This window comes from Lepidochelys kempii, chromosome 4, assembly GCF_965140285.1.
Source record: "Lepidochelys kempii isolate rLepKem1 chromosome 4, rLepKem1.hap1, whole genome shotgun sequence".
NCBI lineage: Eukaryota > Metazoa > Chordata > Testudines > Cheloniidae > Lepidochelys > Lepidochelys kempii.
The window spans coordinates 92,979,423-93,123,601 of record NC_136383.1 but is presented as its reverse complement, the minus strand read 5'-3'; the positions used below and the strand labels follow the sequence as shown (position 1 = coordinate 93,123,601).

At 40.8% G+C, this 144,179-nt stretch overlaps 1 protein-coding gene across 1 annotated transcript; it reads right to left on the bottom strand.

Annotated features, from left to right (window-relative positions):
• Window positions 1-29,849: 29,849 nt before the first annotated feature.
• GABRA2 (gamma-aminobutyric acid type A receptor subunit alpha2) lies at window positions 29,850-108,453 on the bottom strand. The gene is made up of 10 exons (XM_073340104.1): window positions 108,349-108,453; window positions 107,576-107,664; window positions 104,725-104,840; window positions 77,896-77,963; window positions 59,281-59,501; window positions 56,374-56,456; window positions 51,551-51,694; window positions 50,529-50,681; window positions 42,158-42,360; window positions 29,850-32,140 (listed from the first exon to the last, which is right to left on the bottom strand). Exons 2-10 carry the CDS (start codon window positions 107,644-107,646, stop codon window positions 31,832-31,834), a joined length of 1,368 nt encoding a protein of 455 aa, XP_073196205.1. The 5' UTR covers window positions 107,647-107,664; window positions 108,349-108,453; the 3' UTR covers window positions 29,850-31,831.
• Window positions 108,454-144,179: the final 35,726 nt, after the last annotated feature.

The window sequence follows — 144,179 nt, the reverse complement described above, 5'->3', positions numbered from 1 at the left end:
TGAGTTAGTCTGGCCCCAGTCAGCTTCAAGCCTTGTCAGTCAACACCGACACCATGACTTGGACCCAGAATAGAATGAGGATGAAACGGTGGGGGAGAGCAGAGCACAGGTTTAAGGGAAGCATTCAGACCGTCTCTCAGCAAGGAATGCTGGCACATTATGCATGAACTATAGCCTCTTTATAGCCTAGGTCATAAACCCCAGGCAGAGTGAATCACAGAAGTCAAGCTAAAGGTGATAAACGCATATAGTACAGTTCCCATATAGTTGTCAAGAAAGAATGGGTGTGGTCCCTTGGCCAAATAGAGATTATCAAAAGCCTTCCTTATAACTTTTGTGTGTGTATGTGTGAGAGAGATTAATAATGGGTCTATTATTTTGGGTTTAAGTCCAGTTCTTCATCCTTATGCTTATCTCTTTCAGGGGGACAGTAATATCCTTATAACATTTGCTGTATCTGCTGAGGAGTCATAAAATTGGTGCCATCAGCACCATCTTAGTTGAGCCCATGACAGTATTTATATATTAAAAAAGAGTTTACAGACTAAAATGCAACAAAGTCCAGGGCTATAAAACAGTACGGCTTTTACTATCAAATTCTTACCTAATTTATGTTGTTTTCATTGAGTTTTATATTTGTTTATAGGATTTCAAGGAAGCTCAGTATACTTTTACCTTGTTAGAATGGTTGCCCTTAAAACTTGCCAATTGTTCCTTAGAGAAATACTCTAAATAAAATTGTTTTATTTCCGTATACTCCAAGGAACAATTGACAAGTTTTTAAGAGCAATCCCTGTGCTCTGCTAGAATGTATTGCTAAAAATCAAAGTTGACTTTGTTCAAGGCATAACTCATCTTCAGTAAGACAACTCAATTTCATTAAACACCAACGCCTGCAAGTGAAAGGATACTACTGAATGGGTAAAATTACACAAATAACCAAATGCTGAGTTAAAACCAACCTGATTTATTTGGCTAAATTATTTAAGCTTCTACACTCCTACATTAACACATCTGCCTTAATAGTACTATGCTGCATTGGTCCTGTCTTCTCAACTATAACTATGGCATTCCTACTGCAGTTTTAAAATAGGTCAGGAATCCACAGGTCAAACAAGAAGCAACATAAGCACTTATCGGTACATTTTTAAAAAAAATGTACCAGTGGTTTTTAGTAGTGAAACTCCCATTAGAACCAGTAAAAATCATGGGGGTTGGCTTCATGTAGTTTCCTAAAGATGTAGCAGTTAATCTAATCCCTTTTGATGTTTTTAAAATGCTTTAAGAAAGCCAGGTAAGAAACTCAGGTGCTCTAGTATAGCTGCAAAACCTTTGTTTTCGGTGTGAATGTAGTGTTCACGATAGATGCCTAGCTGACAGCCCAGGGGACTGAATTCTTCTATTTATCCACAGAACTGGTGAAGCACAAGCAACAGTTCTACACATTGTCCCATGTAGGTGCCTTAACCCAGAAGTGAAGAGACTACCTGTACAGGTGAAAGAGTAGTTCATTCCTTAGGCCTAATCAATCTTGCCTTCTTTTTTCAAGCTGACAAAGCTATGCTGAATGTGATGTTGGTTCCTCTGTTGCAGACTTTAGGAAGTGGTCTGAGAACCACCTTCTCATTTCATGACAATAGTGATGCCTTTTAGTCATGGCCAGCCTGATGACCCAGAAGTAAAAGGTTCAATATTTCATCAAAAGTCCTCTGAGCCTTCCTCTCATGCAATCGTATTTTGACCCATTACCTATAAAATTATTTTTAAACTTTCCCTTTATTTTTTTCACCAAAGCAGATGTAATTCAAGTGCTCTGGATATTTTAATGGTTCTGCACTCGGGTATTGAATAATCTGAGGCCAAATTTGGCAGGTGACTGGTTGAATGTGATATGTAATTGATTTTTGGTGGAGCTCTGATGAGTTTATTTTTCTGCAGATGGCAATCCTATTAACTGTTCTCCCCTCCTCCCCCCCGTGTATCTAAAAATGAAATAAAATCAGGAGAGTACCTCAGTTCCTGGCAATTTCACAGTCAGACCTTCCTACCCATATCCTCATCCTCTGTCCCATATCTCATTAAGAGATCACATCTGGAGATCTGTACAGTGTGTTACTGAGTTCCCCAGTCAGTGGGATGTTTAGTGTTCTGAGATGTTGATGGCAAAAGATATTTCCTGTCATGGTTTTTCAAATTTATAAATATATCTATCTTGAGTGAACATGTAGTATAGCAGCCCCTTATCCTGCAGACACTGTAGGCAAGGCAATTAAAAATGAAGAGAGGAATTGCCAACATTCATCTGAGCACCTTTGTCATCATCTTGCAGGGCTCCTGGATCTCTGTGGGTTCCGCCTATCACCCAGCATTCATCACATAGATTCAGCATGGCTTCCTGTTGAGTCCTTAGTACTGCCTGTCCTAAACTTTGAAAATTCCTCTGATTCCCAAAAGCAGCCAAAAGAGAGCCCACCACTTTATTGCTTCATGCTCCAGGCTGCTCTCTGAAAATCTTTCATCACATAGATGAAACGCTGCTAGTCCTGCCATGGGGTGAAGGGACATTGTCCGCACCATCCGTGCTTTCTCTTGATTAGTGTTAGGGGATAGGCGTTACTCATAGGCATGCAACTGGTGATGGCAATGTCTCAGTTTTCCACACTGGTAGGGGATTTGGTGTGCTGGACCTCCAGCCAAAACCAAAGTTCTCTCCTTCTGAGTTAAAGTTCAAATAGCACACCAATATCTGTCACCCTCTTTGGGTCACAGCTCTCTGCCTAGTCTGTCTGACTGTTAGGTCCTTCCCCTGTAGTTGCAGAGACCTCGGGATCCCCTTATTACAGGGGCTCAATAGTATTTTGCTCTCCTTAAGCTGAAAAATCCCTCACCCTTCAATATAAAGGCTTCCCTTTCCCCTGTGTATCAGTCCATGCAGCAGGGCTCAATGGACCATGGCCCTCCCTGAGCTAACCAGTCCTGTAGTGTCTCTAGGGCTTTCACTGTTCTTCCTGCCCTCCCCAGGTTAAGTCCTTGTCCCACAGATGTTTTTACACTCCCTTTACCCCTACACAATGGAGAATAAGTCCTTCATTCTCATCTCTGGGGATTTTATCACTGCCTCTAGGTGGCACAAAATATGGTGATGACGCTACAGATCATCAGTGAGCAGCAATGAAGACAGCTCTTAATTCCCAAGGAGAGAGTAAAGTCAAAGCAGTTATAGACCATTAACTGTCTGGAATCCTTGCACTCCTGGTGAGAAGAGTGGGAGGCAGATGTGGGGAAGGGGGGTGAACAAAACTGGAGACATGGGCAAGACGCTGCTATAAGCGGTGGAGATGTGGCCTTGCTGCTGGAAGTTCCTTCCAAGGGAGCAGGGGCTTTTTATAGGCTGCCAAGACAAGGCTTGTACAGGAGGCAGGGGTAAGTGCTGTAGAATTTAATAAAAAGTCTATCCCTTCTATAGAACAGTACAAGATAGTCATTCATGTTTTGAACTCTCTCAAATTCTATAGGGTTTTTTTTTAAGTAATTTCTATAGAGTTCTACTCATTTTCTGTATACCTATTAGTTTTATCCCCATGAAAGGCTCAGGCAAGGACAGGTCAAGACAGCAGACAAGCTATTTCTGTTTTTTAATGGTGCTGGTGTGGAGGGAAGCAGCTGAAAGGATGCTCTGTGTTGCTTATCCATTCCACCAGGGCATGGAGGATTTTAACAAGGATTATGAGTAATGGTCAGGATCAGTGGCATGCTGCTAGGGGAGCATGAGCCCTGCGGAGTTATCTATGGGTCTTATATTTGTTATGGGTCTTGCCTATGTTTGACTAGGTGGGAATGGGACATAGGGGAAAATGAAATTTCACCATATTTCTGCTGTAACATTTTGGCTTAGTGCAAGTTGGTCAATTTCAGCAAATTATCATACATTTGTTTAGGGTGATGATTTCCCATTTTCATTATGAATCCATGAGTTTGATGAAAACCAATTATGAAAACATGGATTTGGACACACAAAATTTGTAAAATATGATCATTTTCCCACAACTCTATATACAACCCCAGGAAGTAAATATTCATTCTAGATCACTTCTGCAAGGCGTGCATGGCTATGGAATAGATCTTGACTTCCAGAGTTAAAACTCCTAGGAGAGGGCCCAGGGAAGGAAAAAAAAACACAACAAACTTTGTGGGGTTCCTTTTGGCTGAGTTTTCTCCAAAACCTTCTATTAGAGGTAATGATTGAAGCAGAGGAATCATGAATAAAAGGCTATGGGAGCCCCTCAAATCCTACAGATCGGATTGTATGTGCCTTGAGTACATTTTAGAAAAAAAATAAAAAATAAAATAAAATGGAATTGAGAATGTGCTATCTCCAAGCATTCTTCAGCACTGCTGAAATCAGAATGTAATTTGAGGAAACTAGGATATAAGGTGAGGAAATTGTCTCCTCTTCAAATAAAATAATTTGAAGTGTTAGTCTCACTAGAAGAATAACTTGAATTATTTGGAAATTGGCAAAACTCAGTATAGTAACTTTATGTATTCTGAGTGGGAGATAAAGATATTAGAGGAGATTTTTTATTGACTTATTTTACAGTTGTATTGGTTAAACTACAGATTAATACTTTGATATAAAGGTAAACATTTATTAGAAATTTTTAAAAAGAATCCTCGCTCTACTGTAATTTCCCAAAGAGAAAACAGGGGAACACTTAACTTTTTCTCATGATGCTTTATGACAAGTATAGGTATTTTGTGCAAGCAAATAAAGTGAGAAGAATTCCTTGGAGACAAGTTAAGGGGAAAGAAGAATACAGTTATGTTCCAGCGACTCAGAACAGTTTAGGGAATAGATATACTAAAGTAAAGGAAATGGTAAAAGTATGAGCTATAGTTTATCAAAAATTACAATATGTTCTTCTTAAGGAGAATTCCCTGAACACCAGTTCAAGGCATTCAAGTGCAAGAATTAATATTCTAGTCATTACTCAAGATTTCAGAAATGATTTGAGGCACCAGGCAATCTGGGGGAGGTGGAGAATGTCTTAAATGAAAGTAAGTTAAATATCCCATGGTAGATGTTTTGAGGCCTGAATATCATAAGTTTATGACCCAAGAAGCTCTGTTAGGGCTGTTTAATGCTTGTTACAATTACTGGTGGTCTCCCATGTTATCTCAATATTTCAACAACCATTTGCTTCTGAATGGAAAAAAAGCAACATGCTAAATCTCTAAATACAGAGTGTAAGAGGACTGCAAATGTCTGATTAGAGGGTATTTTACATTCATAGGCATTTCTAAGGCACCTATCATTTTGGCATCTAAACTGTACCAAATCATGTTTATTCTAGGATGCTCACACGGGGTTTACTGGGGATGAATATTGGTCTGGATCTGCTCCCATGCCACCCACTCCTTCCAGACTGATTCTGATTCCATAGCTAGTTCAGGGTAAAAGTGCTATATGAAAAAGGACTGAAAGGGTTTTTTTGCTGTTGTTGTTTTTCCAAAAAAACTTCTTTTCTTTCTGACTGTTCTTCACCTTAGGAAGGTCAAGTCTCTTTGCTTGGAGGATGTTTGAATGCCTCAAATGTTTGTTGTGAGCTCTCACACTTTCCCTGAAGGAGTAAAGGGGTTGACAGTGGAAACTTTAACAGATACTTCCTGTCTCCTAAACGTACTTTAGACATTTGAATTAAATAAATCGTAACAAAACAAATAAAGCTTAAATACATTAATTCAAACTCCTTTTCCCTCTCAGTTACTCAACTTTTATTCTTTGAGATACCATAAGTTCTCCAATCACTATGGTGTTTTCTAGAGTAGTTGATATCTGAATTTCTAGTGTAAAATAAGCTGAATATTTTTCTTTCCACAAATCCCTCTATGCTTTCTTTATACATCACAGAGAAGCGGGGGAGAGGGGGATGGAGAGAGAAACTCAGTTACATTTCCTACGCAGGTCACAGTCTATGAATTTGTGGATCTTAGCCACCCTGTCCTCAGTTACTAGGTGCCTAATATGACAAAGATATACTATACTGAAGTCTTAGTGTATGTACAACATGCCTCAGGTGGTACGTGATGAGGAGTCATCACCGAATTTGATCCACTGGTGGAGCATCAGTACCAGACTTGGGCCAGGGAAGCTAATGGGGAGTGCGATGTGAATGCTGAATTAACATGAAATACATTTTGGTTGAAACAACAAAATTGTTAGCTAACCTTCCATTTACTTTAGCACTCATGATACTATGAGAGCTATTGCACTCTTGCAAGCCCTGAAAGTGAGACAAGTTATATGTGAGAGTGAGGTCTTCTAAACAGCAAGTGCATCACAAGGTCAGTACTAGCTATAACGTCTGACCAACTTCTCCAGCATTTCAGCATTGTAGCTTCCAGTTAAAATGGTACAAATAAAGGGCTGGGTTTTGATCTTTGAAAAAAAAATGAACTCATTATTAGGGAATTATTTACACCTTTGTAACCCTGCTGACATCAGTGAGTTTGCACCCTTCCCCATTCACTATATCCGAGCACAGCATAGAACATTCAGCCTCACAACACAGAGAAACCTGGGGAGGGCTAATACTGCTAGTAGCAATACCAGCCTCCCCCCTCTCACCCCTGCAGCTGGCTAGGCTGACTGCACTGAGAGAACAGACTACCCCACTGTGGAGGTATAGCAAGTTTTCAGGAAACTTAGCCAGTGCCTTTTTGAGCAGGGCTGTCATTTCACAGAGCCATGACATGATACCTTTCCTAGGATATTTCATTTCATAACACACGACAGGTCAGACTGTACTTCACTGGTGAAACATCACTTCAGAAAGGGGTCTCTGCCCTATCCACATACTGGTATCTCCCTCTCTCTCTGCTCAGTAGAAGGGTAGCCACATTTCTGTGCTTTAGCTCAAGGTAAGATGTCCGTGTCCCTCAACTCAAAGTCCCCTTTTTTCAGTACAAGGTCATATAATCAAAAAACAGTATTCGCCCAGCTTCTCATCTTACTGATAACTCCTGAAATGACAGACAGCTGCCTTAACCACTGGAGTGTTACACATAGTGCACATCTGGGGGCCACTTGTGTTCCACTGATTGACTTGAAGTGACTAGGAGAATGCATAATGAACATCTATATGGGCGTCTCTGTGTTGGATACTTGACAGCTATAAGAATCCAAAGGGGTTTAATATTACACTTTAGCAGATTGGCATTGCCACGGAGACCAAACCACAAAGAGCTAGCTAGTCTGTGACTTGGACAACCAGCCAGTACAAAGTAAGCCAGCACATCCTTGGCTTTACATCCTGGAACAATTTATATAGTGGGGGAGGTAAGAGCCATTGAACCAAACTGTAAACCCTGTATATGATGGAAAACACTTCAAGCCAGGGGGTGCAGCAGTTCCAGCACCTATGCACCTTAGTGAGCACTTCCCAGACCTTGGGTCATTATGCAGTATAAGTAAGCAGCTGGTGTGCGCCTGTCTGTCTACTGCCCACCTTGGGAAAAGTAGAGCCAACATACCACCCATTCCCCATCCCCTCAGTTTGATGGCTAAGCACAGCTGAGCTGGGGAAGCGTTGTTATAATTGGCTGCTGGTATAGGCCAGCAGGGGAGTACCTATGACTATGAAGTGTGTCTCTGAATCACAGTGCTCAGTGGTGAGCCTTAAGTCACAATTTAGCCCAAAGATATTAGAGTATGTGAGACAGACTTTGTGCTGACTTCAGACTTCCAGCAAACCTCAATGGGGTGTAAATCAACACAGAATTTAGCCACATGTTTTTTAATTATTAAATCATTGGTTCTTGAAACTATTCCCAAAGAAGACAAATATAGATATTAACATTGTTCTAGCTATAGCATCAAGGATACTTTAAAATCACCTACTAATTACCAGTCTAATGAAAACTCACTAGTTAGCAATAGGTTGAACACGTGTCATTCTGAATAAGCAGCATGCATCATGAAATGCAAATGTGCTTGATCCCACATTACATTTATTGAACATTTATTTAATATTTAAATGCTTTGAACGTTTGTTTGAGTTGGTCAGATTATCAAGAAGAAATGCAGGATTGTTTTCATATATTCTGTAACATTAAGCATACATGACAGAAAGACCCTCAAAGCATCAGTAATCTATTTCATTGAGGCTTTTCTATATGTCACTTATAGGTGCTTCTTGTAAATGCAGATCTTTTCTTTCATGGGTGTGTACTGAACATGGTTTTAAAAAACTCCATTTTAACATTTCATTAAATTGGTCATACTCTTGGGTCAGTTGTTTAAAAGAGTTAGAGAAATATCTGTTGTGACTATTACTGAGGTTTAAAAAAAAACATTTCTTTCAGTTAGTCATCATTTCTGAAATTCAAAGGAACAGGAACACCATTGGTATCTTTAAATGTAGATCATGGGTGGGGGAGGGAGTTTAAGATGAAAGAGACTTTCTAAATTATGTTCAATATTTTTAAGTGGATTTTAAATGCCGAATTCATTTCAAGGGTTTCCAAACAACTTATTTAGAAATTGCTATTAAATTAAAAGGGAAGGGAGTTCTTTTGAGTTTCTGCTTCAAGATAATTTTTCCCCATTAATTCAGGTTTTGAATGATTTTTTTCTAACCTTCTGTCCCTAGGCAGGGCTACTCCCTAGCTTCAAAACATACACTGCCATGCCCAGTCCCTGGCAAGGAGATTCATTCTCTTAATAGAAGCAAGCAAACAAACAGAAAAAGTTTTTTTTTACTCAATCCTTACCTTCAGGTTTCAGCTCTACCCCTCTCAGAGACTTGTGGCTGGTTCCTAGTTCTGACCAGCTCTGCTTCCTCTCTGGGGCAGCACCTAACCTCCTTGCTCCAGGTGACCCACCACACTAGTTAGCTCCCCTCCCCTCCACTCCACTCTGGCTTTCCCTCCCCAGACACAGCCTGTCCCAATCAGTCCCCCACACCAAACCAAAAGCAACCCTTTATGTTGGCTAGATTGAACTCACCTGCCCTGGTCCAGAGACACTGAGTTTCATCTATCCTCAGGGACTAGCTACCCTGATACACTTTCTTGTGCTACGGGTCAAAAACAAACTAGGGAAATACAACCTAGATAGAGCTAATATAAAGTGGGTGCATAACCGGTTGCAAAACTGTTCTCAGAGAGTTTTTATTAGTGATTCACAGTCAAGCTGGCATATCAAGTGGGGTCCCGCAGGAATCAGTTCTGGGTCTGGTTCTGTTCTATTCCATATCTTCATCAATGATTTAGATAATGGCATAGAGAGTATATTTAGAAACTTTGCAGACGATACCAAGCTGGGAGAGGTTGCAAGTGCTTTGGAGGCTAGGCTTAAAATTCAAAATGATCTGGACAAACTGGAGGAAGGGCCTGAAGTAAAAAGGAGGGAATTCAAGAAGGACAAATACAAAGTACTCCACTTAGAAAGGCACAATCAGTTGCACACATACAAAATGGGAAATGACTGCCTAGGAAGGAGAACTGCAGAAAGAGATCTGGGGGTCAGAGCGGATCACAAGCTAAATATTAGTCAACAGTGTAACACTGGTTGCAAAAAAAGCAAACATCATTCTGGGATGTATTAGCAGGAGGGTGTAAGTAGGACACAAGAAGTAATTCTTCCGCTCTACTCTGCGCTGATTAGGCCTCAACTGGAGTATTGTGTTCAGTTCTGGAAAGATGTGGACAAATTGGAGTAAGTAAAAGAGAAGAGCAACAAAAATGATTGATGGTCTAGAAAACATGACCTATGAGGGAAGACTGAAAAAAATTGGTTTGTTTAGTCTGGAGAAGAGAAGACCTAGGGGGGACATGATACCAGTTTTCAAGTACTTAAAAGGTTTTTAAAAAATGTTCTTGTTAACCTCTGAGGATAGAAGAAGCAGCAATGGGCTTAAATTGCAGTAAGGGCAGTTTAGGTTGGACATAAGGGTTGGACTAGAAGACCTGGTGGTTCCTTCTGGCCTTAAAAGCTAAGATTCGTGATCTGCTACTGCAACCTTAGGGATCAATTCTGTGTCTCTTACTCACATTGAATAGTACCTTACTCTGTGAGTCGTCCTGTTAATGTTAACCACAGGAACAGAAGGAGAGTTGCAAAAACTAAGTTTAGAAAAAAATACAGGTTCCAATTCTGCCCTCGTTATTCATTCCGGACAGTATGTTGCTCTATGAGAAGTTCCACTGATTTCATTGGAGTTCCTTGCACAATAAGGTACAGCTCAACAAGAATAAGGGTGACAAAATCTGACCCCAACTGAGTAAAGAAAAAGTTCTTGGAACAGCACCTCAAAAAGGTATAGGGGCAGCTAACAGTGAACCCCTATTTTCGCTCACCCAACAGTTTCCATTATAAAGGATGCTTGCTACATTCTTCTGAGAAGCTCTAAGAACTCCATTGCTTGCAGGCCTTTGAAGTTCGGCAAGGAGAAGGCAGCTCCCCTTGATCATCCTCTGTCCCAGTACACAGTACCAGCAGCTCATACCCATTTTTCCTGCTAGCTAATGCAGCTAGTCCTGTAAGTAAGGGGTAGATGTCTGTGCTGAAGGGTTAGGGTTAAAGCCCCCCTGATGATGCATGTTGTTGGGGTTTGCTACAGTTGCACATAATATAATTTGTTTTTACCTTTTTCCTTTTAAAAATAACCTTAGGAAATTATATAAAAAAATTATGTTAAAAGGATATTATTTAGGTTGCAAAGTTAAGCATTCAAGCGTTAGGAAATGCTTATGTATGGCAACCTGAATTTGGCCTTTGTGTGTGTGCGTGCATTAGAATGCAGTCTAACTCCATGGTTATATGCTATTGTAACCTACACACCTCGGGGTGTGGTGTTCTGTCCCATCTAGTGGCACCAAGACCACATAGAGAGAGAGATAAAATGAGTCTGCTCTACAGCCTTAGCTAACAAGTAGTTGGCTTTTAGCTCATGCAGTAGAGGCTCATGCACTAAGCTCCAGAGATCCCTGGTTCAATCCTGTCCGCCGATGACTGGGGTCCTGTTGGCGTTACACTATCTTTTTGCACAGCACTGTACGTTCAACTGTAAACAATTTTAGACAGTTTTTGTCTATAATTCTGACATATAATAATAAAGTAGTCCATTGGAATATGTTTAGAAGAATTCAGCATTAGATTTTTTATTTTGATTGGGTTTTAAAACTTTTCAATCAATGGCACAACTTGCAGAATAAGATACTTCTTAACATGAGTAAATGTTGGAGAATCTAGCTATTAAAGACTAAAACTGACTCTTCAACACTGGTCAAAAAAGAAACTCTGATGGAGGAGACTGGTGTAAGTCTTAGACAGCAGTTGCGGGGTTGTCAGTACTTTGGAGGATAGAGCTAAAATTCAGAGGGATCATGACAATTTGGAGAATTGGACTACAGACAACAAAATACAATTCAACAAAGACAAATGTAAGGTGCTACACTTAGGGAAGAAAAAACAAATGCACAAGTACAGAATGGGGAAAAACTGGCTTCGCAGCCACACTGCTGAGAAGGATCCGGGAGTTGTGATGGATCACAACCGCAACATGAGTCAGCAATGTGATGCTGTTGCAAAAAAAAGCAAATGCAATTTTAGGTTGCATTAACAGAAGCATAGCATGCAAGTCACGGGAGGAGATAGTACTACTCTATTTGGCACTGGTTAGACCTCAACTGGAGTACTGTGCCCAGTTTTGATCACCAATGTATAGAAAGGATACGGAGAAACTGGAAAGGATCCAGAAGCAAGCAACAAAGATGATCAAAAGCGTGGAATGCAAGCCATATGAGCAAAGGAGGAAGGAACTGGATATGTTTGGAAAAGAGGAGATTAAGGGGGGATATGAAAGATATTTCAACGGCTGCCATAAAAAAGATGGAAAAAAGTTGTTCTCTTTCACCACAGAGGGCAGAACAAGAGGCAATGGGTTCAAACTACAGCATAGCAAATTTAGATTAAATCTCAGAAAAAAAATTCCTACCTGTAAGAGCAGTAAGACAGTGGAACAGACTGCCTAGGGAGGTTGTGGAAGCTTCTTCACTGGAGGTTGTCAAAAGGAGTCTGAATAGCCATCTGTCTTGGATGGTTTGGACACAACAAATTCTGCCTGTTGACAGGGGGTTAGACTAGATTACCCTTGTGGTCCCTTCTAGCCCTATGGTTCTATGTGTTGATAACTGAATCACAGAACAGCAATTACCTATCAAAAGTAATTTATTAGCAATGACAAGCATTACTTGGAAAACCTAATTAGGTGCATGAATGTTAGAATAATTGGTGCCCCTGAATATAAAAAGGAGGTAGATCTGATTGCCTTCATAGGAAACCAAGCACCAACAACCTTAACATTAAATGAAAATGGTAATTTTGTGTATGTGGAAAAGGCTTAACTGAGCCCCTTAGAAAACAAATCAATGAAAACAAGCATGTGGAAAGCTTGATTTTAGAATCAAGGGCTGAAATAGAAAAAAATATGGGTAAAAAAGTAATGGTACTTTTCCAGGCTTTGCTCACTCACCAGCCTCAGGTACTTGAGACCCCAAAATGAGATGTTGCTCACAGCAGACTTCACGGACCTTTAATAGGCCTTCCCTTCTTCTTTCTTTTATGAGGTTGTCAGCCATGAAATAATTAATGTTGACGTGTGCATTGTCATCCTTAGGCTTAAGCGTTCCCGTTTACACAAAGTGGGGTAGCTAATACTTCTCAGAGTTGAACTATTAGGTCAGACACTCTTCAGGCTCAGCCAGACACGACTGCATCTTTTTACACTCCATTTACAATGTGAAAGTTTTCTTTGCAAAAATAAGGGCTGCTAGAGACTTTTCTTTTTAAATAAAAATACATTTTGGAGTACAAAATGGCAAGATACAAATAAAGTACTGGCTCACTTAAAAAAAGCGAGCTGGTCCAGTTCAGTCACTGGTAACTAATACAGCCAATGGAAATGTGAAAAATCAAACACATTTCCCCAAAATTATATGCAGTCTATGAGGGAAACATCTTCAGAATTTTTTTTAAATCCATTTGTTTTAATTATAGCTTTTAATAAGGGGGATCAAAATAGGCTCTTGCATATGGCTCACACTGTTAAAAGTGAAGAGCCAAATTCTGCAAACACTTACACAAGTGAGTAACTATATTCACATGAATCATCCCAGTGGTTCAATGCAAATACTCATCTGCATGTTTGCAGGAGCTGGTCCATAGAGTTAGCTGGGCTTGAATTACTCTCTAACCACATAGGCTAGGAGAAAAGATTTTGTTATACTTAAAAACAACTCAATGGACCAAAAAGCCATTGTTGGAACTCACAACTTACTTACTGTGAGAAATCACTAGTGTTCTAATGTCATTCTTTATCATTCAAACACAATAGAAAGGTTATAGATCAATGTATATGGCAGCAATCAAGATAAGGGTTAAATCCGAGCCCCACTGAAGTCAATGGGAATGTTGCCATTGAATAAAATGGGGCCAGGATTTCACCCATGGACTCCAACAGAGAGGAAAATACCAAAGACTTAGATTAAGGCTACTGAACACGTTAGAAAAGACCTTTGGTATTTGTTTGGATATTTTAGACTTCTTTATTCTTCTAGATGAGGGAATCATCTGATTTATGTAATATACTTTGGATTTAGAGACTCAAAACAAACATTTTTAAAGTTTTACTAAGCTTTCACCAATAGGAACAAACCTGCTGCTGTTAGTAATTTACAATTTACCGCTCAAGCATAACTCCTATAGAATTGTGGGTTAAAAGCATATTTCATGAAGTACGTTTATGTGTTAGTAGCAAGATGCACTGTAGTAGGTTATTCTTTGTGCGTTTTTGCTTTATGTCTTTCTTTGGATTTGTTGGGATTCAGTCTGCCTTGATTTTACACTGACCACAACCACTTACTTAAGTGCCATGGCATGGGTTGTAAATCAAAGCAAAATATGTCCCATTTTATTTATAAAATGGCAGCACATTGCCCTGAAAATGCACAGCTCATACTCCCAGATTAGAATGAGATGAGCAAGATGTTATATTTTGAACTGGAGAAGTACATAAGAACAGCCATACTGGGTCAGACCAGTGGTCCATCTAGCCCAGTATCCTGTCTCTGACAGTGGTCAGAGCCAGATTCTTTAGGGGGAATGAACACCTGACCAAAATGATCAATGAGGAGACAAGATACTTTCAGAGCTGGAGGGGAGGAAACAAAGGCTCTGTCTGTGTGATGCTTTTGCAGGGACCACAGCAGGAATGCAGGTCAGATCTCCTGTAAAGGGTTATTAAGCAATCTAGTTAGATATGTGTTAGATTCTGTTTTGTTTAAATGGCTGATAAAATAAGTTGTGCTGAATGGAATGTATATTCCTGGTTTTTTATCTTTTTGTAACTTAAGGTTTTGCCTAGAGGGATTCTCTATGTTTTGAATCTGATTACTCTGTAAGGTATTTACCATCCTGATTTTACAGAGGTGATTCTTTTACTTTTTCTTTAATTAAAATTCTCTTTTAAGAACCGGATTGCTTTTTTCATTGTTCTTAAGGTCCAAGGGTTTGAGTCTGTGTTCACCTATGCAAGTTGGTGAGGATTTTTATCAAGCCTTCCCCAGGAAAGGGGGTGTAGTGCTTGGGGGGATATTTTGGGGGGAAGACGTTTCCAAGTGGGCACGTCCCCTGTTATTTTTCTTAGACACTTTGGTGGTGGCAGCATAAAGGTTCAAGGAAAAAAGGTAAAACAGTTTGTACTTTGGAGAAGTTTTAACCTAAGCTGGTAAGAATAAGCCTGGGGGTCTTTCATGCAGGTCCCCACATCTGTACCCTAGAGTTCAGAGTGGGGAAGGAAGCTTGATAAACCCCATCATACTTTTGACCTTCACAACAATCCCTGGCAAAGGACTCCCCCGGGTTATGCATTGTGTGAAGAAATACTTCCTTTTGTTTTAAACCTGCTGCCTATTAATTTCATTTGGTGACCCCTAGTTCTTGCATTTTGACAAGGGGTAAAATACCATTTTCCTAGTCATTTTCTTCACACCATTCATGACTCTGTAGACCCTTATCATAGCCCCACTTAGTCGTCTCTTTCCATACCCTTTATTTTTGTTGCCCTTCTATGCACCTTTTCCAGTTCCAATATATCTTTTTTTCAGGTGAGACAGCCAGAACTTCATGCAGTATTCAAGGTGTAGGTGTACACTTTGACTCAGATGATGGTGTGAAAAGTGAGAGTGCATGTCCATCTTCACTGGCTAACAGTTGTATTGGAAAGCATGAACAGCTGCTATGTAATGGGTGGAAGTGAAATCATACACCTGCAGTAAATTTAATTGGGAAGCAGTTGCACAGAAAGTGAGTCTGAAAAGGAACACGGCGAGGGTTAGTGCCGGTAAAACAGCCAAGAGAACTTTATGGTAAAGATTGTGTTGAGATTTTCTTTTTTAAGATATTCCCTCAACACACACACCAACTTATCTGACAGGCTCATAATTTTCTGAAGGGAAAACAAATCTGATATTGGGCTAAAATTGCCCGTGTCCCTGGATTGGTTGTGTGTGGAAGTGCAGACCAATTTTCAGTTCTGTGCCTGGAGTGTCACACTCCCTGCCACTGTTGGTGTTAAGGCCATCACAAAGTCCATCCCAGCTTGCTGCCTGGAGCTGAGGAAGCAATTATCTTGAGCAGGTAACGTGGCCACTTGTGGCCAGCAATAGATTGATCTGCAGAATGGTCCCTCTCTGGGAAGGAATGCAGAGACCTACAAAATTTGGATCCAATGATAATGTGGTCTGCCACCAGGACTCAGGAGCAGGAGGTAGCTTTTCAGGGCAGGAAGCCAGGAGACCCATGTGCACTTTTGCAGAGAGTAGGATTGGATCCTGGCCCCATTTAGTTTTAACTAGAATGGGACTGAGGACAAATGAATCCTACCTTCTGCTGACAACTAGAGAGGTGCAAATGACTGATTTTCAGCTCACTGGCCATGCCAAAAAATAAAAAAAGTCAAGTGCCCTCACCCCTCAAAATGTTAAATTTTTTATTTCAAAATTTGTTTTCAACCAAAACAAGTTGAGAAATTCAATACAAATTTGAGAAATAGTTCAGTAAACCTAAATCTGCATTTTTTACTTAATAAAGATTCAGCTAGAAAGATTCACCTAGCTCTAATGTGGGCTCTGATCATTCATTCAACTGTTCTTCCTTTGTTTACCCATCTGTAAATTAGGGATAATTTTTATTTCTGCCATGTGGCAGGGTTACGATTGGTTAATTAGTGTTTGGTTAAGATTTTCCAGAATTCTCACAATATCCTCCAGTGGCTGATGGATGAGGGGCTTCTAGACCTCTATCTTATTAGCATATTTGTCCCTAGCGTATTTGTTTCTAAGTGTTGGCCACTATGCACAGACCCCAGCAAAAGCACAGTTGGATTCTGGTTCTCCTGCAGCTGAAGGTTAGGCTTGACCTCTCCCCCGCCCCCTCACAAAATCATGTTGTTGGCATAACCCAAAACTGTAAAGCCAGGCCTGTGTACAGTGGTGTGGTCACAGTGGACTGGAGGAAGAGAAGTGGGATATGAAATTGTTCCATCCAAAAATGAAACTCTGGCTCTGGCAATGTGCCAGGCAAAGTGATAAAAAACAGAGCTGGTTGAAAAATGGTAGCTTTTAATTAAAACTGTGGACATTTTGGAATGTTGAAACTAGAATTTTTTTGACCAGCTGATAAATATTCTGTAGCGCAATACAAAAGAATGGTCCTTAATAAAACTCAGTAGCATCCTTTTTCACTTACTACTACTCTACAGTGTTAGCAAGAGGTCGTGTTAGTCTATGCAAAGGGGGAGAGATACTAAACTCTATCCTCTTTAATAATTTATATCAGGGACTCTCAAGATCTGCACAGAAATTGAAGTTAGAGTTGCTTTTAATATTTCAAACATTATGAATATTCATTTTCCACTTTAGTGGTCTCGCACATCCACAAGTGACAAGCACAACTGTTCAAAATGTTTTAAATGCTTTGCTGGGTAAAATGTTGTTCTCTCTTTTGCCATATTTCCCCTTGATTCTAAAAACGTTACATGGTCCTTCATTTAATTACTACCTGTACGTAACCCCCCCCCCCTCCCAAAACCACTACCATCACTACCACCCACAAAATGAAAAACACAAAAAACCCCAAAGCCACAAAACCTTCCCTCCCACAAAATCTGATTTTGGATTCAAAGCAAAAATGTCATGAGAAATTGCACTGTGCTGTAGACAAACTAACACAGAAATGCTAATCTTTGTGCATTCTGTAACTGCCCAGCAACTCTCTATTGGGGCAGGTGAATCTTAGAGAGAACAACAATCAGATCAATAGCCAGCTTTTCAGTCAAATGCTATTCCACTTGTCTCTTGGGTAGTTGCCGCTGACAAAAATATGTGCCAGTATTTTAACAAGGCTCTACCACAAAATTATTCTGCCTGCATCTGTGTGCTTGCAGAGAGTACGGAAGAGGGCCCCTTTTCCTCATGTCTTCTAGGCATAATGAAGGAAGAAGGCAAGAAAACGTGTCAAGCAAACTTATATTAAGTACTCTTATTGGACATGTTTATATGCTATATCAGAGAAATGTTTCCACATTTGAAGAGGGGTGAGGGGTAGAAGGGTCCAGGGCTGTCCACCCCAGCAACAGTTGTGGGAAAACTTCCCATTTGGTGCAATCAAAGGCAGAAAAAGTTGCTTTTCAGAAGTGGTGTTAAGAGCCCAAGGGATCATTCATCTCTAGCAGGGATGATTTAACAGTGTACAGAGATGGACGAGAAGTCACCTCAACTATCCATCAATATTTTGACATAACAAGGGGCTGTGGAGTGGGGGTGGGTGGTCACTGGAGGCTCCTGGGGCTAAGTCACACTACTAGAGCCACAGCTATGTAGTGTGCCTGATATACTTCAGAGTACTGTATGTCTTGCTGGCACTGGGGACTTCTGGAAGGGCTGTCGTACTCCTGACCTCTGGATTCTGCAGTCTACCTGGCAGCCATTGAGGTACTGCAGACAGAAGAGGGAGGAAGCACAGAGCAGGGAATTACCAGCTTCGGGTGGGCTAGCCCGACAGAAGCAACATATACATTTGTCTGCACATGTGCCCCACTGTAGCTACCCCTAATTTTCCAGACCCAGCAACAAATGGTGGTTATGGTGGGTCCTGTTCTGAAGGAGTTTCTGGTTCTGGTGGTGGAGGGTGCCAATAGGAGGGGGAGGCATTCTCAGCTTGAGTATGTTTGCATTTTTAGCCTGGAGGGTGTTGTATTGTAAGCCTAGGGGGAGCAGATTGCTACCTGCAACCCCATCACTGTTTCTGGCGCCAGCTATCCCTGCTCCAGCAGCTTCTAATAACTACCTGCAGCTCAGTGAAGGCTACACCATGTTCACTCTCTTTGCCTCCTGAGCATTGTCAATAGTTATTTAATACATTTTCACATGTGACAGGAGAAGACTGGCATCTAGATGAAGGAATCAAGATACATTAAAAAAAAAAGACCCAATTCAAACTTCCAAGCGAAACTTGAACAAAAACCATTTTAGAGAATTGGAAGAGTTTGAATAACATTTTCCCCCCTTATTCTTTTTTTTTCTGGGTACCTATCCAATCTTCTTCTGGTTCCTACATCAGGAACTGAGCATGGTAACAAAGTTCCTGAATGCAACCAAAGTTATACAATGCAGTCAGTCAGATTGTAGGCCTTACCTCCGGATCAATGAGAGTCTATGTAGACAAGGAAGATTTTTCTCCTCTTCCACCCTGCCTTCTTTTCTTCTGTCTTCAGAGGAGTTACTGTGGGAAGGCTAAAGTAAAATCATGGTGTGTCAACATAGCACGTGCTAGGGTCCCTGTGTGAGAATGAAAGGTTGTTTTGTTGAATCACCCTAAACTCAGTTGCTAGAAGCCTTCATAAAGATGCACGGTAATTTCTGTGATTCATGCTGACAGGTGGAGTTTGTCACTCCATCCAATATTTCTTTGAGGCTCAGGAAACAAGGGACTGGGGCAGAGGAGGTGTCACAGAGAAAACTCTAACAGCCAAACTTGAAGTTGAGTTTATGTTTAGGTATTATATTATGTAAGTTACCTGTAAAGTCAAACCTCAGGGAATAAGTTTGGACTACATACAGCATGTATATATTCTGTTCAGAGCAGGGTGTTTACAAATGGCTCTTATATATTCTTTTGAAGGTAGTGTAATCTGTGGTCATGCTAATATATTGGAGAAGAAGGTTCCATAGCTCTGGTCCAAGTACTGAGAAAGTCCAGTTCCCTGCATTTGCGGGTTTCACCTTGGGCAAAGTCCCTTGGAAGAGGAGGAGAAGTCACTCACCTTGTGCAGTAGCGATGGTTCTTCAAGATGTGTCCCCCTATGGATGCGCCACTCTAGGTGTGTTTACGTCCCTGTGCTGCTCATCAGAGAACTTCGGTAGCACGGTCTGTTAGGCCTACATGTGCCTCTCTCTCCTTGTGCTGCACCATGAGGCTAGTCAGTGCACACGGGCTAACCCCCCTCTGTTCCTTCTGTACCACGGAGTCATTGACAGGAACTCCAAAGTAAAGGGGCAGATGATGGGTTGTGGAGCACCCATAGGGACACACATCTCCAAGAACCATCATTCCTGCACAAGGTGAGTGCACAACTGCTTCTTCTAGTAGTGTCCCTGTGGGTGCTCCACTGTAGGTGACTCCCAAGCAGTGTCCCTTCTGGAGGGCTGTATAGAATTGCTATATGCTTGGGTAATCATAACTTTAATAGTAACTTAAATAAAACTTGTAAAACAGATAGACCTTGTACTTGTGAATGTATGTGTGGTCACTACCCTTGGTCTTTATGCGTTCCTAGAAACTCTAAATCTGAAGCAAGTAGCAGAGGTGACTTTCACTCTGTTAAGCTTGAAACTGTAGCCGCCAGAGCTGAACCCATGGAGGTGTAATACCACATTGCCAAATTCATTTTAAATAAAATAAAAGGTTACATGTGCCTCCTGAATGATGGCATTAATTGGTCACTATGCGACTTGGGCAGTTGTTCAATAAAATCATTCCATTTTGAATAATTTATGTAATCATATTTCACTGTGAGGGTTTGGTAAGTGGTAATTTGAAACTGAAGTGTGGCCTTCCTCCCAAAAATGTCCAAATGCTTCCCTGTCATAGGGAGTGGACCTCATCTGGTGTGGACGGCCATGGGAGTTAATAGTTTCCACCATGATGGAGTTGGGTGGAGGGTGGGAGAAAAGGAATTCAGACTGCCTTGCTGGGACATAATATTTTTGTCTGCCGCTTGCAGGTAGGTGCCACTGACACTGGGATCTGTCAGGTCCAGAATGGCCTCGTTAATGGGTAGGGGGATCTTTGAGAAAGAGGATGAGTGGAATATGTCAAGGAGATGATGGTGGGTGTCCTTGACTTCCTTCAGTGATATTTGGAGAGTGTCTGCTATTCTCTTTGCCAGGTCCTGGAAAAGGCAAATGTCATCCACCAGGGATGGTGGAGGAGGCATGATGGCCTCATCCAGAGAAGAGAAGAATATAGTCCTCGGGGTCACTGCTTCCTCAACTGCACCCTCATGTTCCTCCACAATTTCTTCCAGAGGTTCTGAAGCTCTGGAAGCTGTGTCCAAAGGGGTGTGCCTTGAGGGTTCTTGGGTGGGGCTAGATTCTTGAGAGGTATGGTGCCAATATGTAGTCCATGGATCTCAGTATGGCCACTGGGGAGGTGGTAGTGCCCATGGGTGACCGTAGCAAGATGGTGGTGATGGGGCTATCTGAGGGTATGCTCAAGGACCCTGTTGATACTGGGCACCATAAGGAGCCTGGGAGGAGTACTGTGATGCTACCTCCTCAGGTTCACTATCTGAATCTTCACTAAAGAGGGGGAGCATGACAGGGCAGCAGGGGAGATGCCTGTGCCAATCAAAGACTTGGTATGGAGGTTCCAGCACCAAGAAGAGGAGACTCCAGTAAGTCTGATACATGGAGGTCGTTAGAGCGTTGGAATTCTGGCAGTGCTGACTGACTCGATGCCACTGGCAGTACTGGGGGGAGACGAAAATATTGTCTCTACTAGTCACTTTGGTGCCAAATGAGGTGTCGATGATGGTACTGATGTAAAATCACGTTCCGGTAATGCCTTCTTAGAGGAGTGCTTTCCCCTGTCCTTGTCCCTTGGTGTCATTGACTCTGTGCCCATACCCTTTGGGGCCATGGGCTTGTCAACGGTACCTGCCGCTGAGGATTTCTGTGAGCCATAGATACGGGATTGAGAAGGTCTCAGTGCCAGAGCTACCAAGGATACTGACTGTGCTGGAGAACATTTGCGGCTATCTCAGTGCTCACTGTGAAGACTTCACATTCTTTTTCAATGATTTATGAGAGGGGTCAGCAGCTTGTTTTTTCACCTGACAGCCTTTAGGTGTTGAAGCTGCAGGGAAGACTGACATCTGCCAGTTGACTCATGGTGCATGTCCGGAGAGAGTCAGAGAGCTGCCTCCATGAAGATAATCTTCTGTGTTAGCTCTCTATCCTTATGAGACCAGGGTCTGAGTTGCTGGCAAAGGCCACACTTTTGTTGAAAGTGGCCGAACCCAAGGCAGAAAATGCACTGGGAGTGCTTGTCTTTGACAGGGATTGCCTCTTTGCGAGAGAGGCATTTCTTGAACCCCAGTGAGCCAGCATTCCCCATTGGGAGAAGGGTCAATGAGGAAAAGAAGCAGGAAAAAAAAGAAACTAGTCCTTTCTTCATTTTTTTTAAAGGGGAAAAAATAAGGAAACAGAAAAAGCTACAGCTAGAACTACAACTAAGAAGTAGGAGGCTAACTTTAGAAATGCAAATCCAAAGTAATGGTCCTAGCGGACTGCGAATATTTCTGTCTTTAGCCAGGGGTGATTGAGAAGGAACTGAGGGGATTAGCCTGCACACACTGACTAACCTCATGGCGCAGCACAAAGAGACACCACGCCTGCGCGGACCTAATGGACACTGCCACTGAAGTTCTCTGATCGGCAGTGCAGGGACATAGCCACACTCCTACAGTAGAGCACCCATAGGGACACTACTTGAAGAAGCAGCACTACTTGCCTTGATAGGTTGCAGTTGCAGATGTGGGGTGACCATTTCTGAAATATTTAAGGTCTATCCCAGGGGTAGGCAACCTGCGGCACGCGAGTTGATTTTCAGTGGCACTCACAATGCCCACGTCCTTGGCACTGGTCCAGGGGGCTCTGCATTTTAATTTAATTTTAAATGAAGCTTTTTAAACATTTTTAAAACCCTATTTACTTTACATACAACAATAGTTTAGTTACAGAATATAGACTTATAGAGAGAGACCTTCTAAAAATGTTAAAATGTATTATTGGCACGTGAAACCTTAAATTAGCGTGAATAAATGAAGACTTGGCACACCACTTCTGAAAGGTTGCCGACCCCTGGTCTATCCCACTGAGATCCTTTAAGCTCAAAATACTGTACTTACTTTTTTTGTCCTCTGCTCTTCCTGCATTGCTGAATGTGATCTGGAGACACGAAAAGCTTCCTGGTCCAAATAACAAACAGGATTAAAGGTTCTGATCATTTTACTTCCTGCCTCTGGTTACAGTAATGGTGAGACAAGAATGGACATGGGCAGATAGAGGGTGGCAGAGTACACAGGAATTACCACACTAGATCATTATAGTGGGCCATTTCATCTGGTATCCAGTCTCTGCCAGTAGCCAAAATGCTTCTGAAGAAGGTTCATTAAGTCCACACTTCCCCCACATCAATTTATGGAATAAACTGATTATTGAGAGCTTTCTTCCCTTATATTAAAAAAAACAAAGACATCTAATATAAATGCCAATGTTCTCATTATCCATGTATGTGGATAATGAGAACATTGGCAAAAACATTTGAATCCTAGCATGGCTGGGGACACTGATTGTTCAAAGCCTCATTCCCATTGGGTCTTTTTCATGATGTCACTCACCTGCACCAACTAGCAAAGTGATACAGCTGGTGCCCCAAGGCTCCTGTTTATCTTTGTCACCTGCCCCCCTCATTTATCCCCTGCCCATGCTTCTAACTGAACAAGTGTAGGATTTTTTTGGTTTTCAGTGATGAGATTCCAGCTGCAAACCTTTCTTAGTTGGGATATGTCAACTCCTTCTGCATCCTATCTTGCAATACTCAGCGCAGGATCCAGTCCTAAAAATCACAGGACTATTTATTCACATATGGATTTGCAAGCTAATGTCCTTCCAGTAAAAGCTCCTCAGGGCAGACTGCATCTTATTATTTCTATGTAAAGTATCATGCACAACTATGTGACTATATATACAAATGTTAAATAATATTAACTAATATAAATAAATGTGATATAAATGCAATTTCTTATAGCGTTACATCCATAATGTGCTGAACTACTGTGTAATATAATCTGTATATATATAATCTGACTTTCTATATAATCTGATATGATGCAACAAATTAAGAGATGATAAATATAGTATTAGATTGTTATAGAATCTAAGCTTTGGTCCAGTTGTTGCATTGATGTTTTGCTGCTTTGTCTGTTCTGAAATAGTGAATTAGATTGGGAATAAACCAAAAGCTGCAAAATATTCTGCAATATGGGTTTGTTGGTGATTTTAAGACTGCGAGTGCTAAAAAGTTAGGAACCCCGCTCCCATTAGAGTCTTACTAATTTTAATATACCCTCATTAATGAAAGCTTTGAGTCAATGTGTTGGCGTACAACAACAAGCTTAATGTTTGAAATGAAAAAAAAAATCCATAATGAAATAGCAAATAACATCAGAAAACCCCAAAGAATGTTTTTCTTCCAAAATATTATTTTTTTGCTATGAACTCCATCTATAACTAAAAACACCCTTGCAGAGGCTAAAATTCTTTCACTTGTAGAGAAAAGTCTTGAGCAGTGTCAAACAGTTATGCTGTTCAATTAAAAACAACCAAAACAAAATGTGGTATATTTAAATTAACTTTTAATAAGTACAAAAAGATAATGTTAAACAATATTTTGTATGTGGTTAATAAATATTCTTTAACAGCAAGCAAAGTGACACATTCAAACATAAGTCAAGTTATTTCTTTTAGACTTTTAAAAAAGTAACAACTCTGTCCAGTTAAAACAAGGTCACAAATTACAGAATATTATCATCCCCTTTACTTATTTATAACTATGAAACCTAATAGCTAAGTGAACTGTCACCCAGAAGTTTTTATAGGATGTTGATGTTCAAGGTTAAGTATACTTACATTTAACATGCAGTTTCTTTATTGTGCATGTGCTTTATATTTAAAATTGTGACTATTTTTTTATATGCATCAACTCCATTCTTATTATTTCCTGTTACTTAGCAATGCATACTAAGCAGCTTTTTTCAAGCTCCTATACATTTTCAAGCCCTGGTGACACACTGAAATACACTTACCATCAAGTGTTTAGGTATGTTCTGATTCCTGTTTAGTTGAGAAATTACTACCAATGATTTCTCTCTGAATCAAACTTGAATTTGTAAATGCACGTGCATTAATATTTAGTGTGATCACTTTCGATAAGTAAATGTAAAGTGCCCTCAAACAATTCTGAGTAAAGTGACTATGTGTGGAAGTTTTTTGTTTAGCAGCTGGATATTATTTATTCAATAATTTATACTGTGTGAACTGTACATCTGTATTCTAATATATAGCTGTAAAGTACTAAGTTGCATTCTGTTCTAAAGCTAATCTACAGTAGCCTGTTAACTGATTAATACAGCCAACATGAACATCTAAATTCAAAACCACCGGATCAAAACAATATCTTGTCCCATTCTGTATTTGAATCCATCCCCAAAAGCCTAAAACCATAAGATGGAAAACAAAGATGACCCTTGAAGCTTACTTCCTTTAACAGTTTACAAAATCAGTTAGTGAAATCTTTGAGCACCTTTAATGCATATACATGAGCCCCAGGCCAGCTGACAGAGTGAAGAATTCACAAAGTTATGTAAAATAAGCAATTAACATTTCAAAGTACAGCTTAATTTAAATAATTAATCATCAAGTTACAGAATAAAAATATTTGTGAGAGTGTGTATGTAGACACCAGCACTAAGAGAAGGGTATGAACCATCTTGCATATTTTAAAACACATTTCAAATTATTTTTCACAAGTGTTGTTCCCCGCTTGTAATCCACAGTATTTTCACAATATTCCTAAACCAACATTAATACATTACTGGGAGTAAAACAGGCATGATCAAAGCCCAATTTTAAATATATTTGCTTCCTTTATTTAAAAGTTCATCTTCTCAGTGTGAAAAGGTAAATAATCGAGGAATTCTCAGGGAGGGCTGGATCAGACTTCCATTAGACAATGGAAAGACTTCCATTGACTTTTGTAGTGCATTACAGGTCCTTAAAATCTAATCAAAGTCCTCTAAGATCAATGGGAGTTTAGACACTGATCTCAATGGGAGCAAGATCAGGCCCTCAAAGTGAATAGTTCTCAAGTAAGGCCCCAATCCTGCATTGAGAACCACATGGGCACAAGGATCCACCAAGTGGCTCTGATCACAGAAGCATGAACTAAGTTTAAAAATAAAGGGGGTTTAGTTGAAAATAAAGTGAAAGATAAATACTTAAACAATAGAAGCAGAGCAAAACAAGCTATCAATGCAATTAGTATGGACCATTCCCAAAATTAAGTCTCAAAATGTTTGCCTTTTGCACCCCTATTTGTGAAGGGGGAATCTATCAGCTCACTCATGGATTCCTGAAAATCCTTATGAAGCTGTAATTTAGAAATCTAAATTCAGGATAATAAAACCATATTTTCCAATTGTTAGGGATTTGGATTTAATTACAATAACGAGGAAAAAAGTCTCCCGCCATATATAATACAATTAGCATAACAGAAAGTATTTTAAAGCATAAAATTATGTTGAGAATTAGTTATCCAATGGAAGACACATTTTACAGTTTCTGAGGAAAAATGTTTGATATTTTAAAATTAATGGGTTCCCTTATTTGGAACCCTAACTAGTAATAGTTTTTCAGGTAAACATAATTTGATTAATGATTCTAGGTTTTGCAAAAGACTTATCTTTAATCAAAATTTAGAATTCCTTATTTCTGTGATATCAAATGATAAAGCCCTGATCAGTGAACTCTATTTAGACTTGTTCCTATGTTTGCACACTTATCCTTCTACTTGCTGTTTTTGAAAGAAGAATTAAATAATTTTCCTGGTTCTGCTGATAAAACTCACTTTATCATCTTCTTTTGCTCTGTTTCATGGCTCTGTTCTGCTGATCTGAACTTTGGCAGTATGGGCCATGTATTAACTCAAAGTGGGATTGGGACTGATCATAATTTCATATCCAGATATGGACTTATTTTTCACATAAACACTTAAGTTAGGAGTGCAGATTTCTTAAAAAGTGCAAATAATGGTATTTGTGATTGTGCAGAGGGCCAATGCACCTCTGAGGCTCCACTTAGGCCCTCAAAATAAGGCATTACATACAACCTGAGGAAAATGTATTGGGAACTAACAGGATTTACTTTATTCCTGACATATCTGTTTTCTTTTCAGGAGTTGCAGAGAGATGGAAGAGCACAAAATTAAGCACATTATGAAGTGGTTAGTGGCATTGCCAATCCAGAGGATTCAAGATTATGAGTCAGATCACCAAAAAATCATGATTACAAAAATCCATTGGGGTCTGATCTGCCTTTTAGCCTTTAGTGCAAAGCTGTCTGCCCACAATTGGTGTGTGATAACTGCAAGTTCAAAATCCAACCTCAAATGCACACACAAAGGTATGTAAGCTTTCCCAAGGGCTCTTTAGAAAGGGATTCCACTTACCGTCTCCTCTGGAGAAGTGGAGTTGCTATGCTATCCCTCGCTGCCCCATTTCTTCACAATTGCTCCCCACACGTCTCAACCACTCTGCTGTCCCTTTCACATTCTCACTTCAAGTACCCACAGTCTCCTGAGCCCATATCCTGCCTCTGTTCCCCTTCAGTCCCCTTCTCTTCACATTCTCCCTCAGCCTTCTCCTTCTTCTCTTGCACTCCCTTCAGAATTCTGCTTACCTCCCCCAACTGCACGTAGTTTCTCCTCTAGTTTCCAAACTACAACAGAGCCTTCCTGGCAGACATTTTCCCTGAGAGCGTCATGGCTCAGATCCTCAAAGATATTTAGACTCTTAACTTCCATTGAAATCAATGGAAGTTAGGAGACTAAATACCTGTGAATATCTGGGCCCATGTAACGTCACACCAATTGAAATAATAGGACATGGTGGCCATTTTGAATAAGGCCAAAAATTTGCACTAAAGAGCTGGGAGAACATGAGGACATAAATAAAACATCACAATAGCACAGGAGTTCGCAGCTGCATTAAATATAAATGAAAGGTAAAGTTACTTTGTCTGTTTAAAAATATCAACAAAAATGTTTGGAAGCCAGTGCATTACAACAGACACACTAAGACAGGAGACTACCACAGAGGATGCCAAGACTGATAAACCCTGGGCTCTCTATATTTTCTCACCCCCAATTCCAAATTACTATTAATATTTGGGTACTATTCTCTAGCCTTATGCATCAAGGAGTAAATGTTGCAGTCCCTACATCGAAAAGCTATTCTTTAACCCTAGCTTGGAACCATGTTGAGCCCAGTGCAAGTCACCACAGTGTTAGGCCATTTTATTTATTTTTTTATAGTTTTAAATTATTAGTGTATTTATTTGTGGGGTCACGTAAGAAATGCAATACCAGAAGGCTTGGGAGGATGGCCTGGGAGGGCAGAGGGGGTGGGAATAAACTAGAAAGGGACAGAAGTTAGGCCAAACATTCAAATTTAGGTTCCTACATCTATAAATAAAAGTGGGCTGATTTTTGGAAGTGCTTAACATCCACAAATCATATTGAAATTGATCAAGCTTCCAAGGCTACGTCTACACAGGGATAAAAGACCCGCAGCACAGCCGCAGCTCACTTGAGTCAGCTGACTCGGGCTCACAAGGCTTCGCCTGTGGGGCTAAAATTTGCTGTGCAGACATCTGGGCTTGGGCTGGCATCCGAGCTCTGGGGCTCTGGGAGAGTGGAGGGTCCCAGATCTCAGGCTCTAGCCCAACATCTACACCGCAACTGTCAGCTGACCTAGGCCAGCCATGTGTTTTTTCCCCATGTTGTAGATGTATGCCAAGTGCTCAGCATCTATGAAGGTGCCTAAATATGAATTTAGGAGCCTAACTTTTAAGGTTTGAAAAATCTTAGCCACAGACTAAAATGAATTAAAAAAACCCCCTAAGGCTGGCATTTCAAAATTCATGTTTGGGTACTTGTGTTCACATAAATCTTTGCATTCAGCTATACAGTTAAAAGAAAAGGAGTACTTGTGGCACCTTAGAGACTAACCAATTTATTAGAGCATAAGCTTTCGTGAGCTACAGCTCACTTCATCAGATGTGCATCTGATGAAGTGAGCTGTAGCTCACGAAAGCTTATGCTCTAATAAATTGGTTAGTCTCTAAGGTGCCACAAGTACTCCTTTTCTTTTTGCGAATACAGACTAACACGGCTGTTACTCTGAAAGCTATACAGTTGTCACTCTTAAGAACACACCAGTTTTATTTTTAGTCATTTTCATCATCATAAATGATTTAACATTGGAATTATAAGGACAACTGATAGAAATTGCTTAAAATGCAATAAACAAAAGAAGCCAACATTAAATTTAGACCAACTGTACAAGGCTTCAAGCTGAAACTGCTTTCAGATATGCCCTTGCAAATCCCACTGACTGCATGTAGCTCTCTGAAAGCATATTTATGCACATAGATTGCATTGACATGGTGTTTGTTTCTCTACGTTGTAAGTATGCGATAAAGGTCTGGTGGTTATGCAATTTACTCTAGGTGTTGCACAAGTCTAGAGGGACTGTTCAGTGCATTAAATAGTTGCTCCTAAGGCATTATTTTTGACTCTGCTCCCAAAACTCCCATTGATTTAGGTGGGAACAGGAGCAGCCCCTCTGTGAAGTTGAGGGTGCACAATTTACCGCAGTCCTGGTGCAGCTATAAATTAAACACGTTATTTTTCTCAAGTGAAGACAGGACTTGCTTGATTCTGTAAGTCAGATACCTTTATGTGTGTAGCTGTAAAAAAAAACTATACAGCCCTCTCCCGTCACACAATCAAATGGACCTCTGGACACACTCACATACAGTGCTTAATTTGCAATGAAAGAGGTGCCAGTGCTCAAGCCATTTTTTTTTTTTTTTACATTCATGACTGATACAGCAAGCGCAGAGGTGCTGGGGCTATGAAATGCCAAGCCTAGAGGTGCTGGGGCTCAGCCCTGGCACAAATTAAGCACCGCTCATGTATCTAGAGGGCAGAGTTCTGACTTCCCATTATTTGAGACAGCAAACCTAACGTTGCTGAGCTATCTGGGATGTAACTGGGGTAAATACAGACCTTACTTTTTATAAGCCCAAACCTGTGAGGTGCTGAGAGTCCTCAACTCCTGTTGAGGTTAATGGGAGTTGAGAGCCCCCATCAGATTGTAGGATGCCCAAAGGTACATGAAAACAGCAATCAACCTGCTATCTGAGAGCAGATAAGCCTGGGCCTCCACTATACTACACAGTCACAGCCCTTTACCAGAAACAGACAGAAACATGAAAGGATTTTTCTACTGGACCAATATTTACAAATATTCTACATATGTATATATGTTATACCTGGACACTATGACATTAAAGGGATCTTTTATAATTTACAAATAAAACATTTTTAAAATGTATAATTATACCATGAAAAAACTTTTTATTGCTTGCCTTCAACCCTTTTACACTTTATCACCCTATTGCACACATCTCTGTATTACATGGAAGATCTACATTTATATATAAATATATATATGAAAATAAGGATATTTCTATTTTAATGTTTTGAGTAAAGTGCTTGTTTTTCAACTACCGTTGATGAATAAAGATGGTTTTATTAGAGGGGATGAAGGGAATACACATTTCACCAGTGGTTCTCCCTTCTATTTTACTGATGTTGTATGGAATATCTTGCTTGACTAAAGTCAAGTCTGTCTTCATTGTAAAGTCTACTAATAAAATGCATTTGTGACCTTGGCATCTATACTGTCATGCAAAGCACAAAATAGAATCACATTAAAAACAAAGAAAAAGACAAGAAAAATTAAACAGCAAAAAAAGCAATGTTAGATTCTTCTTCTTTGTTTTTGCTAGTTTCCACGTCTTAAGATAATTCATTTATTCATTTTAGAAATATTTGTACAAGTTTGTCAAACTTTGAACATACCTATTTTATGCACTATACTCAAGTACTGTACAAAACTGCAATAAATGACACTATACGATGACATATGTTTCTACTGTAAACACACCATCATAAAGGTGTATCTATTTTAAAAGGCCAACTAATAACTGCTAATGTATATGTGAATCAAAATATTTTTGATTGGCCAAGTATATTAAAATCTAAATACAGTGCACAGTTATTAGTTATGCCATGATTTACCAGGCCTTTCAGGGCATAAGGAATATTTGCAAAGGTTCAGATGAAAATTAATTTTACTAACATTAAATATGCATATAAAATTGCAAATGGAAGCTCCAATTTTGTTATATTTTGTGTATGAAATAATTGACAATTACTGATGATGCACTGAAGTTTATTAAAAATAACACTCAAATCTTAGCAAAACCCTTTCTAGTATACAAAGTTGTTAAGTGATGTCAGTGAAATGTAAAGTTGCAATTTACAAAAGCAGCAATAAATCTTATCCATGAGGACAACTTCCTGGATTGCAATCCCAAACTGCAGTTTCCTTTGAAAACAGTGGCTTCTATGGGCAGATGTGAGGAAGCCTTTTTAAGGCAGATTTTCCTGTAAATACGAAGCAGGAAAAAGAGCATTTTATATTTCTGATATACTTGACCCTGAAAAATTTCTGAGTGTCAATTACCAATATTTATGAGCCTGATGTCAATCTAATTTAAAAAAAAAACAAAAAACCTTTTCTGACCTTGCTGAAAAGGAGAACTTGGTTCAGCAACCTCAGAGAAACAAACACTGAGGAGAAAAAAAAAGTTTTTCTAGTGGAAGTTGATTGATGCTCACCACTGCTCACTTAAATGAGTTGGAATACTTCATTAACAAGTTCAAAGCAGGTCTTGAAGTAAGGAACTAATGGCTTTGGCATTCCAATAGTCTTTACTAAGTTTTAAACATAACTACTTTCCAAAATGGCTGTGAACAACAGAATAGTTTGAGCTCATCACTCTATAATATGTACATGGGCACTACCATTGTATGAAATAAGTTTTTTTTAAAAAAAATCATTTTTAATGACAGCTTATCCCATTAAAGTAGAATCAGTTATTTTATAGAAAAATATTTTAACTTTAAATTAAGAAAATACTGTTCCTAAATAGTTATGCAGGACCATATTGTCCTCTAATTGTATGGAGAAGATATAATTCTGTGCATTTGAATCCCAGTTTAAAGGAAATCCCCTGGGTAGAACTTCTAAAGAGTTGGCTATATTAGCCGTGGGTGTTATCTGTTTACAGATCCATGAATAAACACTGTGTGTCTCCTTTGGAGATACACGGATAAGATATCTATATACACTCTGTACATATTGGTTCACAGATTAGCAGTTATTAGTCGTACTGTACATAGCAAAACAACCTAACTGATATAATGATGCTATACATTCCCAGTGTAATTCAGCTTTTAGGTTGAGGGAGCAAACCCAAGTAAGACAGGTTCCCTGTTTAAATATGTAGCCCAGTACACTAAGTTAAAAGTACCAAATAAGACTGGAAACACTATTCTAGACATTCTGTCAATTTTGCTAACACTGTTGAATGTTTTCTTTGCTTCTTGCGGCTTGGCTTCTGGCTTTGCCTTGTTGGGTTCTGTGGTTGTAGCACTCTTGGAGATTGTTGGTAGCACTGAGTCCTTGGTAATATTTGGAGCATAATTGGCAACAGCCACTGCATAGGCATTGTTTTTCTTAATGACAGATGCTTTTTCTTTTTTCTATTGGAAGACAGCATGGAGTTAAATATTTACTGCATGGGACATTTGCCAAATCAGATTCAATAAAACAGCATTTCAAATGTTTTTAAAAATAGTGAAGATGGGAAAATAAATATCGGTGATTACTATAATGACAAAGCATATGTAGACGATGCCCTCAGTCTCCCAGATGGAAGCTACAGAATAGTGTCTCAATCTAGTAAAGAAATCTGCAAGCATAGGCCCTTATGCCCACACGAGTCCCACTGAAGTCAACAGGAGTCTCCAGGGGAGAAAGGGTCCATGCTTGTGGATATCTTCGAAGGACTGGCTTCTCCCTAGATTGATTGAGTAGGAGCCAGCTTCAGAAAAGGATTACAGTCTCTAGTCTTGTCTTGAGGCCCAGTGTTCTGACAGAGCTAACGGTAAACAGGAAACAGGGAATGGATCAGGAAAAGGGCCACCACCAAAATAAAACGTAGGTGAGAATGATACAATCCACTCTCATTGATCTAATGCCCAGTTCCCACCACAATGAAGTGAAAGGAGGATTACAATGACTGCTGAAGGGGATAATTAAAGACTGATTGCACAGCCAGGTGACTAAGGTTACCTGTCAGTACATTTATATAAAAATTAGGAAGTGGGACATCTCTCCTCCCCAAATCTAATGTTTGCATTACTCATAAACCCCATAATTCCACACCAATAAAAATACAAACTCTTACTATAATTCAATTATTTAAGATACTCCAGTTACTCGCATATATTTTAAATTATATTTATATTGCTTGCTTGGGTGGCTGAGGATATTTTAAAATCCTGCAACGGCTAAAACCTGGGGAAGAGACATCTGTTAGTGAGTAACAGCCCTACTTCACATTATCATCACTACGTGAGGTATGTATCTACTTATCCCTGCCCCAGATCTGATGGTCAGGATTGAGGGTGAGGATAAGGGTAAGGAGGCCTGCCGATGGCCACTTCCACACCCTTTCCCTTCATCCCCTTAATACACAAACCTGTAGTCTGTACAAGGTAGGTTGGCTGTCTATGTACCATAACATAGATACCCGAACAAGATGTGAACTAACAGCTATGTCTTTTCAACAACTGTGGCCGAAAAAACCCTTCCATTCTCTTTCCTGCACTATGCAGGATCAGCTCCTAAGTTATACAAAAAACCCCACATTTTTAAAATCTAATCACCATCTTTCCTATTTGCTTACTTTTTGTATTTCATTCTGCTTGCCACATGATTTTGAAAACATAATTTCCATTTTTTTCTTGTGTGCTAATACAATGCTGCAATGTTTGCGTTGCAAATGTCGTAGTGGAATGTTAAAACCAAAAACAAAAAATTGTCTTTATTGGCTTCTTTTTTTTTTTAAATCCAACCACCTAAAAAATATTTCTGTTAATATTAAATTTTGTAAGACTTAAGTTACACGAACCCTATATTTTGGCCTATATTCCTTGATGGTGACTCATCTTTTTGACTATGCAAAAAGCAATTGTAATAGCAGACCCTGATAATCTACCTTTTCTAAAATGGTGTCAATCAGATATATGAATGAGTGAGCAAATGTAGGTAAACACATACAAGTCTGAGCCATGTCTTGTGTCATTTTTTCCCCTGGAAAACAAGCCCACACCCTGCAAAGTGTTCTGTCTGAACAGAGCAAGGTTGACTTCACTGGCCCAGCTTCAAGAGTCTGACCACATGCAAGGAGGTTCAGGATCTGGACTTCAGAGGCTAAATTTTTCAAGAGACCAATCACCCTTTAGGCAGCTACACACGGCAGTGTGGACATAGCCTGCCTTTCACTGCGGTGTGTAGCTACACATACCCTCAGACACCACAAGAGTGGTGTAAACTGTAGATGTAGCCTATGTTCCATGGAAAAAAAGCTGCTGGAGGTGGTCTGGGGAGGGCTGAGTTTCATTCCAGTTCTCACCTCATGTGAGGCATGGTGTGAATTGGTGTACTGACTGGAGTGTGAATGCGGACTGCTATGTACTATGGAAATTCCTATGATCCCCATCTCAGTTCCCCAATGAAATACAAGTTCCAAGCCTACTCCAGAGTTAGAGAAGAACCTCAGTGGAATGTAAACACAGTCATTTCTCCTTGACCCTGACACATTGCTTATTAGCTGAAAGTGGCTGAGCTTTGTGTTGTGTTCAGGGTCAGGGTGTGTAAAACCAGAGAGAAAAAGAACAGAGAGATAGGTGCATATGAGCTAATCTGCAAAAATCCCTTCTTTCATACCCAAGAACCGTGATTTTTAAAAAATCTATTAAAGTATTTGTAATCCCATTAATGGGATTTTTCATATTATGGTAAATTGTGGGTTTTGTATTAGAAACAATTGAAATATTGAAAGCTTAATTTTTAGTCATTACATGATTTCAGGGAAGTAGATATTGCAGTACTGTAGAAAATCCCAACATGATTTTGTTCTGAATGCAATTTCTAATTTTCAAATATTTAGACAATTGGATATGGGAAGACTGTAATTATTGAATAGGTTGTTAGAAGATAGAATATTTTCAATTGACAATCGGTAGGTAGCCTTTACAGAACTAATCTTGTCATATATGAACAAGATGAATTTCAGAATGGACAGTTCATGAGCAGTAGAATTAAGGTAGCAATACTGAAAGAAAGGCTGAATGACTTCCTACAGTAGTCACTTACATAGGAACAGAGCTAGATTCCTCATCAGTACATTTGAGAGTTGTAAGAAATAAAATAGGGAACAGGTCAACTAACCTATTTATAAGGAAAGGGCATTTAAGATCAAGAATGATAACCTGAGTAGACACGCTGTTGATGCTGGGTCACTTGAATTTTGCTTGTTTTGCCCAGGGAAGGCATAGTTTAGCTGTTAAGCAGCTGCCACTTCTGAGATCATGCAAGAACACTCTTACACTAATTTAAAGCAATAGCTGAAGGATGATTGGAGCGTTCATATGGTCTTCCTATATCATTTATAATGGAGTGTCAATGTGCCAGTCAGAAAAGCTGCATTTGTTTGACATGCAGATAATCTGTTGGTAAGTGATTCAGGATCTATTTCTAGAATCTAGAGAGTGATGCCTGAAGTTGTGGGTGTCTCATTCTTCACTAGGAACAAGAGGAGTTAAAAAAGGATGCGCTGTCACTTTTTCTACTGTTCTTCCTTATTAATAATATAATATTTTGCACTTATATGCACCACTTTACACATTCAAACCACTGTGCAAACATTAACTGTTAATCTTAGCTTCACTCCTATTAGGGAAATACATAATATTGTACCCAGGTTTGGGTCAGGAGCAACCACAACTTGGAGTTTTCCTTAGCTGACATTCTCTCTCATTTACTGAATGAGGGTATGGTAGAGAGAGTAATTACATAATATAAAATCAAGAGACAGCAATAACATTTGTTCTGTGTTATTTACAACAACAATGTACAGGACTTGACACCAAATTTGCAATAACGCCAGTATATTCAGGTGATTAAAACACTCTTACATTAAGTTAAAAGTTTCCACACACATTGTCCCTTCTACACCAATATCAAAAGTACTTTATGTTTTCAATTGATTCAAACTTCTGTTGATCTAAGGAGTCCCTGAGGGTATGTCTACACTGCTTTTGGCTAACTGAGCTGTTTTCAGATCCTCCGGAATCCATTACAATTAGCAGTAGGTGTCTGGTATCATCCCATTGTGTTTCTGGTCCTCAGACATCACTCATTTTAATATACATTATTTCTCATATTCTGTGATCTCTTTGCTAACTTCAGTCCAATTGGATTATATTAAACTGCACTGGACTTGAAAAATGACAAGAATGAAATTAACTTACTGGTATATTGTTTCTTAAATAAATTATAAAGTGAATAATGTCTGATGAGCTAGAAACACAACTGAAAATAACCCACACCTACTTCATTTTAAAAGGATGTTCAATAATGGAGTATAAGCGATTTGAAAACAGGTGCAACAAGCCAAAGTGTCATCAATATGAGTATGTTTTTGTTCAGAATTTAAAATAAATGAGCTAAATCCTGAACTTCTAATTCAGGCAAAATTTCTGTTGACTTCAGCAGGAATTTTGTCTTAAACTAAGTATGTTTAGGATTTGATAATATATAAATTGAGAGCACACAAAATTTTGGTGTGTGGAGACTTCTTAAATGAAATATTATAATGAGAGTTATTGCAAGATATTCGCAAAAAGAAAAGGAGTACTTGTGGCACCTTAGAGACTAACCAATTTATTTGAGCATAAGCTTTCGTGAGCTACAGCTCACTTCATCGGATGCATACCGTGGAAACTGCAGCAGACTTTATATATACACAGAGAATATGAAACAATACCTCCTCCCACCCCACTGTCCTGCTGGTAATAGCTTATCTAAAGTGATCATCAGGTGGGCCATTTCCAGCACAAATCCAGGTTTTCTCACCCTCCACCCCCCCACACAGCAGGAGAGTGAATTTGTGTGGGGGGGTGGAGGGTGAGAAAACCTGGATTTGTGCTGGAAATGGCCCACCTGATGATCACTTTAGATAAGCTATTACCAGCAGGACAGTGGGGTGGGAGGAGGTATTGTTTCATATTCTCTGTGTATATATAAAGTCTGCTGCAGTTTCCACGGTATGCATCCGATGAAGTGAGCTGTAGCTCACGAAAGCTTATGCTCAAATAAATTGGTTAGTCTCTAAGGTGCCACAAGTACTCCTTTTCTTTTTGCGAATACAGACTAACACGGCTGTTACTCTGAAACATTGCAAGATATTGTAAGTCTCATAGTGTCTCAGCTACTGCTATTACAGCATAATGACTGTGTGTTATAACTCTATGCTTTCAATAAAACCAAGGGTGTGACTGAAGATTCAATCTTGCATTGATTCATTCAGATGTCATTTGTTGGCACTAAGAATAGAACATATACTAATTTCAGCTTGTTTGTGAAGGCAGGCAGTCACATTGTGGAAACTAAAGATTCAATTTAGTGCCCACTGAAATCAATCAGAGTCTTTCCACTAACTTATATGGGTGTTGGATTTGGGCCTAAAAGCTATCAATAGGCAAGGAGTCTGCAGGGTAAAATATACAGGACCATATTTTCAATAACAAGTGCCGAAGTTGTGCCTGTAGAATATGCAGATCCTGTAAGCACAAAAAAGGTGATTACATGTGCAAAATATGCAGTTATTTATGCAAACCAAGTTTCTGTGCATGCAACTACTTATTTAATGCATGAAGATAACTGTTTAATTATGGCGTTCTTATTTTGAAAGTCTTGCTTAGACTCCTACTTTGAAAGTTGTCCTATAGCGTAAAAAAGAAATTTGAGATTGAGCTTTTCAACCAACAAGAGGTTACAATTAACCGAATGGATAACGTGTATGTTAGAGGCTAGAGCTCAGGACTGGAGGGTCAGGACTGGCAAGTCCTGGTTTCTGGTTGGCCACAGTCTCACCGTGTGACCTTGAACAAGTTACTTCACTGAAGTCTTTTTTCCTGATCTGTAAAATGAGAATACTTCGGAGCTCACACAGGCTTAATTACATTATGAAGGTTTGTAAAGTGCTCTGTGGTATTTGAAGAATGCTAAAGAACAGCAAACTATTAACACCTACTCTCTATATCTCAGAAAGCCTAATATTCAACTGAACATTAAGCAAATTGAATCAGAGTCAAAATAATGATTGTAATGAAGTCTCGCTTTCCTTAGCAAACCACATGGCCACAGGGACCCAAATGACATTTTCTTGACTCTCTTGCAGATTGATGAGAGTTGCCAATAGAAGCGCAAAAAGAGCTGTTACTGAGAACTTGAGCAAAGAGGGTTCCGCATAGTGCAGACAAATGTGCACAAGGATCAGCACCATGAACAAACCGGAACTGCACTAAACTCAGCACTGATGGCTTAGGGAGAAAGTGGCCGTGACCAAGGGCAACAGAGCCTGAGACACATTGTGGTCAGAGCACAGCTGTTTAGATGCAATCCAAATCAGTAAAAACCATGAGTACGGTGCTGGCATTTTAATGATTTTCCAGTACTCCTACAGCTTGTCTGGAGTGTGTTTATGAGCTGCACTTGAAAGAAACTCAGAGGGAGAGCAGCCACATGGGCCAGCCACTGAAAAATGTGTCCTGAGTTCTAAGGAAAAAATTTCTCTCATTCCTAGCTGCATAACGCCTTGTGACCTAGTCTGAACAGGCTATTCTTGCCAACCTACCCAGCTGTCTTGCCTCCTACTCTCAGCTTCCTCCACCATGCTTAGAAGTCCTACTAATAGGTCAGCACTTACTTGCACCCTTGCCAGACCAAGCCACTGATTAGGGTAATGATAAGACGGACAAGAAGAAATTTCAGGTAGCGTACGAGATTCATAAAAACTAAACAGGCCTTATCTTCTGAAATTAAATTGGTCAGAGGACCATTATGTGCTTGCATTTTTCCATGCTTTCTGGGATTTAGATACCAGGCCCATATTCAAGTTTAATTATTTTTTGCAAAGATCCTCACAACCAGTGATACAAGTGGAATCCATTTCTTACTGGTACGCCCCTCCCCTCCATGGAGGGGCAAATGACCTCCTCATGTGACCCTCCATGTGACTCAACACCCCGCCCCCAGCCCAGGGCCCCTACTTCTCCCCATCCCTGCCCCATGATCCACCCCCCTTATCTTGGGGCTGGGAAGGATGGTCTCTATCCTTCTTCCGCTGTGCTGGAGACTCCCCTCTGTACAGCAGCCAGCCCCGCAGGAGGACAGTGCTGGGGGCAGTACAACAGCCACACCAGAGGAGCTGCCGGCATGGGGCCGCCCGGGAGCCCCATGTTTGGCTCCTTTCCCCGCTGGGGTTCAGGGCTCTCCCGGGAACCCCAGCAGGGAAAGGAGCAGAACACCAGCAGCATCACCAGCAGCTGTACCTCCCCCAGCCCTGTCCACCAGTGAGGCTGGCTGCTGGACAGAAAGAAGAGACCCTGCATGGAAGGGCTGGGGCAGTACAGCTGCACCGGAGGAGCTGCCAGCATGGGGCCGCCCAGCAGCCCCACAATCTGCTCCTCTTTCCGGTGCGCCGTACCAGCTATAAATATCTTGCTGGTACTGTGTACTGGAGCAGACCGCCCTACTTGCACTGCTGCTCACAACACGCTGGAACACCTAGAATTTGCCGATATTGCACGTCCCATGGTTAGGGACAGCCTCTCTTGAGTGCACGCCTCAGGTGACAGAGCTAGCTTCCTGCACCTTGTTCTGAGTGGAATCACACTGTCCAGCCACTCTGAGACTGGGTCTCTAGGCTGCAGGCCCCTTCCCCAACCCCAGATTTCTCAACCTGCTAGCTAAACAGCCCCAGTTGAGTTTGGCACTTGTAAACCTTTTCCCTTCAGGTGTCCACGACAATATAAGTTTGAAGTGACCCAGAAACAGCGTCTTCAAAACAAAGCATTATTCATTCACCCAAAGGTAGAAAGCACACAGAGCAAAGGGTCCCACACATATATTGTCCCTTACCTACACTTTAATCTTTCCTTGAACATTTTTGTAAATTCCCCTTAACCCAGCTAACTCCCATCTCTAGCTGGGAGGAGCAGACTCTCCTGCCTGCAGCATGCGGTCTTTGCCTATGTGTCTCTCCTTGTCTGACTGTTAGCTCTCCCTGACACTCCCTGGGCAGCCCCCTCTCATTCCCATGGGAAGCATCTTTAAGATTCTGGGACCCCCTTTGATGCTAGGCCTTCAGCCTTATGATGAGTAAACTATGCAGCCTGGTGGGAGCCAAGCAGGGCCATTCCCTAATTAAAAGTTTACCCCCCTTAATCCATTAAGGAGCCACTATTTTGGTTCCTGTTTGCTTCCTCTTAACACCCTCTTTGATTTAACTCCTGGCATTTGGGCAGGTTAATATCAGACATAACCTGAGGGGCAAATTATATTTATAAATAAAACCCTACATATAACTCCTTCATTCTTTACAGTGATGCAGATAAAGCACAAGAGGGAAATGGACAACTATAAAACAAATAAGGAAATAAAGAAGTTGGGTGACTGTGACAGTATCTCCAATGTTCTGAAATGTAATGGATGCAAGTGTAGGAAGCTGATGTAAGCAGAGTCAGGATGAGCTCTACCCTGACATCTGGTGGTGAGTTGTGGCAAGTTGTGGAAAAGAACTTCAGGGGCTGATCTCATTTGCATAGGCACACCCACGCAGCCTAGCATGAGCCCATAGCTGCCCAAATGGTCACTTTGGCTGCTGTGGGATCCCCAGTTTCTCTGTTATTGTGGCAGGAAGAATAAATTATTATCCTGATTATGTGAATCAAAGACAGTGGAACTATACTTGGCCTTTTGTTATGATGGAGGGACTTGCCATCAACTAAGTAGCACTCGCTAGGCAAGGAACATGGGTTCCAAAACTCAGTGAATTGAGAGAGGCTGAGGACAGGTATTAATACGTGGTGGTATGGGCCCCTTACGCTAATTGCACTTCCTCCTCTCTCCACTGTGGAATATCCGAGCTAATTTTGATTCCATTTGGAGTCTAGTTACAGGCTGCTGAGCTGAATTCACTTTGGGCCAATGGTGCACCAGCACTGAGGCTCCCCTACTACAAGCTGAAATCACAAAAGAGCTAAACTTACTAAGAGCTGAAATCATGGAGTGTTGTGTTAAGTAGTGGGGGAGCCTGAAGATATATTGTGGAGCAGTTTGCGGGACAGCTGGCAGAGCAGAGTGGCTCTTGGAGCAGAGCAGTTTACGGAACAGCTGGAGCGGCTCATGGGATGGCTGGCAGAGCAGAGTGGCTGGTGAAGCGGAGCAGTTTGTGGGATGACTGCAGTGTGGAGTGGAGCAGAGTGTGGAGTGGAGCAGAGCCGCATGGAGAGGTGGGGCAATTGGCTTTGGACCCCTTAAACCCCCCCTCCCATCTCCACCCAGGTTGGGAGGTAAAACTCTGCAGATAAACTTTCGAACTCTGGTGCTGCACTGACCAGGGACAAAAAGAAAAGGAGTACTTGTGGCACCTTAGAGACTAACAAATTTATCTGAGCATAAGCTTTCGTGAGCTACAGCTCACTTCATCGGATGCATCTGATGAAGTGAGCTGTAGCTCACGAAAGCTTATGCTCAAATAAATTTGTTAGTCTCTAAGGTGCCGCAAGTACTCCTTTTCTTTTTGCGAGTACAGACTAACACGGCTGCTACTCTGAAACCTGACCAGGGACAGAGACTTTTGGGTTGTTGGACTTTTGTGACTTTGGGTTGCTGGACTCAAGAACCAAAGGGAAAGGACATGCCCCAATTTGCTTGGGGTGGGTTTTTTGCTCATGGGTTGTGTTATGAATCCTGTTGGTGGTGTTTCCACAACATAATGCCACATTGTTTCTCTATGTTATTAAAAGGCTTTTGCTACACTCAGACTCTGTGCTTGCGAGAGGGGAAGTATTGCCTCTTGGAAGCGCCCAGCGAGGATGGTATATATTTGTCCCAGGTCACTGGGTGGGGGCTCGAGCCGGTTTTGCATTGTTGGAATGGAACCCCTAGATACTGAACCTGGCCCTTCTTGCTGCCAACTCTGATGGGCAGAAGGGTTACAGTTATTTTGAATAAATCTGAATAAAGATATTTTACAGAAATATTACTCTGATTTTATTCATTTCCACATGAAGGACTCAGGAGCATAATGTGGTGTAACCTCAGAATTTATATTTTTGACATTTAACGAGACTCAAATAGGATATTGATTAATGTGGCAAAAGCCTTGACACAATAATCATTTCTCCAAGGACAGCCTGCTAGAGAAAGTTCTTGTATGCAGTTCAATTTCTGCGAGAGGTTGGCAATTTGAGCACACACTTTACAATATCTTTCTATCCACACCTACTTTCATCTCACAAGACATAATCTTTCTATTGGTTTGAAATTTCAAGTATTTTTCAGTAGTAAGCAACTACCAAAATATCTGTTAAATGCTTTCTTAGAATTGACTGGAAATATAAATGTGTTTCATTATCATTTACCTTATCATTGACTACGCTTTTTCCATCCCATGCCCATCCTCGTTTTGTGAAGTAATTTACAGTGGCAAATTCTATCAATGCAGAGAATACAAATGCATAACAAACAGCAATAAACCAATCCATGGCTGTTGCATAAGCTACTTTTGGGAGGGAATTTCGTGCACTGATGCTCAACGTTGTCATTGTCAAGACAGTTGTTACTCCTGTAGAGGGTGGAAAAAAAGAAAATATCGGCAATTTTAACTGAATTTTGAAATTGAATAAGATTGAGAACAGGAACATCTTACAGTACATTTCTAAGAATTATAAAAATGTTTACATAATGTTCATATAGTATGGTGGCATACTAGATGCACCATATGGAAGGTGGCAGCAGAATTTTCCTTTGTAACCTAGTTTTGATTCACTTTTTTTTTAAATAAAATTTTGGTGAAAAATGTCTGAAGATACAGTCTTGAAAATACATACAGATTTTTTTTTTCATTTTTTGATCAATCAGACTTTTGGGAGAAAACCCCACAGCGAGGCAACTAAATTAACTAGTTTGCTTTATGGAATGTGTCAAATCACTTTGCAGCAGTATAGCAAAAAGGACATGTTGATGAGCATTTGCAGTGCCAATAATCCCTGCCTCCTAACAGTTTCCTGCCCAGTTTCCCGCCCAGTTTCCCAACCAGCGAATCCAAGGGATGGTCAACTTTTCTGAGGTCAGCCTGGCTTCAACTGCATTGCAAACAATGGAAAAGAATTAATGGCTAACTTTCCAAGGAGTAGTCTTTTGTGTCCACTGTCAAAGACTATACATGTTTGGCAGCCATTCTGACTAAGTACAGCCTGTGGTTTCACTCCTATGGGGGACAACAGGAGATTGCAGGTATCTTTGCTAGTGGCTGTCTCACTTCCACATACAATTATTAAGTGAGGTAAGCTGGTCAATTTCTCACTGAGGTAAAACGGATAATATTATAGTACAACAAATTAATTGAAACTTTCAGATCTACTATTTGTATTTAAACACTGAACAAAACAGGGAAAACAAACAAAAATACTTTGCGCTTCATGAAACCCCAATAGTGGAAGATAAAGCCATACTCAAAACAATACAAAAAACAGGATATATAGAAAAAAGCCATATACCAATATAAATCCACCCATTGACACAAATACACCAACAATTCCCCTAGTAAATCAACCCTACCCAACCAGAGTCACCAAAGTTACACTCAGGCACCCTTAACTCTTCCATCTCTGGAATGCCATTAAAAATGTGTCTCTCTTCTGGATAAGAAACAATACAAAGTTGTACACATACCAGAGATAAATATATCCACACTAATATTGACATGTAGTCAAAAGAGCCTCAGTGACAAAAAAAGAATTACTAATAGCATCTCATAGCTCACAATTCAAATATTACAAACAAAAATATTTGTTATAACTGGTTACAGTTGCTAAGAGGAAATAAAACCAGATCCCTAAAAGAGCAGCAATAAATATTAACTTCACAGGATTACAGGAAGGAATATCAGCATCAAACAAAGAATGGAGAATTCTGACAGAAACTCAGCAAGATCCTCCATCACTGGAAATCAGTAGTCCAGGCTTTGCAGAATGGGGCTCCACCATGTATGTTTCCTCTACTGGCAAGGTACTTTTAAGCACCATTGGGAAAGGAAAGGAAGCAGAGAGTGGGTCTGTTCAGTCCCCTTCTGCCTTCGCTGTCTCTGTCCCCCATCAGACCCTAAGCAAGGAATCTCATTCTCTGAGAGGATTGTGAAGGGAAAAGGAGGCTAGGCAGAAAACCTCCATTCTTCTCTTCCCCGCAGTGATTAAGAGGACTTCTCTAGAAGTTTATTGCTTATTGCACATAGTTTCCAGGCATCAGGCCACACATCAGATATTTCTATTTTTAGAATCCACCTATTAGGGAGGTAGCAATAGTTACAAAATCAACAGCAATACTGTTGTGTCAGGTGGGAGCTATCCCACTGTACACCGTGCAATGCAGAATAAATTCTTTATGAAAACATGCTAATATGCATTAAATGCTTGTTCAAGCATTTATTTCCCTTCTTAGATTTCTATTATCTGGCTCAAAGAACTTTGCTGATTACTTTTGATTCCTTCCCCAAAAGAGAGAAGGGGACACCACACCTTAAACTCAGAAGTAATACATACAAACTGTACTACTATTCAGGTAATTAAGATAAATCAATTTCATTATACACAGGTATCAATGAAGTAATTGCTTCTCAAAGATAAGATGACAGGAACTCCTCTATAAATATATACAGCAGCCAACAATGTTCTGTTTAATTCATAATGTTTGGAGAAGACTAATTTTCTTGAAGCCACATTGGCTTCTTCAGAATTCTAATTCAAGATTTGTTGGTGACCTTTTCTAATCTTGTTTTAAATGTCATTAGTTTACATTCTATAAACTGCTACTGGTTGCCAGTTCCTCTAAAATGTTCAGCTGCACACTTTGCATCCCAAACCCTATTCAAATTGCAAAATCACCAAACAGCTGTTAATGAAGGTTTCTGGACTTTTATTTATCTATTCAATAAATTGAATGATGTCCAAGTGATCACATTTGTATAACCTGGACTGAATGAAGAAAAAAATAAAGGTAGGTTTCAGAGTAACAGCCGTGTTAGTCTGTATTCGCAAAAAGAAAAGGAGGACTTGTGGCACCTTAGAGACTAACCAATTTATTTGAGCATGAGCTTTCGTGAGCTACAGCTCACTTCATCGGATGCAATGTGATCCAATGAAGTGAGCTGTAGCTCACGAAAGCTCATGCTCAAGTAAATTGGTTAGTCTCTAAGATGCCACAAGTACTCCTTTTCTTTTTGAAAAAAATAAAGAGAATTTATATTGCAATGCCAGATTTCCAATGTGGAAATCTGTGGCATTCTGTTCTTCAATCAACAGACAACAGATTTTGAATTATTAGGATTAATGAAAATGTAAAAACCTTCTGCATTATAAGGTCTCCCCTAGGGCAAAGCATTGTATAAAGAGAATTTACCTATTTCTCACTGTTGGACCTACTATGACTGAAAAAATCAGTAATGCTGAGGAATCAGGCCTAACTAGTGTAAAAGGAAGCACATATATTTCATGTACTATACAAAGATGGAAGAAAATTCACTTCTGTACATTAGCAAGCACATAGAATGCATATTGCTCTAAACAGTATATTAAGGGTCTGATTTTCCATTCCATTACCCAAGTTTTAATTTAAGAGAAGAAACACTGGTGTAACACTGGTGTGAGAGTCATGAGTGGATGGGCCCTCTGGTAAGTAACACAGACAACACCTCTTTTGAGGAAAGCAGTCTCCTGCCTTCAATCATGCAACAGTCTGAACAATGCTACCAACTCAACAGGCCTCATAACCATTGCCCAATGACTAATCACTCTTTCATAAGAGAGAAGGTTGATAAGGAGATGAACAGTCTCCAACTACACCTGACCTCAGGCAATAATATCCTAACCCTTTCTCAATCATGTTGCAGATATGGCACCAAATCAATGGCAAGAAACGCTTCTTTTCTTTTATGTCAGACTGTAAGATGGCCACAAACAGTGACAGACAAAACCTTAATTTTGGCATTTTCTAATTTTACTGTTTAAAATATGGTTCTAGTCTATAAAAATGACATTGTGGGATTTCATGTTTAATGTTTCAATGATTTTATGTCAAATATACTTAGTTTATAAGTATGAAGATGTCTTTTCTAACTGTCAGCCCTGCAAACCCAATCTGTGATCTGAAAACCAAGCTGGTTTTTTCCTTTCTTGTGCCTCACAACCAGTAATAAAGGTTTTCCAGGCCAAATACTTCCCTCATTTATACTTGTGCAGCAGCCCCATCTCCTATCCATTCCTGCACTTGGGCAGTGATTCTTTTAAAGTAGTGTATCTGCAATAGGGATATTATATGATTGCAATGGGAGTGGAATGTAGTTTACGCTACTGCATATAGGACAGGAGATGGTTTAGGAGAAAATCTTGCTATTAAAAAGTATTCCACCTTGTAAACATTTTGAGAAGCTCTGTATTAGTCTGAACCCTATCTATATCTTAGCATTACATGCATGAACTAACAGATGTAGCTCCAAATCAGAAATCAAATAAAAATAAAAATTAGTACTGATGCATAGAAATGAGCATCAAATGGTCCTTGGCCCCAAAAGACAGACTGGATGGCCTTTCTTCCCTCTCCTATTCAGTGTACAGGAGACGGACTCACAATGTCCTAGAATTCAATATCAACTCATTTCAGTTTAATTTCTAGTACAAATATGAATACTCGAGAGTGCCCTCAATACACTGGACATGTGGATAACTACTACAGTAAATAAAGCTAGCTGAAGTGCAAAAACATTATATGCAACTTCCTTTTGATGCTCCTCACTTTGCCTTTTCTGAAGGTGATTGGAATAGTGCTAGAGGAGCTCGCAGGAGCTGTACCACCCCAAAATTTGCCTTAGTCTTCCCGTAGCCACTCCTCCCAGAGCAACGGGTACAGCACTGGATTAGCCACTGGGCCCAGGCCCAGGGGCCTCAGCCAACTGGGAGGCCACTGGCTTCTCTTGCCCACCGGATGGGGCAGGGGAAGCCCCTGTGTCCCCCAATCCTATAGCCGGCAGAAGCCGTGGGATGGGGGAAGACCCCTGCAGCATCCACCCCACCCGTCCCCAGCAGAAGCCATGGGATGAGGGAAGTCCCCCAGCAACCCCCAGTCCTGCCTCCAGCAGAGAAAGCCTGCTGTACTCCGACCCCGTTCCTGGCAGAAGCTCCGGGGTGGCAGGGGAAGCACCTGTGCCTTACCCAGCTCTCTGGCAGAAGCGCCAGGCAGGTGGGGAGGGAGGAGCCCCAGAGCCCTGACCCTGGTCCCCTGCAGAACCGTGGCGGGTGGCAGTGGAAGCCCCAGCACCCGGACCCCTACTGCGTCCCTGGGACTAGAGGACCTCTGGCTCCCCACTATGGCCCCATGGCCATGGTGCAGGGACAAAGCTTCTCTAGTCTTGGGGCTCGGGGGGCGGGGGGGCAGAAAGGAGCAAACAGGTTGTAGGGTGGGCAGAATTGGGGGCCCCTGGGTGGAACAGGGGCAGGGTCCTTGGGAAAGGGCAGAAAGGGGTGGGGCTGTGGGCAGCACCACAGGCAGAAGGGGCAGAACAGGGGAGGGCACCGCAGACAGAAGGGGTGGGGAGGGGCCCCTCACTTGCTCTGGCCCAGGGCCCCAGGAAACCTTAATCTGCCTCTGAACCACGCCACCCTTACTTCTGTTCTGTCGCTGATGCTGGCACTGCCTTTAGAGCTGGGCGCCCAGCCAGCAGCTGCTGCTCTCCAGCCACTCGGCTGCGAAGGCAGAGCGAACAGAACGGCAGCTGCTGCCTTCAAAGCTCAGTGGCCGGAGAGCAGCAGCTGCTGGCCGGGCGCCCAGCTCTGAAGGTAGTGCTGCCACTATCAGCGGCACAGAAGTAAGGGTGGCAATGCCATGCTAGGCTAGTAGAAAATATTATTATAAAGATACTCGATTATATCTATGGAATAGCAAAGAAGAAATATTCTTACAGAAACATAAAATACCTTGGCTAACATTTTCAAATGTAGGCATCTAACTCCATATTAGACAAATAAGTGATCTCATTTTCAAAGGGTAATAATATTTTCCCTTTTATTCATAAGCACGGTTTACTTCTAAATCAATAAATCACACTAGCAGGACATAAATGGAACTCTGAACGCTAAGGTACTTAAGAAACTATCTGAAGCAATCTCAGAAACATTAGTGATTGATCAATTTAGAGAACTCACGGAGGATGGGTGAGGTCCCAAAGGACTGACAAATGGAAAACATAGTGCCTGTCTTTAAAATGGGAAACAAAGAGGACTCAAGGAATTATAGATCAGCCAGTCTAACTTTGATACATTGAAAGATAGTGAAACAAAATATTTTAAAAATCCACTTGTAAACACCTAGAGAATAACAGGGTAATAAGGAATAGCCAACATGAACTTGTCAAAAACAAATCATACCAAACCAGCCTAATTCCTTTCTTTGACCAGATTAATGACCTTGTGGATGGGAGGGAGGGGGGAATTGTAGGTGTCATACATCTTGATTTTAGTAAGGCTTTTGTCACAGCCTCGTGACTAGACAAAATTACTCTAAGGTGGGTGCACAACTGCTTGAAGAATTATACTAGAAGAGTAGTTATCAATGGTTCGCTATCAAACTGGTAGGACTCATCTAACAAGGTCTCACAGGGGTCTGTCCTTAGTTTGGTGCTATTTAATGTTTTCATTAATGATTTGGACAATGAAGTGGAGAATATGCTTACAAAATTTGTGTATGGAACCAAGCTAGCACTTTGGAGGACAGGATTAGAATTGAAAATGATGTTGACAAATTGGAGAATTGGAATGAAATCAGCAAGATGAAATTCAACCAAGATGGAAAGTACTTCACTTAGGAAGGAACTACAAAATGGGGAATAACTGGCTAGGCAATAGTACTCTGAAAAAGATCTGGGAGTTACAGTGGATCACAAATTGAATATTAATCAACAAGGGGATGCAGTTGCAAAAACAGCTAATATTCTGAGGTGTACTAACTGGAGCGTCATATGTGATACACAGGAAGTAATGGTCTTTACTTAGCACTGGTGAGGCCTCAGCTGGAGTACAATGACCAATTCTGGGTGCCACACTTAAGGAACAATGTGGAGACAGTCCAGAGAACAGCAACAAAAACGATAAAAGGGTTAGAAAACCTGACCTATGAGGAAAGATTAAAAAAAACTGGGTATGTTTAGTTTTGAGAGGGAAAAAGACTGAGGGGGGACCTAACAACAGTCTTCAAATCTGTTAAAGGTGGTTATGAAGAGGACAGTAATCAGTTGTTCTCCACGTCCACTGAAAGTAGGACAAGTAGTAATGGGCTTAATCTGCAGTAAGGAAGATTTAGGTTAGATATTAGGAAAACCTTTCTAGCTATAAGAATAGGTAAGTACTGAAATAGGCTTCCAAGGGAAATAATGGAATACTCATCACTGGAAGTTTTTTAAGAACAGGTTAGACAAACATCATTCTGGGATGGAGTAGGTATGCTCGGTCTTGTCTCAGCACAGGGGGCTGGACTAGATGACCTCAAGATCCCTTCCAGCCCCACATTTCTATGACTCTAAGTCATGTAGTCTCTCTGTGCCTTAGTTCCCTATCTGTAAAATGGAGATAATAGTCCTCCTCTACCTTATCGGGGTGCAGATAAATACGTTCGAAATTGTGAGGCACTTAGATACTTCAGTAACAGAGGGCATGTAAGTGTATTAGATAGACAGAACTCCTTGATCTCAGCTGCTGAACTCATTCACTACCTCCCTCCTTGCATCACATTCTGGTTTGGCTGAAGGAGAAGGATTTGGCCTAAAAGCACATGTTCACTAGAAAAAGAACTGTAGTTCGCACACTGCAATATTTTGAAATGAAGTGGGACTTCCATTCTGCTTAGTTTATAAATAGAGCTAGAAGTATATATACACCAACACCACACTAACACTCGTTGATAGTATAGATGAAATCTTTCCGAACCAAACCTCAATATAAATACAATATTTAACTTGAAAACATTCAAGATTAGAACCTTATTACTTTATATGCAAACTGATCCCTTAAAAAAAAAAAAGTCAAGGAAATATCTGTATGCCACTTTCATATGCTAATTCTCGTGAAAGGGCTGTCAGAAGACCTGTAGCCTGCACCTGAAGGGTCTATGGACTACAAACAACAGCACTTTGTCACTTTCTATAATGAACTTGAATCAGAAAGGATCTTTGTAACAAGTTCTTCTGCCTCCTGAGCACCCTTCATAGCCAGAGGTCAATCTCTGGAACCCCACCTCTGCTCCCTCCTTTTCAGGGCCCCTTACACAGACTTCTTCTGTGGTCAAAAGAACCCTCCTTGGGCTGTGGGTTTATGCACAAAAAGTAAACTCAAAATAAAACAAAGTCCAACAAACATGTTTTCTCAGGGTCTCCCCAGCCTCAGCAGGCCACCCCCAGCCCTTCCTAGATAGAGTCTTAGTCCCAAATCCCAAGACTCTGCTCGCTCCTGAAAGTCTCTACTCTCCCTAAGCACACACACATGCTTGCCACTTCTGAGTGCTTTTAATAGGGGAATCATCTGATTCCACTCTTTCAGTCAGCAGGGTTTGCTAGCCCCAGGCTCTCCAGCCCATACAGGGCAAGCCACCCTATAAAAAGAACTAAATGGGCTTCAGCTGGTTTCAGAAATGCTTACTGACCGCTGCAGAAGTTGCCTAATGCACATGCCATGTGTTCCTCAGAATACTCACCAAAGACTGTTCTTGCAGGTACAGATTCTCTGTTCAGCCAGAACGACACTTGGGAGAGAATGACTGTCATGATGCAGGGGAGGTAAGTCTGAATCACAAAATAACCAATTTTTCTCTTTAAGTGAAAATGAGCGGTCATTACTGTATATTCACCTAGTACGTGAAAGAGAAAAACAAAAAACCCTATAAAATGAACTATTAGCCTCTATAGACAATTCATTTTCCTGGCAATTAAAGGTAGCACGGTAAATCTATGTGAAACAAATGTGCTGTAGATGAAGTCTACAAAACTATTTAGGCAGAAAAATCCTACTGAATGTAAATGAACTTTTTGACTTTGGCTCTGTGGGCTGTATCCTACTGTCACTGAATTCAAGGAAAATGTTGTCATGGGGTTCAATGAGAGCAAACTTGGATCCAATATTTGTCCTGCACAATATATTCTAGAAGTGAATTTTTATACTGTATTTACAAAGAAAAAACTGTGTGCCATGACAAAGACCTTTGGTGATCTTGCATGTTCATACACGTGGGCAGATACTGGTGGACATGCAAAGCCCCACTGAAGTCAATAGGGCTCTATGCAGATGCAAGGGTCAACTACATGTATGAGCCTGTGGGACATACCAATAGGCAATGCTAATAATCCATTGTCCAGGAGGAAAAAAAAATCAAATCATACCATGAAGGTAGTAGACTGAAAATGACACTTCCCATCTTTCACCTTAACCAAGGTTTGAGTTACAAAGATTCATACAAACCCTTGATATTAGGTTTCACGGGAGCCTTTTGGAAACGGCGATAGGGAACGGTTTACCTCCACTGCCACTTGTAATTTCATTAAGCTTCAAGGAATTAGCAAATTGTTTTTACAGGCTGCTCATAATATACAATATTACTGAAATGGAGTAATCTTATTACTGCCAATACTGGTTTTGGCAGTCTAATGACATAATACCATCAGCATCTTATGCTTATTATTATAAAGCAACTATCCTTTTCTTCCAATGCATTTTACTAACCTGTACTCGATTTAACTGTCTCCTTTCCAACTGTTTGGCCTAGCAAATCATACTGATTCAATCTAGAGCCATCCGGTGCAACCTGTACGGAATCAGATGCATTGTAAGTCCAAATGTAGGTCACTTCTGAAGTTGTGTATGCATCTATGGAAAATATTAAGAAAATATTTTGTCAGCATTTTAGAACAAAAAGTGTTCATGATTTGCAACTTCAGGGCGTAAATAATTAGGAGAACTATTTAATTATTTTCCTAAAACTGCCATCATAGTCTAAGACTGATAGGGAAAAATAATATTTAAATTGCTTGAGAATATATAAGTATGCTGGCCTCACAGTATACATGCAGCACAGGACTATATATTGTTAATTTTCATTGATATAACCAACTGAACATTATTGCTGTTAAGTTACATGCAAAATCTGTTTATAAACTGTAAAAATATTCATTGGAGATTACTTATTAAATGTGCCCTAAAGCCTAAATTGGAGTGGGTGCCTGTGTCAATGATTTGTTATGTGTAGGACAGATTAACTTTCTGGAAATTTGTTTCTGCTTATCTATGGAGTCTGAAATGAGCTACAAGCTTTTCCTGCTTGTTTGACGTTCATATCTAAATATGGTGGGTCTGCCTAACGCTGCAACAAGAGTCACTGCGCCCTGCTGTTTCTGGGCCTGGTTTTTCTCCCTTAAATTTCACTCCATAACCGGGCCCCTCTGAAAGGAGTGGGACATGCAGACTGTTGGGGCTGCTCACACAGTCCACTTCAGAGGATAGCAAAAGGGAAAATACCCACTTTGCCAAGGAGCACTATGAAGGGGCCCACTCTTACTCCTGTAGAGAGGAGACTAGCAAGCTATTCTGAGCTCATTCAGCACTAACCAGGCACACTTGTAAGACTTACTCTGCCTGGAGCAGGGAAGCTTAAAAATGGACCACCACCATAGGAAGGGGTTGTGAACAGGAAGAAGATTGCTACATCTCAGAGACTGCTGACCACAGAGACAGATCAACCAAGAGGGAGACAGTCGCAGGCCTCACTGCCCTTGAAACCACCTGGACAAGTTCAAAAGCAGGGTACCCTAAGAGAAGAAGCTGTATGTAGACCCTAATTAAAGACACAATACCAGCTGATAAGCCAAGCCCCAAAGGGGTGACCCCAAAAGACTGCCTAAGAGACAGTCCACCTTTGCCTTTCTTTTCTTTTACTCTGATTCCCCTCTCGCTCAAGGAAAAGAGAGAGAAAAGGACCTTTCTTTCATTTGTTTGATTTTATTTGGAGAACCCCTCATGAGCTGCAAACGGGGAAGGACATTATAAACAACTTAAATTGGGGTCTTCTGGGGGCTCAGGGGAGCCCCAACCCTCCCACAGGAACTTTATTGCAAAACTAATAGCACTGCCAACATAAACTAAAAATAAAAGGAACTAAAACTGCCAGCATTAATGCATCTTCAATGATTGGGAGACAGGAAAAGATGATTATGTTCAGCAATTCTAGCTTCCCTTAAAGGTGGATGCGGTCATACAGAGTGTGAATGTGTTATTCTGTGTGTTGTTAGGACACTGGCTTAACACTTGCTGCATGGGATGCCTGGGGCTGTTTATTATACAAGAAGTAGGTGAGTGTTTCAAGCCTGGGGTGCAGCACTGAGCAAGACATGAAGAGCAGAGTGGGAGAAAGTACAAAGGAAACAGTAGGAGGGAGATTTGTGCAGAACAAAGGCCACGAGACGGGAAAGATATTTCCATTGCAATAATAGAAGCTGTACACAACACTTAGCAAGTGATTCAGAAAAACTGTCCATGTAATCCAAATAAAACCACCAAGGGGAATAAAATTCAAGAAATAATATAATCCTGTCCCTTACATTTATTTTGTCAAAGAAAGGAACATACTTTTCCAGTTTGATATCCCCAATCGGCAAATGGGGCGTGAAGAGAGGAGGCTAAAGCATTGATGGAAGAAATCATGTTCAGAGTCTGATAGTGATAAGTAAATTTAAATCCTATGCTGTGGCTATAGTGCAGGTGGAGAAAGAAATACAACATATCACCTAGCTGAGTTTCAGTCATTTTCATTTGAGAAAGCTCTAGCGCTCATGGAGGAGCTAATGGCTAATAAAATCTAGCAGAGACCAAAATTGCAGAGACTCTTAACACTTCCCTGAAGGATAGTGTGTTGCCAGCTTCCTACATATATGCTGCTGGAAGTCTCTTGCCTGACAAATCACCATTACAGTCTTGTCCCTAACCTTCCCATTTAGGGTTAGGTTATTGAGAAGCATGAAGTAAGGCAATTCTGGTATCATCTGTTATCCTATGATTTCTCTGATTCTTTCACTTTGGTTTTTGTTCTGAGTATGGCAGAGATATTGCAACAGTCTTGCTGGTTGATGATCCTCCTAGTGATAGACAGAGGATGCATGTTTACGCTGCAATAAAAGACCCGCAGCACAGCTGCAGCTAGCCCAGGTCAGCTAACTCGGGCTCACAGGGTTTGGGCTGCGGGACTATAAAATTGTAGTGTAGCCATTTGGGCTTACGCTGGAGACGAGACTCCGAGACCCTGCAAGAGGGACGGATACCAGAGCCCAGTTCCAGCCTAAGCCAAATTCTACACTACAATTTTATAGTCTGGCAGCCCAAGTCAGCTGACCCACGCCAGTCACTGGTCTTCTACTGTAGTGTAGACATACCCTAAGTGTCCATTCTGATTTTTTTCGGCTCGTCGGTACCCTTTGATAATAATGCTGATCGTGATAAGAACCCAAGAACCCTAGTTGGCATAGCCAGACTCTCTTGAGCTTTCCTCATACAGAAATTCCAGACAGTAATGTTCGACACTGAGTTCAATGGAGCTATGCTGATTTACACCAACTGAAGATTTGTCCTCATATGTGTAAACCACAGGCCCTCAAGCACTCAGCTTTGTTTTTATAATTATTCAGTAGTTTTTTCTTTGTTTTCTCTCCCTCATTAAAAATGGAAATATACATGGGACTCTAGAAATGATTTTAAAGTAGAGAAATTAAACAATGAAAAAAGTAAGAGTAAGAACAAGAGAGAGAGAGACGGAAAGTGGGCATACGCAAAGATGTGTGAGAACTTCAGCAGTTCTGTAGCACTGGGAGCTGCCATCTGCAGGAAAAGAGAGTCAGCTTTTCAAAAGAGAAAATATTGTGAACAGGTTTCAATTCTTCCTCTTCCTACAGAACCCGAAGCCTGGGAGGATGCCAAATAAACAAAATAAGCACTACCACTGTCAGACACAGAACAATTCAATTACCAAAAAGCAGAAGAAACTCACTCAGTCTCACATATTCAGTTCCAGACAGACACGTTTCAAACCGCTGTGTACAAATGAAGTGCAGCTATACAGTGATAGCCTTGTCCAAGTATATATTTCAATGGGTTTGTTTCATGTTTTGGGATTACCTCTAGTTTTATACTTTCCCTTTGGCATTCAGCCTTTCATAATACTTTGTCTTCAGACCAGTTCACTGCTATATAAAACTTGTTATTTTACTACTACACCTGGCAAATATGCATTTATTTGTACCCCAGATCCTGGGCGCTCTCTCTGCACACAGACAGCACTGGCTGCAAGACCCATATGCTATTATTTCTTAGTTGATTTTATGTAAGACTTCTGGGGTTATGTTGTTATGTTACGTAGTTTGGGTAACACATAGCTAAATTAGAATATAAAGCAAAAGATTACTTCCGCAAGAAAGAAATTTGATATGTATTCAAAGTAGGCTTGTAAGAGTCGACCCTACTCAGTCCTCACCAGGCACAATAAAAACTCCCTGTATCTCTCCAACCGGGGATTCTCCCGCATGGAGATGATCCCAGAGGGCATGGACCTAGTGCAGCCTATTCCTACGTCTTTTCCCCATACACTCCTGGGGAAGGGGACACATCAGAGGCATGTACAGGGCTTTGACACTGCCTAGCTTATGAACCAAATTACCCCTTTAGTTACCACCCGGTGGAATGTGGGGGTTGCTTTGTACTCTATTAGGCCAGTGTGAAATCAGCCAGAGAATCAAACAGCAGTAACCAACCCCTTGAAATTCACCTTCTGTTTTGTGCCCAGCAGTGAATCTGCTGCTATCTCTTAAAGGAAAATAAATGCAAGAAACCAAGGAGAGAGATACAATATTTAAAAAGCCCCAGCTACTATAAAATATGGGCCTGATTCTGATCTTACTTATAGCAGGAGTAATGCCACTGAAGTTCATAAAGTTATGCTGGTATAAAAGTGGTGTGAGATCAGGATCAGACCCTACATATTAAACTACAAAATGTATACTGTAACTTTAATCTCAATAAGTCATTTGCTGCAGCCTTCACTGACTAAGAATGAAACAACACATACCATTAAGAGAGAAAATGCACTGCATTCTAAAGTATGCCAGTTAGAATCTTTAGAAACTTCATAGATATATTTCTGAATATGTATCTTTGTTTAGAAGGCTTTAGTTTACTTTGTATAAATACAATATTTATATGTCATACACACAGGTCTTGATTCACCACTGTGTGACTGAAAATAACAGAGTTACACTAGCATAAAACTGGAACAGTGCAGTGGTAAATTAGCCCTATAATATTTTTAGTTAAAGCAGAGTCCAGGAATTATTCAAATGCCTTACTGGATAGATCACTGAAAAAGATCTCAGCATGTCAAAATACATGATACAGTATAACCTTCTGTGCCTAATAAACCTGGGCAATGACAATTTGTGAAACAAAGTGATGTTGAACCACACAAGATATTCATTAGCCAACAGCTATACTTCTAGCTATGTACTTACAGCTGCCAAATTTCAATGGGCATGAATGAGCATCCATAGGAAAGTCCTCCAAGTGCATTGGACATTCAGCTTGGACTGTAAGCCTAAAAGGCAACACACCACTATATGTTTAAGTCAGTTAACAAGACAAGAAAATCAATTCCACAAAAAATGAACAGAGTTCATGCTGATTAAGGAGATGAAGCTGATTAAGGTGATGAAGTTGCAGTGTTATATTAAACTAATTAAAATTTAAATCACCTCTTGCTTCTTCACTTTTTTGTGGTCCTTCAGAAGACATTGATTTATCACATCAAAAACTTGCAGCTGACCTCAAAACTATGAGGAAAGGCCATTTAAATGAAAACATAAATTATATAACGGCAGGTTGTTCTGCATAGTCATTTTCTTCTCTTAATATTCAGAGGCACATGCTATATGGCTCCCAATAACGTGTTACAAAAGCACATAAAGCATAGCTGGATTTGCTCAAGGAATATGCTCCACTAGCCTCTGAACATTTGGGGTTTTTTTTGACTTCTTAAATGGAAAGTGAAAAAATGGCTCTCCCCATTCCTCAGCTGACCACAGTGCACACACTAATGCCAAAACGTTAACAATAAATACATAGAATGTCCTGAGCACCATGCTTACATCAAACTCAAGGACAAATGTAATTTGAAAAATCTGAAAGAAATTATTCCAAATGTTTTAATCTGGATTAGTTTTGATTCAACACTAAACTGCATGAATGGACAGGTCCCCAATACAGACCATCTCTAGCTATAGTAAGTCATGAAAAGAATAAATACTAGTAATCACAGACTGAAAAACAAAACTGTCTATTTTAAAGCATGCACCTTAATTTCCATCACATAGGTTTAGTGCTTCCTTTAGCTTTATTTTCTCAAAATTCATAGTCAGAAGTTAAGCAGAAGGCTTGTATTAATCATATGGTAATTTGAGACATGTACAATAGCCAGTTCTGAATTTATAAAATTACAGTAGTTTAAGACATGTATTTCACAGCTTCAGGAGCAATGTATCTCTAACTAGTTGATTTATAATTGTACACAACTGCATGATTAGTTTTATTTGGCATAATCTGTCGGTTTACATTAGCTGCCTCTTTTTCTAATCTCTTCAAATTGGGTGGAAACAGCATTTTCTTTGATTTGCCGCACAGGATTAAAGACAAGTTTCTGGTCGGTTGACATTTCAGTCAGTTAATACAAACATGGATTCAAATATTGATTTGATCACAAGTGAAAATACTATAAATGGTGGTAGCCTCAATTTAGTTCCTAGTAAACTTTTCTATGCATCTTCAAACCATCACATAATTCAATATGATTAGCAGTCTATTTATGAAGACTCAGAAGTGTAACTGCTTGGCAGCTGTACAGCAAATCAGGATTAAGGTGCTCTGGCAGAGCTGTATGGGGAAGACTGTAATGTACCTGATTGCTTTATGGCTCATGATTTATGCCTTACTGTACCTGGGGAGATGGAGTCCACTTTCACAATCAGTACAATTCATTAAATTTGTTCAAAGAAAATCATTTAAAAATAAGTCAGAGATTTTTGGAAATTGTTATACAATGGTTTTAAACTAGGATTGCCAACTTTCTAACTGCACAAAATTTAACACCCTAGCCCCACCCTTTATTTGAGGCCCCGCCCCCTACCCACCCCCTTCCCCAAGGTCCTGCCCCCCCTCACTACATTCCCTCTCCCTTGGTGGCTTGCTCTTTCCCCCCTCACTCACTTTCACTGGGCTGGGGCAGGAGGTTAGGGCTCTAACTGGGGGTGCGAGCTCCGGGGTGGGGCCAGAAATGAGGGGTTGAGGGTGCAGGAGGGGGCTCTGAGCTGGGAGTTGGGGTATGGGAGGATGGTACAGGCTCTGGTGGGGTCAGGAATGAAGGGTTAGGGTGCAGGAGGAGGCTCCAGGCTGGGGCCAAGGGATTCAGAGTGTGGGAGGAGGCTGCAGGTTGAGGAATGGGGTTGGGGTGCAGGAGGGAGTATGGGCTCTGGGCTGGGGCTGAGGGATTTGGTGCAGAAGGGGGCTCCTGTTTGTGGGGGGCTCAGGGCTGAGGTAGGGGATTGGGGCTCGGGATTGGGGCCTGGGCTTACCTGGGTGGCTCCTGGTCAGCAGTGTAGTGGGGCTAAGGCAGGCTTCCTGCCTGTCCTGACTCCGCATTGCGCCCTGGAAGCAGCCAGCAGGTCCGGCTCCTAGGTCGGGGCAGGTGGGCGGGCGGGGGGGGGGGGGGGGAGGAGGCTCCACACGCTGCTCTTGCCTGCAGACACCGCCTTCCCAGCTCCCATTGGCTGCAGTTCCTGGCCAATGGGAGTGCGGAGCTGGTGCTTGGGCAGTGTGTGGAGCCCTGTGGCCTCTCCACCGCCGAGGAACCAGACCTGCTGGCTGCTTCCAGGGCGCAGCACGGTGCCAAGTAGGAACTAGCCTGCCTTAGACCCGCAGCACCACTGACCGGACTTAACATCCCAGTTGGCGGTGCTGACCGGAGCAACCAGGATCCCTTTTCGGGTCACCCAGCAGGGCAGTGATAGAGATGAGACTAAGACACAGGTCTCCTGAGTTCCAGTCCAGAGTTGTATCCATGAGGCCACAAGTGAAGCAAGGTGTAACTTGGAGACTGAAAATGATGTGTAATTTCCTATTTCCATATTCTATTGCAATACTGTTACTTGTCCTGGCCTGTTTAAAACGACTGCATAACAATTTCCAGAAACCTCTGACTTACTCTTAAATGATTTTCTTTGAACATATTTAATGAATTGCACTGACTGTGAAAGTGGACTCCATCTCTCCAGTTGGACTAAGGCATAAAGCATGAGCCATAAAGCATTCATTCCTTAGAAAAGCCATGTAAATAAATACTGTGAATACAAACAGATAAAAAGACATACCTCATGGTATACAAGAGAGTTCCATCATCCTGGATTCGTAGTAGTTTGTTTGGCATTGTCATGTTATGAGCTACTGACTTCTTCCCATTGTGAAAGAATGTGTCTGGGGTCCAGATCTTGCTAGCCATTAAGTTGTTCAGGCGAAGGATGTTCATTGGGCCTTTAAACTTTAACCTCTCATCTTTCCATTTTTGACGGAAGAAAACATCTATTGTGTACTCCTACAATGGAAAAAGACATTATTTTTGTCATAATGAACATCAGTCTGTTTTCCAAGCACAGAACACTAAAATGCTGGTTTTATAAAATCTGTTAATAAAAGTATTTGAAGGGGAAGAGTGGTCAACAACTATAATTGTATGATATCGAGATTAATGAAGAGGAACTGAGAGAAAGCATTTAGGGTCTATGTGCCCTTACCAAGGGGAGTATAGAGTAATGCTCATTAACCTTAACAGACATGCTACATTAGTATATATAAGCCCTAATGATTAGATGACTGTAGTGCAAATTAGTTTTCATAAACAGTTTTGCATTTTGTTCTGAAGAAATGAAGATCAATACAGACCAAATTAGAATGCATTTCTGCGGCAAACATGCCTGTAGAAGGAGGCCAGTACTTCAGTAGCACTAAGAATGGCCATGTTATGAGCCAAGAAAACAAGCATGTTCAGAAAGGGCAGGATATATCCAGGAACATTAATATAAGAAAGATTCTTCCCAAGGGAAAAACATGTAACAAGGCTGTTGAATAATTATAGGCTTGATTAGCATAAATACATAGAGAGGGAACAGTGAATTATACTACTTCACTGACATCTGATGAACAAAAGGGGGCAGACTGTCTGCTGAAATCCATGCCTATGAAGGGGCTGATAGAAGTATAGCCCTGGTGTTTAATCTTGGGAGGAATTTGATGTTCTACTTCCAGGTGCATGAGTCACTAACTGCTATCTGACTATTCTATAGATATTCTGTACATATTTTTAGGATTGTTGTTTGTTCCAGCAAAGAAAAATACTGATTAAAAGTATGAGTATATCAAGTACGTTAAAATTGTATGTGCAAATTATCGAGTGGTTTGTAACTATCAGTACTGCAGATAAGATGGAATTTTAAGGACATGAAAATTTTATAGGCATAAAACTGTAAATCATGCAGTTGCAATATTACATCTTCTGGTGCAGCAGCAGTTTTGTTGTATCGCTGCAAAATGTAGCTGTACATTTAAAATAATCAGTATGTTCCAATAATCTGTTCTATTGTAATTACTTTGCAAATACTACACTTTATGGAGATAATCTTATGTGCACATTATGCTTGAATGACAAATGTCCTCTTATAATCCAATCAGTATAAAAAATGAGTTAAAAGTAGTTTGTTACTACACCTGCCTCTGGCACTTTCAGTTGCTATAGAGGTGAGTGTGTGTGTGTGTCTCCCTCCAACCCCTCTGCAAAGCCCCATGCAAACAGAGGAAACTCACACAGGCCCTGATCCTACAAGCAGCTCTGTGCCCACATGGACCTTCAATGGGGCTCTCTTTCAGGGGTCCATCTGCAAAGAGCTGCTTGTAAAAATCGGGACCTACCGGACTGTATAGAGCAAACAACAAAACTAGTTCTACAAATATGCAAAAAGTAAATGAACTGAAAAAAAGAGATTTCCATTTACAGATATTGTAAAATTAGCAATTAAATATTTTTTCAGGCAGATGTGTGAGTTTTAATTTAATGACAGGTTTCAGAGTAACAGCCGTGTTAGTCTGTATTCGCAAAAAGAAAAGGAGTACTTGTGGCACCTTAGAGACTAACCAATTTATTTGAGCATAAGCTTTCGTGAGCTACAGCTCACTTCATCGGATGCATACCGTGGAAACTGCAGCAGACTTTATATATACACAGAGAATATGAAACAATACCTCCTCCCACCCCACTGTCCTGCTGGTAATAGCTTATCTAAAGTGATCATCAGGTGGGCCATTTCCAGCACAAATCCAGGTTTTCTCACCCTCCACCCCCCCACACAAATTCACTCTCCTGCTGGTGATAGCCCATCCAAAGTATTTCCTCCCAAATCCTTACAAGAGATTTTGCTAAATGCAGCTACTGAATGAACCAAACTGCTGGTGAGTGATTTGATACATAGTTTTAGTATCAAAATAAAATTCATTTCTGTACAAGTTGCAAAGTTTCTGTTGACTGAATCCTAGTATCATTTATACAAACCAATGACTGAAGAAGTGGATCTTGGAAGTTGACAGAACTTCCCTACAACGGGGAGAGGTAGAGATGGGAGATCAGGCCTTTGACAAAACTCTCACACTGGCCTTCTATGTTTGTTTACAAATACTAGTGAAGATGGGGGTACCTTGTGGATTTCAGCCAGGGCAGAACCATGCTGATTTAAGATCACGGGCAGGAACTACACACCTGGGGTGAAATCCTGGCCCTATTGAAGTGCCACTGATTTCAACAGGACCAGGATTTCATTCGGATGATCTGCATACAGAAGAGGAGCTATGGGAAATACTGTCCCAAGCACATAAACATAAAAACATTCCTAGGACATCATCCTTCATAAAAAACAACAACAACTATGTGGTGCCTGCAATGTACCCACATAGCACTCTCGGCAACATTAGCACTCAATAAAGTGAGGAGCTGAAGGCATTGAGCTGAGCCAGGCACAGTAAGAACAAGCACTGGGAAACTTCCTCAGTTTTGCCAGTGCAATCCAACCCTGACCTGCTATTCTGAACCAGTAAACATCCTTATGTGAACAGCCACAACTCATACAGAATATTCTAAAACTACAAGAAGAGTTGTGGGGAGTCTGATGTGTAAATCATAAATCCAAATCTAAAGGTATTCCCTTATTTTTCCTGAAAAAAGGAAATAAAAAACCACAGGCATGTGTAGGCAAAAGAAATATTGTTAATTAGTAACCTTATGAAATTAGCAAGTGTTCTTGGGCAGAGAAAGCGCATATAACATGACAATTCCCACTTGCAATATCCCTACTTTCTGCAGAGGTAGAAGCAACCACCTAGTTCAGTGGAACTAGTGTGAGAAACTCTCAACCAGGTATTTGTAATACATCATATCTATTGCAAATATTGGGCTTGTGATTTAACAAAAAGTGGACTAGTAAGATGCACACAACATGAAATGCAAAAGGAAGCAAAATCAGAACTTCGAAATCAATTTGACTTTGAATTTACTAAAATGCTTTATTACTCCTGGAATCATATAGCTGAAACCTTTATGGCTACCATGTCACTGCATTCATGCAGGGCCGGAGAGAGGAAGACACAAAGGTAACTATCCCAGAGCTACACTGAATATACCCCAGATAATGGTTTACCTTTCACTTATTAGTTCTATTTCCTCTGATGCTACCTTCTATTTGTAATCATAAAAAGAAAAGGCTGGCTTAAATCCACAAGTAACTCCATCTTCCTTAGTATTTATAAAACATACTAAAACCTGGAAAATTGTGTCAAATCATACTGCCATATTTTCTCCCTTAATATGCATACCTTATATAACTTTATTTTACCGGCCAATCTGTTTCTCCTCCAGTAGCTGCTACATGTTTCAGAGTTTGCTGTAAGTACATTTATATCTTTTGGTATGGTACTGCCTCTGACTTTTTGCTGAATAGGAGACTAGTCTCAAATATGGTGGGACTTCTTTTAAAATACTCTATTTAAACATTATTTATTAATGAGTGCTCCCATGAAATTAAGATGTGCCATAGTTTCCAAGATACTATTATGTTTTAGGTTGCGAACACCTGGCCTTTGTAGCAGTGAGGAAAGGACATATTTCTCAAATATTTAATGTATGACAAGAATGAGGTAAAAGGCCTCTGTTCTTTTCTGTAGACACTCCCTCATTACTCCCTTTCCCCTATGGCAGGTCAGGGTGAATTGTCCTGAATGTTTGGCTGTTAAATTTCTTGTGGCTCAAGAGCCTATTTAGAAATCCCAGGTTGCCTAATATCCCTCAGTTATCAGATATCTGAAAGTCAGAGGAGATCAAGAGCAGGAACTATTCATTGATGAGAGGAATATGTGAAACCTAGCTAGACATGCCAGGTAATTCAGAAATGACAATTGTCCAAAAAGCTTCAAGATGATTTTCAACTGAGGTTCTGCCCAGTTCCAAATTGAGAAGCTGTACTAAGTATTCAAGAGAAGAAATCACTGCTGTGCATTAGAAGATTAGTCCTTGAGCCATACAGATGTGATTTCAGGCTGGTATTTTCAAAGGAGCCTAAGGGAGTTACACATTGAAATCCCATGCAAATCAGGTACCTAATTTCACTAGGTTCCTTTAAAAATATCTGTCTGCATATACACAAATCGAAATGTCTGCCTCCACTATTTCTAGTGTGTCCATAAACAAAATATATTAAGGGTCCTATTCATCACTGCATTGCATCTTGCGTACACAATTATATATATGTGCAAATCAGAATAGCAGCATTTTATACACACTTCACACAGATGGAAACAGTCTACGGAAGATGCAAAGTAGGAGAAAATCAGAGCCTTAAAAACATTCTTCTGGCAAATATGTCAAGCTCTATAGCTAATTCTAACCTCTCTGAGGTTAAGGGCAAGTTTCCCCTCTTCCATCCATACAGTTGCATGGTGTTCTGTGCAGAACATGGAATAGAGCAGGGATTGAGCCACATCATCATGAGTGTCTCTCGTGGTCAACCTCCCTGCCCATTTGCAATCACCTGGACCAATTCCTACCCTATCCATAATCATATAATGTCCCCATGGCAACTTCAGCACTTAGATTGGAAAATAATATTAGGAAAGTATTTTGGCGGCCTTTAGTGTGATAAATGCTTTGTCCTTTTTGACTAAAGTTAATCCATTTGTTTATTCATTTCATTGCCCTTTTCCATCTTTTCTGTTTCTGAACTTGAGCCAAAAAAAAAAAAAAAAAAGAGTCAGCACATTGAGACCAGCCAACTCTTGGTGGACCCCCAGTAAGTATTCTACCTACCACAGCATAGGAACCACTGCAACAGAAGATCAAAAAGGATAACTTTCCCCCCAAAACGTGCAGCCTGAGGGGAATGGATGGTATGTAACATGATATTCCTTGTGTTGCTCTTTCCTACAAATCTGGTCCTCTATATTATTATACAGAGGATTGAAATATTTGGGCACATATGCAAGTCTGCAATTATTGAAACACAGTGGTCTCCAGCCAAAAAAGTCAGCATTTGCCAAAAGACACCACACATTTACAGAATGCTTTCCTCGTCTAAACAAAAGGGGAAACTGTGTTCTTAGATACCACTATATGGTAGCGAATGGTAAACACTTCCTAAAGCAGACTAATGCTTTGTATAAATGCAGAGATGGACTCTACAAAAAAAGAGCCTTAAACTGATACCTTGAATTTGTATTGTAAATTTTACAGGTACTCATTCATCAAGAAAGATGTATTGTCTATATACTCGGTATTAGTCAAAATATTATTCAGCACAGTACCTCCATTAAAGTAGAAGAGCATACTTTCAGTATTACAGAAATCTTCTGGTGCTGATTTCTGATCTAATGAATACTCCCTGTTGATTTGTATTTGAGATCATGGTCTCACAGCTGGATTCCAATACTGTACATTTATACATGTTGCATTAGCTATCAAATTTGTATCCTGCCACTTGCTGTAATATTTTATATTACATGGTTAGAATTGTTGGGCCTGTTTTCTCAGTGACTGGACACTGGGGTAAAATCATGATAGGGATTTCATTCTTTTTCTAGTAAAAAGTTGTTGTACTTGACGCCTGTGTGAGTGAAGACATTAGATGTAAGTCAGTATCTCTAGAGCAAAGTTTCAAATTGAGTCAAGTCTGAGCAACTCTCTCCCCTTACTCGACAATCTTTATTATGAAGGCTAGACATGGAAAGATAGAGTTTGGGGAAGGATGGGGGAATACATTACCTGTCTCATCTGTCCCTGGCTGACAGATTGTGGCAGCCTTTGCATCTGGAGGAGAGATGGAAACATTCCAAACACTTCAGACATTGTGAGTGCCCGTCCACGTGCAGCACTGACGCTGAACAGGTTGAACGTGTATTAATCACGTCCCTGTAACCCAGCTTTTTAGTGACTAGATCAAACCAAAATTCCTCATTTACTGACTCGTTCAGACTTGTCCCAGCGGGTCCTTTATATTCAGATTGGCCTTTTATTATATAGTATTAACTCTCTGAAGTAACACACAAACATAATCTATGTAAACTGATTTAAAATAAGGTAAGTTGGGAGCAATGAGAAGTTAAACTACCTTTTTACTGAATCTTCAAGGGCAGTCAAAAGTATGTGTGGAGAGAAAGTCCCTCACCCTCCCTTTAATTTATATCTGTTGAGAATAACAAAAGACCTTTACACACCTCCTTTTCGAAGCAGGGGCCTCACTGGGAGTTGCATCCATGTAGATGAGGGCAGAACTGGGTCCTGGATATTTATTTACAAACTGTCAGTTGTTTTGTTTTGTTGTTTAAAGTACCAATGCTCCTGGTGTTGCATCTTAATTTTTCTTACTGAGTCTTAAGGCAATTCAGCCTACTAAATTAGTCCTGCTTCAGTTTAGTTTCAAAGCTATTAATAATGTTACTCTGCAGCTAACTGTCAAACACTTCTGTGAAACCAAAGGAACAGTTTTAGGCAAGACCCATAAGAAAAAGCAATTATTCAAAGCAGACTCATCTGAGCCTTGGGAACACATCTGCCTCCTTGTTATAATGTGATATTTGCCGGAGTGATGAGCACTCAGAGAAAGTAGTGTAAGTCCTGTAACTTATTTTACTGATGAATTATTCATCACAGCTCTCTTTGAATAAATGCTAAACATTTGGGCCCAGCTTCCAAACTCAAGCTGAGGTAAGTTCTGCAGGGGTAGCAATAAGCCAACTTTTATTTGGCTTCATCATTTAATTCTCTGTGGGAAGACTTTACTCACAGTGCAGAGGACCAGTTCAAGGCTCTATGCACTGCCAATGTCACACACAGGGATGTGCATAGGACAGCAGGCAGATGGTTACCTGGACACTCACCATGTTGTGTGGAGAGCCCACCCCACCCATGTTGGCACTTCACAAATCAGCATGCTATGTTGCAATGGGAATATTTGTACTAATCCAATGGTCACCAACAATTTCTGCAACTTGAATAGCAGGAGTGGAATAGCAGCCAAAACTGAGGCCACAGCACTGAAGAGCAGACAAGGCTTGGGGATGGATTTCTCCACTTCCAACTCTTCTGCCCTCTACCACCTGAAGACCAAACACTTTATGTTGCATACCATTAGCTATTAGCCTGACAGTAAGTCCTGATTCCATACAAGTGAAAAAAAAAAAAAAGTCAATTTCTCTTTCCCCAAAGCCTGACAAGCTTCTAATCTTCACAAGCCAAAGACTGTAGAGGACAAGTAGCTGGAAGTCAAATGTTTTCATTCAACCTCCAGGAGATTTGAGGCAATTCTACCAATTGTTTAGTGGAGTCACTGTAAATATTGAAGTACTGTTTCCCAGTACTTTTTCTCATAACACAGGACAATGGACTAAATGTTCCCTGAGCCTGGAAAAATACAGGGGAGAAGACGGTGGGAAAATTTGTGAAACTAAAATTGTAGTTACCAAAAAAGACTTCTCTCATGGCAAAATGTTTGGCCAGAAACTGCATAGCTTCACCAGATCCACAGAGATCTCAAATCTAATCCCATGGGTCCAGGAATGCAGGAGAGCTCCATGTAACTCACAGCCTCAGTAATATAGTTCACTGGCTTTGATCCCTATGCCTGCTCTCTACAACCCAGTTCTGAGGAAGCTAGAGCTGGCCAAGATTATCTCTTACATGTATTTCCACAGGCGCGCGTAGCGTGGCTATCCTGACCTTTGTTTCTCTGTCCAAAGATTCCCACATCCATGGATTCCCATCCCTGAGGCATCCATGCTGAGGGACTTACATGGGCTCCTGTGAGTCACAGAAAGGTGGGGGAAATGTGGTCTGTAACCATCTCCCCCTCCACTACTTTTGCTTCCCTTTAGGCCAACTTCCACCTCTTTGCTCCCCACCATGACTTGGAAGACAGGGGGATGGGCATTGCTTTTTGCCTAAAACCAGGCTAACAACTTTTTGCTGTACACACATTTTTTAGGTATTAATAACAAACATACCCTCACAGATTCTAGAGGAAAAAAGAATGCTTACTAGTGAAGTAAAAACTAACATACATCTGTAGGCAACAAACTCACTTCAGTTTCATAAAGGGTGAGATTCATCCCTGTTTGAAGGGCCAGCACAAGGACCCTATTTTGAGGTCCAAATGAAACTTGAGTGGTGCAAAGGCTTTGTGCTAGACCACAGCAGCATACAGCTGGATGGAAAAAATAAGGTTTTTTCGTTTGTGGAAAATGTTCTTCTGTAGCAAATGTTGATTTTTCAATAAAATATAAAATAAAACTACATATTTTGGCCACAAACTTTTTGGGGTTTGGGGCATTTTTGAAAAAATATCTAAATTTAACATCGAAAACAGACACCATTTAAAAAAAATCATTTTGTCAAAAAAATGGGAAATTTTCAACCAGCCCTACTATGCAGGGGTAAATCCCATTCAAAATGATCAGTTCACTTTCAGGGAATTTGTATTCAACTTTTTATTTGAGAAGTAATTTCTGCTATGTTAGAAGTATGAAAAGGGGGTAATATTACTCTATTGAGTTATAGCAAAACCTTCCTATATTTGAAAAGATCCATTCCATTACGAGCCTTAATTTTTCCATCCAGCTGTATGGTCTTGTACAAAGTCTCTGCACCAATGAAGTCCCATTTGGGCCTCAAAACAGGGTCCTTGTGCAGGCTCTTGATGCAAAGTTAAGCGTAAAATATAAAATACAAAAATGTCAGGAAGTCTATCTGTTATAATATTCAGATCAAGCTTAACCCAGTTTTTGCATATGCATATCCAGATTCTGTTACCTTACACACCTAATATCTCACTCTGTGAGTACTGCCACTGAAGACTAGAAATAGAGAGGACCTTGGCTGCGGTTTTCTCTCAGTGGTACAAGTTTTATAATCTGGCTGTGTATTTTGTGCTCCATATGACAACTATTGCTCAGAAGGTAAAAAATAATATTTACCATTTAAAATGTACAGGCCCTTCTCTTGAGGAGATCAACACTTTTTGCTTCTTGAGAAGCTTTAGATGGGTGAATGACAGGGAGGCTTTGTCAGACAATAATTCAATTGTGAGGAAAAACTGTAAAAACACTGAGAATTGAGGAGGAAATATACAATGAAAAAATAAAGATCTCCTTAATTACAGTATTACTTTTGAAAAGGGCATACAGAAAGAGCCAATTTTAACTGGCTGAATTCACAAACCCACTTCAGATTTTGTCGTCTTCTCAGCCATGTTCCATCCAAAGTTCAATTACCTTCTACCTCAGAATTTTCAAATGTTAAAGTTTTTGCAAGCTTAATTACAGATGCTGTAATTAACTGCTTTAATTACCATTTAGTCCTATAACTTTCCTTGGACAATTATGGTAATTAACAATTTAGAGATACTGCTTTGTTTTTTAGTTGCTCTGTTTTTGTTTTTAAGTATTCAGCTTTTTCCTCTCAGGCTAGTGTCACAATAAATTTACATCACTGACCTGGGTGGAAGCCTTTAGGGCTTTACATCACAATACTGAACGTATAATGTTTCATAGAAATAACAATGCAACAACTGAAGCTCTAAAGGTGCAATCTGCTTTATTCTGCACTTTTGCTTCTCTGGATTAGTCCCCATTACTTGGCATAATGAAGTTGAAAAACAGCTCCAGCATATTCCCATTTTTTCCCTTTGACACTAAACTCTGTGGCCAATATACTTACATATCTTTATTAAGCAGCTAGTACAGGTGGATCTGGATTTCAGATTATATAGAAAATTTATAGCAATTCTCCCACATCTGGTCTAACCCCAATGTATCAGTGGGAGAAATGCTAAAAATTCTCATTGTAGACAGGACATGAGGTTAGGCTGTGTCATAAATATAAAGGGAAGGGTAAACCCTTTTGAAATCCCTCCTGGCCAGGGGAAAGCTCCTCTCACCTGTAAAGGGTTAAGAAGTAAAGGTAACCTCGCTGGCACCTGACCAAAATGTCCAATGAGGAGACAAGATACTTTCAAAAGCTGGGAGGAGGGAGAGAAACAAAGGGTCTCTGTCTGTCTATATGCTGTTTCTGCCGGGGATAGACCAGGAATGGAATCTTAGAACTTTTAGTAAGTAATCTAGCTAGGTACATGTTAGATTATGATTTCTTTAAATGGCTGAGAAAAGAATTGTGCTGAATAGAATAACTATTTCTGTCTGTGTATCTTTTTTGTAATTTAAGGTTTTGCCTAGAGGGATTCTCTATGTTTTGAATCTAATTACCCTGTAAGGTATCTACCATCCTGATTTTACAGAGGTGATTTCTTTACTTCTATTTACTTCTATTTCTACTAAAAGTCTTCTTGTAAGAAAACTGAATGCTTTTTCATTGTTCTCAGATCTAAGGGTTTGGGTCTGTGGTCACCTATGCAAATTGGTGAGGCTTTTTATCCAACATTTCCCAGGAAAGGGGGGGTGCAAGTGTTGGGAGGACTGTTCATTGTTCTTAAGATCCAAGGGTCTGGGTCTATAGTCACCTAGGCAAATTGGTGAGGCTTTTTACCAAACCTTGTCCAGGAAGTGGGGTGCAAGGTTTTGGGAAGTATTTTGGGGGGAAAGACGTTTCCAAACAGCTCTTCCCCAGTAACCAGTATTTGTTTGGTGGTGGTAGCAGCCAATCCAAGGACGACAGGTGGAATATTTTGTACCTTGGGGAAGTTTTGACCTAAGCTGGTAAAGATAAGCTTAGGAGATTTTTCATGCAGGTCCCCACATCTGTACCCTAGCGTTCAGAGTGGGGAAGGAACCTTGACAGGCTGCTAAAATAGTAACTTTAAATAACACTGTTTACCTTCAAGCAAAGCTTGATGAAAAGGTATAGTATTATTTGTAAGAAAGCAATTCTAAGGTCTTGAATTCAGATACACGTGCCGGAGTTTCAGTGTGGCAGAGGAGAGCACAAGAAAAGGAATTCATAATTTGAAAGTAACAAAGTGTAGTTTAAAGAAAACTTGCACTAATACACTAAATGATGTCAGGTGACATGCAGCTGTTAAGGTTTTTTTTTTAAAAAAAATTCAGGACTAAAAGGTGTTTTGCCAATGAATGTATAGTTTCTTCTAAAATCACGTATCCACATTCAAAATGGTAACCGATTTTGGTTTTTAATGTTATCCAATTTATTTTTTGCTGGACTCAAATCTATTCAAAAGCAGAGTTTTTTTCTGACTAAAAATAAAAAAAGCTGAACTGTGTTACAAAGCAGTAGCATTTACGGTACTTTATTTCACCAAAAAATATTCAAAAAGTAATAGGCCCAATTCACCACAGAATTATTCCAGTCATATTCAAGTGTAACTATCAGAATTGATGGAGTTATGCCAACATAGAAGTGGAGTAAGGCAGTAGTGAATTTTGCAGTGTGTCTTTTGTCCATAAGCACTCTGTGTGACAGTGAAAAAAAGACTAAACCTTACATATCTTCAACACTACAGCCACCTGAAAATTTAAGCTTCTTTACTTTGAACTTTGAAGCTTCTTTACTAGTAAAGAATACTACCAGGTGAAATTTAAACCAAGATCATTTAGATACAGAAGGAGCTGTTGCTACAGAGCTGAAGAATAATTTCCATTAGCTCTCAGTATAGAAATACAAACAACTTTTTCTAAGTTAGAAGAGAGTCATCCCATTTCACTTTCCCATAATCCTGAAGTGCATGAGCCTCATCTCACAAAGTTTATCCATCTCACAATTAAACCAGGCATTTATTTTGGTTTGGTTGGCTATTAAATATATAAAGCAATGATCATGTGAAAAAAATGAAAACGAAAATTGGGCTAGATGGAGAAAGGACACAAGACTCAGGCATTAAAGCTTACCCAGATAGTCTACCAATAATGTAATGAAGATGGTGATATAGCCCATAACTGGTTGAATAATCCTGATATTCTTTGTGGGTTTTTCCCTAAGGCTTCTATCATAACATATAAGTGCAACAGCTAACAAGCTAATGAAGGGACAACTGGGCAAGAGTGACTATGAGTTCAATTTCCAAGTTCTGTAGTGGGTATATATATGACCTACATTAATGATTTCAGGGTTCTCTCAGCCCCTGTGTGCTTGTCAAATTCCTAAGAAAAACATTTCAAATAATTAAGAAAAAAAAGTGTCAACTCACAAGAATCACTGAAACCTGACACCTATAAAGACACCACAGAAAATAAAATGGAAATGATTAAAGCTGTTTTACAATGGATGATTTTTGGGGGGGGGGGTGCAAAAAAAGAAAAACAAAATCACAAGCGAGTCATGGCAAGTTCTGATTAAATTGCAGATGGTTAGCCTAGCTGTGGATTTTTGTTTTTGAAGAATGTTGTTTTGTAACTTCTGTCTTTTGTAGCTGGAAGGGAGAAACAAGTATCTGCACCTCCACAAGGAGGCAGAGCAACAGGAAGAAGTCACACAGACTCCCCAACGTAAATAAAAGCAGAAATGGAGGCTATGACCTACCATGACAAAAAACATGAGCTCCCATGATGTGGAATTTGTGACCCACCATGACAAAACATCAGCACTAATGACATTTCCTTCTATTGACACACCATAAATAGTTTTGAACGTCAGAGAAAAAACAGTTACCACAAATGCACACATTCATGCAGTTGGACAAACTGAATTTCAAAAGAACTACAATTCTGAAGCCAACAACTGGGACATTAGGTAACTCAGTTTATGTACAGGAGATAAGATTTTTTTTCAAACTGGTCAAATTAATTAAATCTTGACGAGGACTAAAGCAATGCCCTATTAAAGGATTTAGCACAACTTAGTAGTACAAAAAGTCTTCACTTTTTTTTAATTCTTCCAATGTTAAACAGTTGAACCACATTTTGTCACATTTACTCACAATATTTCCTTGACAGCCTGATACCAAGTTTTGAAAGCTTCACAATTTATTTCTGCCAAAATTATAATTGGTTGAAAAAAAATTGGAATTTCAATGGAAACCTATATTATGGCATTGGCTTCAGGTGGCAGATTAGATACAAAATAAATTAGCGCTAATGGAAATTGAGCAATAACTGATTCCTATTAATTTGATAGCAAACAGTAATAATGATCATGAACTGTTTTGTTAGCAATGTGAATAACCAATGCTATTCCACCACAATTCCATTTGCCCCATCCTATCATTTCCAGTGTGGATCTCCCCCTCTGTATGGGCTCGTGGTGCCCATGCTCCAGGAATATTCAGACCCGGGGGCCCTGCTCCACCAATATTTGGAGCTTGGTCTCTCCCCCGGCCCTACCTGGAGCAGACCCCGGCCCTCATCTGCCTCCCGACCCCCGATCTGCCCCCCGGCCCGGAGCGTCCCTGCCAGAATGAAAGCGGCGGGCGCCTCTTCCTTGCCTGCCTGCACGTGCTGCCGGCTGCTGCCACCTGTGGCAAGAAGAGACGCTGGCAGCAGGCTGAGCACTCAGGAGGGGGAGGAGGCGGCACACACGTGCTTGGCAGCCCTCCCATCCCCTCCCCCGGCACCCACCAGGAGGAGATGCCGAGGGGACTTCCGGCGGGAGACCTGATCATCTACAGTGGACCTCACTCACCTGAGCAGCTTCTGGGGCTTTGGTGAGTGTTTGACCTATAATCTGACCCCCCCACTCCCCCTGCAGCCACCACTCCTGCCCCACGCTGAGCAAAGCGCAGCCCCATCCCCCACCCCAAGTGAGGCTACGGTGAGGGGCAGCAGCAAGGGAGGCCACACATGACGGCAGCCCCCCACTCCCCCCCCGGTACCCACCACAGGGGACACCATAGGGGAGGCGAGGGGGCTTCCTGGACCTGAGAGGGGCCCTAGGACCATGTGCAGTGACAGTGGTGCAGAGTGACTGTGTTGGGGGGGGGGGGAGGAAGAGGAGGGGTCCCCCACCCGGAGCTTGCTGCTGCCGGCAGGGAGCGGAGTGGTGGAGTTCTCTCTTACCCTAGCCCTGGGGCAGCCTGTCTGCACCCCAAGCTCCTTATCCCTGGCCCTGCCCCACCCCAGAGCCTGTGCCCCCAAAACCCCAGCCCTGAGTCCCAGACCTGAGCCCCCTCCTGCACTGTGAACCCCTCATCCCCAGCCTCACCCCACAGCCCTCACCCCTGCACGCCTTCATCCACACCCCCTCCCATCCCTAAACTCCTCCCAGAACTGCACCCCCTACCTCTGAACCCCCTCCCGTCCCCAAACTCCCTCCCAGAGCCTGCACCCCGGATCCCGCCTGCATCCCAGTCCCCTTCCCCAGCCCAGGGCCTGCACCCCATACCACCTCCTCCCCCACCCAAACTCCCTCCCAGAGCCTTGGGCAGGTGCGGGGCAGAGTTTGGGCAGGGGCGGGTTCTGGGCACCACCAAAATTTCTACAACCCTGCCACCCCAGAAGGCCAGGGGGGGATCAAACCCATCTTCCCGGTGAAACAATTTGGGAAAAACTCTGAAAGGGAACAGTCAGTTTTAGAGCAACTGAACCCGTCTTCCCACTCTGTAGTCATAGAATCATAGAATATCAGGGTTGGAAGGGACCCCAGAAGGTCATCTAGTCCAACCCCCTGATCTTTTGACCAATTCCCAGTTAAATCATCCCAGCCAGGGCTTTGTCAAGCCTGACCTTAAAGACCTCTAAGGAAGGAGATTCTACCACCTCCCTAGGTAACGCATTCCAGTGTTTCACCACCCTCTTAGTGAAAAAGTTTTTCCTAATATCCAATCTAAACCTTCCCCACTGTCAACCAAGGGCACCCACTTAAGGCTTCCGGCTCCTCAGCCATCACCTCTCTTGGCCGGAGACAAGCATCTCATTCCCTCCTAATTAGGAATCTTAAGGCTGCCCAACTCCCTGCCTTCCATTGTGATATCCCCAACAAGCCAGACACCCTAAAAGGCCAGCACCTGCAATTTGCTTTCTCTTTGAGGGCTCTGACCATTGTATTGTCTGCAGATGTAAGTCACCATACAGCTCCTTTGAAGCAAGCATATTTATTCTTAAGGTAAAAAGCATTACAGAGAAGCATATTAAAACAATAAAAGAACCTACATGCATGCTAAAAAGTTTACCAGAGGTCACCCCCAGCTCCAACCTAGGGCTCTGGTAGGTTTTAGTCCTTCAAAACTCACAACTGGGTTTTCCCCATGATTACACATTCATCCATCTTAGCTCTAGGACCAGAATGAAGTCTGAGCAGATCAGTCATTTATGCAGCTTGGGTCTTTGATCTTGACCTTCTGTAACAGGTAATCGGCAAACAACGGCCCTCTCCTCAGGAGCACAGATTCAAAAGGCTGGGTTTTTGCATAATGGGAGATGTGGAATTTGCATTAGCTACTCTCTAGGAATTCTCCAGGGAATCCACTTAACTCTTATCGTCCCCTCAAGTCCATGTTTATCTGGCACAATTCAATACAGTCTTTTGAACCCCTTTAAACTTCCCAGATTTCACATCTGTCATCTCTCTCCCCAAGGGAAGTTACATACAATCTTTGCCCAACTTAATACATAAACTTAATAAAATAAGGTCTTCCAAAGATATTGAAGGAAATTGCCATATCAGTCATGGGAATATCAAAGAGTTTTCCTCCCTTCAGAGCCTCCTCATACAGATATTCTGTGGACCTATGTATAGTGGTTTAAATTTACACAGAGTCCAGCTGAACGTAATATTTGCTTAAAAGATAATTTATGGCATTTACACAAATATCATTTTCATGTTTGACAGATCTGTGATTACTTGGAAATCAATAATTATTTTAAACTCAGTTTTTGAAGCTGACTCCTGCTTGGCAGTAAACGTAATTTTGTAAGAGTCAATTGCACATGTTATTTAAGCCTGAAACTTTGGTGTTAGTGAACACTTAAACCACTTCTATTTATCTATCTACATATCTGCAAACAGATCTACAGCCAATGGTAACAACTGTCATTTTGATTCACTGTAGTTCATTTCCACAAGTATTCCCCTGAAAACTGCATTAATAGGACTGATATCATATGACCTGATTCTCCATTGCTGCACACCTTGTGTGGTCATTTACTGCAAAGTCAAACTTCTCCACGTATACCAGTGACAATATTTTGGAGAGGAATGATGATCAAATGGTTAGCAGCCAGGACTTGGGAGACCTGGGTTTAAGTCCCTACTTAGCCACAGACTTCCTATGTGACCTTGGGGAAGTCACTAAGACCCAAACCCACAAAGGGACTTGGATATTGCCCTTTTAGGCACCTAGAAAATCACTTGAACAACAAGGGGATCCACAAACCCTAAGCTAGTTGCCTAGCTCCCTATACAATGAATGGGGAGAAACAGTTGCTTTAAAACACAATCCACAAAAGCCAGCAGGCTAGGCAGCAAACTGCCTAAGCTAGCCAATGGGAGATGCCCGGGAGAGGAGTGTGTTCTAACCCCAGTCCCTCTCAGAGTTCAGTGTCTATCTCCAGGTTGCAAGGAGGCAATATTTCAGCTTCCGAGCCACAACTGGGAACCCCTCTGCTGGAGTCAAGCAGTTTGATGCCTAAGGTGTTTCTTGTGATTAAGAGTTAGGCAGCTGTCTTGCTCCATACAAAATGGCAGGTGGTAGCAATGGCAGTAGCAGAGGAGGAACCGTTAGCTCTGTGATTAGGATACTCATCTGCGATGTGGGATCCTATCATCAGCCCATCTTTTCCTGCTTCATAGATCACTTTGGGGCTTAGGTGGATATAGGTCTCCAAGTGCCCAGAGTGAGGCAGCAATGAGAATGCCCTGAGGCAGAAACATAGGTGCCTAGGGAACTTTTTCAGACAGAACTTATGTGCCATGTTAGTTTAGGCACCTACAGGTTTAGGTGGCAGCTACACAGGAGTTTTGTGGATCACACCTGAAAGTGGGATTTAGGTGCCTAAGCCCTTTGTGGATCCAGGTCTAAGTCTCTCTGTGCCTCAATAACCCATCTGTAAAATGGGGGGATAACAGCACTTCCCTTTCCCACAGAGGTGTTGTGAAGATAAATACATTAAAGACTGTGAGGTGCTCAGATATTACGGTTAAGGGGGCCATATAAGTACCTAAGATAGATAAAATTTTACACCTTTTTTGCCCTGGTGTATATTGCGTGGAGAATTAAACCTATAGTGCTAGCTAACAAAATACAAATGATTTTAGAAGCTTCATTTCATATCCTTAGGGGGAAAAAAACATTTCCTGCTATTCACAAGAATCAAGGCCATCTATAATGCCGCCCAAGAAAACAAACATACTTTTTTTTTCTAAAATCAGCTTTTTATTTGAAATATCTAATAAAATCCAGTATATAGTGTGTCAGTTGCAACTGGCAAATATTTATTCAAAAACAGTGCTTCTTTCAAGAAAAAAAAATTGGTATTTCTTTGCAAAATTGCACCCATTTCATGAATCAAAAACCCCACCAAAACCTCATGTTATGAATTTTTCAAATTCCTTGTATCTTTCACAGCCCTATTACCAACTAACCTGTTAATAGTTGTCAATTACAGAATGATCCATATCATAACATGATGATTCAGAGACAGAAAGAGTCCAGAACAGGGAGAGGCCAGAGTTCGGGGAAGGAGCTCAGGGCATCTGTTGTGGATACCAACCTCTGGGGGTAGCAAATTCCCATCATTATGGGAGACAAATGGGGGAAGGAGATTGGTGGGGGGTTTTCGCAGCCATTTGGGGAAAACATTTTCCACTCTGGGTGACAGCACACCTGGGACTGGCCCTGTAGGCCAATATTGTTAGCTTCTTTCTTTTAATAGCCATTGGTCCTGATCCTGCTGGTCCTTCCTGACCTGAGTAGTTCCAATGACTTTCAGGAGACTACCTAAAAATAATTTACACAAGTGTTTGCTGGACTGGAGCCATTGTTCAAAACTGCCTGTCAGAAACTCAAAAGTACAAGGGCCCCCTCCCTTCCAGTAATTCTTCTCAGATCATTTCATTGTGGGGGCGGAGTTTGAGGCCCACCCAGAACAAACCTCACAGCCCACTTTCTATCTCTTTGTCCCAAGCCATCCACCCAAAGTCCTTGAAAGCTCCTCAACTTGTCCAGTGATTAGGGATCTATGCTCTTCTTTATAAAGAGTGGATATAAACAAAGCCATTCAACAAAACATTTATAACAACTTGGGGACTGTTACTGATAGGCTTCCCTGCCTTGACTTCACTCCAGGTGAAATCCACCCAAATGCAGAGGACCAAAAGAAAACCTATGACCACCTAAGTCACACACTACATCTTTTGACATGTATATCAAGTTTATAGTGCCATAATTCTATTGATTTCAGTGACACTCCTGATTTGCTCCAGTGTAAATGGGAGCAGAATGTAAACATTTTTTAAGGTCAACAGTAGCTCTCCTCAGCTTTTCTTAGCTCACTCAGGAACTCACCATGTCTGTGTCTGAAACAGGTCCAAAGCTGGTTACGTAGATGTTAGTGAAGACTTCCGTTATACTGTCTGATAAGAGAAGAGAAACAAACACATTTTTAGCATATACATTTTCTGTATTCTGCACACAGAATGATGTGGAACATTCTGAACCAGATTCTGCTCTCAGTCATACTGTTGCAAATATGGAGTAACTCCACTGACTTCATTAGAATTCCTCTGCTGTTACTCTGGTGTTACTAGAAGAAAACTTGCGCCCCCGCCCCCCCGAGTGCTTCACTTACAGCAAATACAAACATCTTTCCCATTTTCACAGCCCGTAAAAATAATTACATTGCCTGGTATTTAATAAGGTGCCACAATTCTAAACATAAAACACCTTTGTTGCAGAGCTACTATGCCCAGTATTGTAGATCACTGCTGTTAAAAGCTTTCTAATTCAAGGCTTTTTTTTTTTCAGACTGAACAGCTTTTTTCAAAGCCAAAGAAACTGCTTACAATACAATTACTAATGATGCTAAAAATAATTGTGCAACCGCATCCTATATTTCAATTGTTTTTAAGTGACAGATGTTTAAGCACAATAGTCCCTTCCCTGTGTTCACCATGCTGCTGAACTGTTGTTATAGCTGCAGAAAAAAATGTCCTCCTAATGATTATAGCTGGACAGCCATGATACCAGCATATTATCTGTTTTGCTGTAGGCAAAAATAATTGCTCAGTTTTCTATCTTCAGGTTTCAGAGTAACAGCCGTGTTAGTCTGTATTCGCAAAAAGAAAAGGAGTACTTGTGGCACCTTAGAGACTAACCAATTTATTTGAGCATGAGCTTTCGTGAGCTACAGCTCACTTCATCGGATGCATGCCGTGGAAACTGCAGAAGACATTATATACACAGAGACCATGAAACAATACCTCCTCCCACCCCACTCTCCTGCTGGTAATAGCTTATCTAAAGTGCTCATCAGGTGGGCCATTTCCAGCACAAATCCAGGTTTTCTCACCCTCCACCCCCCCACACAAATTCACACTCCAGCTGGTGAGCAGGAGAGTGAATTTGTGTGGGGGGGTGGAGGGTGAGAAAACCTGGATTTGTGCTGGAAATGGCCCACCTGATGAGCACTTTAGATACGCTATTACCAGCTGGACAGTGGGGTGGGAGGAGGTATTTTTTCATATTCTCCGTGTATATATAAAGTCTGCTACAGTTTCCATGGCATGCATCCGATGAAGTGAGCTGTAGCTCACGAAAGCTCATGCTCAAATAAATTGGTTAGTCTCTAAGGTGCCACAAGTACTCCTTTTCTTTTTTCTATCTTCAGTTTTCAATGAGGCTCAAACTAAATAACATGAGCTAATTAGGATGGACCACACCAGCAGAAAATTTCCCACAGCAGTTTCCAACTACCAGGTAGGTATCAGGCACCTAGAATGTTGAATATTCTCACCTTGATTATCATGCACATTGTAGGGAGAGTGGTCACTTTGGATGAGCTATTACCAGCAGGATAGTGAGTTTGTGTGTGTGGTTTTTGGAGGGGGGTGAGAGAACCTGGATTTGTGCAGGAAATGGCCCACCTTGATTATCATGCACATTGTGTAGAGAGCTGTCACTTTGGATGGGCTATTACCAGCAGGAGAGTGGGGGGGTGGAGGGTGAGAAAACCTGGATTTGAGCTGGAAATGGCCCAACTTGATGATCACTTTAGATAAGCTATTACCAGCAGGACAGTGGGGTGGGAGGAGGTATTGTTTCATGATCTCTGTGTGTATATAAAGTCTGCTGCAGTTTCCACGGTATGCATCCGATGAAGTGAGCTGTAGCTCACGAAAGCTCATGCTCAAATAAATTGGTTAGTCTCTAAGGTGCCACAAGTACTCCTTTTCTTTTTGCGAATACAGACTAACATGGCTGTTACTCTGAAATCTGCCTTACAACAAATTTTTAGATGAAAAAGGAAGAAGAAAAAAATGGATAATTAAACACAGCTAAGTGCAATTTGACAATGAAAGTACCATGCCTTTTCCTAAAAAGAGCACTGCACCTCGTAACTGCTCTTTGCTTTATCTTGACCTCCATATTTGATCAAAACACAGGAACAGACATTTAGTCCTTTCTATTCCTGGTTAAAAGCGGTTATAAAAAAAAATCTTTTGATCAAGACGTTGTATGATAAGATTTAAATTTTTCATTCCATTGATGAACACAATAATGGAGGCTTTGCATTAGAAGCACAAAATGAAGACCTGCACAGATTAGTTTCTTATATAATCAATGTTTTCCTGACAAAGAGCAGTGCAATTGAACATGCTAGGGTGCGTGTGCACCACTGCCCTCTACTGAATAAAATCAAAAGTGCTTAATTGTTTATATAGGCTCTATAAGCGAACAGTCCCTTTTATTTTTATTAACAGCTAAGGGCCATTATATATTGCTGTGCTTTGGAAATGGTGTAGAGATGCACCCCCACCCAAGAGGGAACACCAGGAGGAACTGTGCTGGTACAATCCCTTCTGGAGCTTCTTGGAGCATAGAGGAAATGCATCCCTACTTTGTCGCTTATGATGAAACATGCACTCCCCTTCACAGCCAACCAGCTGTGCCCAGTGGGTCCTAAAAGAAGCTTTTGAAGGAGAGCACGGAGCTTGTAATTATGCCTTGCTGCTACACAGGGGGATGTGAAGTGCAAGAAAAGTGGGAAAAGGCTTTTTTCGCCTTCCTGCCTGTACACCTTAAAGGGGCCACTCAATCTAGTGGTGAGGGCCTGTGCTTTTGGAGTAGGGCAATCTAAATTCTGTCCCCACAGCTACCATGAAGTTCCAAGTGGCCATATTCAGTAGCAAAAGTTCCTAGGTAGCTATACATTTGTTATAGTATAGTATTCAATATATTCTTTGCTCCTCACAATACTTTTATTTTGGGATTACTTATATTTTATCTGCCTTTTTAGAAAACAAAAAGAAAAACAAGAAAAAAAAAGATCCTTCCTCAGTGTGTCCAAATGAAGATTATTATATATTTGTATTATGTATTAACACTTAGGCCCTCAGTTGTAGATCAGGCGTCCACTGTGCTAGGTACTGTACAAACACATAGCAAGGAGACCGTCCCTGCCCCAAAGAGCTTGCAATCTAAGTATAACACAAGGGACAACATAAGATGTTGGAGTGCATTAATGTTCTCAGTATTTGGCTAGGAGTAAGCATAGGTGTCGCTGAAATAACATATGGAAACCACAAGTATGGTTCAAAAATACAGAGACTGAATATTGTCTGTCAGGAAATCTCAAATCAAGGATAGTCATCTCCAAATGGGCACCTGTTACAGGCTGAGAGGAAATTAAAAGTGACAAGACAGAATCTCTCTCTCTCCAGGGCATCAAACAGTGCTATAGAGATTAACTGTGAAAGTTGGCTTGCACTATTCCAAAAACTCACAACCCTAATTATAATTCTATGCAAAAAAGGTGTTAATGCATTACTGACAATCAAGCTTTCAAAAGGCAGGAAGCCAGATCTAATCTCAGTTACCCTGGTGTAATTTGGAGTAACACCACTGCAGGCAAAGGAGTCACTCGGGAGTTACTCCAATATAACAGATTTGAAACTGATCCAAAAAAGTAGAGCTATGATAGGGACCTCAACATAGTCCTGTTATATCTTACAATAGATCTTTATATTGTTATACATTATTTGTCAAATAATACAATATATAATACAAACTGGAATTTCATTACCAATTTTACATACAGTAAACTATAATGCACACAATCCTTGAACTTGGCTTCAGTTTTACGTATCAATGCGAGCAAATCAGTCCCAAATTCTAAGACTATAAACACACCAGTAGGGTTAAACGCCTGGTCCCCCTTTGAAAAACAGAAAGTGAACGCACAATATTGAGGGAGATCAAAGAGGCAACACTGAACAGCTGAAAAGCTGTTGTAACTATCTGGAGATTCCTCTAGCTGTCCCTAAGTTACCTCCTTTAGAGGCCCCAACCTCAGAGCAGGTCAAAGATGTGGCTGGGAGAAAAAGACAAACAGTACAGTGATTCTCAGCTGCTAGAACTTTGTCAGCCAGATGCAATGTAGAGCACCACTTAGGCTGATCTAAACTGTACCAGGGCCAAGTTTGAAAATGTTGACCTGTGTGCATGTAACAGGACAAAGGTCACAGAGGGAGTCTGTGTCAGCACTGGGATTAGGCCCTTGCTTAGTCAGCTTGACCATGCCACCTCTCATGTTCCTGAGCTGGCCCTCCTTGTGGCCTCCAGTCATGCAGTCTGGCTGGTAGGCAGAAGAGCTGACTCAGCTGAAGGCAGTTGGCAGGAAATCTGCAGTGGCCTTAGTGCCATCAATGACAGCCTGCATAGCACTGCCCCCTTCAGCTATAAATTGATCTGGTATCTTCCCCCGGAAAATGAAAGAACCTATGCCATGGTTTTACATGGACCCCAAAGCCAAGCTCAGACTAGCTGTGTTGGGAGGATCTATGAATAACCTGCAGCCTTTAGGAAAATATATTGTTTTAACAAAGCTAAACACCCCATTTTTTCTTAATAGGACAGGGCATCTAAAATATGCAAACACACAATTCTAACGCACAGCATGCAACAATTTCTCTTTATCATATAAAGATTATTTTGTACGTGCAATAAATAGTATCCTGGAGAAAGCTACAGTGTTGTAATTGGATTGAAGAGCTGTTATGGCATAAAACAAAGTGAAAATGAAGCATTGTTTATTAATTATGTCAACATAAAATTAAAAAGAGGGTCTAGTTTAAAGTCCTATGGGAGCCTTAAGCCAGGATTTCCCAGCTTGGGTGGTAAAGCTGTCAAAACCCTGATGTTATTTTAATTATTTTTGATTAAAATATATTATTTAACTAGAATTGACATTGTTCTGACATTGTAATATGGTCTCTACAGACATGCTTGGCAATTTTGCCCAAAGACACTGAAATTATGATTCATAATACAGTCCAGGAGCTGGACAAGTAAAACAGCCAGAGCCTTAATCCACCAGTGTTCCAACTCAACATTCTCTCCTTAGCTGACAAGCTTGTTAGTATAGCTGAAAGTGCCAGCTGAAGACACTTTAGGGCTGGGGCTTAGATAACTGGGAGCTCCAGGAGTGGAGGAAGGAAAGGGAATGTAAATATTTCAGTGTATATTTTGCTTCACTGATTTAAGGACAGCTGTACCTGTCCAATTATTCAGCTTTTTCTACTGTTACCCACTGTCATCAGTTATAATAGAACACTTTTGAACCACTTATGGGTACTAAAGTAAGGATGTACATAGGGATTTCAGCTTGTAAACTGAAGCTGGGTTTTGGGAGAAAAGGAAACAGATTAATTTTCCCCACTCCAGACTGCAATACCTCATCTGCCCTCTCCTCAGCCTTCCCTTGATCTGTTTTCAAGAAGATTTCTTAATGCTAATGTGAAAGTACCCGTACATATTCTGTCTACTTGACTAGACTCTATTTAACCACTCCTGTCCACTCCAGCAACAGGAGTGCTTAACAAAAGCTATTTAAATGGTATTGCCAGTCCCAAAAAGGTAGCCACAGAACAAAGCTACTTGATGGCAATATTATAGCTTCAAAACTGATGCCATGATAAAGCAACTATCGTGCCTGATTCTAATCTCACACCAGAGTAAATTAGGAGATATTCTTATTGAAGTCAATGAAGTTACACTGGTATAAACCTGGCAAAAGTGTGAGGAAAATCAATTTCATTGTTTCTTTGGAACAGAAGTAGGAAGGGTCTGATCCCACTTCCAATGGGAATAAGATTGAGACAAAAATTGTAAATTGTTCTTTATACCTCCTGAAGTGTAAGCATATCAAGTTATGCAATCAAAAGGATGACTCTGAAGGAATGGATAGTTTTTATTATGTCATATCCTATTAGTGAATGGCAATACCATATTGCAATTTCAGTCTTATGTAAAAACCCAAAGAAAGAAGCTAGGTTAGATATTTGAACAGAAGATGGCACCTATCACCAACGAGATAAGGACAGAGATACCTATGTCACAAGTAACCAGCCAAGATGAAGATTCCTTAAGATCAGCTGCTGAAGCAAATATTTGTGTGTGTGTGTGCACACGCATACACACACACACACACACTCACACAGAGTGAGGAGTGAATGAGAAGAACAGGAAGATGAGAAAAGATTGATGAAATGACATATGTAGAACTAGTCCTAGACCACAAATTTCCAGTGATGCAAACCAGAAAGGTGTTGGAGTCCAGAAAACCAATGAATCTGCATTGTATTATTATTATCTATTTCTATACAGTAGCACCTACAGTTTTATAGATTCCAGAAGGGATCATTGTGATCATCTAGTCTGACCTCCTTTATAATACAGGCCATAGAACTTCCCCAAAATAATTCCTCAAGCATAAACTTGAGAAAAACATCCAATCTTGATTGTGGAGTGTGTTATACTTTAGCCTGCTAGACTGAAGAGCCCATTATCAAATATTTGTTCCCCTTGTAGGTACTTAAATGGTGATCTAGTCACCCCTTAACCTTATCATGATCACTTTCACCAAGTTTTCCCTTGGGAAATTCCAAACAATACTCCCCAATCACGGAGGGAAGAGACCCAGGCTGGCACAGCAGCATGAAGTAATTTTTTAAACAGGCTTCCCTTTGCATGGTGCTGAAATATGATAGTTCTGTAAGGGCTTCCATGTCAAAATATCAACAAAGAGCCTCAGGTCACATCCCAAGGCAACTCACCCAGTTTATGGACAGTCTTTAAGGATAAATGAGTTGTGCCACCGCTTACGGAGCTGGAGACCTAGACTGACGCATCTGAGGGAACAACACACTACTAACAAGAGCTAGATAGCCTGACCTGGGTCTACTCCTGGTTTTGCATGGGTTAGATAATGCTGTTGTTCTATTGTTCAGTGTGGTACTTGTTCCAGTGGGTTCCTCTGACCCTCCTCGTGGCAGGGTTGGTGTTCGTGCAGAGATATGTGGCTGGGATGTGGGATCCTTGTCCAAACCCTGGGAATCCCCCATATGACAATTTATCTTAACAAAGAGAAGATGAAAGTGTGGCTTGATCACTGTGTGTAAATACCTACATGGGGAATAAATATTTGATAATGGGCTCTTCAGTCTAGGAGACAATGGTGTGTAACACAAGCCAATGGCTGGAAGTTGAAGCCAAACAAATTCTGAGTGGAAATAAGGCATAAATTGTTATCAAGGAGGGTAATTAACCATTGGAACATTTAACTAAGGGTCATGGCAGATTCTCCATCACTGATCATTTTTAAATTTAAGATTGGATGTTTTTTCTAAAAGATCTTCTCTAGAAATTATTTAGGGGAAGTTCTACAGCCTGTGTTATACAGGAGGTCAGCTTAGTTGGTGCCTGCTGGCCTTGGTATCTACGGATCGATGAATCTATGACAAACGTTGACATAATAGAGACCCTTCACTTAAACTTTTCTATTTTGCTCTCGTTTACCATAACAGAGATATACTTTGGAATCCTATTTACTGTAATGAAATAAACTTAACTTATGGATGGTCCAGTGGTTAGGGCACTAGGTTGAGACTCAGGAGACGTGTGCACAATTCTTCGCTCTGCCACAGACTTCTTGAGTCACCTTGGGAAAGTCACTTAGTCTCTCTGTGCCTCTGTTCCCAGCTGTAACAGCACTTGCCAACCCCACATGGATGTGAGGATAAATACACTGAAGACTCAGTTGCCCAGACAATAGGGTCCATAAAAGTACTTAAGATAGTGTACTTCATTGTGCATGATTTTTTGTATTAACTAATAGGGAAACAGATAAGAGATGCATAATAAACAAGTGAATAAGTTACTTGGGAGGTAAACATGGGAAGGATATAGGATAGCTTGCTCTTTTGCCATTATTAAGGGCACAAGAGTAAACTATCCCACTGCATAGGAAAGATAGGAAGCATGGAAAGAGACCACCCTGGCTTAACTAGGAGATCTTCAATAATTTGAAATTCAAATAATTTGAAATTCACTACACAAAGTGGAAACTAGGTCAAATTACAAAGGATTAACATAAACCAACACCACAAGGATGTAGGACAAAATTAGAAAGACCAAGGCACAACATGAGATTAAACTAGCTAGAGACAAAGCTAACAATAAAATATTCTACAAACACATTAGAAGAAAGAGGAAGACCAAATGACAGGGTGGACCTGTTACTCAATTTGGGGGTGGGGGGAAGACAAGACAATAACAGAAAATGTGGAAATGGCAGAAGTGCTAAACAACTTTTTCTGTTTCAGTTTTCACCAAAGTTTGATAGCAACTGGACATCTAATATAGTGAACACCAATGAAAATGAGGTCAGATCTAAGGCTAAAATAGGGAAAGAACAAGTAAAAAATTACTTAGACAAGTTAGATGTCTTCAAGTAGCTAGGGCCTGATGAAATACATCCTAGAATACTCACAGAGCTGACTGAGGAGATATCTGAGCCATTAGTGATTATCTTCAAAAAGTCATGGAAGACAATAAAGATTCCAGTGGACTGGAAAAGGGCAAATATAGTGGCAATGTATAAAAAGTGGAATAAGGACAACCTGGGGAATTACAGACCAAACAGCTAAACTTCAGTAACCAGAAAGATAATGGAGTAAATAATTAAGCAATCAATTTGCAAACACCTAGATGATAATAAGGTGATAAGTTACAGTCAGCATAAATTTGTCAAGAATAAATCATGTCAAACCAACCTAATAGGTCTCTTTGACAGGGTAACAAACCTTGTGGATGGGGTGGGGTGGGGAGGGTAAGTGGTAGATGTGGTATATTTTTACTTTAGTAAGGCTTTTTATACTGTCTTGCATGACCTCATAAATATAAAGAAATACAGCTACTAGCAGCCCTTTATGTTGGCTCGATTAGACTCACTTGCACTAATCCAGGGGTGCTGAGCCTCATGTATCCACAGAGAAAGACCCTTGTGCTGCAGGTCATAAACAAAGCAGGGAAATACAACCTAGATGGAGCTACAGTAAGGTGGGTGCATAACTGGCTGGAAAACCATTCCCAGAGTAGTTATCAGTGATTCACAGTCAAACTAGAAGAGCATACTGAGATGGGTCCTGCAGGGATCAGTTCTGGGTCTGGTTCTATACAATATCTTCATCAATGATTTAGATAATGGCATAGAGAGTACACTTATAAAGTTTGTGGACGATACCAAGCTGGGAGGGATTGCAACTGCTTTGGAGGATAGGATTAAAATTCAAAGTGATCTGAAGAAATGGTCTGAAGTAAATAGGATGAAATTCAGTAAGGACAAAAGCAAGTATTCCATGTAGGAAGTAACCATCAGTTACACACACATAAAATGGGAAATGATACCTAGGAAGGAGTGCTGAGGAAAGGGATTTGGAATTCATAGTGGATCACAAGCTAAATATGAGTCAAAAGTGTAACACTGTTGCAAAAAAAGCAAACAAATTTCACTCTGGAATTAATTTGCAGGAGTGTTGTAAACAAGACACCAGAAGTAATTCTTCTGCTCTACTCAGTGCTGATAAGGTATCAGCTGGAGTATTTTGTCCAATTCCAGGTGCCACATTTCATGAAAGATGAGGATAAACTGGAGAAAGTCTAGAGAAGAGCAACAAAAATGATTCAAGGTCTAGAAAACATGACCTATGACAGAAGATTGAAAAGAATGGGTTTATTTAGTCTGCAGAAGAGAAGACTGATGGGGGACAGGATAACCATTTTCAAGTACATAAACGTTTACAAGGAGGAGAGAGAAAAACTGTTCTTGCTAACCTCTGAGGATAGGACAAGAAGCATTGGGCTTAAATTGCAACAAGGTAGGTTTAGATCAGACATTAGGAAAAACTTCCTAATTGTCAGGGTAGTTAAACACTGGAATAAATTGCCTAGGAAGGTTGTGGAATCTGGGTCATGGGAGGTTTTTAAGACCAGGTTAGACAAACACCTGTCAAGGATTGTGCAGGTAATACTTGTCCAGTCCCCTACACTCAAGGCAGGACTAAGATGACCTCTCGAGGTCCCTTCCAGTCCTACACTTCTGTGATTCTGTGACCTGAAGATAAAACTAATTATCTTTCCATAAAGCTAGCTTTTGACTAAAACAGAAATGGATTTGTTAAAAGGAAGATAAAATACTCCTCACAAATTCATAATAAAATCCAGGCATCTTACCCACCCACGTGCTGCAAAAACCAAAGGAAAAAAACCCCAACAGGGAATATCCAGTTACATATAAAAATCTTGCTCTAAAATGATAATTAAAGAGCATAAAACTGAACTGTTGAGTTGGGTCCTGTTCTGCTTGTTTCTTTTCAGTCAGAGTGTACTGGAGATTTAAAATTGGAAGCTGAAAGGAGATTAGAGTTTGGCTCTAAAATGTCTGATTGTATTGAGATAGTCCAACCGTCACAAGACTGAGGTAAAGCTTAGTTATCTGGTGTGAAAAAAAAAGGTGTTTGGCAGTGAGCCAAAACTATGTCAACCAAAGTAAAAAGCAAACCTTTTGGCATTCAGCCTCATCCATTGAGCCATTACAGCTTCCCCCAGGATCCAAAGAGCTTGCATATAATAACCAGGTCTGAGTTATTAATGGGGCTATTACCATGTTTAGATCAATAGGGTGGGCATGATGTAAAGCTAAAAAGGGCTGGGAAGCCCAAGGGCTTGCATCACCGTTCAAAATATGAGAGAGAGTTCTGGGGTGGGAGGATAGAAGTCTCTGGTGAGGTAGAGATGAGGAGGAATTGATATGGCACCATTTGAATCAATGCCGTTTGACTGGCAAAACAGCGAAACAAAATATCCATTCCCATCCTGGTATGCAGTAGTCTGTCCCAGAATATTAGAGGCACAAGGTGGGTGAAGTAATAACTTTTGTTGGACCAACTTCTGTCGGTGAGACAGACAAGTTTTCGAGCTTACCCAGCACTCTTCTTCAGGTGTGGGAAATGTACTCAGTGTCACAGCTAAATACATGGTGGAACAGATTGTATTTAGCTGTGACACTCTGAGTATGGTTCCCAGATCTGAAGAAGAGCTCTGGGTAAGCTCTAAAGCTTGTCCTCCTCACCAACAGAAGTTGGTCCAATAAAAAATTTTACCTCACCCACCTTGCTTGTCATTGCCATCCTAGGGTGTTTTCCTCTAAGGTTCCTACTCTTTTCAGGGCTACTTGGAATGGTATCATAATACACATGCAGGACAAAGTGGTTTAAACACTGGAAACACATCAGGTCAGCATTTCAGGTTAGAAATTAACATGCAAAAGGCTTATCTGATTTTTTAAATGTTTGAGTTTGGCAACCTTAATTTGTTTGCCAGTCAGGAACACCCTTGTCAGTCTCTGCAGCAGTATCTCTTTGAGCACATTCCTGGTTTAACATCTCAGTGGCGTGTGCAAGGATGTATTGTTCCCTGATCAGCAAATTTGGATCTTTGCACCTCAGGACCCAGTCTGCTTCTGTTGTTTCCACCAATCATTTCCCCCTCCCTCCAAAGAAGCAATATCATATTAAAAAGGTATTTAAATAAGCTATGCCTACCATAACATTTTGCTAAAAAGTAATGAAATTGTCCCATCAGACATTGCTTTCCTTATCTTTCTGAAGGGCAGTGGGTGCCTGTTTCTTCCCCTGATTGTGGATTATATCTCAGGGAAAGAGTGCTATGTTTGCATGTTCCTCCTTAATTATTACTGGATTTAAGGGGTGTCTGATGCAGTTTCAGAATTCTTCTGGACTGATCAGTACAGGTAGCCCTCCAAACAGAAGCAGTACCCAGAAATATGTTTTCCGCGTCTTCATAAGCCTAATGCCCCTTCCTTTCAGGTGCAGACCTAATCTTCTTCACCTCCAAGCAATATGATCTGACTTAATTTGACTGAGAATTTCAGACAGATGCTTCGACCAGTCCAATATGCAGTGGGCTGCCTACAAGATAACAGACTGACAAACGCACATCACACCAGCATTGGTACTCTGCACTTGCTCCCTACCCAATTCCAGACAGGCTTCAAGCTCCTGATATTTCTCTTTGAAGTCCATCAATAGGTTGAGGCCCAGCTATCTTAGGGTATGTTTTCCCTGCAGACTTAACCTGGTCTCTCACTCAGCTGCTGCACCTAATCTCCCTCCCGTCCCCACACAAAACCCTCTCACACAAATTTAGTGGTGCTTTCAACCAGGCTAGCTGGCACAACTGGGGGCATGTGCTAGAGCCCAGGTGCTACTCTCACTCAGACAGATAAGCCACCTACTTTGTAGTGAAGACACAGGCTAAATAACCCAAGTGCTGACAGTCCCGCCAACATTTTGCCCCACATGCCCAGTCAAGGTCTCCCACAATTCACTGGGAAAGAATCAGAGTGGCTCATTTTACTGTAGCACAAAGAACCATAGGTTATGCCCCCAGAAGTCCTAGCGACACACATGGTGAGTACACCACGAGGTAGAACACAGTAACTTGGGTATGGCTTTGCAGTGTGGCTGTTCACACCTGGACTCGGCCAACCCAGGTGATCAGACCTAAGTTAACTGTGCAGTGAAGGGCAATCCAGAGACTATTGCTATCAGTGGAAAAGACTCCATCAATGGGCTTTGGATGAGGCCCTTAGAGAACAACCTTTTCCCTCTTCCCTTCCCCCTCCCGCCCCCTTTCTGTGATCCACTATGACACATACAATCAACTGGGCTGTTGCAGTTGATGGAGCCCAGGATGAAACTCTGGAAAGCCAAACGCCATGCTTGCTCTGTGACAAGCCCTCATGTGTCACCGGAGGTCAGCATGTGCCCAAGTCTTTCTGCCTGTATGTTTCTGCACAAGCCTTCCATGAATAAAACATCTTCAGAACGGCTGACACAGTCTCTCCTGGAGACAAAGCAAGAACATTCACTTATGGAAGTACTGCAAATGATGGAGACTATGGTCCTTTCAGACAGATTATTTTATTATAGTGATGGGTGGATTAAAAATGCTCACACACCTTTATTTTTCCTTCTCAGCTCAGTATTTGAAATACAGAAGCTACTGATACCAGGGTAGAAAAGCTAAGTGTCTTCATTAAGTATAGCTTTTGTGTCAGTGAAGCACTGACAATGTACTGCTGCAATAAGAGGCTCAAAAATATTTGTTTTATTTTAATCAGAAATGTTGTAAGAAATTACAAAAGAGAATTTCGGCAGAGGATGCTGAGGCAGAGCAATCAGAGAAGCCCAAACGAAACTAGAGATCCTTTAAATCTATTTATCAACCTGACAGCAGTTCCTATTTCACTGTAGGTGAAAGAACTATTAAGCACAGGAAGTTAGTCTTGAGCCAGAGTATTCTAATAAATACACTTGCAAAAAAAGTTAGCATAGACCATCTGTAGCGAGCCAACTGTTGTTGATATGTTAGTAATTATATTTCTGGGTCTGGAATCTATTTAATATTCTCTCTCCTACAAGAATTAGAAGTTTTACTATTAGGGCTGTCAATTAATCACAGTTAAAGCAAGCGATTAACACAAGAGGTGAGCATACTATGGCCCGCAAGCCACATCTGGCCCGCAGGACCGTCCTGCCCTTGAGCTCCCGGCCCCTCCCGTGCTGTCCCCCTCCTTCTTCCCCGTAGCCTCAGCTCCCCACGCAGCCCATGCTCTGGGCGGCGTGGCTGCAAGCTCCTGCCGGGCAGCATGGCTGGCTCCAGCCAGTAAGGGGGTGGGAGGGATTGGATAAGGGGCAGGGGGTCCTGAGGGGCAGTCAGGGGACAGGGAGCAGGAGAGATTGGATAGGGAGTGGGGTCCTGGGGGGGTCGGTTAGGGGCGGGGGGTCCCGGGAGGGGGCGGTCAGGGGACAAGGAGCAGGGGGGGTTGGAGGGGTCCGTGGTTCTGAGGGGGGCAGTCAGGGGGAAGTGGGAGGGGGCGGATAGGGGCCGGGGGGCAGGCTGTTTGGGGAGGCACAGCCTTCCCTACCTGGTCCTCCATACAGTTTGGCAACCCCGATGTGGCCCTCTGGCCAAAAAGTTTGCCCACCCCTGGATTAACACAAAACAAATTACTGCATTTTTTTAACGAGAGTTAATCACACACCTCTGTTTTGACCCTCTTCACCTACTGTACTTCATCACTTGGCGGACCTTGGCACAGTTCTACTGATTTTTCTCATGATCTGGAGTGATTAAATATCAGGAAAAAGTTAATGGAGGAAAGACGCAAAAGTTCAGGTCTTTTGAATGGGAAGTTTCTTTTTAAAAAAACTTCCAGATGGTTCTCTGGATAAAAAAAAAAAAATGGTTATTGGTAGCTATTGCAAGGCTGAGTTCCAATACCATCAAAGTGCTTCAAGTCTGTAGTCCCACCTACACACTAAACATGCTTTTGCCTCAAGTTCTTGTGCTACAGATAACCCACGGGCAGCAAATGAATGCCGGCAACCACAACAGAGTACACTTACAGAGTTTCAGGATCGCTATAACCCCGTGAATCAAAGTACTTGTATGAGGTGAATTGAAAAATACTATTTCTTTTGTTTATCCTTTTTACAATGCAAATATTTGTAATTAAAAAAAAATATAAAGTGAGCACTGTACACTTTGTATTGTGTTGTAACTGAAATCAGTGTATTTGAAAATATAGAAAAATTCCAAAAATATTTATAATACATTTAAATTGGTATTCTATTGTTTAACAGGGTGATTAAAACTACGATTAATCATGACTATTTTTTTAAATCTCATGAGTAATTGTGATTTTTTTAAAAATCATTTGACAGCCCTACTTACTACTCATTTTTTGTATGTATTGTGGGAGAAATCCTGACTCTGCTAAAGTCAGCAGTAAAGCTCCTATTTATTTCAATGAGGCCAAGATTTCACCTTGCATCTCCTTGTTTATCTATAGTTCACTGTGTAGCTAAGCCTTAACTGGGAGCTACTCCAGTGCAGGGAGCTTTGCAGTGTCCTTGCTGAATTTTGTATAGATTTCGGTTTGGTTTATATTTTTACATGTTTTACAGTAGCTTTTTTTAGGGCCAAATCCTGAACTCTTCGCTCCAGCAAAACTCCCATTAAAGTTAACAGCTCAGAGCCTCAGATGGACCAGAGCAATTAAGTAACTTTTAGACTTCCCTGATCCCCGGGGCTGTATCCTAGCACAGGTCAGAGCAGCCTCAGGGGCCTGCCTTCTCTTGATCCTAACACACCTCATTCATCAGGATTTCCCCAGAAATCAAAGGGGTGGGAGAAGGGAATCGAGCTTCTTGCCAAATAAGAGATTTGACAAAGCAAGGGGTTCAGGACTGGGTCCATATTAAAATTTAAACATATGTTAAGAATCTTTAGTTTCTGACTTAATTCAAATGGAAAAAAGTCATTATCAAGAAGCCAGAAATCAGAATTTGGACATTTGGGTAACTGTACATCTTTTTTGTAACCAAAAGTTGAACACGTCATCCATACGTAAATTACCATTTTCAGTTAGTTCTCCATTAACACGTGTTCAAAGTTAAAACTTAAAAATAAAAAGAACAGCAAAGACTTAGGGAGAGATTCTGTGCTGCCCCTGTAAGCATCAGAGCACAGACCTCACAGCCCTGCGCCCAAATTACAGCACCCTCCCCAGGCTGTCTTATGGGCTGCCTGGAATCCTGGCCCTTGACACTTCTCCCACCTTCAGCATGCTCCCCCGTGATGGGGATTGCAAGGTGGGCCCTCGGGAGGCAGCCTTATGGCTGTCTTCCACCGTTTCTACAGCATAGGAATCCTCCCCTGGCCAGATATGGGGCTTTGGGGGCTCCTTTTTACTGTTTCAGCACTTTTAGGTAGTGTAAACAGGCTGGAATGGGGAGGCACGTGAAGATCTCACCCTTAACATTTAACCATGAAGCTTTTGCACAGAGAAAGCACAAAGTTTAATTGTTCTTCAAAATGTTGTCTAACAAATGCGTAATATGAGTCCATCACTTTGAATTAATATGATCCAGTTTCTTAGCTTGGTTTCAGAGTAACAGCCGTGTTAGTCTGTATTCACAAAAAGAAAAGGAGTACTTGTGGCACCTTAGAGACTAACCAATTTATCTGAGCATAAGCTTTCGTGAGCTACAGCTCACTTCATCGGATGCATATCTAATAAGATCAAGCACGGTCATGGAATTCCCTGCAGCCAGTCTGGATGTACACATTTGCATAGGTGATCTGACTGGATAATTTTGTTCCAGATCTTGGTATGACTGATTTCCAGCTCCAGACTGCTCCCGCCCCAGCTGCACCATGCTGTCTCAGCACTGCTGCTGATCTGCCGCATCCGATGAAGTGAGCTGTAGCTCATGAAAGCTTATGCTCAGATAAATTGGTTAGTCTCTAAGGTGCCACAAGTACTCCTTTTCTTTTTTCTTAGCTTGGGAGCTCTTTGGTGCATGGATCATACCTTCATGTGTACATGGACAGCACCTAGCACATTGTGTGCCCTACCAGAGAACACAATATCTTGTTTTTATAAGTACAGGGTAACCAGTTATTTAGTAACCAGCAAGGTTTTCTCTTTGATTGTCCTATGATCAACAAAGTAATGAATGAGTGGGAATAAAGCATTCTACACTCGGTGAAGAGCTTTAAAACCTTACACAGAACAGAAGAGATAGTTAATGATGTGATGCTCTGTAGTCCAGTATCACAGGCTATTATATTTTCCCCCTTTCCTTCTTTAAAAACTTTTCCAGTAGTAATACTTTCCCTTTCGCCCACAAAAGGTAGCTGGTGACACAGAACCAAGCCCAAAAGGAAGACCCAGCAGCAAGAAGCTCATCATTCTGCCCTTTATCAACCATGTGGACACTGGTAAAGACATCAGTGAAAATAGCATGGTATGTCCTCAGCCTGATACAGAGCTGTTATCAAGACAATATTGAATTCAACACTCTCCCCTCTCTTTTTTCACTGTCATTTACTCCCCATTACAGCCACTTACTTGTGTTTCACCCAGAGATGTCTAATCCTTCAATTAGTGACCCTATAAATTGTGAAGGGGGTGGAAATGGATGGAGGTCTAACCACTCTCTATCTCCTGGCAAAAAGTGGTCTAAAAGAATCTATCATCTAAGGGCACCAGAGGATGGGTGCAAGAGCAATGGATGTGTTGAGAGACAATTGCCTCTGTTGGATGAGAGACTCAGCAACATGAGAATGACCAATTCAAACAATTCAGGATATGCAGCTCATCCATAAAAATAATTATCTATTTCTGAGAAGTCATTCCGTAAAACAGTGATGCTCCCAGACTGTAATTATGCAGCTGAAGGGAAGAGCATTCTACAGGTCAAAAACAGAGTGAAATATTAACCGAAGTCCTATGTAGACCTGACAAGTTAACAGAGTAGGGTCACCTTTTTAAAAATGTTGTGATAGGCTAATTATATAATTAGCCTATCACAAAATTTCTACAACTTCTCCTATTTTACAGTTTACCTTGTTTTTCCTCTACAGAGAAACCCAAGAAGATTAGGAATTTCTAAATGACAAGGCAGTCATTTGATCACAAGATATATTGTTTTTCTCCCACATCTTTGTGGAAGAAAACTGAACTAGGTGGGTGCAATTTTTTTTTAAATTCAAACTAAAATCAAAAACATCTTTGGGACACACATTGTTCTACTCATGATAGTAGTCCCATGGAAACCACACAGCTACCTGTGTGAATAGGCCTTTTGTGCGTACACTGCCTTTGTATATTTCAATGAGAAAAGTAATCTGTATAAAAAAGAGAACATATGTAGAAATAATATATTCAATTAAAATGTATTATGTTTACATTCCTATGCTATTTGGTATTTTAGATCTACATCTGATATTTCTAATTTTAGTTACGGGTCTGAGACATGCTAGGACATGATTTGTTATATTTTATATACACAAAATATGCTTTTTTATGCTTTTTTTAACTAATTATGCTTAGATAACTGTGTGTGAAAGTTTTTGAATATACATACAAGAATATAATGATTTTCAAAGGTCAAGTATCTGAAATTTTGTATGCAATGATTTTTTCCACTAGTCATATATTTATGAGATTACTAAATATGTAACACTTTTACTTAGCATTTTTACATATCACAGATTCACTTGAGTGACTATAAGGCACGCATTAGTTTGCCTAAAGAAGTGCCAAATTCAGACCTCTGACATATGCACATAACTCCCTTTAACTTCAACAGAAATTGCACATGTGTAGCCAACGACAGAATTTGGTCCAGAGAATAACTTTCCTAGAATATTTTGTGGCCCAAATTGCACATAATAATCCAAACAACAGAATGCTGATTTGGGGCATATTTTACTAAAATACCTGCTTTAAGTATGTATTCTGAAACATATGGCATGCAAGAGTAGAATTTATATCCAAGAGCTCTCTTCTGCAAAGCATTAATGGAACCACATGCATGAGTAAAGGTTAGCAGGATCAGGCCCTACCAACAAATCCAAATGTTTAGAAACCTGGCTCCCATAGATTTAGAAATATAAAAGCAAATATTTTGGGGCGTAAATAAAACTTTCCTTTCCCTGGTGATTAACTTCATCTGTGTATCAGCCTGAAAAGATGACATTTAAAAAAAATGCACGTGAGGATTTATCTTTGCAGTGTTGCTATAGCCATGTTTGTCCCAGGAAATTAGAAGACAAGATGGATGAAGCAATATCTTTTACTGCACCAGCTTCTATTGGTGAAAGAGACAAGCTTTCGAGCTTGCAAAGATCTTCTTCAGAAACCTGAAGCACACTGAGTAAGCTTCAAAGTTTGTCTCTTTCACCAACAGAAGTTGGTCCAATAAAATATATTACCTCACACATCCAGTTGCTGCAGGATTTATCTTGACATATTAAAGCTCTCCGATTCTTATAATTAAAAACAATTAGATAATTTACTATCTTAATTCAGATTCGTTGTCTGTTGTTCTGATTTAATAATTTAGTGCATTACAAAACAACACAGCAGCTTAACTAATATATCTGCTTTTGAGACTGACTCATCATTCGAATCCATTAATGTCAGAAATGAAAAAAAATGGATGAACCATCATGATCCAACTGATTATGTTAAGTGTTTCATTCTGAAGTTTTGAGCTGGGTTTTTGAAAATACTATCATCCTTAATTTGTCACCTGTTTAATCCACGGACCAATTTATGGTATCCCCTTTTCAGTCCCTGTGTTGTGCCTAATCACTTAGCATCATTTACAAACCTAAATGAACGATTTAACAAACCACCTGTATGGGTATGCTAATAATATAATGAACTGTCACTTCATCTATGCTCCTGATTGGGATCTTTGAGTGCTACCATAATATATATAATCAACTACAATAACTAACACACACAATATGTTGTTGCAAAATGTTTGAAGTTACTACACACAACATAACTGACACAACCTGGCCTTCTGCACACACCCTATTATCAAACTACATCCTCCCCACACCCTAATAGTTGTAAATATTGAGTGCAGTAGTTCAGTGTGTTGGGAGGGGATAGTTTGGTAAAGAGGGTGATGAAATGATGGCATCCCTCTTAGACAGCATCACTGGTATGCAATCAGGAGCTTTACTAGAAGCAGCAGATCTGCGATAGACCACCACTAGTACCAACAGCATTATACTGGCATGAACGGAAAATAAGAGCCTAGGCTACGCTGTGTGTGGGGTGGAACCCGTCCTCTCATGTCCAGCCAGAAAGCCGCCCTGAGATTTTTCTGCTTACCCAATCCCACGACAGATTGATTTCATTAGACAAATCAATCAGACAAACAAACAAACAAACAACCCACAAACACCCTAAAACCTACCACAACAAAGAACTCCACTGCATATGCTTCTCCCCGCAGGGGGGAGGATGAGAGAACGAACACATGACAGATGTTAATCACATTGCTTAGCGCATTACTGGAAGGCGCTCATACACTAGAGTAATTAGTGTAGTATAAGAAAATACATAGACCAGAACAGAATAGAAAGCAGTGTATGAGAGATGGTATAGGAGAAGAGGCAAAGGCAACAATGGAATTGGTGTTTGGGACAGTGAGAGATTGCAGTGAGATGTAATTGGGGTCAAAACCAAAGACAGAGTTGCGGTCGGGGGGCTGACCAGCGCTGGGAAACTATGGGCGTTTTCAGATGAAGTGGAGCGAATGCTGGAATTTTGGGTGAGGGGGAAAGGGGGATATTTTCTGGAAGGATAACAGATGATGTGGAGTTTTGGGGAGAGAGGAAACTTTACAAAGGGGAAGAGAGAAAGAATTTGCCTCAAAGATACTTGTGAAGGGAAAGGTTTGAGAGTGTTTGTTTTTGGCCTGTGGGATGTGCAGAAGGGCAGGGTTTGTTGGTGGTGGTTTTTGTTTTGTTTTGTTTTTATTCTTCAAGGAGGATACCAAAGACCTTCTTCCAAGGTGTTAATATTCCCTTCTTCAAATGCCACCCGACCCCCAGAGCCACTACTGACTTGTTACACCTACCTTTAGTATCGCATATTAGTCCCTTACTGGAATGATTCTGTGAAGTATTGTGCATCCCCTGAAAGATGCTGAGCACTCTCATTGACTTCATTGGAAACTAAGGGCACCCAACACATCATAGGATCTCATGGTATTGTGGGAACTGGACAAAATACATTGCTTGGTCCACTTTTCACCTGCCAGTGCAGCCCTGGCTTCTTCACAATACCACCAAGTCTTAGGCAAAGACTATCCAAGAGAGCAAAGTTATCTGTTCTCTAGACTTTCCCAGCCCTCTCAAATTCTCTCCAGTTCTTCCACCTTGTCATCGATATACTAATTATGAATGATTTTCTACTTCCTTCAGATAGTTTCATCTTTTCACTTAAATATATATTCTTGGTTAACATTGTAGTTAAGGACTGAAGTTGTCAAATTTATTATACTTTCACCTGTCACCGATTAAAATTAAAATCTGCAGCAATCTTCTGCTCCCCCCACTTGTAAATCAGCACTAATTATGCTGAAAGTCAATAGAACTGTCCCAGAATAAAATTAGTCCAAGTGAGAAAATAAATAGATCCCGCTGTGATGTTGCATTCCATATGTTTTATGGAAATATGCTTATGAGTATGAATATAATGTGAACTGGAATATGCTTTAGGCAAAAGGTCTCTTGTAAGGTATCATTACAAAGCTTATAATCTACTGAGGGTGTTCATCCTATTTGTATGCATGTATCATTCTTGTATCTGAAGCTAGAAATATGAAGTATAATGTTAGGATATAGATATTCAGGCCTGTCTGTAAAGGCCTATACTCTAAGAATGTACGTATATGTTTATCATTTAGCTATTAATTGAAGTACACAAGAAAGAATCTGTGTAAGGGCCTTCTCTCACTGTGACAGTCTGAGGCCCTGTTCTTAGGCCAATGCCTTTGGCTAAGCAGTAGAGGCAGCCATAAGCTGGGAAGCAACCAGTCACCTCCTCACATTCCAAACTAGTCAATATGGGGCTGTTAGGAAGGTGATCCGATCTATCACCTCCAGAGAAAGGGAAGAGCCTAGAAGATGTAAAAGGAAATTTAGGTTGATAGTTTTCTGTCTGGTAAGAACTCACTTATCAATAGACACAGCTGGGAAACCCTTATGTCTTTATAGATGTACTTGTGAAATCCTCACTTCTGTATTGTTTTGTCATTATAGTTCCCACTTTGCTATTGTTTATTGGCATGGTCTCTGTCTGGTTCTGTGATTGTTTCTGTCTGCTGTATAATTAATTTTGCTGGGTGTAAACTAATTAAGGTGGTGGGATATAATTGGTAACATGATTAGCTAACAATATTTAGGATTGGTTAGTTAAATTTCAGTAGAATGATTGGTTAAGGTATAGCTAAGAATATTACTATATAAATTAGGGGCAAACAGGAAGTAAGTTGGGATTCGAAAAAAAGGAAAAAAGGAACTTGGATTTAAGCTTGCTGGAAGTTCACCCCAATAAACATTGAATTGTTTGCACCTTCGGACTTCGGGTATTGTTGCTCTCTGTTCACGCGAGAAGGACCAGGGAAGTGGGAGAGTGAAGGAATAAGCTCTCTAACATGAAAAGGAGTACTTGTGGCACCTTACAGACTAACCAATTTATTTGAGCATAAGCTTTCGTGAGCTACAGCTCACTTCATCGGATGTCTCACAGGACATGTGATCCTGTCACCTGAAACTGGAATCCATCCTAAATCTGATACTTTTCCATTTAGAAGAGGGGTGGGAACCCAGCGAGGCAAAAGATTCCCGCCTTGTGCCAAAGCTATAAAAAGAGATGGAGCAGGACAGAGGGGGCTTCCAGTCATGTGAAAACCCCTAGTTAACACCTAAGATGTCTGCTGGAACTAACAAGGACTGTACCAGGGAAAAGGATCGGGCCCAGACTAGGAAGGCATCTAGTCTGTGAAAGAAGATTATTGGAACATCTCTGAGGGTGAGATTTTACCTGTAATCAGTTTCTTAATGTATTAGGCTTAGACTTGAGTGTTTTTGATTTATTTTGCTTGGTGACTTGCTTTGTTCTGTATGTTATTACTTGAAGCTACTTAAATCCTACTTTTTACATGTAATAAAATCACTTTTGTTTATTAATTCATCCAGAGTAAGTGATTAATACCTGTGCATATCAGCTCTACCAGTGTTATAGAGGTAGACTCAATTTATGAGTTTACCATGTACAAGCTTTATACAGAGTAAAACGGATTTATTTGGGGTTTGGATCCCATTGGGAGCTGAGTGTTGGAGATAGACGACCTGCTGAGCAGTTTTTGGTTAAAGTCTGCAGCTCTGGGGGCGTGGACCAGACTTGGGACTTTATTGCAGCAGGCTAGCGTGTCTGGCTCAACAAGGCAAGGTTCTGGAGTCCCAAGCTGGCAGGGAAAATAGGCTCAGAGGTAATCTCAGCATGTCAGGTGACAGTTCCAAGGGGGTCTCTGTGACCGAACCCGTCACACCTGTATTTGTTCTTCTAAAACTACATTGAGAAAGCAAAGCTGGTACTATCTTTGTCGTTTGTAATCTGTGTTGTGGTAGTGCCTAAGAGCCTCAGTAGTAGATCAGGGCCCCATTGTGCTAGGTACTGTGCAAACAGAACAAAAAACATGGAGGCACTTTATATTTATGGGAAGCTAAATTAAAATAAACTGATGTCTTTACATTTTTCATACAAAAAAAGGAAGGACAAAGATCCACAAATGTCTGTTCTCTGCAAGCACACAAAATTGAACGTGTGTGATGTGCCCACCTTATCCTAAAGCATACTCCCAACTAGCTGCTCCCATAAAAGAGTAAAAACCCCAGGATTCAATGTGATAAATTATCTTGGAGAAAAATGTACATATCGGACTATTGGTCCCCATCCACATCAGCAGAAATCAACTTAAAGTATGTAAACCTTGATAAGGTAGACACTCCTTCTAAAATATTTGCATGAAAATAGGATAATAAATTTGGATCTAAACCATATAAAATATTACAAATGATACATATATTTATGTATTTATTGTGTTAAAGCAACATTTGCAGTAAGTCTGATGTCCCAACAGAAGATTGCAAGGAACTGTTAAGTTTAAGCGAACAACATACTTTAGAAGAGGTACTCTGGCCCACTTCTGCAGCTGCAACCAAGGAGTGTCAGGCAAAACTGGAGAGGGGTATGAAGTGGCTTTAATCCACCAATCTGCAGGCTCAGTCCTAGGGCTACTCCATGACAGCTTGGTCCATAGAAACAAGTTTAGAATAGCCTGAGACCTGCTTTAACGTCTGCCTGCTGCCTATGGCCCCAAGGAACACTGCATTGTCCCCTTGCCCCTGACTGCATCCTCTTTGTTGGCTGAAGGGAGGTGCTGTATAAGTCTCCACAGTGGTTGTGCACCCAACTTGAGGACTCCTGCTGTTAGGATGGGCCTCCAGTGATCAATACTATTAGTTTTACACCAGCTTTGCACCAACAACACAACACAAAGCTGCCTTAACACTCTGGAGAGTATAAAGTTCAGAACTGAAACGTATGCACCCATAATTTAAAAAAATCAAGTCATGTAGCATACACACACCCCTAATTTCTCAATAGGCTTGATATTAGGAGTTTCTGAATTTATTCCAAAATTTAGGAATGGGGTACAAACAGACTCCCACTTAGCTAGAGATTACACAATCCCTTTGACAGAATGTGCAGTTATTAGAAAAGTTTCCTTGTATTGCATTTTATTTTTCAATAATCAGCTAAAACATTTAGTGCTAAACTAACACTATCTGTTTCGATATTAAGCACGAAAGTATTAGGGAACTGTGGAGTTCAATAAAAATTAAGTATAGGGGAGAAAATTCAGCTTAGTGACACTTTTGGAAATGTGTCAGATAAACAATTAACTGGTGCATTGGATTTTCCTTTCAAAAGGCTTCAAAGGAATCCATGCTAGGCGTTTGATAGTTATGTCTTTGTTTTAATTAAGACAGGTTCTGATGTTCCAGGTTCTGATCTGAGTTATACTAATGTAAATACTGTAATAGTATGATCTAATCTGTTATGCCCAAGTAAATGCTCTAATGACTTCAGTTGAGTTCCTTCAGATTCAGCAAGTTTATCTGAGATCAGAATCTAGTCCAAGTAACTCAAAATAATGACATATATACCAAGATTAACATCGAGGCAAGATTAAAATGCAGTAGTCTACATGAAGACACAATTAGAACCTACCAACGTCTACCAAGAATGCAATTTAAAAGAAAACTTCAGTAACCAATATTTTCAAATTCTTACCATAGGTAGCCATTATAAGAAAGAAAAAGAAAGAGAGAAGTCTATACAATTTTTGTAATATTCTGTAGAAATAACATACTCTCTCTAAAAAGGCTATGTAAGATATATAATATCCAGGACCAGGCCTTTGATATGTAACTGATTTAAACTGATGTTCTGTTAAATTACCAATATTCTTGCAGACTAACATTATCACATATCATGAATCATTATTGGTTCAAAATGCATGACTCACTTTCATTTCACACATGTTCTACATTGGTTGATGGCATGTATGTCAATACTGAACAGATGTTAATTCCTTTATTTTCATGCTCACCAAACATGTATTAATTACCTGGGAGATTTGGGGATTTTCTTCTTAAAGATATTTATATAGACTTATTTTCAAAATTTGAAAATCCATCAGAAAAAGATAAAAATATAGTTTACATTCCTTAAATTCACGCTTTCGATGTTTAATTCCAACTTTCTCAATTTAAAGATCCATATGCAAAGCAACTGCAGACTGTTTTCATTAATTAGCATGTTCCTCTTTGTAAACAGGCAGAGAATTTTTCCATTACTTTTGCAATAAAAAGGTTTTTTAAATAATTACAAATTAAATTCAATTTTCTGACAAGTTAGTTCTGCACATCATCTGTATGGCAGTCTGTTCTTACTACATCAAAATGGTTAAGAAAGGATGAATAATTCTGCAAAGAAATAGTATCTCCTTGCAATCAATCACTATACAATGTGCATAAATCCAATTATTGTACTGTACTTCTCATTTTATGAATTATCTACATATAAAGCCCTTTAAAATATAAAATAATGTATTTGCAAATATCTACTGAAGGGATGCCAGGACGGGAAATTAAAAGGGATTCCATGTCAGGATTAATGCGTAATGAGAGAGCTATAGGTAGCTCGTGCCACTTTATGCTGGTCATAAGCTAGCCAAGGCTTTCCAAACTGGAACAGCAGGGGAGCTACCGGCACACTGATTTCAAGGAGACCTGAAGCAGGCCCTTGCTTAGTTAGGGCCTGATTCCAAAGAAATGAATGGGAACAGAAGTGGGCTCTCAGGAAATTTGTCCTTGCCCACACTATGCCTGGCTTTAGCCAGTTGTAACAGTTTCACACTTTAGCACTGTACCTACTAAAATTTCAAACAAAATAAAAATAGACACAACCACAAAATATCAAGAGCAAGATATTTGATCGTTCTTTATACGCCATGGAGCATATGCCATCACTTGTAGCCAAAGCAAATTCTTTAAATTTGCCACTTGGATAATTTTCTTCATTGGAATAAAGTTTTTAAATTAAAATGCAAATACGACAAACAAAGATTTTAAAAATCACGTACAACCAGGACACAACAGACCCCTGACTCCTCCCTATAATCTTTCTATTATTTGGGCACTTTCAAAATAAGAAATAGAGGTAAGATGCCTAACATCATGTTCTTTAAAGGCTAAATCCTGGCCCAATGAAGCCAATGACAATATTCCCACTGACTTCAACAGGGTGAGAATTTAGCCTGAAACAAGTGTTATTGACACCAATACTCTGTGAATACATGTATCTATTCATATACTCATTCAATTCCAAGGGATCTTTGTTCACTCAAATTTCCCATGGACATTCATGAGGGTTTGGACCTATATGCACCTTCGAGATCTCACAGTAAAAGCGACTGATGCTGAAGGAGTTCTATCTATATGGAAAAAGACTTTGTTCACATCCTATTTCAGTTTTCTAACCACCAGACTTCTTTTCTTTTTAAAAAAGATAAATGGTTGCTACTAGTTAAGAGATTTTATTTCCATTATACCTTTATTGTTCCATTAATTTTTGTCAAACAGGTAAATATGGATTGATAAATGATTTAGCAGCAATATGTAATCAAATCATTGGAAAAAAGTTCCTAAGGGAAAATATATATTTATTTAAACAACAAATTATGCAATATAGAATCTGATTTTATATTTTAAAAAAAATAACAACAAGTTTTAATGTTTTGTTACCTCCTAATCCAGGTCTAAGACGATTATCATAACCATCCAGAAGTCTGTCTAGTATTCTTGTAAAGATGGTGATGTTATTCTTAGCTTCATCTTCTAGGGAGTCAGCCAGCACTGATCTAAAACAACATTTTACAAACTAAAATATTTGTTTATGTACATTCAGTATGCAACTAATGTTATCATTTAGCTTTGAATGAGTCAGATGTTGCCTTCTAATAACCTACATTATCTTAATCATACCACCTTTTCCCTATAAAAATGTACTTTCAGGAGTATTCTGAAACATGAAAAATATGTGCTGTGTAGTGTAAGTGTATATGCATATACTAATTATATATTAAACAATGGTTTGGAAACATGATACTAAGAAAAACAGTTTTAATTTTCAAGCACTTCATTTTCTAACAGCCTCTATTTTCAGCACATATTAAAATACAGTAAATATTGCTTCCTAAGAGCTCAATTAAAAATATGGCTGTTCCAGTACAGAACCCCCCAAAAATGCCATACGCTTCCACAGGTCATTACTCATGGATCGGTGTCCTTAGTTCCAACACAAAACTATCTCCTTGGAGCTGCTGGCCTACTCCCTCACCCCCTGCACACACTCTCTCTCAAACAGATACTTTGGTTATGCCTCCACCCAATGGCCATATAACGTACATGAGCAGAAGTACTGACATAAGGGAAAACTCCACTGATCATGCTCAGGGAGTCCTCTGATGTCAGTACATAGTGGGTGGGCACAAGGAAGCCGACGGCAGCAAGCAAGCTGGGCGAGAGCTGTGAACAGCCCAAGAGCTGTAGTGGATTTAAATGGTATTTAGAAACAATTCTTGTCTTTCAAAAGACAAGAGTATTTCCCTATGTTTTACCAGATCCAATCACATCTTGTAAATATTGGGGTGAAACCATAAATTAATCTATCAAGGAGAGTGTATAGATCATCTAAATTTATCAGACTTCCTTGGTGAAGAAAGAGACCCAATTCTCTTCACTGATCATTTCTTCTTGGAAAACAGCAATAAATCCAATGAAATATGATTCTGCTGTCCAGTCAAGAATGGTGCTGAACATATCATCTGGGTGTGGAAACCCAAACCATGGCTTTGTATACCCTTAATTGTTTCTTCTATATAGAGCCTTCATATTGAAATGTTCTTGTGTAACCAAATTTTAAGCATCATTTTTGTGAAATAAATTATATCAGAACACCATCTTTATTTAATACCTGTGTGGAGCATTAGGGCAGTAAAACAACATGTTAGATGCATTACCAGTTCATGCTATTTTTCAAAAATCTGCAGGTATTTTTATCTTTCAGATTTTTTCTTTTTTCTGTGTGCTTATCTTCTGCAACTGCAGTGTTGATCAAGGAATTTTGATTGAACAATTTGTACTATGTAAAATTAACACATTTTGTCTGATCTACAGCAAAAGTAAATCAGGTGACATCTTTAAATTTATGACAAAACAACCTAAAAATTAACAAAGAAAGGATTTTCCTTTCACCCTACAATTAAACATCATGGAGGAAGTATTTAAATGTAAATTATTGCAGTCTGTGGTTTCCAAGATACTATCCTTATAATCAAGCATAATCAGTTAATTTACAAACCAAATACCTAGATGTCACATGTAAAATAAGATTAAAAGCTCTGTGTGGAAATTAAAACTATTGCTGTTTTTTCTTCACCTATACTTCGATAGTATGAATATCTGCCTTTTATATTACTCTTGTAAAAACAGAATAGTTTTTGAAGTCAAGATATGATTGAAAACCCCAGTTTAGATAGTTATATCACCTTACGACGTAATCCTACAAGTCTTATTCACATGAAAGCCCTTAATTAAACAAACTGTCTCTTTGATATCAATGGGATTATTCATGTGAGTAAGGACTACAGGATTCAGCTCACTGTGATTTAACTAATACTGCACCATGTTTGGGTGCAAAGTAAGATAGATGACCTATTTTTAAAAATTAGGTAATTCTAGTCACTGAGAGATAACCACCAGGTAATTGTATCAGACCAAAATAAATGAAGAGATTTTCAGCCATATGAGGCCCCTATAATTTTGAAAATCATATTACCCAGAAAACGTACTGCGATCACAGTTGAAACAAGTAAAATGAAGTTACAAATTACAATTAATTGCATATTTAGGGAGCGTAGGCAACACTAAACTAATTATGTTTAAAATTACTTTCTGGTATGTTGTCACTTTAGAAATGGAGATCTCTAAACAACATGAAAAATTGATTAATCAACCAGGCTATTCTTTTATTTTATGGGTCTGTGAAGTTGTATGCTATCTCCACCTAGAGGTTTAAAGCTTAAATATCATTTCTGGGATCTGTTGTGTTGACCCAAAAAAAGGACAAGCCCATACTCAAAAATGCCAACATTATTTTAGAAATTGTAGTTTGCTATTTGACTTCACAACAATCTATTACTTTGCCTACACTGTTGTTCTATGTGATTAACTTATGGTGTAAATTGGCAGTGGCATACTGATTCCAATACATCTCTTACAACTCAGAATGTTACAAAGAAAATATTTAAGGGTGTATTTTTTTGTCTTTCAAATGGTTGAATTAAAAATGTGAAGTCACCGGTGTAGCGAATTGTTTAAGGTAAGTAATTAACTTGACATTGTCCCCAGAACTCTTTTGGTCACTGCACTTGATCTAGAATCTGCCAAATATTGTATTAAAACAACTAACCAAGACTTTTTATGAAATATTATCCCCTGCTAGCTTTTATCACCCCTTACAGGAAATGACTAGGAGCAGATCAAAACACAATATGCGTTTCTGTTGAACAGCAATAAGAAACGTTGTGCTCACCTTGTTGGCACCCCCACCAATAAAAGGAGAAGACCCAACTGCATCTTGTAGAGTGTCAGTTTCCCCTTCATAGCTGCTCTTTGCAAAACCTAACCATGCAAGAAAAATACAAACCCACTCAGAGCTACAGTGAGTCTCCACCAAGCAAGGCTTTCAACTTAACCAAAGGAAAAATACATGCCACTTCAATGGAGATGAGAAAACACTGGATTCCTGAAGCACTTTCCCTTACTAGCAACTTATAGCTCCATCTTTTGCAAGGATACTGCTTTGTACAAGTATGTAATTCATAATCAAAAGTGGCATGTAAGCAAATGCATCAGATGCTTCTTTTTTCTGTAATATGAACGCCCCGACAAGACCAAACAAATAATCAGTTCTTAATCATTCCTCGGTTCACTACAATACTCCGCAACCCACTCACCCCAAAATAATCATCATGCTCATTTGCAGAGGTTCAATGGCATGACTGTGAACCAACCGGTGCAGCTGCTGCCAAAGGCGGAACATGCTGGACAGCCGTTTAAAAAATAATAATAATGGACATAGACTCACATCAAAAAGCAAAAAGGGGCAACCACAGTGCAGGTCAAAGTTGCAGAATACAAGGAGCTTAGCTAATGCAACGCAGGGTGCCTGTCTTGTCTGAGGTTAAGGGAGGGGGCCACTGTCGGAGCCCCCCCTCCTTCTCCATCTCCCCTCGAAGACACTCCGACTTTCCGGGGGTGGGGGCATGCCCAGCAGCGCAAGAAGAGAGGCGACGGGGTCCCTACCTGGGAGCAGCAGCAGGAGGCGCTCCGAGGAAGGTGGGCGAGGGGGAGTCCCCCCGTGCGCTAGTCACCAGAGAGGAGGATGTTGAAGATGGGGAAACTTGGAGCCGAGCAGCCAGACTGCAGCGGCGCTGCGAAGAGGAGCCGCTCCGGAGTGCTATGTGCGCGAGGAGGAGCAGCGCGAGCCTGCTGGAACAGGGGGGCGGCAGGAGGAGGAGAGTGTGCGCGCGCGCACACAGCTGGCGCGCGCTCCCCCTCCCCCCAGAGGAGGGGGAGGCGGAATCGCAGGGCTTGACTCTCCGCCGGCCGGCCGGCGCGAGGGCTGGGAGTCCGCGCGCTGCCGCAGCGGCGGCTCCCGCGCGCTCGTCAGCCCACCCCGGGCAAGGGAGGCGCTTGCCCAGGGTTCCCCCGCCCCAGAGAATGCTTTGGTCCGCTGCCCTGCAGCGCCAGGCACCCCACCCAGCGCGGGGCACTTCCGAGGAGCGCCTTGGAGCAAAGCCCAACCTCCTTGCCCCTCATCTCCTTCTCAGCAGCCGCAGACCTCACCGGGGGCACAGCACGGGCTCCCCTGTGCGGCCCCCTCCCCCCAGCGAGCCTCTCGGGGCAGCAGCAGCAGCCCCCTGGGGCTCCGATTGTCCCTTGCAGCTGCTCCCCGCCGGGCATCCCTCTCGCTGGTCTGTCCGGACAGGCCACCGCAATCGTCCCTGCCACCAGTTCGCACCCCAGCCCAACGAGTTCAAAGAAGTTTGCACTGAAAAGGGGAGGAGGGAGAGAGGAGCTGAAATGTGACTTGTGCGGCCGCTGCACCAGCCGAGCCGCAGCTGAAGCAACTGAAGCAAGATAGAGTGGGGAGGAGGGTGGGGTTGTTTCCTTATTTAGCCTTTCACTTGTCAGCTCCATGTGCATTGAAGAGCACGTTATGTAGAGCTCAGCTGCAAAGCCCTATCCACCCTCTTCTATGGGGCTGTGTTTGATCTTCCTTGTTAGTAGTCTGTTTTATCTCAGGTGATGAAATGCAAACAGGGCGATTGCACGAAAGAGGTACCTTCTTCTGTTGATGCATCTAATTTGAGATGAAACTGGCAGACGACTAAAGGAAAAGAGAGACACAGCCTCTTATTGGGTGTGTTTAGAGTGCTACCCTTGTGAAAATGCAAAGCGGGAAAGAGAGGAGCTGCGTGGTTAATTTCTTTCTTCACGACTGATGAATCATAAGTTCGGATAATATGAGCATATTAAACATACACGAGACACGACCTCCCCTAGTGACAATGCATGAGTAAACGTGAACTCATAAATGTGGTAAGATACTGATAAGACACACAAAAAAATTAGCTTATTCTTACACAGACAAAGTAGGGAAGAAAGAAATCCCTTAAATGCTAAATAATATTTGCAGTGGCCTTTTTAACCTCTTAATCACCACTTTCAAAGTAAGTGTTTAATGTGCTATAACCTAAACAAACAATTACTGAGTTTTGTTGGCTTATCTAATTCCCACCATGGTCTCATCTGTACCATTAATATTCTCTTCCCCACTTGTCCATTGGCACAGTCTAATTGAAATCCAGAGACGTGAAAATTCTGTCATTTAAACGGAGCTCAGGCTTCAGACAGCTGAGGAAACAAACCTCAACTTTCTACCCAGCTTGCAGACTTGCTGTTGCCCTTTTATATCATGTTGTCTTCCTTCTAGTATACGGTCTTTCTTTGATATTGACTGAACTACTGTTACTTGTTCTGTTTATTATCTTGGATTTTGTACTCTGAATAGATCATGCTTTGTTTGATAATTGAAGAACTAGATTTATTTTCAACCTAGCCTTATTTTCATTCTTAAGAAAACATGACAATAGGAGGAAGAGCTAAACAGCACCATGCCCAACATTTGTGCCTTTTCTTGGCTTATCTCACACCTCAGGCTATCTGCTTTTTCCCCGTGCCCTTCAAACTGCTAAGGCAAGACTCAACTGCTTCAACTGTATTCCAACATCACTACTCTAGCTATTTGTTACCTTTTGCAGGAAGTATTTGTACCCAGGTTTCATATTTACTCCTAGCTTCCTAAGTAAAAGGTCAAATTTTTGGGAGGGAACTGGGATTGTTTAGTCTGCAGAAGAGAAGAATGAGAGGGGATTTGATAGCTGCTTTCAACTACATGAAAGTGGGTTCCAAAGAGGATGGCTCTAGACTGTTCTCAGTGGTAGCTGATGACAGAACAAGGAGTAATGGTCTCAAGTTGCAGTGGGGGTTGGATATTAGGAAAAACTTTTTCACTAGGAGGGTGGTGAAACACTGGAATGCATTACCTAGGGAGGTGGTGGAATCTCCTTCCTTAGATATTTTTAAGGTCAGGCTTGACAAAGCCCTGGCTGGGATGATTTAGTTGGGGATTGGTTCTGCTTTGAGCAGGGGGTTGGACTAGATGACCTCCTGAGGTCCCTTCCAACCCTGATATTCTATGATTCTATGAAATTTTACATAAAATTTGCAAAGAAAAATTCAGTATATTTCTGACTACCAGAGAACTAATTGAAAATTTCAGTTTTTTTCTACAAACTCTATTCCTAATACTTCAGACATGTTTTTAAGTTTTAAGCCTTCTACCAGTGTAGGAAAAGATCTTTGACTAGTTATTTTTCCAGACTATTTCTATGGGCCTGATACAGGGATCAAATAAAAGCAAGAATTACTAACAACCAGTACCAATTATTTAAGGCCAGCAATTGTATTACAAGTGTAAAAGAGAGACTTCTTATTATGGTCATTGTTACTCTCCTCTGTACACATTTTTAAATATTGACACTTCTTCAGTTGTATAGGGGGGCTACTGCTACAATCAAGGAAACTACAAGGGAACTTCTAGCACAGAATTGTTAACTTAGTTAATAGGTTAGTTTCCTCTATCTGTTTGTAAATGCCAGTTTAGACACACCACAAAAGTTTGTTCTAGGACATACACATTTGTAGCAGTGTCACACTGATCAACTGAGTGTTTGGAACAACAGCAAGATCAAGCCATTAATTTACTGGTGACTCTTGTTATGTCTCCTCCTGTCATAAATATAAAGGGAAGGGTAAACCCCTTTAAAATCCCTCCTGGCCAGAGGAAAAATCCTCTCACCTGTAAAGGGTTAAGAAGCTAAAGCACCATTTTGGCACCTGACCAAAATGACCAATGAGGAGACAAGATACTTTCAAAAGCTGGGAGGAGGGAGAGAAACAAAGGGTCTGTGTATCTGTCACTATGCTGTTTTTGCTGGGGATAGACCAGGAATGGAGTCTTAGAACTTTTAGTAAGTAATCTAGCTAGGTATGTGTTAGATTATGATTTCTTTAAATGGCTGAGAAAAGAATTGTGCTGAATAGAATGACTATCTCTGTCTGTGTGTCTTTTTTGTAACTTAAGGTTTTGCCTAGAAGGATTCTCTGTGTTTTGAATCTAATTACCCTGTAAGGTATCTACCATCCTGATTTTACAGGGGTGATTCCTTTACTTCTATTTCTATGAAAAGTCTTCTTGTAAGAAAACTGAATGCTTTTTCATTGTTCTCAGATCCAAAAGGGTTTGGGTCTGTGGTCACCTATGCAAATTGGTGAGGATTTTTACCAAACCTTTCCCAGGAAGTGGGGTGCAAGGGTTGGGAGGATTTTGGGGGGAAAGACATGTCCAAACTATGTTTCCCAGTAAACCCAGTTAGAGTTTGGTGGTGGCAGTGGTTATTCCAAGGACAAAGGATAAAATTAATTTGTACCTTAGGGAAGTTTTAACCTAAGCTGGTAAAAGTAAGCTTAGGAGGTTTTCATGCAGGTCCCCATATCTGTACCCTAGAGTTCAGAGTAGGGGAGGAACCTTGACACCTCTCGTGCCTTGGCACAGTTACCATCACCTTTACATTGCTCTGTCTATTTTTTTCTCTCTTGTAGTTGTTTGTTTCTTTTTCATCTTTATCTTGGTTTTCCTTTTTTGTGTGTGTTTCTCTTTTTTTTCCTCTTTCCTTTTATTTTTGCTGTTTTACATTGGGTGTATCTGTTTTCTTTGTTGTCCGCTGCTCCCAAGAGGTGGACCCTGTACTTTCTCCCTCTAGCCCTCAGGAATAGCATCCCCGATACCATCACTGCAAACCTGGTGGCTTTGTGACTTTGTCCTCACCCACAACTATTTCAGATTTGGAGACAATTTATACCTTCAAGTCAGCAGGACTGCTATGGGTACCCGCATGGCCCTACAGTATGCCAACATTTTTTGTGGCTGACTTAGAACAACGCTTCCTCAGCTCTCATCCCCTTACACCCCTACTCTACTTGCACTAGAATGAATTTGCAAACTGGACACCATCAGATTAGGCCTGAATAAAGACTAGGAGTGCTTGCATCATTACAAAACCTAAACCTAATTTCCCCAATACTAATTTTCCCCCTACTGTTACTCACAACTTCTTGTCAACTGTCTGAAATGGGCCACTCATTACCACTTCAAAAGTTATTTTTCCTCCCTTGGTATCCTGCTGTTAATTGATTTGTCTTGTTAGACTGACCTCACACTTGGTAAGACAACTCACATCTTTTCATGTATTTATACCTGCTCCTGTATTTTCCACTCCATGCATCTGATGAAATGGTTTCTAGCCCTCAAAAGCTTATGCCCAAATAAATTTGTTAGTCTCTAAGGTGCCTTCCCAGATTAGTTTACTGGGAAACACTGCCTTACTCTGTCTATTAGCCTTTGTGCCAATGAGTGGCTGAAACAAAAGAATATTAATACATTTCAGTCAGGCTGATGTATTAACTTTTATCTTTACTCCATATTGACTTAAATAGAATTTAGTTAGCTGATCCTCACTGTATTCTGATCTCAACTGGTCATTTTAGAATGTCTTGACCCAGAACTGTGAGGAATGACAATCATACCCAAGAATAAGGAAATAGAGTGAATTGGAAAATTTTTAGTCAATATTTCATTAAGTGGAAATGCAGGTTTGGGTGCATTATTTATTTAAAAATTTGTTTTGAAGAGCCAAATTATTATACCTTTTATTCATGTCAAGTAGTACCCTGCTTAACAAATAATTCTATTCACCTTAATGGAACAACTTGTGGAATCATTGTGAACCAGTGTATCAGAATCTGACCCTAAATGATTTTGCAGAAACAAGTACTGACTTCTGTTGAGACCAATTATCAAGATTTCTTAAGGTGAATGTTCCAATGACTCATGTATGAGGAGGGAAACTAATCCTAAACATTTATCTTGGGAAGAAAATCATGGAAGTGTTCACAAACGAGAGTCTTTGCAATTTATTCTTATGTGGAAGGTATGGGTCTCTGAAGATAGGAGTGGAATAAAGACTTTTCACAGTTATATGCACTTTCCCTCCACACACCTTCCTCATTTAATCAAAACACTTAAAACTAGAGTCCCCTCTAAGGTTTACATGTGGGTTGCATCAAGAAGTGGGAAAATACTTGTGAAAATTCTACAATTTGCTCATAGAATTGTATTAGATTTTGTAGGATGTATCATTCACTATTAGATTCTCCTGGGATGCTGCCTAGCCTGTATTATGCCTTAGTGTTAACCCCCTCCCCGCAAATCACCCACCTCTGACTTGTAGGGATTTAGATAATTCCTCCAGCTAAGGGTGATCACCTTTAACTGCACTGCAGAGTAACTGGAATTAAATTCAACAGTTGGATGTTAATATCAAAAGTTTCATGACTCTTTCATGCAAACTACAACAATCTTATGTACTCATATGGCCCCCAGTGCTGAAGTATTTGAGCTCCTCACAAACTAATGTATTTTTCCTCACCACTCTCTAGTGGGGAGGGAAGTATTATTATCCTCATTTTACTGCTTACATGACTTGCCTGAAGTCAAGCAGGAAGGTGTGGCAGAGAAGGGAATTGAACATCTCTCTTAAATCCCAAATTAGCACCCTAATCACCGGACTACTCTTCCTGAGCTCACCCTGACCTAACCTCATACTCTATATGCAGCGTTAGGATTCTCAGTCTTTTTGTCAAACAAGCAGGCCTGTACAATGTGAGCTAATGGAGAATCGCCTTTAGCTATCAGTAGAAATGAGGCTTATATAACCTTTTTAGACGACACTAGCTTCTCCTGGCAAGACAATCATAAAACAATGAACACTTCATCCAGTAGAGGGCAACGCAACATACATACTAGCCAGGATATTGCTGTGAAGATGATCACCACAAACATTTGACTCCCATTCAGGAAAACTAAGTGCTAGTTCTGTAATGGAGGAGAGGGAATAGGTGGCCTTGTAGTTTTCTCCATCTACATATTTATTTTTTACACCTGTATAGATTACGGACAGAGGGAGGCAGTTAGGCAACTCACACAAAACATGTTTAAGTTAGAATACTAAGCAATGCTAGACTTTTGCCCTGTATAAATATTCCAGAAAGCAAAAAATGTGAATATGTTCTAGCTTTTAGAACTATTTTGAGGCTTTTTAATTATTTTAATTTTCCAAATGCAGTATTTTGGCTTCAGTTGTTTAATTTTCCTTTGGCCTAGAGAAAAGTTTTTGCTGCTTCAAAGATGTCCACTAATTTTGGATCTCAAATATTGAGTTTCCAGTCTAGGACATTTACGGCCTCATTATCAGAGGTACTGAGATATTCAGCAGTTCTAAAAATCAGGCCTACAACATTAAGCTAGACATTTACTTTATGGGGGATAGTTATCTCTTTGAAAATATGAAAACATTCAGTTATGACTATGGAGTGAGTTCTAGAGAAGAGTTTGTAGCTTTAGATCTACCTGTGCTCTGTCCCTGTTCAGGAATACAAAAAAGGCAAAATAAGCTTCTGTCGCTTTGTGCTGTCCACAAGGCGACCAGACACTAGGGAAGTCTTTGCCTTCAGGGAATGCAAAGATTACTTAGGACCATCAGTGACAGCCTCTGCAAAAGGTCCATCTCCACTCTGAGCATAGCTGGCCAGCCATTGAGGGGAATACACCCTACATCCTTCCCCACAGATGTTCCCTGCATGCCAGGTTGCTCTGGAGTCACTGTGCCTGCTTAAAAGTCCCAATGCCTTAGAGAGCTCCTGCCGGAGTACACCACTCCCTTCATTGCTACAACTTGCGTTGTGGCTAAATGTCACAACTGAGCCCTAGCTGTTTATCACACAGACATTATCTGAAGTTAAATTCTACTTTCCGAGAGTTCAATCGATTACTAGACAAAAATGGAGAAATTAAAATGAATCCCTCACTTACGTACAGTCTGCATCTTGCTGAGGCATGGGTTTCCAGTGGAGCTGGTCAGAAAGTGTTAATTTATTCCATAGGAACTTTAGACTGTCAAAAAAAGCAAACTGAAATTGTGAATATTTTTCAATTTTAGTCAATAATATTTTGGTTCCCTAACAAAATTTGAAGACAATTTTGTGAAGTTCTGACAGAAAACTTTCAACCAGCCCTAGTTTCTAGTTCTGTGCTGCTTAAACACATAATGGGAGTTCATCTAATAGAATAAGCTATATCTGTTCCAGATTCAAGCATATGCTTACAGAGGCAGAATCGTTTGGAGCGCTAAAGACTGTGCCTCTTACTGTTCTCTACCTTGGATTTTCACAGACAGTAATCCTCACTGGGACTAATATTAGCTGAAGCATGTTAGTGCAAGAAGGACATGGTCACAACAAATAATGCAAGAGATAGTGTCACCATGGAGTATTCTGGCCAAGATTTACCAAAGATCTCACTGAAAGGACAAAAATTATGTAGCTCATGTGCTGGACCCCATGTTACATTAAGCCTATATGTAATTAAGGACGTGTTCGGTGTTGAACAATTTTATGACATGTTCCATGTTTGTCAAAGCACAACGAAGCCACATACCTGCTTTTTGGCTGCCACAGTCCCCTTCTGTGTGATCACTGTATGTATTTGCAAAAAGTGAACATTGTTACGTTCTGGGGTGCAATCTCAACTAGTAAGGGGTTGAGTCACTGCCTGCTCTGTAACCTTGGGTGCCTCACAATGCTTTGCAGTTGTAGATCCCAACCTGGGATGCTCACAACCCATCTACCAGCATGAGGAGCTGACAGCGCCGGCTCCCAGCCACTCCATTCCCAGCCCCTTCACAGAGGGGTTGCGTTTGTGAGGAATGGGTGTCACCAGAGTGCTCTATGCTCTGGCAAAGCCCAGCCACTGTAACAGCCTGTTGGTACAAATTGGAAGAATTTAAAGCAGTCCTGAAGCACCACTAGAGACTGAAAGAGCTAAGAGGTGGCTTAAAGCAAACTTTGCTTTACCTCTCTTCAGCTGTGCTGAGCAGAGCTCTGTTACAGCGGAGGATCTGCTCCATTCTTTCCTTTTTCCTCTCACAGGGATAGGTGCTTATCTTCTAATGTCTGTGTATGCTAGATAGCAGGCTGTTCACCGCCCCACTCTGCTTTCACCAGCCTTGGTTCAGAGAAATAATATGGTTCATTTGTTTCTCTAACGACACAAAACCATATTACATCATATTAAGTTACTTGGAGGTAAATACACACTTCCTTTTAAACATAGCACTGAGTTGGTTTATAAAATGAAATACATTTATTAACAAAATATACATAGGATTAAGTGAGTTCAAGTTCTTCAAAGAATTAAGATATAAAGAGTTACAAATAAAACAAAACAAAATATGCTTCTAAAATTTAATCTACCAAGATACAGGCTTTGTTCAAGATAGTTTTTTCTCACCAGTCATTCTTTTTTCCAGCCCTGGCTGAATTTCCCTCAGTCAGCGCCTTCCACAAAACTACAAGGTGCTGGCTTCCCTCATTGTTTTAGGTGAAAGATCTTTGCCTACAGAGGTTTCTCATCTACATCCAGTTCCAGACACCTCACCGCTCCCTTGGTTGATGGACCCATCTATCTCAGCTTGCAAGGGCTCTGTTCCCTTGTGTCTGTCCAGTGATGGATGCCAAAGATGCCTTCTTTCCTTGCTTATATCATACAAAGTTCAATGAACTTGTTCCAAGAGGCAGGATGACCTCATGCTGTTCTTCCCATTTTGTGGGCTTTCCATCCCCCTTTATGGATTTCTATGTAAATAAGGCTTCCATTGTTTCTGATTCCACCAGGCTTAATTTACATAGGAGACAGGTAGAGAGCTGTGACATTCACTCCTGTCTGAGCAGACTGTACAGCCATTGTTTAAGACATAATATGAGTATGCATAATTCCTCCAGTAGTGTTAATTCATACAATTCACAATGATATTAATCACCAGTGTGCAATTAGCTTTCAGAACAGACCTCACTCTATGCTTTTATACTACAGTAATATTGTATACAATCAGTTGATTGTCACTTGAGGTTCAGCCCCATCCTTATAGACCAGTAAATGAATTCTTCTGAAAAGTAAAACCCAGACCAAGCCTCTTTTTCCTGCTTGGTGTAAGATACCATGCTGTCTTCTCCCCCACTTGTTAGTGTGAGGCTTGCTTTCCCCCTTGTTAGCTTGATGGGTCTGTTTACTACTTAAATGTAAGTTCCTTTGTTTAGGATAGGCTTGTTTAACTCTTTTGCCTCAGTGGGGCTGTCTGGTTTTGAACAAGTAACATCACATGGGGGAATTCATAACTTTACAATAATGTTGCTACATACATTTCACCATGATATTATTGACCAGCAAATTATTGGTTTTCAAATGATACCTCACAAGGCTTATTTTATACAAAGATTACTACAATAGCATGTAGAGTATGAATATGGGGTGCTTCGGGTCACACACGTACACACATCTTGGATAAATAACCTTCATTCCATTATTTCATACACTACTGCACAGTTAAAAGCGTAACTGTTTCTCTCATCACAGAAGTCTGATGTGTTTGGTATCAGCTTTTACACATTTTCATAAATATTCAGAGCTAGACTCTGACCCCTGCTCCACAGACGCCACTATCAGCACCCGCTGTGCCAGTGGACAAAAAGAACCAGAAAGCTGCCGTAATGGAGCAGATGAGGATTCCCCCAGGATGAGTGTTTTCCCAGCTAGTGAGGAGCTGACAGCGCTGGTTCTCAGCCACTCCACTCCCAGCCCCTTGCCAGAGGGGTCGCGTTTGTGAGGGATGGGTGTCACCAGAGTGCGCTATGCTCTGGCAAAGCCCAGCCATTGTAACAGCCTGTTGGTACAAACTGGAAGAATTTAAAGCAGTCCTGAAGCACCACCAGAGACTGAAAGAGCTAAGAGGTGGCTTAAAGCGAACTTCGCTTCCCTCTCTTCAGCTGTGCTGAGCAGAGCTCTGTGACAGCTGAGGATTTGCTCTGTTCTTTCCTTTTTACCCTCACATGGATAGATGTGCACCTTCTGATGTCACAGATGACTGGTAGGAGAGAGAGAATGAAAGATATGAAAGTAGGATTAAAACTATTCCAAAATGCCATAGGGATTTGAGGAGTAAGACACTCCTCTCTTTATGGAAATCTTCCAAAGAATGTCTCAAGCCCATGTAATCATGATCACCATATAAGTACTGGAAGCTTCACACTTAAGAACGTATATCTATTCCTTTGCAATACATACATATAGATCATGTGTCTTTGCATAAGCAATCTGTTATATGTCAATTATCCCACCTAATGTAAGAACAAGTTTAATAGACCGACATCTGGGAATCTACTGGGGAGTAAAAATTGACAATTATACATTGGGCTAAAAATGCCTGCCATGTGCCAATATGTACTGCCTTTTGGAGTTATAGTTGCTCCCAGGCGAAGGTGGTGCAGATACAATGTAAAGTTATTTGTTGTTGGCAAGGTTTCTGAGGATCTCTCTTAAAAAGATGCAGCCAAAATAATCCTCAAATTAAGATGATAATCTGAGATCAACATAGCTGATCATATAAAAGAATAAACCCTTATGGTTTGCTCATTTTCTTTAATAATCACATTTTCATAAATTGAAGACTAAGGATTAAATGTCATGTATTTTTCACTTCTGGCAGCATTATGAAACCATAAGCAGCTAAACTGTGTATGCTAGACTTCTCAGGAATATTACACTGATGCAAAGTCTCCTGATAAAAATTAAACTGTAAAAAACCCCTAGCAGAGGGACTGGGGGATACAACAGTAATAGAACTGTGATGAAACATCAGTGCTCTAAGAAATAGTAGTACTTGTGGCACCTTAGAGACTAACATAAATATGTCATATACATTTAAACATTCTAAGTCTTGGAGCTTCTCCAGCTACTTCTAGACTATTTGGATCCGAAGGTCATTCAATAGCGCACTGAAAAAGTAATTTCTCCATGATCTTCAGAAAGATCTTCTATTTGTTCTATGGGCTTGATTTCATAAGGTATTAGTGATCTCCATACAGATAAATAGAGGTGAAATATATTTTGTAGGTTTCCTAGATTCGGATTATATGGGATAAAAAGGAGTTTTCAGTTCTTGAGCCTCAAGTAATTCCCTGGCCCCAAAATTACAAAAAAATGATAGTTTAGAGAAACAAGAAATAGCAGGCCAAATCTTAACAATCATAGAATTGTAGGACTGGAAGGGACCTCGAGATGTCTTCTAGTCAAGTCCCCTGCACTCATGACCGGACTAAGTATTATCTACCATCCCTGACAGGTGTTTGACTGACCTGCTCTTAAAAAATCTCCAATGATGGAGATTCCACAAGCTCCCTAGGCACTTTATTCCACTGCTTAACTATCCTAACAGTTAGGAAGTTTTTCCTAATGTCCAACCTAAATCATCCTGGCTGCAATTTAAGCCCATTGCTTCTTGTCCTATCCTTAGAGGTCAAAGAGAACAATTTTTCTCTCTCCTCCTTGTAAGAACCTTCCATGTACTTGAAAACTGTTATGTCCCCTCTCAGTTTTCTTCTCTCCAGACAAAAGAAACCCAATGGTCTCTCAATGCCAATTGAGGGGCGTTTCTTTGCTATGCCTTAGGGGATCTCTCAGTTAGAGAAGAGCAAAATAATCACAACTCTTAATTATAACTATTATTAAAGAAGGGGGTGAACCCAACAAAACAGAAAAACTGAAGTTACAATGTCTCTCTGTGGAGAGTTTTGATAGAGATTACACATTCGAGAGTGGGTCTACCTTTGCAGGAGACCAGCATATCTTATTTCCAAAATTAATGGCAAGTCCTGTTTTAGTGTATCATAACTAAAACAATTTATACATGGATAAATAATTTAATTTAAGGGTTGACAAAACTTATTCAGTACATCATGGATAAACTCAACAGTTTATAAATGGCCAAAGACCTATGGAACCAAAAATGTATTTAAATCAGTTACTCAAAAAAGACACCATTCAAGGAGCTGTCTTGACACAAGCAAACCCCTGAATATAAAAAAAATCTTATATTCCAGAATAAATCCTGTTATTTTTCAGTTTACCAAAGTTGCTTTCCAGGAATATAACGCATACCATCTTATGTTTGAGGAGAAGCTGTAAGGATTTTAATTTACAATAGCATTTCAATATCCTATTAAAATCATTACAAAAAACATTTAAATCTAATTCCTTGGCCATGTTTGCAAACTCTATCTCACACATGATGCTGAAGAAACAATGATTAACTGGAAAGTTGCTTCTTCTTGATGCAGTTCTTTGCTCTGTTTTGAGCAACTTCAGAGTTGTTGTAACTTGTAGAATCTGGCAACTGCTCCCAAGAGATGGTTCTGCCAGCTGGGAGTCTCCAGGATGTGCCTATTTTTGATGGTACCCCTTTTCCACCATATACTTCTGACATGCCCTCTAGTCTGGCACCAGAAGGGAGGATGTAGGGACTGCTATTCTACCTGGGAATTCCCTCACACCAAGGGAATCTCCAAGCAGATGGTTAAGGTGGCTTTCCACTTTCTTTGCATTGCAGATGAAACAGGGAGCCAGAAATTGGCCTATGGGTAGAGCAAGATAAACTCCAGTGCTGAATCTCTAAAAGCCAGAATCTGTTCCCATAAAAGCCAATGGGTGTTTTGCTATTGACTTCAATGACAGCAGGATAAGGCTGTGACATAGGATGTAAAAGAATGAAATAGTACAGAGAAAAAAGTTCAGTTTGTCTTTTGTCAGGTCACAATTCAGACTTTCAACTCTACACATCATAAAGTCTCACACAGATTCTCTGCTTTGCATTTAGCAAATACCAGTCTAATTAATTGTATAATGTATTTGCTGTATCATGTAATATATTTTTGCAGTAGGATTTCATCAACTACAGAGCTATGCAGGGTGTTATTTGTAAAATGTTGCATGTTTTCATCTCCTTACCTCCCAAGTGAGTGCCCAAGCCACTAGGCTATTGTTGGGGTGGGGGAGGAAGGGGAGGGACTCTCCCTCTCACTCACTCATATTTTTGCCAATAAAATTGGCAAGGCCTCATTCCCAATGCAGAATGAAACCAAAATGTTGAAACCTCAGAATTTTTGAGAGAAGGGAATTCTCCCCCTGCCCCCCAACAGCTCTCGCAGTGGTCAAATGACAAATATATTCCATTCATTGGCAAGCAAAGAATAGACAGTAAATCTTTGAGATACGGGAAAGGTTAATGGGAGACCAAAATAAGGAAATAAAATGTTCTCAATTATTTAGTTAGGGACGTTGATATTGAAGGTTAAAAAGGGAAAAGAGAAGTTCAAAGATACCTGGGTATAGAACTGTATCTCACTGATAGAAAAATGTGAAGCACAAATGCTTTTTAGTAGATAGGTTTACAAAATAAGGCAGCTGTGTGGAAGCAGAAGAGATGAATTTTTATTCCACCATTTGTTGGCAGGTTTTTTGTTTAACCTGGTTAACCTCCAGTGCTCATTCAAGCAAAGCAATTGTGTTCAGTGATTCCCCCACTTTTTAAGACTTACAAACGAGTTGAATAAAGATAAAGACAACACAGCAACAGTTTTGGAAACTGAATTCCTCACATTTTCTACAGGGACAGTCCAGGAAAGTGCAAGCCTTGCCAACGTGCCACAACCTTGCGTCAAAGGAGTCACCATCTTCAGTATTCAGTGCATGGCCTCTGGGTGTTGCGACTATGGGTGTTGATTAGATAAGGGGGTTTTGTATTTATTTATTATTTTATTGTGATCAGGAAAAGTTTAGATGACCAGGCAGCAATCAGATTACAATAGCTTTTCAGTGCCATTGAGCTGGGATGGATTTGCACTAGTGGCCTTATAGTTTATAATTCATTACCAATCTCATCCAGCCTCATATGAGATTCAATTAATACCAACAATATAGGCCATTTTATGAAAAATATTACCCTGACAGTGTACAGACACAATGGTAACAGAATATATGCATGCAGCATTGGGTTACCACTCAAGTCTTTCCACTTCAGAAACATCCTCCATTGACCTAAGGAGCAGCTGTACTCACTCAACCAGAAGAAGGAGGTGACAAGTGCTTGAATAGGCCTGATATAGTCTATCCAGCAGAGGGCAGTAGTAAACATGCAAAAAGACAGCTCATTGCAGAGTTCTATTGTGTAGTTATATATGTAGTTAGATATAGTTTTTATACTGCATTTTATATCAATAAGCAATACTATTACCTTTTCACTGAGATTTGTTGAATAGATGCATCCTAATTTGCAGTAATATTCACTTGGAGATATAGGTAACTGAAGGGATTCTCAAAAGAACACATGAAAATAGAAGCTCAAGTTTTCTTCTGATTTGGAAAATACTGATATAGGTATTTTAATTTATTTAGATTAATAGAGATGCCTGCCCAAAGCTGGCACCCTAACATGGTGATACAGGAATTACAATTTCAGTTACATCCCAGCAGCAGCCATCAGTTCCATGGAAACTCAGGCACCCAACAACCTCTCACTTTAATCACAAAAAGCATACCATAGGCCCTCAAAAAAACCCTCTCAAAGAGCTGTATTTTGCAGCATGCCTGGGAAGTCCCCAATTCGGGCTATTTAGTGGGAGCAAGTTCCAGAGTCTGAACATTCTCACAGAGAATGCCCTGCTGCTCCCTCCATCCTGTTTTATGCCAAGAAGGATGCAGCTGCAGCACCTCTGCCGCTCGCAGCCATGGCAATATGGCCCAGGGAGAGAGATGACCCCTCAGGTAGACAAATCCCTCCTCAAAAATTCACCACTGCTGGAATGCATAGAGGAGAATTGCATCATAATGGCTAGGCAAGTGGCAAGTTGTGTTCACTGCTACTGACAAGCTAAGAATTGCACACATTCTGTTTGACACATTACCCTCTCTACCTGTCTCCCACTACAGACTGTGCGTTGGTCGTGTCCTCTCCTGTTATGTCTTGTCTTTAGACTGTAAGCTATTTGGGCAGCGACGGTTACATATTACAGCCCAGATCCACAAAGGGATTTAGGTGCCCATGTGACCCACAACCCCCACACTCAGTTGCTGCCCAACCCTGTAAGCACCTAAGCTCATTTGGTGCCTACATTTTCACTGTAAAAGTTATTAGGCACCTAAACTTCTGCCTCATGAAAGCCCGCAGATAAGCCGAGCTCCAAAGCGGTGCCTGAGAGACTGCCTAAGAGGTTAAAAGCTCTTAAAAAAAACAAAAAAACAATTGATTCTGCCGGTCCTCAAGGAAGGAGAGGGAAAGAACCATTTTTCTTTGTTTGGAGAAACTCTTATATACCACAAGCAGGGGAAGGACTCTACGGGTGCCAAAGAGAAGCAACCCCAAATTGTTTGGTTGGTGTGGATAGGTATCTATCTCCCTCCTGACCAAATCTGGGTATCTAACTCCCACAGACAAGTGGGGCTCAGACACATCCCTCTCCTCAGATCTCCCCATTGGCTAGTTTATGTAGCTCTTTGCCCAGCAGGCTGGCTTCTGTGGCTCCCATTCTTAGGGGCCTCTCTCCCCTCATGCACTGTATAGAGAGCTTGTGCACCTAACTGAGGGTCTGTGAATTCCCCTTGGTGGTTAGATGCATAAGAGTTAGAGACTTATGTCTCTTTGTTGGTCTAGGCTCATATATTTGTTCAGCAGCCCACACAAGGAGGCTCAAATCAGATTGTGGCTTTTAGGCGCTACTATAATATAAACATGTAATGCTAATACTTCTAATAATAGTCTTACCCCCAAATTACTTCTCAAAAGATTTGAGAGAGCACAAATGACTTTTAAAAATAGAACATATAATTTAGAAATGCTGTTTTCCAAGAAGCAAAATTATCTAACCTGTATTATAAAGTGAAATAAAACATTCAAATATTATTTTACAGAAAGCTTAAAAAACCTAACAAAAAGCAGCATTATTTTACTAGAGAAATAATGCAACATGACTTGTGGGGATGGATAATTACTCACAAAGCAAGTGTACCCTTATCAATAAGCAGTGCACAAAATACTGCCACCATTTTTAACAAAGATAGTGTAAAATGTCACCAGGCCAATGTGCTTTTATCATACCTGTTGGTTGATCACCTGGTTATTTTTTTCTAGGTATCTTGGCTGAGGACCTCTCTGGAGTGCTTTGCCAGGGCTATGTAGACAATCCCTGAGCATTTGGCACTGAAGTTCAATCCAGTTTTCATTATTAGTGCAATTGGATGCTGATAAGATGCATAAAAAGCAAACACCCCTGTGTTTTAAAAGGTGGCATGCTTTTGTCATGGAGATTGTCATGCTTAGCTCCTGTAAAAGTGTATTTAGCTCTGGGAGAGGATTACGTGCTTATTTGTTTACAGAATCAGGGACACAGTTACAGTTCAACCAATAACTAGCCCCATATTAGAGGCTTGACTTATGCAGGTTTTGTTTGTTGAAAGTGACATGTTCTAGTTTATAAATAAAGTTGACTCCCTATGCTTTCATTGCCCAGAAAAAATAAAAATCGATGATCGTCTTCCTCATCTGTAATGGTAGTGCACAGCTTTGTTTCTGCTAAAACTCCAGGTTCCCAAAAATCAATTGAAAATTATATTTTTATATCTAAACTATGTATTTGTATAGCCTGCCAATCAGCATAGTACCCAGGCAATGTGTTTATTTTAATCAAATGCTACATGTCTGTTACTACACAGTTCACAGTGCTGCTTTGAGGTGAAGGGGTATGCCTCCCCTTTAAGCAGCATGAAATGTGTGGGAGCAGGGTTACGTGTCTCAGAAGTTTATACATTTCTTCAGGGATCCAGCCATTTAAAAATGTTCCCTCACTCAGCCAGAGAAAAGCTGGTCCTCCTCCTTCATTTGCATAAACCTAATTACCCCTCCCAGGAACAAAGACGGGCGTAGGCAGTCCCAGGCACTCAAATTAATTCATGGCAGCTTCCTTTGGGCCAAATTGTGACCCCTTACTCATGCTTAGTACCACTCTGTGGGGAAAATTCCACCACTGAATCTGAAGTAGTCACCTTGGCTAGAAACCCCTGAAGCTTGTGAAACCCCTGTAGCTCAGTTGGCTGTTTTATTACAAGTAGGGCTCCACTCTCTGCCAGTTCCGTACCAGAGGAGGATGTGCCGAGCGAGTGACTTCTTCATTCGGGTGTGGATTAACTCGGGCAGCGGAAAAACACTTACACTCTTCACCACTGATTTTAAAAAGCAGTTTGGGTGTGGTGCAAGAAGCCAGCATCCTATGGGAAACAGGTGGGGAAGGGGAGGGAAGAAAGGGAGAGGGAGGAGGCAAGGGCTAGTAGGAACATTTGGATGAATTATGAATTTCCAGATGTTAGAAATTGTATGAATTGTACCTTGTGCTGAAAACAGAAATCCACATGTGAATCTGGTCTTAACCACTTAGGAATTGCCTAACTTCTAGATGCTTAGCTAGCCAGTGGGATCCACAAAGTCTGGGTTAGATGCCTCAGCTCTTTATACAATGCATGGGGAAAGACAGGAACCTAAGAATGAGATCCTCAGTTGCCAGTACATGAGGTGGGAAGCCACCCAAGCTAGTCAATAGCAGATGCAGAAGAAATGGGTGTGTCTAAAGCTCCACCCCCCTCTGAGTGTTAGGCTAGACTGGAGGGACACATGTATCAATTTGGAATCCACAGTCAGGAACTCTGTCCTACAGTTAGGTGCCTAAGCCATTCTTGAAAGACTACCAGCACCAAATGCCTTAATCCACCCACAAGAAGTCAGTGACATGGCAGCAGTTGCAGTCTGCTTCCACTACTCCACAGGTTAAAAGGGAGAGACCAAAAGAGTGAAATGGAACCATCTGGATTTTTTTATCCAGACAACCGCCATGCAGCTCCAGAAACAGTCGCAGCAGAAGCCCCAACCCAGTAGTATCATGCACCCTCTTCAACTAACAGGAAGCAGATAGTGTTTTGAAAACAAAAAGACTACAACTCTCAGCATGCAATTCTGGATCTAGCAACACCACATGTTCCCCATCTCAGAATAATAATAATTAATAGTAGCAAGTTAGTGTATTAACACCAGTTTAGTTTTTATTTATTTGCTAATTACTTAAGAGAAATGGTAATGTAACTATAATTTGAACACTAGTTGTAAGAGACTTAACCCTCTTTTCCTTTATTACATAACAGTCTCTAGTCCATAGAGGTGGCTGGCTGACAGCATGACTGTCAGGCCTAATAGACTGTCGATTATCCTGTATTGTCAGTGGCAAAGTAAAATCATCAGGATCATCAAAGATGATCTGAAACACCTTTGCCTCACTATTGGTAAGCACGTACAAAATGAGTAGCTGTACACAGCTGACCATCTGATAGCTTTTAATCATGTAGTCCTTCCCCGCTGCCCCCAACAATTTTCAGTGGAGATGTGAACCTGTGTTTGTAAGATTCTAGGTTTTTGTACTCTTGGTTCACAATTGAATTTCAGTTCCTTGGCCCCCCGACATTTTACATTTTTTGCCTTTTCTGTTAAATTGTTTGTCTTATGCCTGGCTGCATGGATACGTCAGAGGTAAGTCCCTGTAATCCAGCAACATTTAAATTTAGTATGCATCTCTCTACTATGCAATAATTCAGAAGGTGACCTTTACATTGTAGGATGGTGCCTAGCTCTATAGATTTGTAAAAAACTATAGTGAAAGCTGTCCCTACTTTTCTTTCCAATGTATCTATCCTTCAGACTGTCTTTCAAACTTCTACTGTGCCATTCAATTGCAACCTTAGGGCTGAAGGTAATACACAGATGAACTTCTATGTCTAATGCTCCTCTCTACCAGAAAAATTTCTAATTCCAGAGAGGTAAATTGTGTTTTGTTATCAAATACTAATTGTTTTTGGTACCCTTCCCTGCTAAAGACCATCAAGAAGAACTTGATCATCATAGTAGAGGTGACCTGTGATGTAAACACCACTTCCAGCCATTTACTGAAGTATGTGTTGAGGATGCATAGCCTTCAGGATGTGTCACCTGACACATTGTCAAATGGACCTATAATGTCAGTGGCAAGTCTTACCCATGCTGCATCTGGAAAAGGAACAGGCTGTAATGTTAGCCCAGACAGGACAACTGTCTTGAGTGGTGCAACTGTCAAGTAATGCATGTATATATAGCTGCTTCAACTTCAGCATTCCTTCATTCCACCAAGACAGGTTCTGTAGATGCTATTTCATTCTGACAATTGCTTGTGTCATGCACCCGGTGTATGAATTTTGGCTGCAGTTCATCTGGCACTCAACGTTTAAAGTATCTCATGTTGTTAACTGTACAGCAAGAGAGTAAAGCTGAATCAAAAGCATTTGGAATTGTGTGGCCATATTGTCAGCAGTTCCTACAATCTTTTTCTAAAGCATGCTAAGCAAGCACACTTGAATTGTTCTAGTTTAACAGCTGTGAAAAAGTCAAAACTACGTTTTAGTCATCATCTGTCTGTATGTCGGTAGAAGATAAGGGCAGGTGGGCTCAAGCAATCAGCAGTCACATTTTAATTCTCACATATGACAGAGTATAGGCTGCAAGATGGTCTTGCTGACCATCTAGAAAATCATTTGTGTGTGTTCCTCAGAGGTTTTCCCGAACACAGTAATATCATCCAAACACACTGGACTCCAGGCTGATTCTTTAGAATCACAGGCATCATTCTTTGCAAAGCGTTGGGTGCTGATGTAAGTCCATATAGTACACATTTAAAACAGAATAGTCCACCATGCACAAAACACAGATCTCTGCAGTCCTCCTGTAGCATAAGTTGGTGAAACACACACACACACAGTAGATCAAGAGGAGAAAAACATCTTTGTGCCACAAAGTTCCATAAACACATCTATAGATAGGAATGGATAGCTGTCAATCACAATGGCTTTATTAGGTTCTTTTAAGTCTATGCAAAGACAAATACCTCCAGTCGTCATCTTTGTCATCATCAGAGAGACCCATTCAGATAATTCAATCTCTTCTATAATACCATTCTGTACTAGTTTTAAGATCGTATGATACAGACTCCTTGACTGAGAATGGGAGCTCCTTCTGTACCATCCTCATTAAGTGCAGAATTGGAGTTGGTGCTTAATGGTGCCAAAGGGAGTAGAAGCAATGCACCCATTGACTACCTGCACGTTTAGGTAGGATAGGAATACCCCTATGCACAATATAGAATTCTGCTAGTATGTATCAAAAGTCAGTTACACGGAAGCAACCACGCATAGGAATGTAGTTAATCAAGTAGAACTGTAGGCATAAGCTTTTTGGTAAGTGGCACACATCCAAAGTACTGCAAGTAAAAGTGATTCAGGTAGCATAGAAACTGCTGAGCCAGTGTCCAACAGTAATTCTAGCACCTGGGGCTCCTCTTCTGCTGCAGCAGAAACATGAAAAGTACACATTTTATCCACAACATGTGTGGAACTGCTTCCGTTAACACTCAAAACAGTAACATCAGGCACAATTAAGGCATGTACTTGTTGATTAGGCTGGTTGCTTCAGCATACCTTAGAAAAATATCCAGTCTGTTTGCAGTGATTGCACTGAGCTGTCTTTGCAGGACATACTACGTAGTTTGTGGTGTGTTTAAATCCAGAGGTAAAATACTTTTCTCTTGTGTGTTTTGAAGTTGCTGGGCCTGTAACTTCTAATTTGTAGTACTCCTATAATGTTTTGACTGCCTTGTTGTAGTCCACATCTTTAATGGCTGTATGGGTTGGATCGCAGCTGCTGTACCTGGACTCTTTATTTTCACCTCCACCATAGATGACTCAATATGATTAGCAATGGTTATGAGTTTCTATAATGTCATGTCTGATTCAAGTAGCAGGGGTTCTCTAGTATGGGGCACAACCAATTTCTCCACAAGCTGATCTCAAATCATTTTGTCTGCCACATTGTCAATGTGATTTTTGGCAATCAATTTCCTTAAGGCAGCAATATACCGATCTATCGACTCCCATATGTTTTCTTTACACTGGCAGAATTTCTAGCATTCCACTACCACATATACTTTAGGTACCAAAAAAAAAAAACCAAACTCTTTAATGCATTGAGTGCAGTCTCATTTTTCATTCAGAAGGGGAAGAGTCTAGAATATACGCGCTGCCTTGTGCTCCAAGGCAGTAAATAAGCAGAGCATAGTTTCTTGGTTTGGAAAGTTTTTTGTCATTAATGGCAAGGACATAGCCCTCAGACATGCTAAATCCAAGCCTTAAAATCAAATTGGAGGCTCACCCAGTCTTTAAAGAAAGGGTAGAGGTGGATTCAGGGGCAGGAGAGCCATCCTTGTTGCCAATTTGTGGAATAGCGGAGGCAAAGGCTGAAAAAGTGAAATACAACAAGGTTCTCTTTTTTAACAATAAATAATAACAACAACACCCATGCAGCTCCAGAAGCTTCCCTGACTCAGCTCTGTCACATACCTACTTATACTTCCTGACAGAGTTTAAAAAAAAAGCTCCTAGTATGCAATACTGGATGTAGCACCACCACATAACCCCATTTCTCTCACCCCCACCCCCTGCCTGATGAGGAGAAGGGATTTGAACATGGCCCTCCCACCTCGCAGGTGGATGCCCTAATCCCTGGATGACAGAATCACTCCATCACTCTCTGGCCCAATGCATATTTAGTTTATATCAATTAGAACAGCTTCAGCAGGAAAGATTGAGAGAGTCCCACTTCAAAATATCCCAGAGGTCAGGTCACTTTCCTGAGAGATGGGGAACCTATGTTCAAATCCCTTCTCATCAGGCAGAGGGCTAAAGTGATCTGGATCCCCATATCCAGAGTAAGTACCCTAACTACTGGGCTAAAGCTTAGAAGGGAGGCATCCTTGCTCTGTCCCCCCAGTCCCCCAAGTTTTTTTGTGTGGAGTTAGGCATGCTCAGAACGTGAAGAATGTGGGGGGGGGGGAAGAGAACTAGTTTCACCTCTTTTGAGAATCCCACTGGGGCTTAGTGCGATAGGTGCCCAGATTCCTACACTGATATGTTGTACACATGCCCAACAATGGAAACTTGGGGTTTAGGTGACTTTTACAGTAACAATTTAGGTGTCCCTAGAGTTCAGCAGCAGTTGAGCAGGGTTTTGAGGATCTAAGTGGCACCTAAATTTTGGACTTTGGCGCCTAAAGTGGGAATTTGGTGCCTAAGTCAGTTTGTGGATCTAAACCTAGATGCCCAATCAGCATTTGAACCTCAACTTCTCACAAGATAAGGGGAGTTTGAGGAGCTGGGCCTTAAACATTTCAGCCCAAGAGACCTCACTTAAGTCATTTTCCTTAGATAAGTCTAAGACGACCTGTAGGATTTAACCCTTAATGATCAGCTAATGGTTTCAGCTAAGTTAATACAGTGTAATTGCCTGCAAGCCTGTTCAATTAACCCAGTATATGCTTAGTAAAATACATATAGTTTAATTTAGGTTTGATTTTGTGCCTTGATGTATTTGAAGATCTTGTAGAAACCATGAGCTTTAATTCTATCCCCTGATATTGCTTAGTCAATATTATCCATTACAGTCCTTCAGAATATATTTTTATTCCAGCTAATGGCAAGTACTGTGTGTTCAAAATGGTGTCATTCACCACAGTGAAGATTTAAATAATTATTCTTATAAAGTGATCATGATCCTTGTAAGTTTCATTGTAATGCAAGATTACTTAATGCACAACATGTTCATCGTCATTACTACTACTTTCCCCCCGTTTCAAATACAACACCAAGAAGGGCAAATCAACGCATAACAACAACAAAAGGGAAGATGAACAGATTTTCAATAAGGAACCTGTTGTTCAGTAAGAAGGAATATTTCATACCATAAGGCCTGCCTGGAGATTTTACTGACTTGCCTCCCACAAAATATTATAATCAATTTGAAGAGATATGCGAGCACACTGAAAAATAACCCTCTGAAATAGCTGCATGCTGACTACAGTCTAACTTCAGGTGTTACTCTGGGGAAACTTGTCTATATCAAATATTACAAACAAAACTGGCATCACAAATGATCCTCTTGCTTTTACTCTGGGCAGAAAGGATGAGGAGAACCAAACAACCGTCTCACCACTAGTGTAGGTCTCACAAAGTTGAGTCAAAACACATTGGAGAAACTTATACTGCCCTGTAGCACCCCATGGCTCTGCCGAGTCCTGCCTCAGTTTCCCCTTCTCTTGGGGCCACTAAAGAATTCCACACAGTCCAAAAGCAACCGGACAAAATTCTCCTTCTAAAGTTCTACATTTTTAAGTCCATATAAACTTTAGTTCAAGTCTCTTCCACACAGTCTCAAAATAAAGCCTTCCTGGCCGGTCTGTTACTCCTCTTGGGTTCAGGGGGTTGCACATCCCTCCTTTCCTGTGTTTCTGGGCTCTCAGACGGTCCTCCAGCAGCTCCCCCCACCGCTTCCTTCAGGAACTGTTGCAACCATTCTCTGTGTAGTTTCCTCTTACCTCCATGGTATAGGGGAGATCAATGGGTAGCCCTTCCTCTGCTGCTATCTCTCCTTTCATAAGGCCCAGCTTCCTGCCTTTAAGGAAGTTGGGCAATAGGTAATCAGTCACAACTGTAGTGGATCACACTCTTAAAGGGTCCAGTTACCCTGTGTCATGTTCCTGTCTGTGATGTATTTGTTTAGGAGGAGGAGAACAAAACAACAAAAACCCTTCCTCTTTTGTCCACATTCTCCTCTCACCCCCCCACGGTGTTTCATTCAAACCTTTCAGGATTAGAAGAGTTAGTTAACCTTTTTTCATATGCCTCTCAAATCACCTGAGTGGGACCAGAAGCAGAAATGCCCAAATACCATGACTGTGGCTACTCCTGTTTTTCCGGGACAACCACTCCAATCTCATGTAAGAGCTAGTTCCTGATTTCCATCCCACCCATTTTTTGCAGCCCCAAAAGGTGTAGAACAGCTTTGACAGCTCAAGAAAAATGTCTGAATTTCTGGGTGCTTAACTGAACTTAACCCCCAATCCTTTGCCTATAAATAGATTTCATTCTCCTTTGCTGCTAATCTGGCACCCTCCATGGTCACTAAATTTGCTTAGAAATAATTAAAGAGAACAAACCAACTAAAGGGCATTCTGCTTGAATTCTAGCTGCTCCTGGGTTGTGTCACACTCTCCCCAGTACCCCTCCTAGGTGTAATACCCAGATATTTTGGAAAAACAAACAAAAGACAGAATACACCATATACCAGGACAGAATAGCGTATTGCATGAAAACACAAGCTGTGCCTTGCAGAAATAATTGCACAGTAAGCCCTAGTTCTTAAAAACTAGTTCACCATAGTAATTAAAAGAGCTGTTAACCTGACTTAATTCCCAGTTAGGACTTTCTAAAAGACTCATTTTAAAGATACAAAGTCAATGTCTCCCTGGCCATTTTAAATATGAGCTTGAGCCCCTGTTAATTTAATATATTAAATTAACAGAGGCTCCTGCATATATGATTTTTATGTAATGTTTGAATATTTCATCCATGGTTTAATAGTTTTAAAATAATCAGTCTTTAAAATCAATTTGAGAAGTGAAACACATTAAGAAATTGCTGTGTTCAGACTGCTGTGACCTTATGTATATGGTCCTGTTACTAACTCTACTATTTTTATTATATGTCCATGATTATAGTATTCTGAGGGGGAGATAAAGACTTATTCATAACACCTCCTTTGGAACAGAATATCTAATAAATAAAATGCAACTCATTGAACTTGTAGACTTGTTTTTCTACACTTAATCTACAGAGTGTGCATCAGTAAGACATAGCTAGAAAAAGCAAAAATCCCTCAAAGTTTAACAATATATATAAAAATATCAGGTATTACAGGCCCCTTATGAAACCAACTAGATTACTAAATTACATTCATTTTAGGCTTCTTTTGATATTTAAAGTTCACTTTGCTCCTCATTCTTTTAAGCAGAATGAAAAAGAGTCATTTAGTCAATTCAACCATAGTGACCCAGCAGGAATTCACCTCTCTGGCTTCAAGAGACATGACTGTTATTCCCTTTCATGGGCAGCTTTGCTACTGGGGTCTAGTGAAATTGACTAAAATGTCCCTTGTAGGTATTCTACAGAATATCATCTACCTCCAGCTCATTGATACCCTTTTCTTAAAGAAAGTCATTGCATTTTGTATAGAGATTACACACTTGATACGGGTTCATAGAATCATAGAATATCAGGGTTGGAAGGGACCCCAGAAGGTCATCTAGTCCAACCCCCTGCTCGAAGCAGGACCAATTCCCAGTTAAATCATCCCAGCCAGGGCTTTGTCAAGCCTGACCTTAAAAACCTCTAAGGAAGGAGATTCTACCACCTCCCTAGGTAACGCATTCCAGTGTTTCACCACCCTCATAGTGAAAAAGTTCTTCCTAATATCCAATCTAAACCTCCCCCACTGCAACTTGAGACCATTACTCCTCGTTCTGTCATCTGCTACCATTGAGAACAGTCTAGAGCCATCCTCTTTGGAACCCCCTTTCAGGTAGTTGAAAGCAGCTATCAAATCCCCCCTCATTCTTCTCTTCTGCATGCTAAACAATCCCAGCTCCCTCAGCCTCTCCTCATAAGTCATGTGTTCCAGACCCCTAATCATTTTTGTTGCCCTTCGCTGGACTCTCTCCAATTTATCCACATCCTTCTTGTAGTGTGGGGCCCAAAACTGGACACAGTACTCCAGATGAGGCCTCACCAATGTCAAATAGAGGGGAACGATCACGTCCCTCGATCTGCTCGCTATGCCCCTACTTATACATCTCAAAATGCCATTGGCCTTCTTGGCAACAAGGGCACACTGCTGACTCATATCCAGCTTCTCGTCCACTGTCACCCCTAGGTCCTTTTCCGCAGAACTGCTGCCTAGCCATTCGGCCCCTAGTCTGTAGCGGTGCATTGGATTCTTCCGTCCTAAGTGCAGGACCCTGCACTTATCCTTATTGAACCTCATCAGATTTCTTTTGGCCCAATCCTCCAATTTGTCTAGGTCCTTCTGTATCCTATCCCTCCCCTCCAGCGTATTTACCACTCCTCCCAGTTTAGTATCATCCGCAAATTTGCTGAGAGTGCAATCTACACCATCTTCCAGATCATTTATGAAGATATTGAAGATACCGACCCCTGGGGCACTCCACTTGACACCGGCTGCCAACTAGACATGGAGCCATTGATCACTACCCGTTGAGCCCGACAATCTAGCCAGCTTTCTACCCACCTTATAGTGCATTCATCCAGCCCATACTTCCTTAACTTGCTGACAAGAATACTGTGGGAGACCGTGTCAAAAGCTTTGCTAAAGTCAAGAAAGAATACGTCTACTGCTTTCCCTTCATCCACAGAACCAGTAATCTCATCATAAAAGGCGATTAGATTAGTCAGGCATGACCTTCCCTTGGTGAATCCATGCTGGCTGTTCCTGGTCACTTTCCTCTCATGCAAGTGCTTCAGGATTGATTCTTTGAGGACCTGCTCCATGATTTTTCCAGGGACTGAGGTGAGGCTGACTGGCCTGTAGTTCCCAGGATCCTCCTCCTTCCCTTTTTTAAAGATTGGCACTACATTAGCCTTTTTCCAGTCATCCGGGACTTCCCCCGTTCGCCACGAGTTTTCAAAGATAATGGCCAATGGCTCTGCAATCACAGCCGCCAATTACTTCAGCACTCTCGGATGCAACTCGTCCGGCCCCACGGACTTGTGCACGTTCAGCTTTTCTAAATAGTCCCTAACCACCTCTATCTCCACAGAGGGCTGGCCATCTCTTCCCCATTTTGTGATGCCCAGCGCAGCAGTCTGGGAGCTGACCTTGTTAGTGAAGACAGAGGCAAAAAAAGCATTGAGTACGTTAGCTTTTTCCACATCTTCTGTCACTAGGTTGCCTCCCTCATTCAGTAAGGGGCCCACACTTTCCTTGGCTTTCTTCTTGTTGCCAACATACCTGAAGAAACCCTTCTTGTTACTCTTGACATCTCTTGCTAGCTGCAGCTCCAGGTGCGATTTGGCCCTGCTGATATCATTCCTACATGCCCGAGCAATATTTTTATACTCTTCCCTGGTCATATGTCCAACCTTCCACTTCTTGTAAGCTTCTTTTTTATGTTTAAGATCCGCTAGGATTTCACCATTAAGCCAAGCTGGTCGCCTGCCATATTTACTATTCTTTCGACTCATTGGGATGGTTTGTCCCTGTAATCTCAACAGGGATTCCTTGAAATACAGGCAGCTCTCCTGGACTCCTTTCCCCTTCATGTTAGTCCCCCAGGGGATCCTGGCCATCCGTTCCCTGAGGGAGTCGAAGTCTGCTTTCCTGAAGTCCAGGGTCCGTATCCTGCTGCTTACCTTTCTTCCCTGCGTCAGGATCCTGAACTCCTGAACTGAAGGGTTGGAGAAATTAAATTAATTTTAACACTTGAAAGCAAAGACAGCTGGAAGTTTACCCTTTCATCTTTCCAAATAGTATTTTGGAAAGAATAGCCTATTCTCAAATTAACATTCTGATTTACCCTTCATATGTGCTTCAGCTGAGCCTTTAAATGTAAATGATAGGGGTCAGCAACAGAGGTAGAGAAGGGAAATTCACTCAGGTGAGCAGAGAGGGCAAAAAAAGAACTAGATAAGATGATAACAGGGTTCAAAAAAGAACTAGATAAATTCATGGAGGATAGGTCCATCAACTGCTATTAGCCAGGATGGGCAGGGATGGTGTCCCTAGCCTCTGTTTGACAGAAGCTGGGAATGGGCAACAGGGGATGGATCATTTGACAATTACCTGTTCTGTTCATTCCCTCTGGGGCACCTGGAATTGGCCACTGTCGGAAGACAGGATACTAGGCTAGATGGACCTTTGGTCTGACCCAGTATGGCCGTTCTTATGTAAAAAACCATTCACGAGCATATTTGTAAAATGCTAAAAGAGGAGATTTTGATCCAACCACATCCATACCCCATTTGGTTTCGTTTGGTTGACTCTTGCATAAATATTTGCTTTGTGTCTATGTTAGATGGAGGGTTCTTATTTATGCACATAGGAAATTCATCTGTCCATGAATGGACATTGGTCAAGCTTCATGGGTCCCCTCCACATGCCTATCACAACAACTTGTGTACCTCATCCAGTGCATTAAATGTCCCAACAACTATGTCGGTGAAAAGCAGACAATCACTATGCTCCCTAATGAACTCACACATGAAAAATGATAAGACAAAAACACCATATCACCTGTGGGTGAAAACTTTCCACAAAGCAATCACTCTATATCTCACCTATCTGTCCTCATCCTCAAAGGAAACCTGCGCAACACTTTCAAAAGACAAGCCTGAGAAGTTAAATTCGTAATGTTGCTAGACCCTAAAAATCATGGACTGAACAGACACTGTATGACTTATTACAACAATCTGTAACACACTAACAATCCCTCACCCCCTGCTTCCCTCTTATGCCTAGAGGGATGTTAATCGGCTACTTCATCTTGAATGGTCCCTTGAAATGTGTTAACTACTTATGCTAAACAATCTGTTCAAATCTTGTATTTAGCAGTGACACTGAGTTAGTTTCCTCGACCAGAAGAAGAGCTGTGTGGAAGCGCAAAAGCTTGTCTTTCTCACCAACAGAAGGTGGTCCAAGAAAAGATATTTTCTCATCCACCTTATGTCTCTAATTAGCCAGGATGGTCAGGGACATAACCCAATGCTCTGGGTGTCGCTAAACCTCTTACTGCCAGAAGCCAGGAAACAACAGGGGATGGGATCATTCAATAATTGCCCTGTTCTGTTCATTCCCTCTGAAGCATCTGGCACCAGACGCTGTCGGAAGACAGGATACTGGTCTAGATGGATCGTTGGTCTGATCCAGTATGGCCATTCTTAGGTTCTGCATGCAAATCTATGTCTTAATATGACCATATTCTGCTCAAATACTCATTCATATTAAAAGTGTCATCCAGTTACTAGAGGCATACCAGCTTCACGTTTGGCAATGAGGGTAGGTGGTCAACACATTTGAAAGTCAAGCAAATAATATAATTATGGCTTGGATGGCATTTTCATTGTACAATTTTCCCCCAAAGTTACTATGGGGGCCAACGTTGCTCACACTTCTCTTCAACACAGAAGTGATTTGTTTTTCTAAGAACATTTGAAATAAGTTTGGTTATTTTAACTATTAGAACATGAAAAAATGAAATTTAGATGTTATAATTTGTGTTTTGGCACTCTAAAAATTGACAGCCTGCTGTAAGATATTTTGGGCAAGATTCCTTGTTTCACTTAGTTATTTTTAGTTAAAGCACATTAGAGACCTTTGGGACTAGACATTCATTAACTAAAGTTCAAATTTGGCATATACTCTGTTGTCCTGAGTTAGAGATATGTATTTTACCAACATGGAAGTGTAAAGGATAAATTAAAGAAGTTATAAACAAGTGAAGTTTTACACTATCCAAATCACATATCCAGTTAGTCATTCTTTTCTTGTGTCCATTTTAAATGAATAACCTCACTCCACTAACCTGGGACAGTCCCTTACCCGCCAGATCCCTTCTTAGTTCCCGCTTTTCCACCTTTTAAGTGTGCACTGGAATAGACACAACAAGTATTGTAGCTTTCCTGCTGACCTCTGAACATTAGAATGCTTGAACATGGCTGGGGCTGTGCACCCCAAAAATTCATTGTACCTTGCAGAGAATTAACACTGACCCTGGTGGTGACAGCTCCTGTCAGATTAACCTATCAAATCACCTGCTGTCCAACTCCATTTTAAAATGAATGGGGTACAGAGTACATCAGAAAATACCTACTTAAGTGGAAGTCAGCTTCTTTCTGTAGTACTGTCTATGTGGTTAACAGAAGGGAGACGGGAGGCAGTAGATTAACCGCGATACTTTTCCAATACCCTTGTGTAGCAATGCCTCTATTTCTGAGGGAGCAGCATTTCTAAAGGCTAACAAGAACCAGTGTTTGTAAGTGCCCTGGGGTCACATTTTCACTATTAAGGACAAGATTCTGACAGCAAGTTATACCTTACTCCTCAATTAATGCCACTGAAATTAACAGGACTGATCAAGGAGTAAGACACTACTCACTCTGAGTAAGAGTATCAGAATCTGGCCTTATGTTTTTGTTCAATCTTAACTCAGGTTAAATTCCTTTTTATTTCAATGGGAGCTTTGCCTGAAGACTACGGCTTGAGCATGAACTTCAGGTTTGTCCTCAATCTCCAGCCGAACTCATATAGCTGGTAGGACACATGATGTTAGTGTCCAGATAAGGAAGAATAACCATGAATTGCTATGCCACAGGAATCTTTATACATAGGATATCCATGGGTCAGATAGTGGGACTTGGATTATGTGTGCTCATGCAAAGGATTAAGAACACGCTTTGTTCCTTTGTATGAGTTAGCCAGGCCTTGGGTCTAAATGCATAGAAGTGGGCTACTCACCTGCTTGCTTGCTCACTCCCAAGGCAGGTAGGCAAGTACTGGGCTGAGCCTTGACTTCACCCCCTACTCCAAGCAGTTGAACCAGCCCGGGAACGGAAAAGGGATCATAATTCACTGTTGATGGGGGCCAGGTTTAAATAACTACCCCCTGGGACTATGGAGGAAGCAGGGGAAAGGTTGTGTCTCGGCGATATCTGAGTCAAAAGCCTCTATAGGGCTATTCTTGCAGCGGGGCAGTTTACATACCACTGGCTGCTAAAGCAACCACCAAATCCTATACATCTGCATGTCTACTGTGTGGCTGACTTCCTCACTAGGATCCCCCAAGAGGCTTCTGTAACCCACTTGCCATACATGCCACAAGACCACCTTCGTTCAACGAGCTGTTCAAGGGTTAATTGATTTTAGCCATCACCCTATTTTGACGTACAGTTACACCACACACCTGTGTGCTGTTCATGGGATAGAAGAGGAGGAAAAAGGTGAGAGGGATGACATATGTAAAGGAGGAATCTAAGAGTAGAACAGAGGAAGAAGAGCTACAACTGTCTGTTTCACCAACCTAGGTAACATGATCTGATTTTCCCAAATCTTACAGCAAAATGCATACCTAGTGAAGGAGTGTCTTATATAGAACTGGACTGCAGAATTTACATTATACACAGCATAACCAGGTAGATAGCCAGGAACAGGTCCATGTTGTCCTGAGGGGATTATTACCCATTCCTTAGTTAAACAAAGGAAAGTCATGAAATTATTGTTAGTAAAGAAACTGGTACCTATGATACTGAGGAACCTATGTTCACTATCAGCCCAACAGTTTGACCTATCATATTAACAGAAAGTCTAGTCAAATAAGACAACTTTGACTTCTGGAGAATCTGCAGTCATAAATACAGCACTGTACCTCATTTAACTTCAGTGGCATTTCACAGAACGTGTTTTTTTGTGCAGATCAAATAATGTCCAATATTCCCACACTGATTATATTTGGCCTCTGGGCAGGACACCTTGCAGCATTTGTTCAGTGGCTTTAGGAGCACAGTGGAGACATTCAAAGGAACACTGGGATTTTTGGCTTCAGCAAACATGTCTTTAGGAGGAGTGTGAAGCTTTTGCCTATCCTTTCAGCATGTTGCTTTCGGGGCCCACCTAGAGTAAGTCACAGCTACAGGATGAATCTCTCGGCAAGCCACTTTGAATAATCCATTAATAATGTAATTTGGCTGGTTAGAGTAAGAGCTCTCTCGAATGTAAGATTAGGTTGAAGTCTTTCATGAATTCATGTATTATTACCTTTTTCCATATTGGTCTCTATGCATTTCATTTCTCATATACACCCTCTTTCCCAGAACTCCACTTCAAGGTGTGAGCCTCTTCATTTACAATTTAACCCTCAGGAGACACATGGCATTTGTAAAAACAAAAGCACACACACACACACACACTTACTTTAAGGGAGAGATTTTCACAGGTGCGCAATTTCCATTGAAGGTCAGTGGGAATTGCTTTCATAACTCTGCTTTGCAAAAATCTCCCCCTACATTTAGTAATGGCTGAAGTATATATTTTAGCCATTTTTGATAGGTACATTTTCCTTTTGTGGCCAAGCAGTATGCAGTAATATTTTTCAACAACACCCCGGCTTTCTTTTTGTGGATATAGACTAACACGGCTGCTACTCTGAAAACTAACTCCACCTGGTCCTGAGCACTGACCTATTCACTTAATATTTGTATTACTCATTTAAAACAAGCATGAATTTAATGTCAGAGGCTAGAAAATTTCTGCTCTGAGGCTTCTTGGGACTAGCTGTTGCATTCATTAATCATTACTATATAATTATACATTCAAATAACAAAGCTTGTACAAAAGATGTAATAGCACTTCAAAATTAATATTTACAATTGATTTAACAAACAATTAATAGCATTCTGTTCTTCTGACAAGTTTCTTTTAACATGTGCTATAAATCATAGCAGAGAAAACAAAATAGTCAAAGTCCTAAAGGATCACTAAAACTGAAAATGATATTGTGGGAGACAGGGAACTGATTCTGAGAGGGGGCAGTGGTAATATAGTCAGAATTACCCAGGAAGATGATCTTAGCAGCTGTGTTTTGGGTGTATCAGAGAGAGGGAGGTGGGGAATGAAAGTCCTGGATGGATGTTTTTGTTCTCTGGACAGAAGGAAAAAAAGGTGAGATTTTAGAAATGTAATGGACAAAAACATCAAGATGTGAAGACAATATGGATGAGAGAGGGGGTGAGAGGAGCTGAAGATGGCTCCCAAATTACAGACCTGCTTGACAGAACATGTTTTGTCATTATCACTGGTGACATGTGAGCTTACTTTGAGAGCCATGAGTGCTATAATTTTTTAAAGGGGTGTAGGGTTTGTTCCACTCAGCATGGGAACACCCAGCCCCTAGCCAGCTAGTGGAATTTTCAGCTCAATGTTAGGTGGCTCCATGCTGACTAGGATCCCTAGTGCATGGGGATAGTTAAGTGATTCAGCAAGGGATTTTCAGAAGCCAGCCAGCTAAGCAGGGAGCCACTTACACTAGCCAGGAGAACAACGCTGAGGAGAGGGTCTTTGGCACCTAAGCGGCTGGCCTGGCGAGCCTGGCAGACAGTCTGGAGATAAGCCTCTTGCTCTCCTAGAGTTAGGGTAGATCTACACTGCAGTTAGACAATCGTGGCTGGCCAGTACCAGCTGACATAGGCTAAGGGACTGTTTCATTGCAGTGTAGATGTTTTGGCTCAAGCTGCAGCCCAACCTCTGGGATCCTCCCACCTCACAGGGTCCTACAGCCTGAAAGTCTACACCTCAATTAAACAGCCCCTTAGCCTTAGCTTGAGTGAACTGCCATGGGTTTTTAATAGCAGGGTAGACAAACCCTTAGGAACCTAAGCCAGGTCAGCAGTTTAGGTGTCCCATGTCCTAGCCCCCAAAACCATCTGTCACCCTCAGTTCCACTCTTACACTAGTCCTACTATTCTCCCTGTGCCCAGGCCCAGCCCACAACATTTTGGCACCTGAGGCGGGGAGCTCAAATGACGCCGCCATGTCCCCTTGCTTGGGCCAAAACTTTGAAAGGTCTCAGTTCTGCCTTCTTCCTGTTCTAGTCCTCTCATGGTACTGCTCTGCTACCTACCCCAATAAAGGAGAACTAACAACTTAAAATACCTTGTTCAAAAATTGTAAGTAACATTTAACTTTCAAATGCCTGAACAGCAAATGTAACTTTTCTTGTCTGCATAAAAATGCCAGCGTTTACAATCTGGTAAATAAGCAAAATGGTGCTTTCTGTGCCTTCTTGGTTGCAAAGATTTGAACTGCTTCCTCGTGAAGGTACACAGTCTGGCCAGCTCATGCTCTATTGAGATGGTTGCAAGGCCGACCACCTGTCCTGTGTCATTGTGGAGCGCAGATGTGTTTTTATTAACTTCAGTTCGGAGAAGCTGCGTTCTCCACTGGCAACTGTTACAGGAAGTGTTAGAAGTATGCGCAGAGCAACAAAAGCATTTGGAAAGAGGGTGGTCATCTTATTTGTGCACATATATTCCAGAACAGCCTTTGGAGTTGATCCTGCTGCAATGTATCTTGAAAGGGCTTTCAGTTCATCACCTACATCACTCACATCAACATTGTGCACGTCGTCATGTGTCAACAGTGTCTCCAGTGCCCTGCATTGCTGGTGGAGGTCTTCTTCAGGTACAGTGAGGAGTCTGGCAATATCATACAACATCCTAAATACTGCTGTGCTCCTTGAGCTGCATGAACCGTTCAACTGACTGTATTGCACAATCTAGCACCTGCATAAAGAATTCACCTTTGAATTGTTTGGGGGTCTCTTATGGGATTATCCCGTGCCTTGTAATCAAAACATCGTCTTCTTCGGTGACTCTTGTATTCTTGAATGGGTGGGAAAATAGCTTCAGTGTGAAGTTCCTCTGCCAACTTCTGTGCACTCTTCAGAACATTTTGAAATCCCTCATCTGACCAATAAGACTTTAGGTATGACTTTGCTTTGTCCAGTTGTTCCATTGCTCCAGATATATCAAGGTCAACACCTTGGAGTCTCTTGCTTACAACATTTATTTCAAACAGTATGTCATGCCATAACACTAAACCACACAGAAATTTGAGGTTATGTATGTTTCTGGTGATTCCATTTCCCTCTGCCACTGTTCTCCCCTGAACAGTTCCTGTCATAGCATTATCCGCCATAATGGCAACTATGGCATCATCTATCTTCCCGATTTGGTATTTGATAGGCTTTATCGCCTCCACTTGACTTTCCCATCGTGTGGCACTCAGTGGTTTCAGTGTCAGAGAGGATGTTCCCAGATGTGGCTTCAAAATTTGCCATCAATGAGTTGATGCAGAGAAAAATACATAGATGCTTTGAATTACATTAAAAAATTCAGCAGCCTCACTGGAAGCTGATGCTGCATCACTGACCACCAAGTTCAATGAATGAGAACTGAATGGGACAAAAAAAAAAAAAAAAAAAGCTAAAAAGCTTGATGGTTTAACTCTCAGATCCACGTCTGCACTCCTCTGTTCTTTCCTCTCATGTTGGCACCATTATCGTAGCCCTGACCTCTCATGTCAGTTATCGCAATTCCCGTATCTTCCAGCTTTTTAAAAAGCACATTTGTCATACCAGCTCCTGTAGTATCACCAATGTCAGTAAATTCTAGAAAATGCTCTCTGACAGTCACCATTGCAGGGACATTTTCACTAGGTTCTGTTGTTGTTACAAAACGCACCATTAAAGGCTTTTGTTCCGTATGGCTGATGTCAGGTGTGCAGTCCAGAACAACACAGAGTAATATCTTGCTGACTTCAGATCTGCCACAATCTTCTGTTTGACTTTTGTTGCCAGTAACTGTATGATCTCATTTTGAATGGTTTTTCCAAGGTAGTGGTGTGTGTACATTTCTTGGGTAGGGACTCTTAGATGCTCCTGGAGTACAGCATCAAACTCAGCCATCAGCTCCACAGTTGTAAGGAATTTTC

What these genes read in the sequence shown, in the direction of transcription:
- GABRA2 (XM_073340104.1), bottom strand. Translation starts at nt 107,646, where the DNA reads ATGAAGGGGAAACTGACACTCTACAAGATGCAGTTGGGTCTTCTCCTT. An exon ending in TTGGTGGGGGTGCCAACAAG is followed by an intron (nt 104,841 to 107,575) that starts GTGAGCACAACG and finishes ATGTTGTTTTAG; the next exon opens with ATCAGTGCTGGCTGACTCCC. An exon ending in ACCTGCAAGAACAGTCTTTG is followed by an intron (nt 42,361 to 50,528) that starts GTGAGTATTCTG and finishes CACCCTCTACAG; the next exon opens with GAGTAACAACTGTCTTGACA.